The 107,973-nt window shown below is 38.3% G+C and overlaps 2 protein-coding genes across 7 annotated transcripts; both read right to left on the bottom strand.

Annotated features, from left to right (window-relative positions):
- Positions 1-6,600: 6,600 nt before the first annotated feature.
- On the bottom strand, positions 6,601-14,754 carry LOC149799818 (uncharacterized). Its single transcript, XM_089959236.1, has 3 exons — positions 14,310-14,754; positions 11,122-11,218; positions 6,601-8,801 (listed from the first exon to the last, which is right to left on the bottom strand). The coding sequence occupies exons 1-3, from the start codon at positions 14,652-14,654 to the stop codon at positions 8,401-8,403; spliced, it is 843 nt and encodes a 280-aa protein (XP_089815362.1). The 5' UTR covers positions 14,655-14,754; the 3' UTR covers positions 6,601-8,400.
- A 7,218-nt stretch (positions 14,755-21,972) lies between these two features.
- On the bottom strand, positions 21,973-92,206 carry LOC149799817 (uncharacterized). 6 transcript variants are annotated; one of them, XM_089959229.1, is made up of 6 exons: positions 92,007-92,206; positions 61,781-61,875; positions 59,631-61,430; positions 25,517-25,809; positions 24,994-25,075; positions 21,973-24,310 (listed from the first exon to the last, which is right to left on the bottom strand). In XM_089959229.1, exons 3-6 carry the CDS (start codon positions 59,647-59,649, stop codon positions 23,907-23,909), a joined length of 798 nt encoding a protein of 265 aa, XP_089815355.1. In that variant the 5' UTR covers positions 59,650-61,430; positions 61,781-61,875; positions 92,007-92,206; the 3' UTR covers positions 21,973-23,906. The 6 variants fall into 6 exon arrangements, with proteins under 6 accessions (XP_089815355.1, XP_089815359.1, XP_089815360.1 ...); XM_089959233.1 differs by lacking the exon at positions 59,631-61,430 and having other exon boundaries at positions 92,007-92,205; XM_089959234.1 differs by lacking the exons at positions 59,631-61,430; positions 92,007-92,206 and adding an exon at positions 88,523-88,538.
- Positions 92,207-107,973: the final 15,767 nt, after the last annotated feature.

Here is a 107,973-nt window from a genome sequence, read left to right as displayed (position 1 = left end):
ATATATATATATATATATATTAAAAAATCCATATAAGTTGACTGCATAGACACTAATATGCCAGCACATTGTGCAGGGCAAATCAGAGCTTTGGAGGTTTGCAATTGGATCTGAGTTAAAGACGACAATTTTTTATAGTAGAAAAATTACAGTCCTATCCCTCCTTGATTTGTCTGTGACATTTGACACAACAGACGACAGTATATTACTTCACCATCTACAGTATGTGTTTGGTATTCACGACACAACCTTCCATTCCTACTTAGACAACAGTACACAAATTGTGTCCGTAAATGACAAACTTTCCAGCCCAGTTGATCTGCGTACGTTTGGTGTTCCACACGGCTCGGTTCTCGGCCTTGTTTTCTTCAGGCTATATACTAAGCCGCTTTCAAGTGTCGGCGATCGACATCCTTTGTAAGCTGGCGACATTCATATACATAAATCTAGCACATAACTGAAGTTGAAGCTATAATCCAAGTCGTAGAATTTCCGATGTAAAGTCATGCATAGCATGTAACAAGCTGCAACTGAATGATGATAAAACTTAAGCCATCATAATCATCACGCAGATATTATCTTAGTTTCATCCTCAAACGTTAAGTATCCGCAATACCAACATTAAATTCACACAGTATTAAAACTAGGTGTCACTCTCCACAGTACTCTCGTTACACCAGCTTGTTATAACCATGTGCAAGGATGCATATCTGGAGATGACAATCTACATCATTCGCAGTTTTCTTTCGGTTCATGCCACTAAAACAAGCGTGTTCCTTAGTACTTTCAAAACTAGAATATTTTAATTTACTGTTATTGTTGGTTCGTCTCAATAGCTACTACAGAAACTTAAAAACGTTCAAAACACAGCTGTTCGGTTCATCCATAGTGTACGAAGAACTGAGTAGAAAACATCATCTACTCTGTAATCACGCAAAACATGTTACATTTCGTTGGCTGGCTCCAATCCAATATACCTATTTGACCGTACTCAATGTGTATACCCAATCCAGAAACTTGTACTTCTCTTCCGACACTCGTATTATCTGTTTTCGCATTGTTAAAACAAAATCGTACTGGCAACCTTCTTTTGCATACCAGGGCCCAGCAAGGTGGAATGAATTGCCCGTTGATCTTAGACACAAGGATACTGATCTCGTTCAAGAGTGCTCTTAAAACTCACCTATTTCGACCGCAAGAACAGACTTGAAGACCTAATTATTTTCACTTTCTTATTTATTATTAGCATGTTCTTGTTTTATAATTTCATGATGTTTCTTTTTGTAATCGTGTCGTTGTATATGTTTATATGTCTTATCTAATATCATGAATCGCCAAGAGCTGATTAGGTATTGTACTATTGTACTAAGTCCACTTTGGTAATATTTACATATGTATAAAATGTACCCTGTATCATTGATATACCAGGAGATGTATACACGTTTCATTAAAAGGAAAAGAGGATCATGAATTTTCGCCCGTATCTTTCTACGATAGTTCGGGGGGGGGGGGGATTTGGACAATTTCATATTTAATCAATAATAATCGATTTCTAGAGCATTATAATAGGTTTAAGAAACAAAAACAACAAAACATTAAATTACAGTATGTGTACCTCGTAACAATTTTTTTATGTATCGTGTCGACAGGCTAATTCAACTTTTTATCACTGATTATATAAACATTGCAGATACATCTCAAGGAAAGTTACCTAGGTGTAAGTTCAGTTTCAAAGTTTTCATCCAGCCCAAATTTGTTTTCTCTCACTCCAGACTTCTGCGTATTTTGTCCCTTGTGCATGAGATGGGAGGGGGGAAGCCGAAAGGACTGCGATGAAATTGTGTACTATATTAAATTCATTTAGAAACCGGTGCTCATTTATACTTTTTGTTATTATTTTCATAAGTCACTAATTCATTATTGATCTATAGGCCTAGAATCACCAGCACGCAGTTGCATAGGCTGATCACAATTTGATATACCAGTAGTATTGGTATATCAGATTGCTTTATACCAACACTTTAAAATCCATGTTATATATATATATATATATATATATATATATATATATATATATATATATATATATATATATATATATATACACGCACACGCACAAGTATGTGTGTGTTGTTTCTAGATTTTCTTTCAGCAAATGGCACAGGATGCATACAACTCTTTTTTTATTGTAAATTCTACGAGCACCACGTTTTATTCCAATATTTAAAACAAGAATTCTGTTTAAAGCAGCCAATATTAAGTATGATCACTTTCTTTAGGGCATTGTATGTTATTACAATTATTAGTGTGCTAGTTCAAGTGTCCACTGTGTTGCAATGTATCTTTCGCAAGTAGTGCTGTTATAGTTGGCCAGTCATACAACTTGTGTGATTTTAACAAAAACAAAATGAAGAAAATTGTTATAATTTGGATTTCCAGCTCATTTTATTTATAGTGTCTCCATCTATTTTTAGTTTAAGGAAAGAAAATGCTCATCATCATGTTTAAAAGAATAGCATTTGTTTGTCTGATAAAGACTTATTGTTCATTTTGAACTTTGTATTAGTTAAGAGAATGTTTCATAACAGCAATAATGCATGATATTTATGTGAGATACAGAAACCTGATGTGAGCCCATTTAATATGAATTAATGATAATATGTGACAGTATGTTTTTAAAGCGCATGATCAAACCGATTGAATGTTTCATACATCGCCAGGTGATTTTTTTTTGTTCAATATTAAACAGCATACTTTAAGTCGTAACTAGTGGCAGTTATATTGGTAAATATTACTTCATATTAACTTTGATCAGACCGGATTCTATTGATTTTATGATGGTTATTTTAATATGGGGATGATCATTAAAGAAAACAGTTGACTCACAAAGCATCAGACCAAACGTCATTTTGACTTCGTGTAATGGGCTCGTGCATCAGAACTGATTGAAATAGCCATTACGCTGATTTTTGTAGATAGCTTATTCTTTCGTTTTGCCAGACGTGACCTTTAAGATGCAAAAAATTATTGAAATAGAAATAGATATATGAAACATGTATCCCTGAATTAACATTTGGCATGAATGTGTGTGTGTGTGTGTGTGTGTGTGTGTGTGTGAAATCCCAAGATTATATCGTCTTAAGTACAATTAAGGATACTATCATAAAAAAATTATCAGAAAGGTTAGTGTTACCGGTACTGTCTCAAGTGGAATTATGGAAAATATACTGAACATTATCAGATAAGTTAGTGTTGCCGGTAATGTCTCAAGCGGATGGACAAATTATCAGAAAGGTTAGTGTTGCCATCAGCATATAATGCACGTATCAGCTATTTGCGGGTAGATAAAGCTGTGTCTCTCTTAGGCTGTATGACCAAAACAACTAGAGTAAATTCACTATGTAGTGATCGACTATACTTAGAGAAAAAATTACTCGAATTTATATTTGTAAACTGAGAAATATTATGGCGTCAGTGGCAACATGATCTCAATGATGTCCTTTTTTTAGTGTCTATTTAAAATGATACGGTAAATGAGGTTTTCTAAATGTTAATTATGTAAGCAAATGTTAACCCATGCTATTTACATGCTTTTGAGCAGCGGACATGTTGATAAGCTCGGATACGTAAACAACATGCAGATCTGCATCAGCTGTTGTTGGCCTCCATTCGCGAAATACTAGCAGGTATGCATGAAATAAAAGTGAAAGATCCTAACAGTTTTCAATACCTATTCCCTTTCCAGTATTTACTTTTGAGACACGTAACGGGCATTTAAAGATTGACATTGGAAAGACTGGTTTGGACTGGTTTAGAGTTTCTTCATTTTTCCAAAAAACGAAACCAAACCATTTTCCAGGAAAGTGGAAATCGATTGTTTCCATGACGACATTGGTCTTTTCTTGCTCTTAGTAAGCGTATTTTGTTACACGTCTCGAAAAGGTCATCAATGTTGCTCGTTATTTCTCATTATATATTTTCTAGACTAGTAGTTTTACTATCGATTCAGACTTACAAATAAAGAATATATTGAGCGTATCACACATATCCTTGAATTGACTTTGATGTCGAAGGTGCTCACCTTGCTAAGCTTTTTAATTTATTTTTTTTTAATTAATTTTTCAGTCGTAGAAAACAAAAATGCGACTTTAAAAACACGTCGTAGGTCTGACCCGTAATTGAAAAAATATGAATAGTTTGCTTTTCACTTTGCTTTTTCTATGTTGTCATAAATGGCAGGGTTACAAATAGCTCCCAGCGTTGTCAGTATAAAAGAGTACGTCTTCAGTTGTCAGTGACTTTGGCGGACTGGAAAAAGTAACTAATATTTGGTTGCTTTTTTGTTGTTGTTGGCGTCACACACTGTATTAAATTAAAACAAAAAGAAAGAAATGAATATAGAGATGCAACTCCAAAAGTACTCGAAATACTTGATAGATTATCAAATAAGCTATTGACGGTACTTCCCCGATACCTTGTGTCAATAATCGTATTCCAGGAATCTCAAATCAAATCACGATTAACGAACGGTTGTGTAAACATTTTAGCACATGGCCTTTTCGGATGTTTCCAAGTTGATTTCAACGTATAAGGCAAGAATAGGTGAATTTATCAGTTATTCCCAGAATTCCCTTAATTTAAATATGTTTCGTCTTGTTAGGACAAGTAATCTAAGTACCATCAAAATTTATTTAGAATTGACCTATATTCTATATCGTCTGTCCAAAGATACTTGATCTGAATTACAAAAACACACGGGATTTTGAAATAGTTTTATACTAGGAAGTTATCCGCAGCTATCAGATTTCTATAAACCCAGAAACATATATGTACCCCAAATATGTATTTTGAAGGCGCCAGTAATGCGTTCATTTGTGTTTGTAATGCATTTCTTTAGAGTTTGCATTCTAATATAAAATATGGTGTATCTTTAGGGTCTAAGTGTTACCCGTTTATGTTACTCATTAGCCCTTGCTTTTAAGCTGCCATCTCATCTTTTATCGTTAGCGTATTTTTTCAAGATTTACATTTTAACAACGATGTTGTCATGTATTTTGAAATATCATCCTGTCGTTTCCGGCACAATGTCTTCAAAGCCACGCGTCTTATCCCGTATAGTACCCTATGAATGCGGGGAATACAAAAATTATGATATGACTTGAGGAAATTTGTTCAATCATTAAAAGTGGCAGGCAAATGTTTAAATTTTGATTTTTGTGTGTGTTTAAAATATTTATAAGATATATGCATGCTTTATGTTCGTGTATTTATTCGCAGTGAGTATATGGGGGAGGTCTCAAAAACCGCATGTAAACGACTTTTGTAATGAGAGAAAATGCTTGTATTTGTTGTTTATGCGTAATTCGGCAATTTGATATACATGGCAATTTGATATACATATGATAATTGTATTTAAATATATATAAACATACATATGACGTTGATACATTAAGAAGAAACTGATGAAAATGAATCACGCTGAGTACTAGGAACATATATTTTGACAAATATAAGTGTTCCCAGAATCGAATCTCACGTGCATTATTGTGTTGATATGACTGGAAAGGTGATATTATCTCTCACAATGTTAATGCCTGTAAGACAATGGTATAGTAGTGCATGAGAGAGAGAGAGAGAGAGAGAATTTTTCTAGATTTACGGGTATGGACGGTTGTTCTCAAAACGTTTTACATTCCAAATGTGGTTTAATCGGTATTAGTTTGCAATGTTCACCATCGTGTTCACAAAGAGTACAAAAAATTGTACATAACAAATAGCAGAATAAACATTTTGATTCAATTTTTTTTTAATTTGTTACTTTCAAGAAATTCAAAACAGTCTTTTACTGTTTTTACCTCAGGTGCTTCTTTTACAGCGTCACTAATATTGATTTACCTTTGATAAAGAGTTAATGATCCGATCAGATTTGCGCAATTTAGTTCTAAAGTGCATGCACAAATAAATAATAAAAGAAAATACACCGAATTTATATATTTATACACTGAATTTTAACTATTTGCAAATCCATCGAGCACTAGTGGCAGCATATTCTGTCAATAGTAACACCTGGTCACCTGGTGTATTCGTTGGTGAGATCAGAATACAATGTTCTTGTGGTTTTTCTCGTACTAAAGTCAAAAACCTTGTTCGAAAACAGTTACGTGCCTTGTTCTCTCAGGTCGAGGACCTACACCACCTCAAAGGCGGCAGCAAACAAGAACAAATGTGACGGAACAAGCGGAGCATGATTAACCATTTTTTTGTTTTTTTATGGTCTACGATCAGCTCGGGTTGTTAGGTAAAACACAATTAAGAACATCTGAAAACGTGTTCCTGGCATTTGGCGACAATCCCAGACAGGTCGGGCATTAGCCGAGAATTTTAAACAGGTTGGACCAGGATGGATTGTATGATACATAACTTATTCGGAATACTGCGACTATTTCTTCGAGGCAAAATATATATTGGATGTAGATCAGCGTATTAATTTGCAGAAAATCTCCGGATATTTATCTGCACCATTACCCAATACCCACCACCCCGCAATCTATTTGATTAGCAGAGAATATACGAATGAAAAGTAATAATTGGATGCATTCATAAGTTCTCGTTCAATCTTTATTTCGTAAATAGCAGAGGTGATCCGAATGGCAGCTGTGGGAACACAATCAGTGTATGCTCCATAGAACTGACTTCGAAGCTGCAAATGAAAAAGTTTGTGACAACATTTCGATGCAATAGGGCTTAAACTTTACCAATAGCCTGACTTTCTTTACGTTCTCTGCACGTGGGTTGTCGATTTCTTATTTGATCGAAATTGGCTTCTGAGTGGAATTTCGTTTCGAAGCACAGGATTTGTTGTTCTGTTAGACATAATAAATGGCTATGCTTCCAAGGCTGGGTTAAACATGATTTTGACCAGTTCATCATTGTTCTCGTATGGCAGACCACACGGGATCCTTAAAATTTCAAATTAATTGGTAAATGGGTAATAGGATGATGGTCCAATTATCTTACAAAATTATATGTCGACCCTGATAGTTAGAATGGGTTAGGGGTAGGGTGACCTATCAAGATTGACGTGTTACACTACGCAACCAGGATTCCAAGTGTTAGATAAATAATCACTGTACACTCTCCTCGTTCCTGTATCAATTTACCGACAGTTTTTATTTTCGTTTGTAACGAGCCCCAATGAAAATGTTGTAGCACCGCGGTGTTTTATTTTGAAAAGTTTGAGTTTCTCAGCCCTGGGGTCTAGGCAAGAGGTGTTCCTCTTTGAGAGATTTAAACTGTTTTGCTCTGTGGTTATTCTGCTGTTCAGCTGGCAAAAAGTGACTACAGCTGAGTTAGTTAATTGGAAACCTTGATAATTCGACTTGTAGATATTTTCCACTTTAGAAGTTAGGTTAGATATTTATTGGTCAATGTGTGAAATGACTCAATGTAGGAAAGTTATCTAATGTGGTACATTTAGCGAATATTATCAGAATTGTGTTGTTTAGGACACGGCAGTTGCACGCACAATGTCGGCGACCACTAACCTTGACCTAGCGTAGGTAACAACGTTGTTATCCAAACTTGTATCAAATACAGTCAAAGGCAGAATGATCTGTTTCCTCAGAAAGTTACAAAGATTTGATATTTGATTCTGTCAAATTCATGTTATTCAATTTGTAGAAAGAAACATTTTTATTTCGTTTTGAAGGCATATAATGTCTTCCTTCTTTGCAGTGTTCTCAATGGTTATATTACAATTGGATCGAAATTGCAATGATTTGTTAATGATTCTGCCAAAATCGTTTTATTCATTCTGCAGAAAAAGTAGAATTTTTATTTAATTTTGAAGGCTTATAATAACTGCCTTTCCCCCCTGTGTTTACATTGGTTATTTTGCATGTGACTCGACTTATAGAAGTTACATAGAAGGCCAACATGGTTACATAATTAAGTACTGACCAATAGAAATCTTCATTAAATTTTTACCAACTAGTACAGTTGCATTTATTTTTTATTGCTTAGACTAACTTTTTTCTCTGCAACGTTTGGCACATAGCTTTTATCGTTTGTTGATCGTTCGTTCCGCGTTCATTATCCGTTCATCATTCTATTTTCATTTTAAACGGGGTACAAACATGTTTCAGAGTCTGAAAAAAAAATAATCTAAGACTCCAATCACTGGTATTACGGTGACTGAATTTCAAAAGCATGTGCTTAGTTTTAACACGATCCGAATTCCAAGACCTAAAGTTTCATTGTCTGTGGAAGTTCACTGTATTTCGCCATCAAAGGTGCTTTTCAAAATACAATAAAGGCATCAACTGTTGAGGTCTGGACTGGCGTACTTGTAGTCAAAGTATAGATTCAAGTATCAATGTTACTTTTAATTAACTTATTTATTTAGATCTTGAAGATTCCAAAGAAATTCGACATTGATGCGGGATAAATTGCAGAAACATTTGACGTTCCGACGAAGACATTGTCCCCACGTAGAAAGTGAAGAGTGGAGGCGAGATAGCTGGTTTGGTATTGCATCCAGCCGCGCAAGCGCGTTTGTTTGTCCATCAAAAGTAGTTGGTGTCCAGCCAACGGACGCATGGGGTTCTCCCGGAACAGGTAGTGGTTTATCATCTCTTCCGAATCAGAGGGAACACTGTCGGTTTTGTATGTCAGGAAGGAATAGACATGGTATAGGCCAGATTCAGGAATTACTAACATTCCATCTTCAGTTATATTCAGTGTATCAGTTCGGAATGCAGTGCGCATGCCTCCCAACTCATTCCACCGGATAGTATGGTTATCTTAAACAAATAAAAAATTCAGTATATGAGGGTTTTTTTTGTCGTACTTTTAAAAGATAAACTTCGATTCAATGCTTTATTACAATGTCTGACAAGATTTTTGTGTAAAAGCAGAACAAACTGCCCTTCTTAATTAACGTCATTGAACAAGAGCTTTGAATTAGTTTTCATACACTCGATGTTGTTTACATAATTTTTGCAAGGCAAATATAATAATTGGCAACTCCAGTTTATGTCTCTTTTCTTTTAATTACACGTATATCAACATGAACTCAATATTTTATTTATTACACCCCAACATATTTTATATTTTTTTCAAATAAAAGACATGGTTTCACATAAAAAAATTCACAAAAAGAAAAATTAAAATTTGATTCCATGTCTTTGACTGCTAAACCCCACGTTGACAACGAATATCATCTCACCATATTTACCCAAGCAAAATATCCATCCTATAGCTAACATCATACATAGATCTGCTGTTGTATAACACGCCCTCATACCAGAGTCTACTGTATTTACTCTGCATGGTAGATAATAAAAGCACTTAAATTGGCGACTCCAATCGGAAAATTCTTTGCATTTACTGTCGTATACTAGAAACGAATTATTATCACTTTAAGAGAGCTGACTTTATTCAACTCTCATCGGAAAGAGAAGCGTGTGAATACGACGGCAGATTTGGGTCAACGTTGGTCGCAGTTTGTTTGCTTGTTAAAAGCACTGGGGTACACGGGCTGTTCTGGGCCTGATTTTTAAACCCGCAACCTTGGGTTTGCAAGTCAGGCAGGCTAACTATAGAGCCGGTGTTTTTTCCGCAAGAGTAAAACATAAGTGACTGTTCATGATTTCGCAACTGTAAGACCCGTGGAGTCAAATTTGCCATATATCGTGGGTCTCAGAAACAGATTTATTAGAACAACTTTATATGTGTTCATGAAAAAACATCTGTACATCGGAAATAATCTGAGTCTAAAAATTCAAAACCTTAGAATATTTAGAAACATTGTTATAATGGCCTAACAGTATAACTGAGACCATAGGCACACGCAAAGAAATATGCATACAAATTTCATTTATCTAACTCGAGAGATTTATTTTTCAATCTTGGTGACACGATTTTCGTCGAAATATGTTAGTCAAAAAAGTTGTACAATCTGCAAATAAAAATCTTGTCAACACCTAAAAGTCTATTCAGATGTTCTACATATGAATAAAAATGTACTAAGGAAAATATTATTTCTGTACTTCAATGTGTTTTTTGTTCAATGGTCATAACAAGGTTTTTGTCCAAAAAGACAAAGTCCAAAATATTGGAAGAATATTTTAAACGATTACCAAATTGCTGAAACAGACTCAATGTCCAATAACATGATAGCCTTATGACTCAGATAAAGTGCATACACTCAGTCAGATCATATATCTGTGACCATAATATAGTGTACACAATTTCAGGGCTCATTTAATAGCTTTTGTGCTATCACGCGAATTTGGATTAGGAAACGGCCGTATAAATAAATGTTCAGACGCAGGTATGGACAGCAACTAAACTTTATGCCCTTTATGCAATCAGTGTTGGCATGTAATCTCAGTGTTGGCATGCAATCAGTGTTGGCACGCAATCACAGTGTTGGCATGCAATCAGTGTTGGCACGCAATCACAGTGTTGGCATGCAATCAGTGTTGGCACGCAATCACAGTGTTGGCATTCAATTAGTGTTGGCACGCAATCACAGTGTTGGCATTCAATTAGTGTTGGCACGCAATCACAGTGTTGGCATGCAATCAATGTTGGCACGCAATCACAGTGTTGGCATGCAATCAATGTTGGCACGTAATCACAGTGTTGGCATGCAATTAGTGTTGGCACGCAATCACAGTGTTGGCATGCAATCACAGTGTTGGCATGCAATTAGTGTTACACGCAATCACAGTGTTGGCATTCAATTAGTGTTACACGCAATCACAGTGTTGGCATGCAATCACAGTGTTGGCATGCAATTAGTGTTACACGCAATCACAGTGTTGGCACGCAATCACAGTGTTGGCATGCAATCACAGTGTTGGCATGCAATTAGTGTTACACGCAATCACAGTGTTGGCATGCAATCACAGTGTTGGCATGCAATTAGTGTTGACACGCAATCACAGTGTTGGCAAAGAAAGCAAAACATTTTTATCTAACTTGCTTTGTTCCGTCGATTCCACTTAGACTCAGATATTGTGACATTTCTTATAGTTCTGCAAGGGTTTATTAAGTAGATGTGAGAATTGCACACCCAGAGTGTTTTCGTGATGAAATATTCGTATTTTCACATACCAAACAATGTCTCTGCGTCGATGAAGAAATGCGCAGCAATGACACTCCTATCACTGTTATTTCGTAATGAAGCATCGTATTTTTCCCTCAAAGCAATCTGGAAATAAATAAACAAATAAATATACAAGTGCCTTGCCAGAAGGAGCTTAAAGAACGTTGACTGCAACAACCATATCAATTATTACAACTGCTCTTACAAACCATCTTTATTAACTATTAGGTAATATTTTTTTAATTGAACCTTTAGTCAGACATTGGCTATCTATTTGACAATGTTCCAAATCGGTTTGCACATTGGACTGACCACATGGACTACCATGTTTGATTTTGCATTCGGACCACCTCTGCTATGTCCGTGAGTTCAAAATATGCCTGAGGTATAATCCTTTGGATCGATCTAGAACATTAATGAAAGTTTATTAGCTAATAAATAAAGCAAAAATATATATTTCAGTGTAATATTGACCCTCAAAAATAAATCCCGACCTAACAATCCCAAAATCCTTCACAGTAATGATGTAGATACCGCTTAATAATACAATCTTTAATTTTGACAAAAGTTGTTCCACTATTTTTTATTTCTAATTTGTGACAAATACCATAAATGTTTGGGGATGTAATACGAAAGTACTTAATATGCTGAGGCATTTATTTTGTTTTAGATGCGAGATAAATTCAAATCCTCCGCAATATACTGTTTCCATTCAAAATATTTAGTCATGCCATTCATTTGGTTTCGAGTTTATTGTGAGGTGACACTTACCTCACTGTATTCAGTGACCGATTGCATCAAATGACAATGCAATTTATTGTTCACCTTTGATACAGCAGACCGTATCCTTTTTTATGTACAAAAAGATGTTTGATACTTCATGGCTCTACATGAGTGGAACGTTATTAATTTAGTTGCCTGAGAGCCAATTTCGTCCCAATTGGGAATGTTTCCGCAGGAGAGAATTTTTCCTGGATCAGTATTCTCGTCATCCTTCCTGTCAAGAGTCTTTCTTCTAGGGACAAAACTACTCTAAAGCTATTTGTATACCTCGGGTCGTCAGAAACCTTTTCCGGACCATTCTCCTCCCCGGAAATTCTACACTGGAGCCATATTTGACCTCGGGCCGTGAGAAAACCTTTTGGCCTATGCTCATCCCCGGAAATTCTACTCTGGAGCCACTTTTTATCTCAGGCAGTGAGAAAACTTTTACGGCCATGCCCCTCCCCGTAAATTCTACTCTGGAGCCACTTTTCTCTCTGGAGAAAACTGAGATAGAACCTTTTTTTTGGCAGAAGAAAATAATAAGCATTTGTTTGTAATATAATTATGACCAAGTGCTTCCACAACATTCTCTATATTTGTTTGCAATCATAAATTTGTATATGCATACGTTTCGTCCCTGTTTGTTTTTGTGTTATTTACAACTGGTTGATAAATCTGAAGAAGAAAATTGGGGCTGCTGTCGCGGTTTGGTGTAAATTGATTAAAAAAAGTGGAATTTTCATAAGGATAAAATCTGCTTTATGGAAAATAATTATTGAGTGACATTTCTGCGAGGGCTAGATTCTACTAGTTTTTACCGTGAGAAAATAGTTTTAGGATAAAATAATTGGGGGGGGGGGGCGGAACGTCTACTTTTGTGTGTGTGTGTGTGTGTGTGGGGGGGGGGGATCAGTCCTGAGGAAAAATAACCCTGCGAATTACGTTGTTGAGTAATCATCACTGATGGATTTGTACAAAAGCTAGTTAAAGACTGTGCCTCGAGTATCGATTCTCCATAACGGCAGTGGGAGGTAGTTCTAGCCGACAATGCAACTTCATAATAACCAGTTGAATGGTTTGCAACTAAATTCTGGGAAATGTCAGTGCTTTCATTTTATGAAGCCGCTTCTTGTTATAAAGGTGTAAATATCATACTACTCTTTTTAAATATGAGTCTCATGTATAAACGTATTTTGAAAATAGCCAAACCAGAACGACCTTTTCTGAATTATCGTCGTAAGAAATGAAACACACTGATGAAGCATATTCATTTATTCATTAAACAATACTTATTGCTTTTGTTTCTGCTCTTTTTATGAGTTTCATGAAAAATAAAACAGACTGTAAGACTGCATAGATTGAATCTAGCCAAGAATAATCCTTTAATTGAAAATAATTTCTAATAAATAAATTATTAGCGATTTGCTATAGAATTAGTTCAAAATTTACTTGTATCGAGTTAGTTTCTGGTTGACTTCATGCTTTACATTTTAGAATACTTACAACCGGAACATATGTCAATATATGTATTGTCCGCAATGAAAATCATTTATCGGGCTGTATTGCAAACTGTTTTGTTAAGTAAGGCTTGAGTGAACGAACAGATGTCATTACCAGTGACGGCGCTGCTGTTGCTGTTCTCCTGGCAATGGTGCGTAACGCGTTACGTCTACTTGGAACTCATAATGACATTGATTTCTTGGATTATATTAATTCTGATAGTGATAATTTCAATTTGAAAACAACAACTGTGAATAACATTTTTTTTAAAATTAGAGATTGCCGGGAAGCAACAGATGTTTCTGCATTTGGAAGTGAAAAGGATGACAATAGTTCAATACCAGCCATTGTACCCGGGGTCCAGTTACAATATCTGATATTCAGCATTTGCATGTTATTAAGAAACATATCAATAAACACAACCAGATTTTTTTAAAAAATCCCTTTAAAACCACGACTTTCCGTCCATATTAATAAAGAACTAATTTACTAGTCGTCAAGTTATTGAACACTTATGGTTTTACATAAAGGTGATTTTATTTTTACATTTCACCTGGTCATGTACATGTATGTTCACCTAGTATATGTTGATACTTTCATTGGAATGTTAAACTTGTTTATAATTTTGTTCATGATACCATGCATATATGTATGTTGTTTGAAAAGACTATTATGTATTACCACTGCAAATGAATTATGAAAATAAACATTCTCTCTCTCTCTCTCTCTGACACTTTACACTCTCTCCAACCAGGAAGTGAAACGAGTTATTTTTCTATTCGGTCGGATTAACTGACATATTTTAGGTTTATGGCTGCTTATTTTGTGTGTTTGATGGAGAGAGAGAGAGAGAGAGAGAGAGAGAGAGAGAGAGAGAGAGAGAGAGAGAGAGAGATTACTGTCTAAAATAAAGTTTTTGTCTAGTACTTACAACCCGTAACATATGGCTGAGATGACTGGCATTTTTGGCGCAACAAAGTCCACTTCCGTCCGTCAATCTGTCCCATTGCACGGGCAGGACGATGACGTCATCTGTGATGCCGAGAGCCGAGCATGGCATGCAAATAGATGTATCATTATGGAGATGACGTTTTGCATTATACTCACTGTTCGTACATAGTGTGTACAGAGTGATGAAAACTACCGCCAGCACAGTAAGGATTATGTTAAAACAGATCGACAAGCGGTAGCCAAAACTACGTATGGGTCGCAGAGTGTCATTTGTACTGCATTGCTTGTAAGCAACCTCTTGTTTGCTAACCAATAATGATACCATATTTGAATTTCCTAGGGTAGGAGTAATAACGAGCTCATCCGCCTCCGATCCACACTGTAGCTAATTAACTTCAGAACGAAAGTACTTTGAAATTTACCATAACGTCACAAGGTCATTGACAAATATAGCTCTAATTCCTGGAAATTTATTATCTTTCAAGTGTCTAAAATGCTGTGTGAGTATACTTGTGTGCGTGTGTGTGTGTGTGTGTGTGTGTGTGTGTATGTGTGTCTGTGTTTGTGTGAGTGTGTATGTGTGTGTATGTGTGTCTGTGTTTGTGTGAGTGTGTATGTGTGCTCGACAGAGATTTGATGTGAATCGTATGCATGTACAGCGTATTACATAAAGCTCTGTGTAATGACATATTCACGTATATATAGACCATTAACCTGTATATATGTTTGCTAATCGATGTCTAATCCATCCACAGAGTATATTCAGTGTTACAGAAAAAGTTCAGTTGTGAATAGCGTGAGCTGAAAACCAGGAGCATTCGCATCCAAGTCAGGAACACTTACCAACATTAGACAATAAAATTCATATTAGCTGCACGGGTTAGTTATTAGCCCGATTTTCCTCGACCTTATAATTCATTAGATACCCTTCTATACAAACCGAAAAAAGAAGATAAAAAGTAAATACGAATTGTGTCATCGTTTTTGGTTTTTTGACTTGCTAAATTCGTTAACTCTTTAGCAGGAATAAAGAGTTATAAAAATACAAAACAACTACTAAAAGTGATGCTGATATATAATAAGGTCACAATGACCTTTTAGAAAATTTTCAAAAATTAGACCAGTTTTTAAAGTTTAGGAACATGAAACCCTACCCTCCTCAAAGCAAACGAAATACAAGAAATAACAAATAAATTGTACACATAATTACACTACTTCCGTCTTAACATTTTCATCACATTTTACCCTCCTGCTTATTTCTCTTCCATAAAGGAGAAAAATCACGAGACTCACCTTAGTAATTCAACTCCCATAGTAAAACCATGGAAACACAATTATATTAAAAATTCTGTAAATCTTTCTGAATACTCATGATCAAACATATATCTCACAGTATAGAAGTAAGCAAGCATCTGTGTGGAGAAAGCTATATGAGCCACGGAATTTTAATGGTTTACATTTGAATGAAAAACATTGGTTATCCATTTCGCACCGTCCTGCTTTGATTCTTGGCGTTTCTTAAGTGAAATCTGTAACAAGACTGAAGTTGCTCCGTAGAATCCTTTCTCCATGTATTTCACTTATAGTTAGATAACCTCTCAACAATTTTATTTAAACTAAATTATTTCATTAACAACCATTAATAACCCTCTAAACTATAATAGCATCTATCCTTAAACAATTTACAATGCACGTGATAGGAAGGATATATATATATATATATATATATATATATATATATATATATATATATATATATATATATATATATATATATATATATATTTGTGTGTGTGTGTGTGTGTGTGTGATTTGGATTTTTAACGTAGCTTTAAGAATCTTTCAGTCATATCACTGCGACGTCTGCTGTGACAGTTTATAGTGATGTCTAGAACTAGGGCATTATGCCGCAGACGTGTAGCATGATGTCCCACCAAGTCACATTATCCTGTTGTTGACGCCTCTTAGCTCCATCCTAGCATATATGGCTGGTTAGAATTCAGAAGTGACACCCTGTTTTTCAATGACACCAGTCCTAACACTAACCTCTTAATGCTGAGCCCCAAGCGAGGCAGCTGTCAGTACCATTTTTGTAAGCCTTTGGTATGACTCAGCCGGGGATCGAACCCACAACCTCACTCATCCGAGGCGGACGCTCTAACCCCTAGGCCACAAGAGCGGTGAAGGACATCTAAATAATATTATAACAGTTTGAACGTAGCATGATCCAATCAATATTGTTATTATTACGGGTTCAGCAACAGCTAAAATAGTGTTGGTATGTGTATACAATAAACAAATATCATTTGCCTTCATTCACATTGTAGTAAAACATAGTGATGCCATTTTGAGATAAACAACCGGTGACTGTGAAGATTAACTTTTACTTTAATTTGTGAAAATATGGACGTTTGTTTAGTACATTAGTACAGTATACAGGCCCAAAGGTTTTTGACATTGACTTTATCGCCCCCCCCCCCTCCGAAATTACTTCCATCTCATTTGGCATCTCTTTAAACCTGGATTCCTAGGCGACCGCCTTGTCGCCAAGATGGTCGGGCCGGTCCTGCTAGTATAGAAGAAAAATATTGTAAAATGTTCTTTGGTACAAACGATATTATTCGTAATGAATCAGATATTTAGTTTCTGTAATGTATCCTATCTAGTTTATTACAAGCATTGGTATATCAATACTTATGGGTGGGTGGGTGGGTGTCTATGGTGCATTATTCGAAAAAAAATGAATTTTTCTGAATAGAAAATATGAACATTCAAAAGATTTATTCGGGAGAAGTTGTTTTATTGTATTTATTTTTGTCTAGCAGTGGGTCAAATTATTATTTCAGTGATCATGTCTCACTGAGAACGTAAATTGTTTCTGAGGTTCCCTGAAAAATACGGCCGTACGTAACTGTTATTCAATATATTAAGCATAAACATTATTTTTCTTTTCATGGAAACGTTTAAGCAAATATCTTTGGTAGATCTGGCTATTCCCTACGTCCCTAAAAGTGTTGTACATGTATTACATTTCTTGAAAGAAAGACAAGACAGTATAACAATTAATTTATTACCAAGCATCATATGTAGCAATGGAGCATTGGACAATGAAGAAAAAAAGAAAGAAAAAAAAAACAGGAGAAGAAATTTATTGTTGGTTGCCTTTATTTTACTACACTTTTAGCACCACCTTATGCAAAGGAATGGGGTAAGTGCCTTTCTAACATCGAGGCAGCTGACTGTTTGTTGTTAGTGGTTACTTAACCAGCGATCCTTGAATTACGAGTCTCACGAGCTACAAACTGAGATACAGAGGCTCACAAGAAAGAAAGAAAAATGTCGTGTAATTTTTATTTAGAGTCGGTACAGGCTAAACCGATTAAAAAATAAGCTCTTATGAGATTTTCTACCGACAATAAAACATGAATTAAACCAAAACGCACAAGAAAACAAAACTGAACAGCACAACTCATGTATTCACAGTAAACGACACAACAAAACAATCTTAGTAGAAATAAATTTTCACCATGCAGTTATCGTGCTGCACATACACACATACATACATACATACATACATACACACACACACACACATACATACATGCATACATGCATACGTACATTCATACATACATAAATAAATACAGACAGACAGACAGAGACATACACGTGTGCGCACATACAGAAACAAACATATTTATTATGTGTAGAGGGCAACTATTCTTTGGCTGAGATTACCTACAGCAGACTGATTCAGGTAAAACTGTTCAACTTGCATTTTCTCGCCTGAATTGTTCTGTTGTCTTTCAGCAAGTAGCATCTGTAAGCAATTCTTTGGATTGGGGGCCCCTGCTCTTGGCTTGCTGCCTTGGGGCCGGCGCTTTCAGGAAATCAACTCCGCTCAATTTGTTTTTATTAGGGGCCCCACTCATCGCTTGCTGCCTTGGGCCCCGCACATCCTGGGGCGGGGCCTCTGTGTTTGTGTGTGTGTGTGTGTGTGTGTGTGTGTGTGTGTGTGTGTGTGAGAGAGAGAGAGAGAGAGAGAGAGAGAATTGGTGCATGAGAGTCGTTCAAGTAAGTATGCATGCATATACTGCGCATTACATAAGGAACTATGTTGGGCGAACCTAGCATTGTCTACGTAGACATAAATATCGATCAATAACGTGTACACATGTGTGCTAATAGACGATTCGACAAACGAAACAAAATATAATCACCATTATGACAGTTTAAATTGTGCTATATTGGCTGCGTCATGATTCACATAGAGTTTAAACTTCAATACGTATTTTGAAAGAATGTTTTTGAAACGACATACGAATGTACCCCATTTATGGTTTTGCTACAAAATGCATAAATTGACAAATGAAATATGACTGATAACGATTTATATAAATAGTACACTAGTTTATCGAATTTTTGGAATAGAAATAGTTCAGCTGTAAATAGTACAATCTGACCAGGATCAATCGCATCCAAGCCACTGACACTTAGCATTGTTACGCAATAAAATTCACGTTAACTACATGGTTTGGTAGTTATCCTGATTTAACTCGACCTTCACTATTCGTTAAACCCCCTTACATATAAACCGAAAATAAAGAGAAAAATAACGATAAATAGTACGAACTGAATAACTGATATGGTTTTAGACTTGCTAAAAATGCGCTGACTCGTTCGGAAGAAGAAACAAATAATAAAAAAGAACAACTGCTAAACGTGAGGCTGAGAACGTTTCCAAATTACACCAGTTTTAAAACTTAATCTAAACTGCCCGCATCAAAAAGAAAAATTAAATAAATAAAGGAAATGATAAGTAAATACAAACATACTGCTTTTCTTTTAACATTTCCCTCAAATGCTACCTTCTTATTTATTTATCTTCCATGAGGGAGAAAGACCACGAGCTACGCACGATACTAATTCCGTTATAAAACCCTTAGAAACACTTTTATATTAACAAAATCGGTAAATCTCACTTTCTGAATAATAACGATCAAACCTAGTTTGAAGTAAGTAAGCATCTATGTGGCGACATCTATATGAGACACTGCATTTTAATGGTCTATATTTGAATGAAAAGCAGAGTCTATCCATTTCGCTCTGAGCTGGTTTAGTTATTGAGTTTTCCTAAGTCAAGTCTGTAACAAGACTGAAATTCTTCCATTATAGTCTTGTCTCTTTATTTTTCACTTATAGTTAAGATAACCTTTCAACACAGTTCTTTTGTTGTTAAACTTCACTTTTCAGTATCAGCCAGTCGTAGTCGTCCAAATTGGTATATGCTGTATCCTAAAACAGTTTTAACGTAGATTATTGCAGACGAAACACGCGATAAGAACAGCTAAATAATATTATAGTAATTTAACTGTTGTATGAATTCTGTTACTATTGTTATTATTACCGATGCAACAAAAATGATTAAAGTGTTGCTAATAAGTGTATAAAGTTATAAAATATAATTTGCCTTCATTCACAGCGTCGTTAAAATAGTAATTATATTCTGAGATTTTGACTGTTCACTTTAGCGTTAATTTTCGAAAATATTGACTTTTTTAGCATGCAAGAAAAATATTGTAAGATTTTCTTTGGTAAAGATCATTCTAATCTCCTCATTGTATTTATAATGGGTCTTATATATAAATTCTGTAATTTATTTTATCTAGTTTATTACTAGCATGCGTATCTCAACAATTTTGGGAAGTGTCTCGTATACACTATTTTAATGACAAAAATGCTTTTGAATAGATGATTGAAATATTCAAGCAGTCTCTTGCATTTGTTTTTTTTTTTTTTCTCTTTAGCTCTGGGGTCAAAAATTATATTTTCAGTAAGTGTATATCTCACCAAGGGCGTCATTAATTTGTGAGTCTTCCTGAAAACAATACTTCTATATCCATGTTTTGTTCAATATTTTAACCTAACACAAGCTTCTCTTCTCAGAGAAACTTTCGAACCTCGTACTTAAATGTGTTGTACATGCATTCTAGTTAGTGAAAAATATCACAAATTAGAAGAAAAAAATTATTATCAAAGAGAATAAGTAGCAATCAAACATTGGACATTAAAAAGATGAAGCTGTAGTTCAAAGATTTATCATTTGTTGGTTTTTAACGGTACGTTCAGCACTATATCCCCAAAGAAATGGGAGCTAAGTATCTTTCTAGCGTCATATCGAGGCAGTTGACGCTGGTTGGCATTGGCCGTTATTAAACTCGTGACACATGGATTACCAATCTGATGGTCTGCTGCCTGAGCTACTGAGGCTCTCAAGAAAGTAAGAAAGATGTCAAGTCAAATAATTTTTATTTAGAGTCGGTTCATGATAAACCCACATAAAACATAAGCTCTTATGCGCTTATTCTACCGACTATAAAATATGAATTAAACATAACAAAACCTCCATGAAAGATAACAAATCTGAACACCACAAAAGCACATATAAATTTTATCACATTAAAAGGCATATGAAAACAATCTTAGTACACACACACACACACACACACACACACACACACATATATATATATATATATATATATATATATATATATATATATATATATATATATATATATATATATATATGTGCCATAGACAATAACCAGCAATAGCAAAGAGGAAGATACAAAGAGTAATGTCATCCGATTATTACAATCGCTCTTAAAATCATGCACATAGATTAAATTCCGTAATTTCTGATCTAAATTAAAACCTAAAGCAGAAGCTAAAACAATACCCTGCCGATAAGTTATAAACTAAATGAGGACTTAAGGCAAAAGAGAAAAGCAAGGATATTAATGCTTCCCCCACCCCACCCACCCCATCAACCTTAAAACAGAAGACTAAAGTTAGGAAAAGATGCTATTTAAGCTTAACTAAAAGAGGGCAATTTAAATCGATGAGCAGTAATTGAAGATACTATACAAGGTTTAAGATTCATACTCAGCAGCATATTGCAGACAGGAAGTTCCTGGTTGTCCCTTGAGTATTTTAAAGATACTGCGCTAGCAGCATTCACCTGTCCAAAGATAAATCCATTTTCTGAATTCATTATAACTGCTGCTTAAATAAAAATGTTTATCGCGTACCTTATCAAGCCTTAAAGAAAATTTTGAGAGTTTTATATTTTTAAAAAAAATGTCATACTAGGTCTGTCTTGAACGAATTTGTTTCTTGACAGAGTTATCGGCCTTAATCTGCGTAAGTGCAAAGGATGTTTTCACGTTTTCAATAAAGAGTTAGCGTAGAAGACAGCCAGAAAATTTTGAAAGAATTGTTATGTAAGCTCCCATATATTGATCACTGTTCAAAGATTTCCGCCTTTGCTATTTCGAAATAACTAAATGGACTGACAGTTACATCAACAACGAAAACTGCAAGATCGGGGCGAAAGAAATTAGGTAAACTGGACCCATTTTCAGATACTTTTGAGACTGTGCTTTAAAAATGACTGGGTGATAGTTTTGTTTATTGAATAGATCATTATTTTTAAATACAGGGGTTTCTCCAGCCAGTTTTAACTAATATGGGAACTGTTTTTTCTCTAACTATATTTAGAAGTGTTGTTTTAAAGATTTAAGTATGAATGTTTTACTATAATATAGTATTTTTGAAGATATATTATCAACAATTGTTACTTTGTTTAAGTCAGATTTTATTTTAATATTTAACAACATCATTTTCAAGGACTACTTTGAAAGAAAATTCCACTTTCCTCATAAGGTGATGTTTGTGGTTATTCTCATTACTAAGACGTATATCGCAATTCTATCAGGATTTTTCATGGCCAGCGTTTCGAGATACATTTACAAAAAGGTCGCCGAAAGTAGCACATTATGTATTGTGATAAAGATAATATATTAAAACTTATTAAACATAATCTCTCATTCTTACCTCCCTTGTCTGAATCAAATGGTAACACATTAGCTAAACACCTTTTTAACAGGATCGACACTCAGAGCTTTTAAAGAAATACAATTATTTTGATGTCCTTCACGTACTGTCATATATTTTGTTTTCAATTTCCTGTACAAATGTGAGCTTGTACTTAATTCGGTGAATACAAGTTTTCTTCAAAGTACATTTTCCGCTTATTGCTTCTCCAGAACCGCTCTGTATGTCAGCTATACTGCCTCCCATATATAATCCATCTTCGCTAGCCAAGGTTTCGATGTATTACCCTTATCTACACCTTGGCGGATCGAGCAGATATTTTAGTGCTTTGTCCTATATTGGATTTTATGAGTTGCCTTCCTTAGTATGTAATGCCAACTAACCAATAACAGCGGTGCATTGTGCATCAGCTGACAATGGTGAAGACAATTGACTTCAAAAGGACGTAACGTAAGTTTTACATCGAAAGTATGTTTACGTACCAGAGAGAAGCCATTACTGGTGTATTTGAGTGAAAGGTACTTGTACAAACACGGATCGGCAGTGGACAATTGTTTATTTATGAGTTGTTTGCATCCTTGTCTTGATCATGTAGGAACAGTTTTTAATTTGAACAGCTTAATTTCGATTGGATGCTGTAACGCATACAATGAAATTCACAGACCCGAAGCAGATAAATATCTGCTCAATCCGCCAAGGTGTTGATGGGCTAACATCTCGGAACCTTGGCTACCGAAAATGTATATACCCTATCTTGCGCTGAGAAATGGCGCTAAACCCCAAAGCAACAATAACAACAACAACTCTCTTTGTACCCTTACGTATACCAATATTTTCTATACCCTTTTTATACAACGTCTATGTACCCTTATATAAACTATTAGCTTCTGTATCACTTTATTAGAACACCTATCCTTGTACCCTTAAGAAAACTGTTTATTTCTCTATCCCTTCCATACAACGTCTTCCCATGTACCCTTTATGTAAAACGTTAGTTTCTCTATCCTTTATATACAACGTAATGTATAGCCTTTATATACAACGTAATGTATGGCCTGTATATACAACGTAATGTATATCTTTTAGCCTTTGTGCATCTGGAAACTGAGTAACCAAGATTAGTTTCAGCAACTATTAAAACACCAAACAATTTTCCACTGAGAACAGCTGTTAGTATTTGTGAACTTGTTTAAGTAGATGTTAATATTCAGACATGCAATTTTAAAATTATTTGGTGTTTTCACAAGAAGAAGAAGACGAAGACGAATATATGAAGATAATGGCATAAATAGTGATGGATTATCGACAACGACGAATATGATGATAAATGACGACCATTGCTAAGGTTATGAATTGGTAATTGTCGTGACACAACACCGCACGATCAAGATGAAAACGGCTGGCTTGTGGCTATGTTGGTATCGAATGTACTAGTGATGCTGTTCATAGTCGTGATGGCTGTATGATAGTGTGGATCATAATTTCAACGATAACGGTGAAATGACTCTACTGCACTGAGAAAGTATAAATCATAGAGAAGTCATTATCGTCGTCATCATCATCGACAGTAACATCAACTAAGTCTGCTACCAAAACAACAAGCAAGAACAACAATAACAATACACAAGCAACAATAGCACAATATACTTCAAATTAACAACAATGTGAGTACTATCCATCACACTCGGAACATTCCAAAATAGCTGAATTGGTTGCTTCGGTATATGGTCGACACATCGGAGACAGAGATAAAAACACTATCCCCTTCCTCCAAAGTTTGAGCTGTGGACAGAAAACTGTTCTGGAAATTCACATAGCTTGAAATAGTAAGACTTTGAATAGCCAACAACTCTTTTCGTTGGGCGTCAGTCTCAAATCCATCTCTCTGTTTGTACAGGTAGTGATCTATATAAATATCACTGGTGTTACTTTTAAGTGGAACATTAAAGGAAAGTAAGCAGTATATGTAATATTGGCCGGATACCGGGATTCTAATGTGCCCGGTGTTCGATGGTTGAAATCCATTTGCGACCAAAGCAAAAGTTCCGTCCAGATTTGTTGTCCAACGGATGACAGAATGCTCTGAAAAACGGATGTCCATTTAATCAAAACTTCAGATTTAAAAAAGTTGCTTTTCTAGATGAGAGCTTTTTAAATACGCAAATTGCACAATTATCAGGTTTCACACACACACAGACACAAACACAAACACACACACTTAGTTCACATCAAAAACTTTTTTCTGAGGTCTTCTTGGCTTTTTACGAGATAAGGTGCCTTGCAAATTCTAAAATTAAAAATGTGATAATGTATACATCATGTTTATGTTTAATGAAAACATTGTCATCTTTACTGATGCTTCTTAAATATCCATTCTTTCAGCCAGTCAATTAGCCGGTCAGTTCGTTTGTTAGTTATTTCGTACGTTCGTCAGTCCAACAGTCAGCTGATTGTTATTTCGTGCCACCAGTCGTTCATCTATACATGTATTATTGTCTATACTTTTATTCAGACTTGGCACCAAACAGATGAAAACTATAAATAATTCATCCCGTTTTGCTAGAACTCTCTCCCTGATCTGTTAGGGTCTAGACTTTCCAATGGTTTTCGTGCTTATGACCATCGAAACAGACATTTTCTGCAGGTATACTCTCCCGAGATAAAAGCATACCTACCAACCCACCTACCTTCTTACATGGGTACGCACATAAGGAACAACCATACTTATAAAGTGCACACGGTAAAGAGTAATTAAATACAATTACCTAGAGCTGACTGATTCAGGTAAAAATGCGCAACATATGCTTTCTGGCTTGACTTGTTCTTATGTCTTTCAGCAAGCAGCATCTGTAAAAAATAATAGGTGTCTGTGAGCAACAGAAATTAAAAGCATTCTTACGAAAATGTAAGAGTCAGGGAGACTGTGTTCTTAGCAAATAGAGAAAGACGATGAATGCTGGGACAAAGTAATTAGGAAATGCTTTAAAGCCAGTTGTTAACCAAAGACACTTAGAGGATCCATTTATAGTTATTCAGAAGTTTCATGTTGGATCTACCGGAGATTCTTTCTTGAACATGTTCTTAAATTTATTCATTTATTTCTACAAAGGCATTTTCTATTCTTTGTGTGTGTGTGTGTGTGTTTGTGTGTGTGTGAGAGAGAGAGAGAGAGAGAGAGAGAGAGAGAGAGAGAATTATGGAATTATGTTCAGTAAGGTTTCATTGAACACAATGCAGATCTATTGCATGGTAGTTTTATATCTGAATTTTTATTTTTAACATACTTACCATTTTCAAAAGATGCTGATGAGATTCTTTGTGTCTTACACAACAAATACGGCGTGTTTTGTCCAAAAAGTACCAATTCACGTTCCGGACGCTGGAAGCCTCTTTACACGGGAAGCACATACTTGGTGAGTCAAAATCATTTAAACTGTCGTTATGTCTGTGCGAATCTGATTGCTGTGGTTTTGAAAATAGAATTATCCCCAACACAACGGCAGAGATGAACAGCATAATGTTTATAGCTAGGGATAAAAGAAGACATTCAGTTCCACGGGACACCATCATAAAACTAATTCCTGCAAATAAATAAATAAATAAATAAATACATTTTGTACGTTATTACGTTCTAAAGTAAGCAACATTTACAATAGCTTTTCTCCAGTAATAAGTGTTTGAAAACTTTCTGTGCTCAATAGCTGCAATCATAAACAGGTAATAAAGAAACAATATTAGACTAGCTAAGTTTAAAAGTGGAATTTTTAAATATTTCAAGTAATTTAAGACATTCTTTTGTCTTCCGGACCTACTTAATTATTGACTTACTTATCTCGGGTTTACAATCAATGTTTTGTGTCTGTTAAGATGCGTTCTTGTGATGAGGGAAATATGTCTTTCTTCGATACAGTATAACATTCTATTTTGCTTCTACCATAGTGTAAGTTCTTATAGTATTAAAGCAAAAAAATGACCCTCTCTTTGGAAGCTACGCCCCTTTGTATTGTAATTCAATACACGTATCTTCATTGGTGAGTTACTCAACCACTTACAATACTTCGCATGTGACCTGTTGGGTTTTTATCACTGATAACCGGGCTGTGCATGAAAAAACCCAAACAAAGCAAAAATAAAACATGTGTTGGAGGGAAGAAGATTCTAATGTACTGTTACGATATATAGCTACCGTTCGCGCGGGTACTCAGAATTAGGTCACGAGAGGTTTCAGAAAAGAATATACTACAACTTGATAGGTACTTTCCCCATTTTAGCCCAAATTAGTCATCCATCGACTTGGAAAGATACAGAAAAGCATGTATTAACAATCGAATAGACTTGGGTATCTCTTAACTCAAAATAGACCGATTAGGTCACTAAATAAAGACGATATTCAGATTAGTCACCGTGATATATGAATGACCAGACCATAATCAAAAATTGAAGAAGCAAACAACAACACACACACACACACACACACACACACGCATCTTAACACTAAGTGCTTATCAACATCGTTTGAACAATACACTGTACAAATATTGGGAATTGTTGGTTTCTTTTAATTATGATCTACACTTACTGTTCTGATTAGTATTTTAGTAGATTATCGGAGTAAAGACATATGAAGTCCAACAAGGGTCTCAAGAGACCCAAGAAAGGACGACTGACTCTGACTGTAGAAGCGTACTTTATATATATATATATATATATATATATATATATATATATATATATATATATATATATATATATATATATATATATCTATGAGTTGATACTGAGACTGTGTTTGGGGAAGTAAATCTTTAAACACAAGACAGTTTCTACTTGGTAACTATTATACAATTAAAACGTTTCAACGTATTGCATTATTTATATACATGTATTTATTCTTCCATCTGCAATAGAAGAATTCACCTGTCTTTCTGTTGTTACGAACAAGGTAATATAAAAGCGAACATTGATTGCAACCGTTCTTTACTTTGTAAAGATTGCAACGATTCATAAGAATCATTCAAGGTTCTTTATAATTTGTCTAGAGTTTGTAGGAATCGGAAGCAAATATAAGCATATAAAAGTATATAATAACAATAAATTCTTGAAGTTATTAAAAAGTTTTGGTACAAATGTTTTCTTTTCATGTATGTATCTGGAATCAGGATGAAGATTAGATATTAACTTGGCCAAATGTATCTTTAGGATATGTTGGCAATAAAAATATATTTCTGACCAAATGGTGTCAGGTATACTGACACTATATTGTAACAAACAAATATTCGTACCATCCTACTATTCCATCGACCAGTAATATCGAAATTAGGTGGTGTTCTCACAGATTCAAGATTCAATTCTGTTTTTTATAACTTTAAGCAGAAGTAATTAGAAGTGAATATTTAAATTTTCAGTTTTGTTATTAATAATCCTTTCTATGGGTCAGAGAGCCCCCGTTGTCACGGAGAAACAAGTTCTCATTAAAAGAAAGATCGTATTGAAATCTCAAATGAATAGAACAAAGTATTAGGGACAAGTGACAATAAATTTTCAAGACGACTACCTTATCAGCTGCGACTAATGCAGGGTGGTACCATTTCCAAGAAAATATAAACGACAGATTGCAGGAATATATCATGAAAACCCTATAAACAATTTCTTAGAACGGCTAGGAATAATAAAGGCTTTTCTTCAATTGCAAACACTGATGGCAATATTGCCTATTATAGTTTTTAAAAAATACTTTTGAACGAAACGTTTGGAATTATAAACGTACAGATTTTGACCAACTGAACTAGTTCATCATTAATTATAATTGGAATAAGTCATTTGCTGATTATCTGAACATTAACGACTGTCCTAACAGCTTTACTGACCCTATCTCATCTCTTGCCATAAAGTGTCCATGATACAAATCCAAGTTGAGATACTAACGCTGGACGATGAAAAATGGTATTACAGTGTATTTAGCCATCAGGACAATGAGTAGGACAAGAGACAAGATGAGTAAAAACGTAATCAGCATGTGTGAATCTAATTAAAATAACAGAGTAAATACATGCAATATGAAAAAATGGGCACCGCAAAGTTTCTGTAGCAAGTAAAACGTAAATGTTTATTTACTGTAAGCAAACGATTGTCAAAATCACTGGAAAACAATCATGCAGATTTCTGGCATAAATCAAATTTACTACCGTACGTGCAGTCTCCACTTGTCAATCAGAGTGATGTATGCGAATACGAAAAATAGTATTCTTTACCCACACTTTATGTGAAATTCAACTGTTAACGAAATCAGATATTGCCTGATCTTAGTTGTATCACAAGTCACGAACTATCTTTCATTCCAGTTGCTCAAGGATTTGATAGATGCTGTCTGGATTTAGTCGTGATACTAAGAACGATAGTGATTCCATCTGTATTAGTCATAAAATGCTGAAACCAATTTCACTACCTAATCCATTATGTTAATATATAATAGAAACTACCATTTAGCAGGAGACCTAAATCACTCCACAGCAATATTAGATTATCTGGACGTGTTTTATGCAAATACATGTACGTCCATATTAGCTGTCATACAAAATTATATTTTCTACATGTTTTGGTTTACCTTTTAATTGTGCTGTGTTTCACCTAACTGACATATATGATAGTCCATGCTTATTGAGAGACAAAAATGAAAATAGCTGTGTGATGTTAGTTTTTAAAATTCTTTCCATGGCCGACGATAGAGTGCGGCATTAGGTGCACACTATTCGGGTCGTTGGTACGGGTACATATACTTCCGATTCAAGTAATATTTTAAGTGGTGTTCCTCAAGGCTCTATATTATGTTCTCGTCTTTTTCTACTGTTAATCGATGACTTAGCATTGTATTCAGTGCAGTCTAACACAGACCCTTTCGCAGACGATTCTAGTCAACATTCATCTGGTAAATAACTTGACTTCGTTGTAAATAAAATTCAAATTGACCTCAATAATGTAACAATGTATTAGTCTGAGGTCAATAGAACAGATTGCATGCTAATGGGTCTAGAAAGAAATGCATGACAATCGGGATAAAGCAAAACCTATCGACTGATATCGGATTTAGCTCTAATGTAAAGTGGCTTAGAAGTAAATAGTGTTCAAAATAAAATAAAAACTACTTGGTATCTACACTGATCAACATCTCGGCTGGAATATACATATCGATCACATATATGTAATGGTTGTCAAAAGAATAACTATCTTAAAATTACTGTCGAAATTTCTAGCTCCCCAGTCGCCTGAAGTTAATTTTTCGGGATATATACTACCACTGATGGAGAAAGAACAAACACATCCAATTATAATCGATCCAGAATTGACAAACTCCAGAATAGGGTACCCGAATAATTCTGAAAATTCCTATTACGACTCCGTCGACTGTTTTCTTTTTCCACGTCTGTAATGGTTATCTATAAAAATACGTAATCTTTATTTTGAAGGAATTATGACATGTAAGTGTTTAAACGATCTTACTCCAGGTTATAATTGAGCTGAGATCATCAAAGACTGTGCGTAATCCCCGATCAACAACTAATAACGAACTCAACATTCCGTGTCTAAAACCATCAATTTTAAAAGCTTTCTTACTGTATCAGTACCTACCGTTTGGAATTCCTGTCCCTGAGGATTCGTAATTCGAATTCCCTGCTTAGTTTAAAACCTCATTAAAGAAAACCCTTCTTGACCAACTGGAATGCTATATTAATGCCTCCCATGAGTTTTGTGTCCAGAGATAAGGTGCAGGTTTTATTCTAAGCATCTGAATACAACTTTTGACATGCTGAAATGTGTATACATGTGTACAGTATATTGTACCTGTTGATCACTATAGTAACATATATTAATTCATTTTAAATCTCTTTTGTACGTGTACATGCTTACCCGAGTGCGTGAGTGGCATTTAAAAAATACAAGACGTTAACCTTTTACAATTGAGCACCACATTGCAGATGGGCTATCATGATCAACGGTATCATCTTCGTTAAAAAAGTTCTTCTTCTTCTTTTTCTTTTTCTTCTTCTTCTTATTATTATCTGATCTATTGGTTCCAAGACATGATCTATAACTATATGCTTCTCTTTGTAAAGTTCAAATTTGTTTATATTTTCATACTTGGAGACTGTGATTTGGTACGGTTTAGATCAAATGCGTCCAGAATATTTCGCCCATTAACACATTTGCGAACGAGACATCGAACTAAAGAATAATATGAACGCTCTAAAAACTAGAAGCGTGATATAAGAATGTCATGTATATCAGAACCAGACAAGTACAAATTATTATTTGCGGAGAAAAGCCCAAACACTTACTTGAACGTATCCCTCTGTCATGTATTAAATGCAAAACCTGCTGCATTGCTGGTTTTATAATGAAAGATAATGATTCTAACTAAATCTATCTCTTGGAATTCCCCCTCGCTATCCATTTTCCTCGGGATTAATCTAATCAGAAGGTCAGGTTCAGAGTGTGTGTGTGTGTGTGTGTGTGTGTGTGTGTGAGAGAGAGAGAGAGAGAGAGAGAGAGAGAGAGAGAGAGAGAGAGTGAGAATGGAATTCCTTACCAGTGAGGATACGTAATTCAATTTCCCTTGCTTCTTTTAAAATATCATTAAAGAAATTCCTTCTAGACCAGCTTGGAATGACATATTAAAAGCTCTGAATAGAAAACTGTAAAATTATATCCATAATTGATATATATTTGTATGTTTCTCAGTATAGTGACACATAGTCATTCATATCAAATATGTACGAATGAGAGTGCGACGATACATGGTTATGTGCATGATCTTCTATTCTTATTTTTTTTATTACAAAAACTGAGGACCACATGGCAGATGGGTCAGCCATGACCAAATATGTTATCCTCGTTAAAGATAGTTTATTATTATTATTATTAAAATTCCGAGTTTAGAATACTCTTTCACCAAACCTATGGGTGTACACGCACGTAGAAAAAGATTTTTAATCTTTCAATCAAGTTGACACTATCAAACGATTTCAAAAATTAGTTTTGAAGAAGGCTTTTTTAATGAATACTGTTAAGAACCTCTGAAGTAGGTGTTTATCTAAGAGTAAAAGAGATGGTATGTATGTATGTATGTATGTATGTATGTATGTATGTATGTATGTATGTATGTATGTTTGTGTGTGTGTGTGTGCGTGTGTATGTATGTATGTATGCATGTAAGCATGTATGTATGTATATATGTCTCTGTGTATGTATGTATGTATGTATGTATGTTCTAAATTTCACCAAGCATGAATAATAATTTATAAGCAATAATTGTCATACAAAGCAGCGGCCTTAGCAAACGCGGGATCCGATTTGGACCATTTGGCGGTGCCACCTGGATTTACGCGCGGAGCCCACTGTGTGCTCGGCATTTGGAAATAAACTTTTCAACAAGTGTTATATGATGATGAAATTATCTTCCATTACTTTAAATACTTTTTTCTCTAAAGATACATTTTTAAAAGTTACTAACGCGCGGGGCCCCTGTGAGCGAGGGGCCCTAATGGGCCAAATCGGTCCAAATGACCTAAGGCCGGCCCTGGTCATACGCTATATCAAAGATAGTGGAAACTATGTTGTCACACACATTTTAAGATTTCAATGTCATTCTGTATAACAAGAGAAATCTCCGGTTTGAAAGTATTATTATCAACTCCATTGCATAAGTTTAAAGACATGACGTATAAAAAGGAACCACGTGTAAGCTTTTCTATTACTGCATTTTACAAACTGATCTGATGGGATTTATTTCTCAAACAGATGTTCATACATTGTGTAATTATTATTTCAGTTATCAGTACTGTCGTAACACCAATTTCGGGTACCTGTCAACCCTGTACGTGAGGAGTAACTGATGTTATAGGTAACGTTTTGTTCTGTCGTTTATGCAGTTATGATCCTTTGATTGATACAGAACATTATATCGTTTGGTTTTTTAAACTAATTAACTTTGAATATTCTTCAAATATTTCGATCCAATTACTCCAACTTAAAATCATAACTCTACAAACCCGCTACTTAAAGTAAATTTATCTTTTTTTAATTTTAGAGGCACGACTGAATTACGTTTGGCAAATTGTGCAAGTTTTATGGTACTAAGATACTTTAAATAAAGTTTATGCTTGTTAAAATTGTTTACTTAAAGACCACGTTTTAGTCAGCTATCCGAACATTATGACATCATAAGTACCTTTATATGACATGTCTTCCTATCTCTAGTTGTAATTTCATTCCGAAGAATGTAACATATTTTAGTGATCCCGTGGAATATTTTTAAAGAGAAAAGTGTGCACGAGTTCTGATGACGCAGGTATAGTTATATAGAATGTGAACAATATTTTAATCGAAATTTGGGTATTATTCATTTTTATTGTTAAGAAGAATATTTCTATAGCGCATATTTATTAATTCGACGTGTAAAATATTCATTGTTTCATATTTGTGCCTTCTCCAATTTTATACAGGAGAGCGAAAATGAAACCTTTCTGTATGATCTGCATGTATGAATCTTTTAAATAGAAAGTCGTAAATGACAGTACTTTGATCTTAACGTTTACAGTTCTATTCCAGCTAAATGCATGTAGCTTAAAAAACTAGGTCAAGTGCATTTCCAAAGAGATCTTAAAACCGTACGTTATCGTTTTGAATAGAAATACTATAAACCCACGATTTATAAAAATAGGCTATTCCAGGAAAATATATCAGATTAAAATGACATGGACTATGACATTGTGTGGGTGTATCACTTTTAAACTATTTAATGACATGCCTGATTTTGAGCGATGTAAGTGTTGTTCCTAAAGGCTTCGTGTAAATATTTTACAAGCTAAATGTTTAGAAAGTGCAGTCACGCGGAACCATCATTTTGTTATTAATCTAGTGAATTTAGTAAGCCATTTTCTCACTAAGACCTTTTACTTCGTATCAGAGCGTCTCTGAATCTAATCTTGATAAAAGGGAGCTGCGGTTGCTCAGTAGTTATTGAACTGGAATCCAAAAGGTCGCAAGTACGAAATCCCGCCCAGATCAGACGAATCTGGACAGGTCAGGTCACTAGTGGTTTGGTTGCTATGGTAATTGAACCGCGGTGGCTTACTGGTCAGTGTTCTGGACTCGTGATCCAAAGGGTAGCGAGTACAAACACCAAACATACAAACAATAAAAGACCCGCCAAAATCCCGAACAAAAAAAAAAACACCACCCTCCACCCTCCCTCAAAATAAACCTACAAGAAACGGTGCCACGGTACCCTCTAGCCTTTCGTATTATTGTGCCTTTAGAAACCAAACATGAACTCGTGCAAAAAAGTTAAGAAATGACCGTTTCGCAAATCTTTCACCACTTCTTCTTCCCCACCTGTATTGCCTTTTTAATATCGTGAAACCAACAAACAAATATCACGATTCTCTGTATGTCTGTCCGTCTCTCTCTCTCTCTCTCTCTCTCTCTCTCTCTCTATATATATATATATATACTTGACTTTGGTTATATATATAAAGGATAACCAAAGTCAATTATCCTTTTACTTAATTTAGGTTAGTTTATCCGACGCTCTCTCTCTCTATATATGAGAGGTCACGGGTTCAAAACCCTGCCGAGTCATACCAAAGACTTATAAAAATGGTACTAACAGCTGCCTCATTTGGCGCTCAGCATTAAGAGGATAGTGTTGGGACTGGTCGGCCTGTTGTCATGATAATGTGACTAGGTGTGACATGATGATACATGATGCCCCAGTGCTAGACATCTCTCTAAACTGCCACCCTGCAGACATCGTAGCGATATGACTGAAAAATTGTAAAGCTACGTTAAAACCCCAAATCACTCTCTCTCTCTCTCTCTCTCTCTCTCTCTCTCTGTATGTCTCTCTCAATACATCAAGCACACAAGGCATTTAGCCTTATACCAGACCTTTGTCAGTTGATTACGTAAGGCATTTAGCCTTATACCTGAGCTAGGTGAGTTTATCACATAAGGTTTTTAGTCTTATACCTGATCTTGTTATGTTTATCCGACCCACTCGTTTAACTTCCTAGTTGGAGACGGTATAAATGTGTCAAGGTTACAATAAAGAAGTGTAAATACGTACACATATAGTAAATACGATTAGTCATATTACGGAGAACGTCTTTAAATAGCATGGATCATACAATGAGGAGAATTTCAATATTTTCTTGTGGTTATATGTGTGCGTTAAAAAATATTGAACAGTGCCCGCAATTCACACGTTGCCAAGAGATCTATTTAATTCAACAGTGTGAAGTAAATGTACGGCAGGTACATAATTTTAACCTGTAGTACGCCTTTAGAAAAAATCATCCTGTAAAGAAAAATCTCAGTTAAATAGTATAGAATAAGAACAGCCTTTGAAAGTTTGGGTTTCATTATTTTTCTTCTATTTTGCTTTTCAGAGTGACTTTTCCGATTAAAAAAAACCTGGGTACACTACTCGACTAATTTATGTCTCGTGTCCCCTTTAGGTTGATGTTGATGTAAGGTGTGCATTATTTACCGGTTTAAACCAAATTTTTATAAGTCTATATTTACTATAAAATAGAAGTTATCGGATTAACTACAGTTCACAATGAGCTAATTGGTTGGTAGTAGAACTATTAAAAGTATTCGATAACAACGCTAATTAAATACCACCCTTTTTATTTTATTCAAATAAATTTTCTTATTTTCTCCCTATCGTTTATTTATTTTCATATATCAGTTTTTCGTACTCAGTTTTGATAGTTTATGTGTGAAGCTTATCACCTTTGTATTTTTTGTAGATATTCTTCCATGGGAGAGGTATTTCTAAGTTTACGAAGCGTTTAACTGATCCCAATACTTAGCTTTGACGCAATATAAATAAGTTTTACCCAAACAAATATGAGCCATATTCATATATAAGGCCCATATATATTATGTAATCGGTGTCTGTTGATAACCGCAGTCAATATTACCAACTGTCTCGGAAAAGCAGCATGAACATAGTTCCCACAATTACCATCAAAGTCGCGTATCATGCTTGATGTCAAAAGGGGTGCCATTTTCATTTAGGACAAATTACATGATGCAAGGAGTGATGTTGGTGGTGGGAAACCACAAAACATGACTGGCGATTCAGATGGAGCAGATATATTAAGGTTTGTTAAGATGGCCACAATCGACCCATTTCATTCAGGACCAGCTTAATATTTGCTATGATCGTTTCGGTACACTGTTTTATTACCAAATGAAGATATATCAGTTTTTATTCTTCCAACTGTCTCGTAGAATTGGCGCTGATAATTGTCTAACGGACGCTCGACCATTGACAGATGTCGGGGCATGGCACTGAGTCACCGTTAAGCTTTTCGGATCTTAGACAAGTGGAGATAATACAAAATAAACCAAGTCGTATAAATTAGACAACGCAGCATTGAATACAAATGTCATAGAATCAATTCATATAATATCTCAGGTGAGCAAACAGAGATAGAAATTAAATTTGGAAGAAAATGTATGAACAATCTATCATTTGTCAAGCGGATGTTAACTGAATCATTAGTAAGTGAACTTCAATACGAATACTTACAAAGACGAATTATTCCATTATCGCATAAGCAGTAAGCAATCTTTCTGATGTTTGAGATCATGATCTCACTTGTAAAAGCTGCCTGAACGATCTAGTTTCTTACAATTATGTTCGTAAGAAGATGCATTTTGATACGACTGAGTGAGTCAAGCTTTACATATTGCATACTGCCTAGCAATATGATAAGGTAATTCATATTTTTGGATGTTTGTCAGTTTACCGTGCAACATTTGTTACGAAAGAGAGACTTTTAAATAGATGCCGCATGTAAATGATTTCCGATAATCTCGGGCCGATTTGATTTTGTCCTACGACGTGACCAGCTTCACAATACTTTACCGAAAGTACGAAACGTCGAGCAACGGGATCAAAACGAGATTTGGCATCGTCATAAATTAGCTACAAGTTACAAATAGTTACAGTCTCAACATCATGAAATCAAGAGGTCACGGTTAGGGTTAAGTCTCAAACTTTCATTGACAATGAAATAGTGACATCTGGGACGCCACGCTTTCAAAAAAGTAATATTTGTTCTTTGACCAAAATAAAAAGACTCGAAAAGTTGGGAACATGCATTCAATTTAGTCAACGTAATAATAGAGCAAAATGCAGCCTCGAAGGACTCAATTCATGTTATTAAACTATTCAAAGGCCCCATGCACAGCAAATATTTGTGATTCCTGGCGAATTTAATGGTTGTTTGTGTACATACAGCTCGACGGTTACATCTTTTTCTATATAAATAAGAATAATTTTGTTTTTCTACATTGAACTATGAAACGCCAATACTAATTTCCATTTTAACATTTGGTACAGTAAAGTAACGATACATTGACCAAAAGTTTTTGTCCTGAGTCATGAGTAGTCTCCGTTTCCTCATTCCTTACAGTGAAATAACGAAATTCTGACATGAGGTCTCCATTTCCTCCGTCGCTGCCTTAAAATGAGGATATTTCGATAAAAGATCTCTAATCCAATTGAGAATTTTTCTCCATTTCCTCATTTGATATACTAAATCAACTTTACCCAGACGCAAGCTCTCTGATCTCATCAGGAATCAGTTGACGAGGCATATGATTTTGTTCACTTACAGAAACATTATGAAATTTAAAATGCTATTTTGCTCTATAAGAGCATTTAAAACAAAGTAAAAGCCATCCATTGCAAATCCTAATATGCAGGAGCAGACAGAGTACAGCAGTTCATCACGTGATATTGAGAGGCCGTATAATATCAAGATGGATTCCTTCTCTACGTTTCACATATTTTATATTTCTAGTGCTGCCATCTGATAATACATACTTTTTAACTAAACTGAAGAGTAATGGAAGACAAACACAATAGTCATTCATTGTCAGTGGGTGGATATACACTGCCACCCAGATTGTCTGTCTGTATCACTTGTTAATCTTGTCGAGTCATTACACAAGATCTCCGTGACAGCAGAAACAGGAGGCATTGATACCTGAAAGCATCAACATGGGAGATACTCCGCCCTTGTTTCCGCCATAATCGATAAGTTTTTGAGTGATCAGTTACGTAAAGTCCTTGTCTACGCTACACATAAACGTTAGATTTATTTGTACTAAGTTTTGACAGGCCCTTATTTGTGGTTATTTACTGACGACTACACTAGGTTCCATAATCCATACAGGTATCGACCAGTCAAATAGTTCATTTCAAACAGTGATAGGAATAGTTAGTTATATAGTGGAAGTACATACGTATTGACTGACTTAAAAGTATCTAATTTACAATTTGGGACATTTCACTCTGATTATTGTTTAATCTTTTTTGTGCTATTGTACCCTGACGGCTTGTACCAGCCAAATTGCTATCGAGGTTTACCCACGTATCGACTAAAGCGAAATGACCGTCAAACGGGCCGCCCTATACTCTTGTGATCTATGAATTGAAATAAGAAGGAGAACAAAACGTCGCCATATTTGTTCAACCTACCTCTTTATGGCAAACGAGACATTGTTTCTGGTTGACTACTTCTTGATCGGATTGATTGTCAGAAAGTGTAAGCTCTCTCTAATACAGCTTTGTTTTTATAAGTCCCTATCAGATCTCCATGCAACTTAGGAATGTGGAGATCTGATGAGAATATTATTAAACCAAGGCAAGTACTCTGTTACATTTTAGCCAAAGCACAGATGTCACATAACCTCAACTAAGAGCACCAAAATAAGCAATCAATAACCAAAAGAAAAATGTGTATTTTTGGCAGAGCACAGCAAAATGCACGACCCAGTTTGATATCAATACACAAAAGGATGAACCTGATTTTAAACCGCCACGTCACTAAGTCTGGTTAACACTATTTTAAGTCCGCAACACCGGGTTTCCCAAATCAATACATTAACCGAATTGGATGATCTAGGTAGTTTTCTGAGCTAGGTTAGCTTTATCAATGAAAGAGAGAATACAATTTTGAGTGAAAATTTGATTTAAAACAACACAGCATGATTGCTTAAGTTTCTTTAAAAAATCTTTAGACCAATATTTTAAATTTTTTTTAGCAAAAGTTTCGAACACAAGCTCAAGATCCTCCCCCCCCCCCAATCTGTTCCTTAGAGCAAATCTATCTCAATGAATTATACTTTCACAAAGTATACATAAGGTTGTAATAGTTGTATGATAGTAGTGAAGTGGGTCACCCTAGCGTCAATGGGAATTAGCATTACAGACCCCCCCTGGGTCACTCTAGCGTCAAGGGAAAATTAACATGGAGAAAAATCGTGGGTCACTCTAGCGTCAAGGGGAATTTAACATGGAGAAAAAACCCTGGGCCACTCTAGCGTCAAGAGGAATTGAATATGGAGAAAAATCGTGGGACTGTCTAGCGTCAAGGGAAATTGAATATGGGAATTTTTTTTTTTTTTAAAAAAAAAAAAATAATTTTTAAAAAAAAAAAAAGGGGTAGGCAATTGAAAGTCATTCTCTTTTCGAGAAATATGGGTGGCCCTGAAAAGGGCCTTTGGTTTTTCTTCTTCTTCTGCTTCTAATTTCTTCTTTCTCTCAACCAACTTCTTATTTTCTCTCCTACACTCTTTCTCTTCTTTTCTTTCTTTTTTTTTCTCCTCCTCTTCTTTCTTATTCTCTTCCTCCTCTTCTTTCTTCCTCTTCTCATTTTCTTCTTCTTTTTCAATTTTTTCATTCCATTCTCTTATCCTTATCCTTTCCTCTTCATCCTCCTTCTCCTCCTTTATCTCTTTCATGACACCACTTATTATGTCCTTTACTTTTCTTAAATTGTTGATCTCCATCTTTACTCGATGGGGACTATAGGAATAGTGGTCTTCATTGAGTCTCACTAACATCTGCTCCATCATTCCTAAATTGTTCAAAACGTCTTGTAATTTTTGCATTTTGTCAAGGTGGTTCGAAGCCATCTTCTTTTTTAGTCTTTGTAGAATGGTTTGAACGACGTATACTGTGTGTTCTTATACGAAAAGCGCGGACGTGAAGGAAAACATCCCCTAAAACATAAAATTGATCGTACCTAGATCATGACCAAACAACGCGCGGACGTGAAGGAAAACATCCCCACTTTCTCATTTCATATAATAAAACCCAAACTATACTCTCCACATACGCTAAGAAACAATAAAGAAACCCATAATCTTCTATTCACACTAACTTACGTGATCACTTACAAACACAAACACAAACACACAAACACATACACTTACACTATTAGAAAAGAGTCAGTGTTTATATTCACACTACTCTACCTACACACATTGGCAAATTGATGGTTATTTCTTTTCTAGAGTATTGGGTAGCCCTGAAAAGGGCTGTTTTTTTTCGAACTTCATGGGCACCTGGTTAATGGTGGCACCTTCCAGGCCTGGCGCCACATACACATCTTGTTCCCCAGTTGCTTTTTACTTTTTTTGGGGAGAGAGCAGAGGCAGGATAAATAGCTTCAGAATCCCAATTTTCTGTCTCTGGGATTCTGAAATTTCTTTTTCTTCTCTCCTTTTCCTCCTCTTCTTTGTATCTTCTCTCCGCCTCTTCTTTGTATCTTCTCTCCTCCTCTTCTTTGTTTCTTCTTTCCTCCTCCTCTCTCATCCTTCCCTCTTCGACAATGGCCTCCGCGGCCAGTTCGTTCAACAGGCGCCTGGCATATTCCAGAAGCACATGAAGTTCCAACAGTTTCGCTAGTCTGGTGTTCATTCTCGTGTTGATCAATCAACAAGGGTAGCTGGACTGCCGAACGAGTTTCAATTTATAGTGAAAGCGCGGACGTGAAGGAAAACATCCCCCTAAAAACATAAAATTGATCTTACCTAGATCATGACCAAAAAACAACGCGCGGACCTAAAAGAAACACTCACTCACTTTTTTTATACTTCCCATCACTATTCTAAAATTTTTTTTCATTAATCACTTCAATATACTATCCACATACGCAAAGTAATCTAACCTTAAATCTACTCTCCCCACACCTCAAACACCAAAAAAAAAAACATGATCTTAATCTACTATCCACACCAACGTACGTGAGCACTTACTAACACACAATCCTATACACAAACACATACCCTCACACTATAAAAAAGAGTCAGTGTTTATATTCACACTACTCTACCTACACACATTGGCAAATTGATGGTTATTTCTTTTCTAGAGTATTGGGGGTAGCCCTGAAAAGGGCTGTTTTATTTGTTTGCTATGGCAATCTTTTAGTTTCTAAGAATGCGATGTCCTCTGAGGATAGACTTTCTGGCGATAGGTCTGCTTCTTCGGAAAGAGAAGAAGAACTCTTTGGTGTCGATACGACAATCGACAAAGCCTCTGTCAGGTTCAGGTTGCTGCTGCTGCTGCTGCTGTTGTTGTTGTTGTTGTTGCTATTGCTGCTGTCTCTGAAGTCTGTACTTCTCTGTCCATTCTTCTTTCTCCCTGTTCACTTCTTCTCTGAAAAGCTCTTCTATCAGGTCTTCAGTGACTTTTAACATTCTCACATTCTCTATCTCTTCAGCTTTCGGTATCAGACTGTGTCTGACCCTATGCAAATTCACGTAGACTTCGTTTAGCTTAGCTAGTTTGGAGCACATCTTCGTAGGAGGATGAGTCGACAATGGATGGTTTGACTGGAAACTGCCCCGGTTCTTAAAGTCAAAGCGCGGACGTGAAGGAAAACATCCCTCCACGGTTTTCGAGCCGGAACGTTCAATGAGTGTCATGAGAGGGATAGTAAGAAATTAAAGAGCATCAATCAAACATTCTTATAGTCAAACAAAAGACAAAGGCATTTTTTTTCAAAACACAACATTTTTATTCAAAAATCACTTAACACTAAACAACAACTCTAACATTTTTTTAACAATAATCCAACACTATAACATCAAACATTTTTTTCAAATCACAAACATTTTTTCAATTCATACTCTACTTTAAACAGGGCTGACAACGTTGTGAATGAAATTGTGATTTCCACTGTTGGAAGTTATTAGGCCATTGATGGACACTACGTTTCCTAGCTTGAGACAAAAGATAGGCATAATGGTCACAAAACCATCGATCTACTTTCACATCGTTTCTTGAAGAAGAACGAGGATCAAAATGAGTCACTAAATGTTCTAAGGAATAACCCAGGCTGCGATGATGCAGAAAATACACACAGTACTGTCCACACACCAAGGAATCTGTGCCTTGTAATTTCACATTATTGAATCGGGTGGTCTGAGCATTTCTTCTCATAAAGTCGATGATATCGTCTTCCAAAGGAGGCAATCCGTACGAATCGAAATATTCCACACATCCTTCTTGAGGAATGTAAACGGCTACCCAGTGGGTTCCTGGGAGATGACTGTCGTCCGTGTTGATCACGTAAGCTTGATGGTCTTGAGGTTTGCAATGAGGGAGTTCATCTTTAGCACAGACGACAGGATTCCAAGAAGCCGTATACGAATTGTGGTTCAAAAGGTAATGAAGTTCCCAGGAATCCATTTGTGTGGTTTTTTTTCTTCACAGGTAATGATAAGTCGTCAATTCGATCCTCACTTTTTGCTTGAAAATGTCTGACAAATAACCGTTTCTTCGTTTCGTCTCCTCACTCTGATTCAGGAGAGCTTCGATACGATGGATCTCTTGAGTGGTTAATGGTGGACAAGAATGTTCACGCAAGTCTTTATACCACTGGTGCAACACGACTTCGTCCGAGATGAGACTCCAAGCTTCGTCCAGATACTCGTCCAATTTTTCTTCTTGACTCAACATCAGGCATTTATCGTGTTGAATTTGACTGGGATGATCGTTTTGACATCCATAGCAATTTTTCTTGATCAATTCCGTCATTTTTTCCACCAAGTGTTTGGCAAAACAGGAGACTAAATGGGCTTCTTGTTCTGGCCATCTTGACTTCATCATGATAACTTCTTCTTTTTCCATGGTCTCCTCACATTCCATGTCCAAAGTTTCTCCACTAGGTAAAGAGGGATAACAGTCTTCCATAGCTTCTAATAGTCTAGAATGACTTCTCTCAAACTGTTGATTTCTATCGTATTATCGAATTCTGCATACAGGATGACGTTCACTGTCTTGTTCAGTGGTTCTGCAAACTGAAGTTCCACTCGAATCTGGCCGGATTTTATAGGGTGGAAATGTCCCTCGTCGCTGTCTTGGTCTGGAGTGAAATCGAAAGCCCACAAAGCATAGCCTCCTTCGTAATCTTCGTACGTAATACCGCGACTGGTGTTGGTTCCTAACTGTCCGGTGGCTTCGTACAAGGACAAGTACGATCTCAAGTAATTCTTCTTCTCAAAGTCAGGTTCGAAAGGTCGGGTACACAAGGTCTTGCCATCGCGACTGACTTCGATTTTCTTCACCTTGAAGTGTTGAAAGTGGAAAGGATTTTCAGCGAAGGCTCCGTTGAAGGCTGAATTCTCGACCATACCAAGGATTAAACGTTTGGGTAACTGTCCTTGAAACAGATGATCTTCGATCATGGAATGATGTCCAGTGGGAATGGTGAAGGTTTTCACTTCCACGCGTCGTATGGGATACTTGGCGGTCGTTCTGCTCAACGTTTGACTGATGTCATTTCCCACTTTGGGTAACACTTCCACGCGTCGTACGTAGAGTTTGACGTCCTCGATTTTGCTTTTAGGATTGCCATTCTTAATAGCATCACCATCAGCCAACAAATGGAAAGCAGCACTGCTACGATTCAGTCTCAAGCGGACATTTACCCCATTCAGCAAATATTTCTCTTGCAACCACATGTCCAAATGCAAACGATCCATCAGTTCTAAACTCTGTCCATCTAAGATTTTCTTTTCTCTTTCCACAAAGCCGTCATTGCTTCCATCTGTTTTGTCGAACTTGTTCGCTTCGTCAGGTTCCCATAGCACGCAAGCATTGAGATGAGTATTCTTGGCATCTATTCCGTACGTCAAGAGATTTTCCAGGTAGGCACGGTAAGGGTAAGTATCCATGCTGCTGCTGACCAGTTTGTTATTCAAGTACAAGTCCACTGAGCTGAACAAGGAATGCATGAAATTGTTGACGGGAGCTATATTCTCACTGTCTTCTACTCCATTACCATTCTTATCTAGAACTTGGACTTTCAAGTACAAGTAACTGCTATTCAGATCGATGTAATCTTCGGGCTGTCCCTTGATTTCAAACTCGATGGGAGCGGAATCGGTCAATGAGGAGACGGGATGAAATTCCACCCACTGGGATTCTTGCATCGTCATCATCGTGGGGGGCATGGCAAACAGATCCAGTTCCGACTTGGAACAAGCGCAAGATTCTCGGTGCATCATTTTTTTCTCTGTGTCTCAATAATCGAAAACGTCTAAGTCTCGAACGGTTCTTCTTTTCTAAGCCTTTCTAGCTTGAAGTCTGGTGAAAGGGTGTTTTCTTCGTCGTCTCTTTCTGCCTTGTCCTTGCTGAATGCCTGACTCGGTAGCGTGCAGGGCATTTATAGGTGTGTCTCGTCGGCCCAAAAGGTCTTTACCCGTTTGCAGCAAGACATTTTTGCCTGCCCTCATGAAGGCTTCTTTGGGGTTTTGTTTGTCGATGATGACATTTTGGAGAAATTCTTTGCCTTGTGTCAGTGCCGCATCTTTCAAGGCGTGCAATCCGCGTGTCACCATCGATTTCAACACCGGAGCCACCGAACGAAAGGCCGATCTTAACATATCTCCTAAACCGTGTCCTCGCTGTCGTGCAACCCCTCGGTACACTGGATACATGACTTACGAGTCGTGACAGAACCGTTTTCGAAAATGGAGTTTCACCGTGACTTTTCCTTTGGTGAATGGAATATTTTGTCCCAGATCTCCTTTTATAGCAATGTTGACCGTGTCCAAATACGACTTGTTGACAGGCAAATAATGAGGATGTACAAATTCGCGGTGGACGTGATAAGTGTTTCCACCTTCCTCGTCAGTGGCCGTGGCAGAATTTACTTTGAAAGGAATGACACGCAGTAACGGTACGGAGGTGTGTCCCACCACGTTGTACTCCACCACATCGGAGTACACGAAGATCAAATTCAGTCTCTGGTTCAGTTCTACCGGGAAACGAAAATACCTTGCAAAATGCCCGTTGTTGTCAATGTCTGCGATGTGAATCTTTTTGGAGTGCTTATCCGTGACCAAATTGAGGTCTCCACCCAAAATGTCATACAATTCAGGGCAAAATTTAATACGTATACTTCTATCCTCACTTTCAAATCTGATGAGTAGACGATGAGACAGTTTGTGGTACTCCATGGTGACACGTTTTTTTAGTCCGGTCAGAACTTTGTCAAATGTTGCATAGAATTTGTCAGCGATGGCCTCCACCAGATGTTGACCACTAAAATAATGGCCTGAGTTAATTTTAAAGTGATAAACGTAAAAAGGAGGACAAGTGTCACTGCTGCTGCGGGGTATTGGGTCCTTCGCAAGATGTGATCTATGTTGAGGACTGTTCGTCATGTTTTGCTGCACTAATGGGTCCAGAATTTCGACGTCAAAAGTGTTTTGAGTTTCAGTGATTTTTTTTGATTTGTGTTGGGTGAATCATTTCTACTAAAGCCACTTCCCAATAAGCTTCGTGATCTAAGGGGATGGCCTGAGGTAATTTGGCCGTGTAACAGCACAACGTGTTGTTGGGAAACACCTCCATGGAACTGTCACTGGGTAAGGTTAAGTAAAATTGGTTTTGGTGACTCATAATTCCAGAGTTCTGTGGCTGTCCGAGGGGTTAGTGGACGTCAGAGGCGTGTCTCCGCCCAAAATGGGGTTGTTGTTATTGGAGTGGTGACTGACACTGGCACTGGACACTAGGTTCCCGTGGTTCCCGTTGGAAGATAATTTCAGGGAGGGATTGGGAAGCAGGTAACCGATGCAACTGCTCAATAAAATGGTCCACAAATGTTTGTCTCCTTGTTGCAAACTCAGCTTGGCGATGGCTGCACCGATGACACAATACACCACGAAGATTTGGCAGAAAAAGACGATTTGCATTTTAGGCACACGTTCTCCGCACCACACCCACAAAGGTTGTTTTTGTAAATCTTGCACAGAAGAACTAGGTGAAGGAGTGGTCGACGTAGCTGCGTCTGTGTGGAAGGGCATGATGGTCACTTCTTTTTATAGTCGATGACTTGCGAAGCGTCGATCCAAGAATCAAAACTGGGTGGATATCCTTTCCAACGTACTTTGACTTCTTTGACACGCCGTTTGCCCACTTTACGGGTTCTGCGTTCGAGAATGCTTTCGATGTCGTATACGTCGTCTTCTTTTTTGGTGACACGTTGTAACTCGGGCAAATAAAACGTTCCTTTGAGCACTTCTCCGTTCATGTCTTCCAGTTTATAGACGGCAGGATGACGGCCATGCACTCGTCCAGTGACACGAAACAATTCGGTCGTCCAGTTAGGTAAGTAACCTTTGTCGAAAGTGCGTTTGGTTTTGCCAATGCGCACCCAATCTCCTACGGTCAACTCTCCACTTTTCTTGGGGACAGCCCTCGTCGAGGACGTACCAAACAGGCGCTCAAACACCAGCACTTCGTTGTCGGGAGTCACTTCTTGCTGGGCACGTCCGATGCTTCGATGGTAAGATTGGTTGTACGCTTGCACCAGGTGCGGTAAGATGTCGATGTACTTCAGAGTGTGGTGATGCGTAAAATATTTCCACATGCGTTCTTTCAAAGTACGTTGAAAACGTTCCACGATGCTGGCTTTGGTTTCTGGATTCTCGGTGGTAAAAAATGAATGTCACGTTTCTTTAATTCTTTTTGGAAAGCTTGGTTCAGAAATTCGGTGCCTTTGTCCGTTTGCCATCGAAGAGGGTGACGACCGCTTTGTTTCAACACCCGTTGCAGGGCTCGCACTAACTCGCTGCTGGATTTGGAAGTCAAGGGCACGACCCAGGCAAATTTGGAAAAGACGTCGATGACACAAAACAAATATTTGTAGCCACGATTGTAGCTGGTCAAATGAGAGACATCGGTTAAGTCGGCTTGCCATTGATGATCGATGCCTTCCACTCGGGTGCGACTTCTGGCAAACTTGCGTCGAATGGGTTTGTGTAAAGTGTAGGTAGCTTGTTCTTGTAACCATCGTTGCACTTGAGGTAAACGGAGACTTTCCAGTCGCGTTTTGGTAGCACGATACAATTTTTGAACTCCTGCGTAACCTGCAGGATGCGAGGGATCGTAGTAAATGCTGGCTAAGACTTTTTCCATTTTTTATTTTTTTGTGTTTGTTTGTGTGTTAATAAGGCACCCACTCTTGGAGGATGCTACTCTTTTTCTCTTGGGGTATTTTCTTGGATTGCAATGCTTTGCGTGTGCGACCAGCAATAGGTGTTGAAGAGGAGGATGTCTGAGCGGGGGTATCGGTTCTTGGTTCACTTCTGTCTTCACTTCTGTCTTCACTTTCTTTTTCTCTTGTGATGAAGAAGGGGTGGCCATCATATTTTTAATCCATCCAATTCTGGAGGTAGGTGGTGTTGTTAACTTGCGTACTTTTTCTGGTGGAGTTTGAAACCCTTCTTCTTCTTCTTCTTTTCCTTTTTCTGTCTTGGTCACTGGTAGTGGTGGTACTGGTACTGGTACTGGTACTGGTGATGGTGCTGGACTTTTCATCAAGGTCTTAAAATCTTTCAGAGTGGGTAAAGCTGTTTCGTCTAAAGCTTTCTGGTGAAAGAGTTGCAGTCGTTGCTAGAGTTGACCGTACTTTTGCGATTTTTCTGTTTCGGACAAATCTTGGCGATCCATCAAGGACTGCAATTCGTGTTGTAACTGGGACATCTCGCTCAGATTGGGATTGGGAGGTAAATGCGGGGTGCGTTGTTCTTGCCACCGATGGTATTCCATCCATCGTTTGTAAGGCACTAAAGCCAGTTTTCGTCCTTCCATGGGGTTGTCAAGGGTCGATTCTGAGATCTTGGGACTTCCGAGGCCTTTTTATCTTGCTCCCACCAGTCCTCCCAACATGGTTCCCAAGACTCCTTTCAGTATGGGACGTAACAAGAGGGGTAAAATGCCTCCACGTTGGACGAACATCTTCTTTTTTTGACGAATGGGAATTTTCTTTTGAACCATTTGGCGAAGAACGTGACGATGTTTGCCTAAGCATTGTTTCTGGTGTTTGGACAAAGGGATCGTGCCTTTCAAGACGTGCAAACAACATTCGCACACGGTATCGATGACCTCTTTGGAGGCCGATTGAATGAGTTTTTTTCGTAGGGGTGGAGAAGCTTTGGACAGGACAGATAACATGTCCCCATGTTTGACTAAACGTGGTGGTAGTCCTTTCCTTTTCTTTCCTTGGGGTTTTCTGGAGGGTGACATCTTTGAGTCTTCAGGAGGACCAAAAACACTGATACCCCGACTTGGTCACAGGCCTTTTTTATACTGGAACGCGTCGCCACTGATTGTCTTTACGTCGTATTAGTTTGAGGACAGGAATGACACGTCGTGCAGGGGTACGTAACGGACTAAATCGAGCCAGTTCTTGCTTGGACAAATCCAGTAAACTTTGTAACATGCCCGATCTTTCTTGGACTTTGATTTTGGGAGAAGGTACTTTGTGAGCAGCAGCCACTGCCACTAAATTGGAGGGTCCTGCCACTGGGGAAGTTCTTTTTGGGGTCATCAACGGAGAAGTTCTTGGTGTAATCAACGTCTCCAAGTACTCTTCAGTTCTTGGTGTCATCAACGGAGAAGTGGATGAACGTGAGGATGCCGGAGACGCATTCACTGGTTTGCGAGTGTAAAGTTGCGTCCTGGCCGAAGTGCCTCTCTTGCGACTAGTTTTCTTCTGTGGACTTTTCTTTTTCTGGGGACTTTTTCTCTGTTTCTTTTTCTGGGGGCTTCTTTTCTTTTTCCGGGGTGGTGTCTGGTAAGAGGAGGGTCCCGCCACTGGAGAAGTTCTCCTTGGGGACCTGGTCTTTTTCTTTATCTTCTTGGGGCATCGTTGGACTTTTTACTTGGGTATAACTTTGGGGGCATTAGGATCCCATCTTAAGAGAGAGCGAATGATGACCCCTCCTAGAGTACCGCTCCCTCCAGGTTTCAAAATGATTTGTTTTTTGGTTTGAGTGTCGATGCGGAGATCGGGCAGTTGGACCAAAGCGACTTTGTTTCGATCGAAAAAGCGTTTGGTTTGATGAGGAATCTGAATGATTCCTTGGAGTATTTGACGTTCCGTCACCGTGAACCATCGTAAGACGTCTTTGAGACTAGCTTCTAAGACACGAGCTCGTATTTGTGGATTTTTTTCTCGACTGATGCCATACAAGGCACGAATCAATTTGACGGGAAGATGCGACTGAAGGGACGTCATGTTGACGTTGTGTGAGACAGACGAAATAAGGTCTGAGGTTTTTATAGATTTTTTTGTGGAGTGAAATTAAGTCGAGGACGGAGACGTGTACAGGACAGGCCCTCCGTCTTGGCACCAATGGTGAAACAAGTGGGTACGAAATCGCAAGTCCTCGTGGGTTGTAGGTTTCAAATCGACGAGTAAATAGGCGTGTGGAGTTTGAGTGGCATCGTCGTACGCCTGAGTCAGCCAAGGCGTTCCTAACTGTTTGGCTAAGACTTGCACTTGCGATTTATCTCGAGGGCTTTTAAACAAGACCACGTAATGCGCATTGAGACTGATGGTGCGATGGGCTTTACTTTGTTGAAACAAATTTTGGGTGATGTAAACGACACTGGCATTACGGTGATGCCCTTTGCGCGTGAACCACAGTTTAATTTCTTCTTCGTCTTCTCCTAACATGTCGTCGAAAATGACCAAATGGGTTTGACGGGAGTCAGAGACGATGCCGTCGTCTTCTTTAGGAATGCCTTCCACAAACACGATGGAATCGCCTTGACTTTCTCGCAAGAGGCTGTACGCCGATTGCCACTCTTTGTAACACCACACGATCCGCTGAGGTGGCCGATCGATCAAATGATGTTTATGTTCGATCAAACGTTTGACGAATTCGGTTTTGCCTGAACGGCTAGGTCCAGCAATGAGCATGTTAAAGGGATGGTGAAGATACATAGCCTCCCAACTGGCACGATCTAAGTGTTCGTCGATGACTTTGACAGTAGAGGAAGAGGGAGCAGAGACAGCAGAGGTAGCCATAGTGTGAGAAATGTCACTTGTGACACGAAAACAAACAAGACAAGAGTTTATATACTTTTTTCAGAACACGTTTATTGAATGTTTCAAACATGAATACGAAAGACAAAAATACATAAAAGCCAAAGGCTTAAGTACAAGGATAAAAGGCACATGATACCCATTAACGTGGAATAAACACAAGTGTCTGTACAACAACATGTTTTGGGTAATGTTCTAACCAGTTCTATAGTAGGGGGTAAGGTCACACAAGTGTCCTCCCGAAAGGGTCTTTCAGGCCTGTTCACGACAGTCCTGTCCTGGGTGACGGGTTCTTCTGGCACCGTCACTAACACGGGTTGAAAAGTAACTTTTTTCCTTGAACAACTCTCGTGCATACTGGGCCACTTCTTGGGTCCAAGCCTCAAAATCCCATTCTTTCCAGGCACGGACATCTGTCCAATGGGGATGTAAGTCACAAGCTACACACACATCGTCATACACGTCTTGGGTAGCTAAAAGTTGACGAATCTTTTTTTCCTGTTGAGGTCGAGAAGTATCCAGATGAAAACGCAAGGCTTTGAGCAAAAGGAGTTTTTCGTGACCATTTAAGGCCATTGAGGTGGTAAGTACTGATCGTAAAGAGTCCACAAAGAATCGGCTGATAAACGAAATCCCAGAAAACAAGTCACTAAGACACACACCACTTGTCGACCCAAATTGAATGGATACAGTTCTTGTAATAATCGATGGTAATGATCCACGGTTTGAATATGGTCAATGAGTTCCTTCCACGGAATCTGTTCAATCACTTGTGACATAAGCCGTGACATGGATTCCTGTTTTTGTACTCTCTTTTTTTCGGAAGCAATACACGTACATTCTACCCAGACATCTTCGTTCTCCAGTAGGAAATCTAGAATACTGTAACCTACAGTTCAAACTTCGATTAGAAATTTTCTCTTCCACTAAGTAGATTCCATGTAACATATGTTGGTAATCCTTTAACTCGTCTTCCTCAATGCGTTGCTCTAGGTGAATCTCGAAGTAACCAAAATGTTGAACATTTCGTTCATTCACTAACTCACTAACAAGGTCTGACCACTGAAACAATTTCTGACGAATCAGTCCTCTTATACCATTCAGGTACCAGTGGTTAAAGATCTGGTGACGTGACGGATGCAATTGTTCTTTACGTTTGACTTGTATTTTCACCAGCTCTCGGTAAATCCTTTCTCTCAACTCCTCAGGGAAGCCCAAAATGTTCTCTTGTAAAGTATCCATAAGTATATACACTGTTTTTGGAATCCTTGGGTGGTGGCCAATAGCCTCGTTTACCTTTGTGCCTAATGTAATATGCACTCATAATCAGTCGTCTTGTAGTTTGGAACAGAGCATAATTTAAAAACGGTTCAATAACTTTGCGTTTGCGTTTCACTTGTATTTTGATCAGTTCTCGGTAAATGCGTTCTCTCAACTCCACAGGCAAAGCACGAATGTTCTCTAGCAAAGTATCCATGAATAGGTCATACTGAATCCTCTTTGGTCTGACACAAGAAATGTACTCTTTGCACAAACATGGTTTTACTTCAGTGTCGAATTTAAATCGTTTAGTCACTAATTTACACATTACAAGTCGTTCAGAAGTTTCCTCTTTCACTAAGTTGACATTGTGTTGAAGATGTTGGTAATTCGTTAACTCTTCCTCTGGAATTCGATGCAGTAAGTTTACAATGATGTAGATAGAATCGTCCATAACAAACCAATCCTTTTTAAAACTAGGGGATCGTTGATCAATGTCTGTCCAATGGAACACTTTCAATTGAATCAGTCCTTGTATAGCCTTCAGGTACCAGTGGTTCAAACACCGGTGACGTAACGGATGCAATTGTTCTTTACGTTTCACTTGTATTTTGACCAGCTCTCGGTAAATGCGTTCTCTCAACTCCACAGGCAAAGCACGAATGTTCTCTTGTAAAGTATCCATGAACAGATTAAGGTAAGTTACTTCAATGTCTCGGTCCCACTAAGGGTAAGTAATGACAATTCGGTGACCATCGAGCATGTTCTACGTAGGCCGAATCTTGCGGTTCCCAGTGGTGAAGTTACACACCGCAACTGAAGCACTTGACTTTATCTCCTTCGCCCAAGTAGAAAAATCCGGCTCTGGCTAATTCTTCGGGGGTCGGTCCTCCCAGATACTTAGGCCATTTTCCTTTGAACGATTGAAGACGATTTTCAAAGTCGCAGTATTCCGACAAACGCACAGGAAATAAATATTCGTCTTTCACAGGTTCGTTTCGATGAGGGTTGGGTGACATGAACAGGAGTTTGCTCAGGGCTGGATGACATCCGTAGGGGGGTAGACGTGAAGGTGAACATTCCCCTTTAAAACGAAACCCAGTAAAATGTCCAAGAGGACGAGTGGCATCACTTTCGCATCCCTCAGGTTTGACACGCACATCATCACTTTCCATGATAGGGGTAGTGACACTAAAGTTCCCATGATGCTTTACGGCATCGCTAAGGTCACAACGTACAGCATCGTACCCATCGCAAGGCTCACAATCGCATTCCACTTCAGAAGCCTCACAGTTGAATTGTGCCTTTCTAAACAACTTGTTTCGTGTTTCTCTGAAAGTATTCATCATGTTCGCTCGGTCTTGGTAGTCCCAATGAACTATCGACCTTGCCTAGGGTTCCTTTTTATATACAGACCAATACCGACGTGTCCATACGGTAAGGTGAAATGATTGGGAAGTCGAACTCGCTTCTGGTACACGATTTGATAGACTTTTTCCAAGGGCCGACTGACGATGTGGTGAGTGGGTAAACGTACAATCTTGTTCGGTTGATAGGTGGTCACTTTAAAGTGTTCATCCTCTCCCGATTGCAAGGGTTCTTTCAATACCCCAAAGTTGACCACACGACTGGTACGATAATTCAGAGTCAGTCCTTTCACTTTGCACGTCGTGCACTTCTCCTTGTTTGTCCCGGTATTCGTAGCCGTAATTTTTGGGACCGCCACTGACGAAACTTAGAATCCTGTCGTCGGGATGCTCGTCTGTCCAGGCTCCTAAACGGTCTCCTTCGATGTCAGGGTGCTGTTGACTCGGGTGATGGATGTAAATGCAACTGTCCGTGTCAAAGTACAGTACTCGTTCCCCTAACAGTTCTAAAGCTTCGTACAATTTTAAGCGAGCATGGGCTGTCACGTAAGCCGCAATGATGACATTTCCAAAAGGGTCGTCTTGTACAAAGTCCAGATCTTCTTCGTAATTGACCAAGATCAAATCCTCACGAACGACGTCCACGTGTTTCATGTATTTGGTTTTGTCGTGAATCATCTGGAAGTAGCGGGAAGGTTCTGTCAAATACTCCATCTTAGGTAAACACGGTCGTTGTGCCATTTTACCCCACAAGCAATTTAACATCACTTTGGCAAACGATCGCCTGCCTTCGTTTTTCTCGATGTGGTCTAAAGAGATGCCTTCTTGTTCATAGTATTTCTCTTTGAATTGTATTTGGTCTTCGGGAGTGTGACACCAGGAAGGATAGCCGCTGGCTTCTTGTTTCAGTTTCAAAAAGGCATCCACGTAGTCGGTGAAAATGCCTTTCTGACTGGGATCACCCTTGTGGTGTTGTTGTGTCTTGGGAAAGTGGCAAATGTCGTACACTTCTAACAGTTGGTATCCCATGTCCACAGCTTTGAACAATTCTACGCTGACCCAGGTTCCCGTCAAGGCACGTTCTTCCTGGGTGTGCTGACAAAGCTGATCTTGGTTGCACGTTTCGGCACAAGTACGGCACAATGGAAACATCAGTTTGCCTTGACAATGGTGAGGTAAGACGGGATGGTATAGGTTCGTGGGAGGCAAAACTTTACACTTGATCAAGCCTTCGTATTGTCGAATGTTTTTCAGGTCGATGTGTTCCGTTAACAATTGCGGGTGCCCTACAGGAAACCGACAATATTTGCACACGTAGGGATACAGCGAACACACGTCCAAGTATTTGATTTCTTCTCCTTTCTCTTCGTCGGCTTGGTACAGCAAACAGGTGGCATTGGTCCTTCCTCCGTACAAACTATCCCTCGGGTTCAGCGGGTCCAAGAACTGGTAACTTTCCACGAGGCGTTTAAACTCGGGATCGGTTTTCAAACGGTGATCGTACTCGTGTTCCCACATTTCCACCACTTGGTATCCTTCCTGTTCCAACTTTAGGCGCCGCTGACAAGTGTCCTGGTACACGTCTTCCATGGTTCGTTGTAAAAACTGATTTTTAGTGCTACGATCAGGGTAACAGACGGGACATCCGTGAAATAAGGAACCGTTAAACTCGTACATGATCTTTGGGTTTTCTAAGTCCCAGCCATCTACCAAATACGTTCCGATGGTCTTTTCACCCCCTCCGTTGCGGGCATGCTGAATCCATTTTTCTTCCTTGTCGCACAAGTAATGTAACCAACGTAGGGCTTTGACCGAGTATTGACGTTTGACAAAGTTTTTCGTTTGAGGGCTGATGACAGCCACGGTGTTTTTAGGCATGAATCGTTGTCGATACACTAAGGAACACGCTTTGGCAATGGTGCAAGCTTCTTTCAAAGGATCGACCCCTCCGTGTTCCATGAACAGTTCTCGAAATTTTCCACAGCAACGCCGTAAAATGTCCACGTCGGAACGACAATACTTTAGCATTTCTTCCTGAAAGTCGAAAGGGTCCGAGGCGTGAGCCTGGTACCAAGCGTAGAAAGCTTCTCGTTGTTCGGTACGCATGTTGTCGGGGTCGTAATAGTGAGCCTCAGGTAAATGGGGTAGAAAGACGTGTTGATTGGCTTCAGTATTGAAAAAGTGTGGAAAGTACCCTTTAGCCATTTCTGTCATTCCAAACGTTTTAGGCATTCGACTCAAAGGCATGGCCAAGTAACTCATCGAATCTTTAAACTGTACTTGTCGCAGCTGCATGAAAATGATTTTGGCTCCGTTCAAAGTCACTTTAGGACGCTCGGTGCCTTGTTCCGTATAGTATTTCAAAAGAAACTGTCCATCGTATCCGGAGAAATTGTGAGCCATCACTGTGGCATGACGATGACAATCTCCGTAACGTTCTATGTCCTCTTGGCTCCACGTCTTGTCGACGGGGTCTAAGACCCATTGGGCAAAATCGGCTAACGTGTTCGGTCCCCGAAAGATTTTTCACGTCCTCCAGGAATCTTGCTGCAGTGAGGGCAATGACTGAAAATAGGTTCTTGAATGCACTTCTCGCACGCTCGATGAGCCACGCAGAAATTAGGAATGTGAATGCCGGTCTCTTGCATGCATTCGAAATCGAAAAAGATGAAATTGCCTTTCTTCTTGCGACCGTCCTATTTCTCTGGTGGGGGTTGGTATTTTTGCACGTAGCATTGGTGTTCCAAGTCCACGATGTGGTGACAAATGTGACATTTTTTCTTTCCTCGACATACGTGTGCCTTGGCATTATTGGTAAGTATGCCTTGTCCACACGTAGGGCACAATCTCAGGAGTTGACAAGCACATTTCTTCTGTGAACCTTGCGTCTTCAAATGCTGTTGTTAACAGGTAGGGCTGACAAACGTGCGCAGACAAGTTGAACAAGGCACTGGTCCTTCGCTCAGACAGGGTGGAGAGGCCAAACATCCTGGGCATTTCGATCCACAATGTTTGTGTTGCTCTCGATTATTATAACCACGGTCACATTTCTCACAATAATAAACATATCCCAGGAATCCGGTGATGGTGGTAATGGTATCGAAATGGTCATCGTGATAATAAACATGAATGTATTTTCCGTCCTTAAAATCTTGGCCTCGAAACAACAGAGGCCCACGCATTTCTTGAGGGTGCACTTTCAAGGTGTAGCGAGGAGCTAGGACATCTTGCAATTTTTGCATCTCAGGAATGCCACAGGGTGTGTTTTTGGACAGTCCGGCTTGTTGTAACAGGAGTTCTGCTTCGTTTCGTTGTTTGTCTCGGTCGGATTGTTGAATAGTTCTCCAGGTTCTTTTCCATTCTACCGTGTCGTTCTTGTTGGCATAGGTTCGTCCCACCACGATGGCACGGGCTAAACACATCTGGTCATGAGGGTTGTGAATTCGGACGAGACTTGTTTTGGTGTTGCGAAGGTCGTCCACCAATAACATCTTTTTGCGTCCAGTCCCTTGAGGAGGAGAGACGTGGGTCATGTCCAGTGTGGCTTTTCTATCGGTGATGTCAAACTGGTCATTAGATTGACTTTGGAAGCGGTCAATTCTGCAGGGGTGTTAAACTCGATCCAAACAGGGGATTTCAAACCGTCGTGTTGTATGGAAAGTCTCAAGAGATCGTCTTCTTTGGGTTGACATTGTCGCTTGAGTGCAGTGAGCAGAGAATCCCACACCCCAGTGATAAACACTTCTGCTTTCTCTAACGGCACTTCAGCCTTGAAATCTTTAAACTTCACCGTGTATTTGTAAGCCGTGGTTCTAAATTTTCTAGAGGAGCACTTTTCCGTCTCTCGAATGGAATAGTATTTTTCAGGGTTGACTAAGGGTGGCGAACTTGGTTTAGAGGGTTCGGATTCTGGTTCACTCATGTCCTCTTCAAAATCACTGGCATGAATTTGTGCCAAGATTTCAGCCCTGGTACGAGGCGATAGATCACGTTTCTGCCTCTTACTTTCTTCTTCTTTCTTCTCGAATGAATAGGATCGTTTCATCTTGAGTGCAAAACGTCAAATGACTCAAGTTTAAACACCATAGACTAATTTATAGTCATGGCAAACCAGCGTATATAAAAAGGGTGTGTGTCTTGTCCTTTCACTATTCATTTCACTCTCAAGCTGAGCACAACGATGGAAGAGACTAGCCAAATTGAACGTTTCGTCAGAGCTTTGCGAGGGGTCATTAGAAAATTCTCTTCAGACCAGCCCACGGACTACTCTCCTTCCTTTCGAGATAAAAGTCAAGATACTTGCTATATCTGTCAGAAAAAAGGGCATTGGTCTTCAGAGTGTCCAGACCGTCAAAAAAGAAAAAAAGGGCTAAAAAAAGACAGAAGTCAAGATACCTGTTATTATTGTCATGAAAAAGGACATTGGTCTCCAGATTGCCCAAAAAAGAAACAAGAGGAGTCAGAAGAAAAGAGGAATTCTTCAGAAGAAGAGAGGGATTCTTCAGAGGAAGAGAGGGATTCTTCAGAGGAAGAAGAGGAAGAAAGAAGACAATTCTATTTACAAGAGGCAAAGAAACAGGAGAAGAAAAAAAGAAGGGAAGAAAATGAGGAGAAAGAAGAGGAAAAGACGGTGAAGAAATTCAAAAAACAGAGAGACTAAACAAGGAGAAAGAAGAAGTAAATGAACTTTATATTAAAGTGTTCTGTTGTGAATTGGATTGTAACAATGGATAAAAGAATAAATTAATTATATAAGGTAAGTGTCTTTGAGTTATGATTTTAAAAATAAGAACGTACACTCACGCACTCATACAAAAGCACGTACTATAGGGGTAAAATGTTTTTTTTTTTTGAGTTATAGGCAATTGAAAGTGTATCTCTTTTCGAGAGACGTGGGTGGCCCTGAAAAGGGCCTTTTTTTTTGGTGTAGGGATGAGTTGAAGCAATCAACTTTAACTGCCTTAAGCCTTTGCCACGGCCGAGGTCTACTTCTGGACTGCGTAATGTTGATGATTGGGTTGAAATCACTAAGGGTGGTACGGTAGGCTTAGTCACAGGGTTAACGTGTTTAGCTCGGGAAGGTCGTATTCTCTTCGGTCGTAATAAAGAAGTCTGATACATTTGTTTCAGACTTCTTAACTCCGCTAAAATGTCCAACAGTACCGTGACCGTTTGATTTTCACCCTCTTGTTTCTTTGCTGCTACTTCTTCTTGCTGTTGTTGCTGTTGTTTTTTTTTCTTGCCTCTTCTTCTTGCTGCTGTAGGAGAAAAGCTTTTTCCGCTTCCTTTTGTCGTTGTATAAATTTCTCCAATTCTTCTTTCTGTCTCTGTCTAAAATTCTCCACTTGCGGTAATGAAGAAGGTAACGAAGGTTCCGGAACAAATTCTTGCGAGGTAAGAAAATCCACAAAATCCCAATTCACCTCTTCTGAAAGTAAATCCGGGTTCCTTTGGGCAGTCTCCCCTGCTGGTGCACCCCAATGGATCGTTTTCTGAGTTTCCGTCATGTTGAATCACTGTCGCATAGATTGACTGTACACAAGCGCTAGCGAATCTATATAGACCACGTGACGTCACAGACTGCTCTCTTCGGATTGGATGCGAGCTGACTGAATTTTGTAACGCGTGTTCGGATTGGTGAATGAACTCAATCCGTTTCAATCCTTCCTCTACCTATAAATAAACGCAGTTCACTGCATTGATTCACCTGTTCTCGTCGCTTCAAGATGTGGACCACAGTCGAATCATCCACCCTTGTGTCTTCCATGATGTTTAGGACGGACATGCTCATGTATGTCCGGTCCAAGTGGACCGTTGTCGACAAGTCAGACACCAGTCTGTGGATACGAAGAGTGTACGTAGAAAGACAAGGTTGCCTCAAGAGGACACTGATTTATGGCCCTCGAGTAAGACGCAGCTTGAGTACAAGAAGATGCCGCAGATGCCCTTTATGTTAATGGATACATTAACATAAACCCAAAGGCCCTTTTCAGGGCCACCCATATTTCTCGAAAAGAGAATGACTTTCAATTGCCTACCCCTTTTTTAAAAATTTTTTTTTTATTTTTAAAAAAATAAATAAAATCCCATATTCAATTTCCCTTGACGCTAGACAGTCCCACGATTTTTCTCCATATTCAATTCCTCTTGACGCTAGAGTGGCCCAGGGTTTTTTCTCCATGTTAAATTCCCCTTGACGCTAGAGTGACCCGGGGGGGGGGTCTGTAATGCTAATTCCCATTGACGCTAGGGTGACCCACTTCACTACTTATGATTGCATGCAACTTTAAGTAAAGTTTAAGTTTGTTATAATTGTTAAAGCTGGAGACAGTTTTTTGGCTGTGTTCGAACATTTTAGAGGTTATGTGTCGGAAACCGTTCTTTCATTAACACCACTGCGAATATAAAGTTAAATTTAAAAAATAAAAAATTGCACTAAAATATAATTGTGATAGACGAAGAATGTATGTATCTGTACATGTGTGAGTGTATGTGTGTTTGTGTGTGTGTATGTGTGAGTGTGTGTGTGTGTGTGTGTGAGAGAGAGAGAGAGAGAGAGAGAGAGAGAGAGAGAGAAAGGATGGTGTCAAGCACTAAATATTTCCGGAGAAGAACTGCAACGCTTAGTTGGATGTGTCACTATGTTATATATTCTATATATATTATCCCTGTGCTGTTGGTGATAATATAAATGACAACAATTCTTATATACTCGAACTCCTGGAATTTCCCCTTACAATCTAATTTCGTTGGGTTAACCTAATGAGATATTTGTGTTTAATTTGTGATAAAATGTGTCTGCGTGTGTGTGCATGTCTGTGTGTGTGTGTGTGTGTGTGTGTGTGTCTGTGTGTGTGTGTGAGAGAGAGAGAGAGAGAGAGAGAGAGAGAGAGAAGTAATCGTTTAGATAGTTCTTTCATCTGTTTGACTGACTTGCAAAGAAAAATAAATGGATCAAATTGACACGATCAAACGATTTCAAAAATTAGTTTTGGAGCAGGTATTTTGTGGTTACTGTTAACAGCTTTTAATAGCTGAGGTAGGTGCTTAAGAGTAAAACAAGTGGAATGTATGTATGTATTGATGTTTTGCAGGTGATAATTACAAAATAGTCGGGGCCCCGAGTGGCCGAGTGGTCTAAAGCGCTCTTCGTTACGGATAACTGCCATCTCACCTCTGTCTGCGGCGGTTCGAGTCTAAGATTCAGCCAATGTGGGCATGTGAGAAAGCTTGCCAGTAGCTTCTCGTGGGTCGGTGGTTCTTTCCGGGGTTTTCCGGGTTCTTCCTCCACCATTAATACTGGCCGCCATGTATAGCCTATCGTGCTGAAAAATGGCGTTAAACCCCACAACAACAACAACAACAACAAAATAGTCACATGATATACGATAAAATAATGGAAACAATGTTGCTATATTTTAAGCTTTCGGTATCATTCTGTACAAAAAGATATACACCAGGTCTGAAAAGTACGGTTAGGATCTTTAAAATTCACATTTAAGGAAACGATCACTTATGGAAAACCATATTTCATATTCGTAATTATTAGATTTTACAAACCGATCCAACTGGTGCTCATGTCTCAAGTAGATGTCAAATCGTTGTGGAATCGTGTTCAGTCGTTTGTGTCTATTATTCAATTATTATAACTGACAGAACTCCAGTTTCGTGTACTTGTCAGCTCTGTGTGTGACGAATATCCTCAGCTTAAATGACTTCATACATAAAACTACTAGTTTGTTATCATTTAGTTTACGGAGTTATGATCCTATAATCGGCACAGAACACGAGCAGCTTTTGCTTACGACCAACACAAATATTTTGTATGGTTTCAGACTTATTCACTGTAAACATTTATTAGACCAGTATTCTTTCAATACTTGCATCATGATATTCCAACTCAAAATCACAACTCCTAAAGCAGCTACTTACATTTAACACAAATTCGCCATATTGTACTGTATTGGGGTTAACACACGGAATAATTCCAAATTCGGTATTTCATCCCGTCTGCCTAAGGACCTGACCAAACGTCACTTTTGCGCAGAGGTAGGATCATGATATGTTGACCCCAGGTCACACATGACTTCATGAAGTCAAAATTACTGGTTTCACAAACAATATTATTGGTCCAAGCCAGGTATGTCAGCTGAGAATGTATACAACTTAACCGTGTAATACACGAGCCAGACATTTCTAGTGTGTTTTAATTCTGACCACACTATAAATATTGTTTATGCATACATAAAAGAAGACCATGTTTACAATGTTCTACGTTAGGAACATCTATATGGAATTACATGATAACCGAATGCATACATGCACATACAACAAGAGTAATATTTGGGATTATGACAGTTTGGACGCATCTCGTTCTTTATAATCCACAAGATACATAATTTAACTCAGCTAGTCCACTCAGACTTTAAACTGAAACAAACATTGTTAAATCTGTTAGCATTATGTTATCTGAAATTTATCTGATGTAATGGAAATTTTGGAAAACATTTCCTTATGATCAAACGAAGCACACACCACTGTTCCTAATGATCAATCACGGCAAACACAATTATTCCTAATGATCGAATGAATCAAACACCACTATTTCTAATGACCGAACAAAGCAAACACATCTATTCCTAACGACCGAACGAAGCAAACACCACTATTCCTAATGACTGAACGAAGCAAACCACTGTTTCTAATGATCGAACGATGCAAACACCACTTTCTACCAAATAAAGATAATATGAAGAAAATTACAAGGTAACAAGCACTGTGATTATACTGAACTCTATATAGGTTTCCGTACTGAAAGCCACAGACGGAAAACGTGGCATTAGTGAGCTCCTACATCCGGCTTTACAGCCTCCCCAGTAAACAGGCCGTCAAATGGAGTACAGTCGTCACGAACTTAATCATACACCATTGTTAATACTATACGAGGCAACATGACCTAGATACAACATGACTGCAACTTTGTACACACATTTCTTTTACTGTTTTGCTTTAGTCTTTGGCAAGTTTACATATATTGACCATTATAACACTGGATATGTCTTTCGTCTACGAGAGTAATGAACGTCAAGTGTCTCACATCAGTCGACCTATTTTAAGTCGACTTTTTTAATGTCTCCCATTTGATTCTTGCCATTCAAGGTTGGATAGTACGATCTTCATTTACCCTTTGTTTCACTGTCTTTGCAGAAATAAGTCGCCAAATGTTTTCAGACACATCTAATGATGGCTTCCTTGGAACATTTTATCTCAGGTGCAAACTGCTCTTTGAAGTGTCGACGTTGGATAACTTGAGAACATTTTTACACAAAAACTTAAAGAGGACAGCAGCGCCGTCGCGACCTGAAAAGTGGCATATGCTTTGTTACATGTACTGACACACACATACACCCACCCAGAGAGAGAGAGAGAGAGAGAAAACACATAATACATATATTTAGCACTAATCGCTTGCATCCTTGAAATTTTATTCTTGAAGGCCTAAATTTGTAAAATCTCACAATTAACACTGTTAAGCGCAATAAACTAGCAAAACAATTACTTAAAACATATACATCTTGCGATTTAATTTTAGGGTAAGAACAGTGTAAGAAACACATTTCAACAGGCTGTGACTGTCATTTGAACTGAAAAGAGCATACCGTTACCTATGAAATTAGTATTTAAATAAAGTCTAAATTACAGCCTCTTACCTTTGACTCATTGTGGAAATAACATTTTCTCTTGTAATTTCATAACTCATACAAATAGTGACGTTCCTTGTTTACTTCAAGCAGACCGAAAGGTTCTGGAATAAACAAATCACCAGTATCTAGTTCATGTTTAATCATCGGCAGACAGTTCTGTAAATGTTTGTTTTACTTGGATCTTAGGTTACGAAAGAAGGCATGCTAAAGCAAACTGATAGTGAAATGGTGACCTAGGTCTACTGAAAACCCCACCACCCCTATGCATTGATTTCTGAAGGAATATTACAGAAACGCCTATCATTTTTTAAAAGTCCATTTACTAAGAAATTCTCCAAAGGTAAAGAACAGTTTACAAATATATGCCTTTGAAAAGCAGAGCTGGTACGATAACTGTTAACTTATTAACATTTTAGAAGGTGAAAGGGTGTCGAAATTTCGTTGAAAAACAGACTTCAATGGCAATTCGAACGAGGTCGACCAGGTTGAATCATCTGTGTAGGAGGAAATGTCATTGTTTATCTCATATTTTCCGGGAAGTACTTGGTTCAGAAGAAGGTGACCAAGTAAAATTTCTGAGCTGAAAGGCAAACTTGATTGGATCACATGAGCAGTAAAAAAGGGCAAATATGGTCGACTAAGCGATAATGCTTTCCATGGTCTTGCTTGCTTGAGCTGATTACGAGTCACAGTTGTCAGGTTCTATTTTTGCACATATCATAGGGTTATCCACAGGGGACACCTCCGGATTGTTTGTACTATTGCTAACTTAATAAGAAAACCTGGTGAGCTAAAACAAAAATAAATAAATAAAATAAATAAATACTTTTGCCCTGAAAACGCTACATTTCATATTTGTATACTATTCAGTTCGACATCACATATACCATTTGATTCCATGTTTCTTGAACAAAAGACAAAAGGCGGGTGACAAAATAAAAGATATTTGTTTTTCACATGGAAGAGTCACATGATGCATTGGTGTTAAATTTAGAATAAGAGCTGAATCATAGCCGGAAGTTTATTTCTCCAGGTATCGTTGGTGTATGTCTAATGATTTACTCCCCTGTTCCTACACACCCCTCAAGAAGGCAAAAAAAAAAAAAAAATGCACATATACAAAAATAATAACAGCTAGCTATCAGCATTACATCTTGAATGTTCACGGGTATATGTACGTAAGTAGTAAATGGGGGCACTTTACCGTCAATGGGAATTAGCATTACAGAGACCCCTGGGTCAGATTAGCGTCAAGGGAAATTTAACATGAAGAAAAATCGTGGGTCAGATTAGCGTCAAGGGAAATTAACATGGAGAAAAATCGTGGGACGGTTTAGCGTCAAAGGAATTTAAACAGGGTGGGACTTTATAGCGTCAAGGGAAATTGAACATGGGATTTTTTTTTTTTAAATTTTTTTAAAAAAGGGGTAGGCAATGGAAAGGCTATCTCTTTTCGAGAAATATGGCTGGCCCTGAAAAGGGCCTTGGGTTTATGTTAATATTAATATTAACATAGATGGCATCTGTCACATCTTCTTCTTCTTCTTCTTAAATTCCTTCTAACTGCCGGTCCATACACAAGTACCCTCTTGAGACATCCTTGTCTTTCTATGTAAACTCTCCTCATCCATTGACTAGTATCTGTCCTATCAACAACAGTCCACTTGGACCTGACATACATGAGCATGTCCGTCCTAAACATCATGGAAGACACAAGGGTGGATGACTCAACTGTGGTCCACATCTTGAAGCGACGAGAATAGGTGAATCAATGCAGTGAACTGCGCTTATTTATAGGTACAGGAAGGATTGAAACAGATTGAATTCATTCACCAATCCGAACACGCGTTACAAAATTCAGTCAGCTCGCATCCAATCCGAAGAGAGCAGTCTGTGACGTCACGTGGTCTATATAGATTCGTTAGCGCTTGTGTGCAGTCAATCTATGCGACAGTGATTCAACATGACGGAAACTCAGAAAACGATCCATTGGGGTGCACCAGCAGGGGAGACTGCCCAAGGGAACCCGGACTTACTTTCAGAAGAGGTACATTGGGATTTTGTGGATTTTCTTACCTCGCAAGAATTTGTTCCGGAACCTTCGTTACCTTCTTCATTACCGCAAGTGGAGAAAATTTAGACAGAGACAGAAAGAAGAATTGGAGAAATTTATGCAACGACAAAAGGAAGCGGAACAAGCTTTTCTCCTACAGCAACAGCAACAGCAACAAGAAGAGGTAAGAAAAAAACAATAGCAACAACAGCAAGAAGAAGTAGCAGCAAAGAAACAAGAGGGTGAAAATCAAACGGCTACGGTACTGTTGGACATTTTAGCGGAGTTAAGAAGTCTGAAACAAATGTATCAGACTTCTTTATCACGACCGAAGAGAATACGACCTTCCCGAGCTAAACACGCCAACCCTGTGACTAAGCCTGTCCTACCACCCTTAGTGATTTCAACCCAATCATCAGAAGTAGGCCTTGGCCGTGGCAAAGGCTTAAGGCAGTTAAAGTTGATTGGTTAAACTCACTCCTACACCATAAAGAAAAAAGGCCCTTTTCAGGGCCACCCCCATTTCTCGAAAAGAAATAAATTTCAATTTGCCAATAACTCAAAAATAAACCCCACCCATTTTACCCTTATAGTGCGTGTCTGTGTATGAGTGCTTGAGTGTAGCTTCTTATTTTAAAATCAAAACTCAAAGACACTTACCTTATATCATTCATGTATTCTTTTATCCATTTTTTACAATCCAATTCACAATTCACCACAGAACACTTTAAAAAGTTCGTACACTTCTTCTTTCTCATTATTTAGTCTCTGTTTTTTGAATTTCTTCACCGTTTTTTCCTCATTTTCTTCCCTTCTTCTTTTCTTCTCCTGTTTCTTTGCCTCTTTTAAATAGAATTGTCTTCTTTCTTCCTCTTCTTCCTCTGAAGAATCCCTCTCTTCTTTCGAAGAATCCCTCTCTTCTTCCGAAGAATCCCTCTCTTCTTCTGAAGAATCCTTCTTTTCTTCTGACTCCTCTTGTTTCTTTTTTGGGCAATCTGGAGACCAATGTCCTTTTTCTTTACAATAAAAACAGGTATCTTGACTTTTGTCTTTTTTAGCCCCTGTTTTTTTTCTTTTTTGACGGTCTGGACACTCTGAAGACCAATGCCCTTTCTTCTGACAGATATAGCAAGCATCTTGACTTTTATCTCGAAAGGAAGGAGAGTAGTTCGTCGGCTGGTCTGAAGAGAATTTTCTAATGACCCCTCGCAAAGCTCTGACGAAACGTTCCATCTGGGTAGTCTCTTCCATCGTTGTGCTCGGCTTGAGAGTGAAATGAATAGTGAAAGGACAAGACACACACCCTTTTTATATACGCTGGTTTGCCAAGACTATAAATTAGTCGATGGTGTTTAAACTTGAGTCATTTGACGTTTTCACTCAAGATGAAACGATCCTATTCATTCGAGAAGAAAGAAGAAGAAGAAGAAAGTAAGAGGCAGAAACGTGATCTATCGCCTCGTACCAGGGCTGAAATCTTGGCACAAATTCATGCCAGTGATTTTGAAGAGGACATGAGTGAACCAGAATCCGAACCCTCTAAACCAAGTTCACCACCCTTAGTCAACCCTGAAAAGTACTATTCCATTCGAGAGACGGAAAAGCGCTCCTCTAGAAAATTTAGAACCACGGCTTACACCTACACGGTGAAGTTTAAAGATTTCAAGGCCGACGTACCCTTGGAGAAAGCAGAAGGGTTTATCACCGAGATGTGGGATTCTTTGCTCACCGCACTCAAGCGATAATGTCAAGCCAAAGAAGACGATCGCTTGACACTATCCATAGATCACGACGGTTTGAAATCCCCTGTTTGGATCGAGTTTAGCAGACCCGCAGAACTGACCCCTTCCAAAGTCATGGACAAGATACAACAGGTGGAACAATCTAATGACCTGTTTGACATCACCGATGGTAAAGCCACACTGAAAATGGCCCACGTCTCTCCTCCTCAAGGGACAGGACGCAAAAAGATGTTATTGGTGGACGACCTTCGCAACACCAAAAAGAGTCTCGTCCGAATTAACAACCCTCAAGACCAGATGTGTTTAGCCCGTGCCATCGTGGTGGGACGAACCTATGCCAACAAGAACGACACGGTAGAATGGAAAAGAACCTGGAACACTATTCAACAATCCGACCGAGCCAAACAACGAAATGAAGCAGAACTCCTGTTACAACAAGCCGGACTGTCCAAAGACACACCTTGTGGCATTCCTGAGATGCAAAAATTGCAAGATGCCCTAGCTCCACGCTACACCTTGAAAGTGCACCCTCAAGAAATGCGTGGAACTCTGTTGTTTCGAGGCCAAGATTTTAAGGACGGAAAATACATTCATGTCTATCATCACGATGACCATTTCGATACCATTACCAGGATCACTGGATTCCTGGGATACAGTTATTATTGTGAGAAATGTGACTATGGTTATAACAATCGAGAGCAACACAAGCATTGTGGAATGAAATGCCCAGGATGTTTGGCCTCTTCACCCTGTCTGAGCGAAGGACCAGTGCCTTGTTCGACTTGTTTGCGCACGTTTGTCAGTCCTACCTGTTACCAACAACATATGAAGACGCAAGGTTCACAGCAGAAATGTGCTTGTCAACTCTTGAGATTGTGCCCAACGTGTAGACAATGCATACGTACCAATAGTACCAAGGCACACGCATGTTCAGGACAAAAAAAATGTCACATTTGTCACCGCATCGTGGACTTGGAACACCAATGCTACGTGCAAAAATACCAACCCCCACTAGAGACAGAGGACGGTCACAAGAAGAAAGGCAATTTCATCTTTTTCGATTTCGAATGCATGCAAGAGACCGGCATTCACATTCCTAATTTCTGCGTGGCTCATCGAGCGTGCGAGAAGTGCATTCAAGAACCTATCTTCAGTCATTGCCCTCACTGCAGCAAGATTCCCGGAGGGCGTGAAAAAATCTTTCGGGGACCAAACACGTTAGCCGATTTTGCCCAATGGGTCTTAGACCCCATCGACAAGACGTGGAGCCAAGAGGACATCGAACGTTACGGAGATTGTCATCGTCATGCCACAGTGATGGCTCACAATTTCTCCGGATACGATGGACAGTTTCTTCTCAGATACTATACGGAACAAGGCACCGAACGTCCTAAAGTCACTTTGATCGGAGCCAAAATCATTTTCATGCAAGTGGGACAAGTACAGTTTAAAGATTCGATGAGTTACTTGGCCATGCCTTTGAGTCGAATGCCTAAAACGTTTGGAATGACAGAAATGGCTAAAGGGTACTTTCCACACTTTTTCAATACGGAAGCCAATCAACATGCCGTTCTACCCCATTTACCTGAGGCTCACTATTACGACCCCGACAACATGCGTACCGAACAACGAGAAGCTTTCTACGCTTGGTACCAGGCTCATGCCTCTGACCCCTTCGACTTTCAGGAAGAAATGTTAAAGTATTGTCGTTCCGACGTGGACATTTTACGACGTTGCTGTGGAAAATTTCGAGAACTGTTCATCTGGTCGATCCTTTGAAAGAAGCTTGCACCATTGCCAAAGCGTGTTCCTTAGTGTACCGCCAACGATTCATGCCTGAAAACACCGTGGCTGTCATCAGTCCTCAAACGACCCACTATGTCAAACGTCAATACTCGGTCAAAGCCCTACGTTGGTTACATTACTTGTGCGACAAGGAAGACAAATGGATTCAGCATGCCCGCAACGGAGGAGGCGAAAAGACCATCGGAACGTATTCGGTAGATGGCTGGGACTTGGAAAACCCCAAGATCGTGTACGAGTTTAACGGTTGCTTATTTCACGGATGTCCCGTCTGTTACCCTGACCGTGACACTAAAAATCAGTTTTTACAACGAACCATGGAAGACTTGTACCAGGACACTTGTCAGCGACGCCTAAAGTTAGAACAGCAAGGATACCAAGTGGTGGAAATGTGGGAACACGAGTACGATCACCGTTTGAAAACCGATCCCGAGTTTAAACGCCTCGTGGAAAGTTACCAGTTCATGGACCCGCTGAACCCGAGGGATAGTTTGTACGGAGGAAGGACCAATGCCACCTGCTTGCTGTACCAAGCCGACGAAGAGAAAGGAGAAGAAATCAAATACTTGGACGTGTGTTCGCTGTATCCCTACGTGTGCAAATATTGTCGCTTTCCCGTAGGGCACCCGCAATTGTTGACGGAACACATCGACCTGAAAAACATTCGACAATACGAAGGCTTGATCAAGTGTAAAGTTTTGCCTCCCACGAACCTATACCATCCCGTCTTACCTCACCATTGTCAAGGCAAACTGATGTTTCCATTGTGCCGTACTTGTGCCGAAACGTGCAACCAGGACCAACCTTGCCATCACAGCCAGGAAGAACGTGCCTTGACGGGAACCTGGGTCAGCGTGGAATTGTTCAAAGCTCTGGACATGGGATACCAACTGTTAGAAGTGTACGAAATTTGCCACTTTCCCAAGACACAACAGTACCACAAGGGTGACCCTACTCAGAAAGGCATTTTCGCCGACTACGTGGATGCCTTTTTGAAACTGAAACAAGAAGTCAGCGGCTATCCTTCCTGGTGTCACACTCCCGAAGACCAAATACAATTCAAAGAGAAATACTATGCACAAGAAGGCATCTCTTTAGACCACATCGAAAAAAACGAAGGCAGGCGATCGTTTGCCAAAGTGATGTTAAATTGCTTGTGGGGTAAAATGGCACAACGACCGTGTTTACCCAAGACGGAATATTTGACAGAACCTTCCCGCTACTTCCAGATGATTCACGACAAAACCAAATACATGAAACACGTGGACGTCGTTCGAGAGGATTTGATATTGGTCAATTACGAAGAAGATCTGGACTTTGTACAAGACGACCCTTTTGGAAATGTCATCATTGCGGCTTACGTGACAGCCCATGCTCGCTTAAAATTGTACGAAGCTTTAGAACTGTTAGAAGAACGCGTCCTGTACTTTGACACGGACAGTTGCATTTACATCCATCACCCGATTCAACAGCACCCTGACATCGAAGGAGACCGTTTAGGAGCCTGGACAGACGAGCATCCATACGACAAGATTCTAAGTTTCGTCAGTGGTGGTCCCAAAAATTACGGCTACGAATACCGGGACAAACAAGGAGAAGTGCACACGACGTGCAAAGTGAAAGGACTGACTGAATCATCGTACCAGTCGAGTGATCAACCTTGGGGTATTGAAAGAAGCCTTGCAATCGGGAGAGGATGGAAACTTTAAAGTGACCACTTATCAACCGAACAAGATTGTACGTTTACCCACTCACCACATCGTCAGTCGGCCCCTGGAAAAAATCTATCAAATCGTGTACCAGAAGCGAGTGAGACTTCCCAATCACTTTACGTTGCCGTACGGTCACATCGATATTGGTCAGCATATAAAAAGGGACAACGTCCAAGACCAATAGTTCATTGTTCATTGAAGTAACTTACCATGTCGTTGACGAAGAAGAAACCAGATTGGTTAGGAGTCAAATGTTGGACATCACCGAGACCAGGGTTTTGAGGCTTGGACACAAGAGGTGGCCCAGTATGCACGACAGTTATTCAAGGAAAAAAGTTACTTTTCAACCTGTGTTAGTGACGGTGCCAGAAGAACCCGTCACCCAGGACAGGACTGTCGTGGACAGGCCTGAAAGACCCTTTCGGGAGGACACTTGTGTGACCTTACCCCCTACTATAGAACTGGTTAGAACTTTACCCAAAACATGTTGTACAGACACTTGTGTTTATTCCACGTTCATGGTTATCATGTGCCTTTTATTCTTGTACTTAAGCCTTTGGCTTTTATGTATTTTTGTCTTTCGTATTCATGTTTGAAAAAAACATTCAATAAACGTGTTCTGAAAAAGTATATAAACTCTTGTCTTGTTTGTTTTTCGTGTCACAAGTGACATTTCTCACACTATGGCTACCTCTGCTGTCTCTGCTCCCTCTTCCTCTACTGTCAAAGTCATCGACGAACACTTAGATCGTGCCAGTTGGGAGGCTTTGTATCTTCGCCATCCCTTTAACATGCTCATTGCTGGACCTAGCGGTTCAGGCAAAACCGAATTCGTCAAACGTTTGATCGAACATAAACATCATTTGATCGATCGACCCCCTCAACGAATCGTGTGGTGTTACAAAGAGTGGCAATCGGCGTACAGCCTCTTGCGAGAAAGTCAAGGCGATTCCATCGTGTTTGTGGAAGGCATTCCTAAAGAAGACGATGGCATCGTCTCTGACTCCCGTCAAACCCATTTGGTCATTTTCGACGACATGTTAGGAGAAGACGAAGAAGAAATTAAACTGTGGTTCACGCGCAAAGGGCATCACCGTAATGCCAGTGTCGTTTACATCACCCAAAATTTGTTTCAACAAAGTAAAGCCCATCGCACCATCAGTCTCAATGCGCATTACGTGGTCTTGTTTAAAAGCCCTCGAGATAAATCGCAAGTGCAAGTCTTAGCCAAACAGTTAGGAACGCCTTGGCTGACTCAGGCGTACGACGATGCCACTCAAACGCCACACGCCTATTTACTCGTCGATTTGAAACCTACGACTCCCGAGGATTTGCGATTTCGTACCCACTTGTTTCACCACTGGTGCCAAGACGGAGGGCCTGTCCTGTACACGTCTCCGTCATTTCACTCCCCATAAAAAAATCTATAAAAACCTCAGACCCTTTTTCGTCTGTCTCACACAGTGTGAACATGACGTCCCTTCAGTCGCATCTTCCCGTCAAATTGATTCGTGCCTTGTATGGCATCAGTCGAGAAAAAGATCCACAAACACGAGCTCGTGTCTTAGAAGCTAGACTCAAAGAAGTCTTACGATGGTTCACGGTGACGGCACGTCAATTACTACAAGGAATCATTGACATTCCTCATCAAACCAAACGCTTTTTCGATCGAAACAAAGTCGCTTTGGTCCAACTGGCCGATCCCCGCATCGACACTCAAACCAAAAAACAAATCATTTTGAAACCTAGAGGGAGCGGTACTCTAGGAGGGGTCATCATTCGCTCACTCTTAAGATGGGATCCTAATGCCCCCAAAGTTATACCCAAGACAAAAGTCCAACGAAGCCCCAAGAAGAAAAAGACCAGGTCCCCAAGGAGAACTTCTCCAGTGGCAGGGCCCTCCTCTGACCAGACACCACCACCCCGGAAAAAGAAAAGAAGCCCCCAGAAAAAGAAACAGAGAAAAAGTCCCCAGAAAAAGAAAAGTCCACAGAAAACTAGTCGCAAGAGAGGCACTTCGGCCAGGACGCAACCTTACACTCGCAAACCACGACCTGCCACGGCGGTGACTGCGTCTCCGGCAGCCTCACGTTTGTCCACTTCTCCGTTAATGACACCCAGAACTGAAGAGTACTTGGAGACGTTGATCACACCAAGAACTTCTCCGTTGATGACCCCCAAAAGAACTTCCCCAGTGGCAGGACCTTCCAATTTAGTGGCAGTGGCTGCTGCTCACAAAGTACCTTCTCCCAAAATCAAAGTTCAAGAAAGATCGGGCATGTTACAAGGTTTACTGGATTTGTCCAAGCAAGAACTGGCTCGATTTAGTCCGTTACGTACCCCTGCACAACGTGTCATGCCTGTCCTCAAACTAATACGACGTCAAGACAATCAGTGGCGACGCGTTCCAGTATAAAAAAGGCCTGTGACCAAGTCGGGGTATCAGTGTTTTTTGGTGCTCCTGAAGACTCAAAGATGTCACCCTCCAGAAAACCCCAAGGAAAGAAAAGGAAAGGACTGCCACCACGTTTAGCCAAACATGGGGACATGTTATCTGTCCTGTCCAAAGCTTCTCCACCCCTACGAAAAAAACTCATTCAAACGGCCTCCAAAGAGGTCATCGATACCGTGTGCGAATGTTGTTTGAACGTTTTGAAAGGCACGATCCCTTTGTCCAAACACCAGAAACAATGCTTAGGCAAACATCGTCACGTTCTTCGCCAAATGGTTCAAAAGAAAATTCCCATTCGTCAAAAAAAGAAGATGTTAGTGCAACGTGGAGGTATTTTACCTCTCTTGTTAGGCCCCATACTGAAAGGAGTCTTGGGAACCATGTTGGGAGGACTGGTGGGAGCAAGATAAAAAGGCCTCGGAAGTTCCAAGATCTCAGAATCGACCCCTGACAACCCCATGGAAGGACGAAAACTAGCTTTAGTGCCTTACAAACGATGGATGGAATACAATCGGTGGCAAGAACAACACACCCCGCATTTACCTCCCAATCCCCATTTGAGCGAGATGTCCCAGTTACAACACGAATTGCAGTCCTTGATGGATCGCCAAGATTTGTCCGAAACAGAAAAATCGCAAAAGTACGGTCAACTCTTGCAACGACTGCAACTCTTTCACCAGAAAGCTTTAGACGAAACAGCTCTACCCACTCTGAAAGATTTTAAGACCTTGATGAAAAGTCCAGCACTATCACCAGTACCAGTACCAGTACCAGTACCACCAGTACCCGTGACCAAGACAGAAAAAGGAGAAGAAGAGGAAGGATTTCAAACTCCACCAGAAAAAGTACGCAAGTTAACAACACCACCTACCTCCAGAATTGGATGGATTAAAAAGATGATGGCCACCCCTTCTTCCTCACAAGAGAAAAAGAAAGTGAAGACAGAAGTGAAGACAGAAGTGAAACAAGAACCGATATCCCCCGCTCAGACATCCTTCTCCTCTTCGACACCTATTGCTGGCCTCACACGCAAAGCATTGCAATCCAAGAAAATACCCCAAGAGAAAAAGAGTAGCATCCTCCAAGAGTGGGTGTCTTATTAACACACCAACCAACACAAAAAAATGGAAAAAGTCTTAGCCAGCATTTACTACGATCCCTCCCATCCTGCAGGTTACGCAGGAGTTCAAAAATTGTATCGTGCTGCCAAAACGCGACTGAAAAGTCTCCGTTTACCTCAAGTGCAACGATGGTTACAAGAACAAGCTACCTACACTTTACACAAACCCATTCGACGCAAGTTTGCCAGAAGTCGCACCCGAGTGGAAGGCATCGATCATCAATGGCAAGCCGATTTAGCCGATGTCTCTCATTTGGCCAGCTACAATCGTGGCTACAAATATTTGTTTTGTGTCATCGACGTCTTTTCCAAATTTGCCTGGGTCGTGCCCTTGACTTCCAAATCGAGCAACGAGTTAGTGCGAGCCCTGCAACGGGTGTTGAAACAAAGCGGTCGTCACCCTCTTCGATGGCAAACGGACAAAGGCACCGAATTTCTGAACCAAGCTTTCCAAAAAGAATTAAAGAAACGTGACATTCATTTTTTTACCACCGAGAATCCCGAAACCAAAGCCAGCATCGTGGAACGTTTTCAACGCACTTTGAAAGAACGCATGTGGAAATATTTTACGCATCACCACACTCTGAAGTACATCGACATCTTACCGCACCTGGTGCAAGCGTACAACCAATCTTACCATCGAAGCATCGGACGTGCCCCGCAAGATGTGACTCCCGACAACGAAGTGTTGGTGTTTGAGCGTCTGTTTGGTACGTCCCCGACGAGGGCTGTCCCCGAGAAAAGTCGAATGTTGGCCGTAGGAGATTGGGTGCGCATTGGCAAAACCAAACGCACTTTCGACAAAGGTTACTTACCTAACTGGACGACCGAATTGTTTCGCGTCACTGGACGAGTGCATGGCCGTCATCCTGCCGTCTATAAATTGGAAGACATGAACGGAGAAGTGCTCAAAGGAACGTTTTATTTGCCCGAGTTACAACGTGTCACCAAAAAAGAAGACGACGTGTACGACATCGAAAGCATTCTCGAACGCAGAACCCGTAAAGTGGGCAAACGACGTGTCAAAGAAGTCAAAGTACGTTGGAAAGGATATCCACCCAGTTTTGATTCTTGGATCGACGCTTCGCAAGTCATCGACTATAAAAAGAAGTGACCATCATGCCTTTTCATACAGACGCAGCTACGTCGACCACTCCTCCTTCACCCAGTTCTTCTGCGCAAGATTTACAAAAACAACCCTTGTGGGTGTGGTGTGGAGAACGTGTGCCTAAAACGCAAATGGTCTTTTTCTGCCAAATCTTCGTGGTGTATTGTGTCATCGGGGCAGCCATCGCCAATTTGAGTTTGCAACAAGGAGACAAACAATTGTGGACCATTTTATTGAGCAGTTGCATCGGTTACCTGCTTCCTAATCCCTCCCTGAAATTCTCTTCCAACGGGAACCACGGGAACCTTGTGTCCAGTGCCAGTGCCAGTCACCACTCCAACCACAACCAGAACCCCATTTTGGACGGAGACACGCCTCTGACGTCCAGTAACCCCTCGGACAGCCACAGAGTACCACAAAACAGCTCGTCGCTTCTTGATGAAATTTGAACGGAGTAAAATCCTGTCCATTTTATTTTGTCCTGAATTGTATGACATGTTGGGCGGAGACATGAACCTGAGAATGAGCATGATGAAGAAAAGCGAATTACCCATCGTTTACGACAACGAGTCTTTTAGCAAGTTATTTCGTGCCCCGGTAGAACTGAACCAAGGACTGAATTTGATGTTTGTGTACTCCGATGTGGTGGAGTATAACGTGGTGGGACACACCTCCGTACCGTTACTGCGTGTCGTTCCTTTCAAAGTGGATTCTGCCACGAACACTGACGAGGAAGGTGGAAACACTTACCACGTCCACCGCGAATTTGTACATCCTCACTATTTGCCTGTCAGTAAGTCGTATTTGGACACGGTCAACATTACTATAAAAGGAGATTTGGGACAAAATATTCCATTCACCAAAGGAAAAGTCACGGTGAAACTCCATTTTCGAAAACGGTTTTCTCACGATTCGTAAGTCATGTATTCAGTGTACCGAGGGGTTGCTCGACAGCGAGGACACGGTTTAGGAGATATGTTAAAATCGGCCTTTCGTTCGGTGGCCCCGGTGTTGAAACGGATGGTGACACGCGGATTGCACGCCTTAAAAGATGCGGCACTGACACAAGGCAAAGAATTTCTCCAAAATGTCATCATCGACAAACAAAACCCTAAAGAAGCCTTCATGAGGGCAGGCAAAAATGTCTTGCTGAAAACGGGCAAAGACATTTTGGGTCACCGAGAAACACCTATAAATGCCCTGCACGCTACCGAGTCAGGCATTCAGCAAGGACAAGGCAGAAAGAGACGACGAAGAAAACACCCTTTCACCAGACTTCAAGCGAGAAAGGCCAAGAAAAGAAGAACCGTTCGAGACTTAGACGTTTTCGATTATTGAGAAAAGAGACAAAAAAATGATGCACCGAGAATCTTGCGCTTGTTCCAAGACGGAACTGGATCTGTTTGCCATGCCCCCCACGATGATGACGATGCAAGAATCCCAGTGGGTGGAATTTCACCCCGTCTCCTCATTGACCGATTCCGCTCCCATCGAGTTTGAAATCAAAGGACAGCCCGAAGATTACATCGATCTGAATAGGAGTTACTTGTACCTGAAAGTCAAAATTCTAGATAAGACTGGAGGTGCTATAGACGATGAAGCAGTAGCTCCCGTCAACAATTTCATGCATTCCTTGTTCAGTGGAGTGGACTTGTACTTGAATAACAAACTGGTCAGCAGCAGCATGGATACTTACCCTTATCGTGCCTACCTGGAAAATCTCTTGACGTACGGAATAGATGCCAAGAACACTCATCTCAATGTCTGTGTGGTATGGGAAGCTGACGAACCTACCAAGTTTGAAATATTGGAAACTGATGAAAAGAAAGACAACAATGATGGATTTGTAGAACGAAGAAAGAGAATTACGGGAGCCGACACAAGTTTAGAACTGATGGATCGTTTGCATTTGGACATGTGGTTGCAAGAAAAGTATTTGCTGAACGGGGTGGATGTCCGCCTGAGACTGAATCGTAGCAGTGCCGCTTTCCATTTGATGGCTGATAGTGACGGTTACAAAACCAAAATCCTAGAAGCCAGACTCTACGTACGCCGTGTGGAAGTGTTACCTAAAGTGGGAAACGACATCAGTCAGACGTTGAGCAGAACGACTGCCAAGTATCCCATACGACGCGTGGAAGTGAAAACCTTCACCATTCCCAAGGGACAGCGATCCATGATCGAAGATCATCTGTTCCAAGGACAGTTACCCAAACGTTTGATCGTTGGTATCGTCGAGAATACAGTCTTCAACGGAGCTGCCGAAAAAAATCCTTTCTACTTTCAACACTTTGGCGTGTCCAAAATCGAAGTCAGTCGCGATGGCAAGACCTTGTGTACCCGACCTTTCGAACCTGACTTTACCAAGAAGAATTACTTGAGATCGTACTTGTCCCTGTACGAAGCCACCGGACAGTTAGGAACCAATACCAGTCACGGTATTACGTACGAGGATTATGCAGGAGGCTACGCTTTGTGGGCTTTCGATTTCACTCCAGACCAAGGCAGCGACGAGGGACATTTCCACCCTATAAAATCCGGCCAGATTCGTGTGGAAATTCAGTTTAAAGACCGAGACCCTGATAAAACGGTGAACGTCATCCTGTATGCAGAATTCGATAATACCATAGAAATCAACAGTTTGAGAGAAGTCATCCTAGATTACTAGAAACCATGGAAGACTGTTATCCCTCTTTATATAGTGGAGAAACTTTTAGTGTTGGATTATTGTTAAAAAATGTTAGAGTTGTTGTTGTTTAGTGTTAAGTGATTTTTGAATAAAAAATGTTGTGTTTTGAAAAAATTGTTTGATGTTATATTGTTGGATTATTGTTAAAAATGTTAGAGTTGTTGTTTAGTGTTAAGTGATTTTTGAATAAAAAATGATGTGTTTTGAAAAAAATGCCTTTGTCTTTTGTTTAGCTATAAGAATGTTGGATTGATGCTCTTTCATTTCTTACTATCCCTCTCATGACACTCACTAAACGTTGCGACTCAAAAACCGTGTGGGGGATGTTTTCCTTCACGTCCGCGCTTTGACTTTAAGAACCGGGTTGTTTCCAGTCTAACCATCCACTGTCGACTCATCCTCCTAAGAAGATGTGCTCCAAACTAGCTAAACTCAACGAAGCCTACGTGAATTTGCATAGGGTCAGACACAGTCTGATACCGAAGCCAGAAGAAATAGAGAATGTGAGAATGTTAAAAATCACTGAAGACCTGATAGAAGAGCTCTTCAGAGAAGAAATGAACAGGGAAAAAGAAGAATGGACAGAGAAGTACAGACTTCAGAGACAGCAGCAACAACAACAAGAGCAGCAGCAGCAACCTGAAGCTGACAGAGGCTTTGTCGATTGTCGTATCGACACCAAAGAGTTCTTCTTCTCTTTCCGAAGAAGCAGACCTATCGCCAGAAAGTCTATCCTCAGAGGACATCGCATTCTTAGAAACTAAAAAGAATGCCATAGCAAAGAAAAAAAAACAGCCCTTTTCAGGGCTACCCAATACTCTAGAAAAGAAATAACAATCGATTTGCCAATGTGTGTAGGTAGAGTAGTGTGAAAATAAACACTAACTCTTTTTTAAAAAAATGTGAGGGTATGTGTTTGTGTGTTTGTGTTTGTAAATGGTTAAGTAAGTTGGTATGGATAGTAGATTAAAATGATGTCTTTTTTGGTGTTTGAGGTGTATATTTGGAGTTAGATTGGATTGCTTTGCGTATGTGGATAGTCTATTGTGATTTATAAAAAATTTTAAAATAGTGATGGGTAGCATAAAAAAGTGAGTGAGTGTTTCTTTTAGGTCGGCGCGTTGTTTTATGATCATGATCTAGGTAAGATCAATTTCATGTTTTTAGGGGATGTTTTCGTTCACGTCCGCGCTTTCACTATAAATTGAAACTCGTTCGGCAGTCCAGCTACCCTTGTTGATTGATCAACACCAAAAATGAACACGAGACTGGAGAAACTGTTGGAACTTCATGTGCATCTGGAATATGCCAGGCGCATATTAAATGAACTGGCCGCGGAAGCCATTGTGGAGGAGGGAAGGATAAGAGAGGAGGAGGAAAGAAGAAACAAAGAAGAGGAGGAGAGAAGATATAAAGAAGAGGAAAGAAGATACAAAGAGGAGGAGAGAAGATACAAAGAAGAGGAGGAGGAGGAAAAGGAGAGAAGAAGAAGAAATTTCAGAATCCCAGAGAGCGAAAATTGGGATTCTGAAGCGACATATCCTGCCTCTGCTCTCTCCCCCCAAAAGGTAAAATGTAATTGGGGGATAAGATGTGTATGCGGCGCCAGGCCTGGAAGGTGCCACCATTAACCAGGTGTCCATGAAGTTCCAAACAAAAAAACAGCCCTTTTCAGGGCTACCCAATACTCTAGAAAAGAAATAACCATCAATTTGCCAATGTGTAGGTAGAGTAGTGTGAATATAAACACTAACTCTTTTTTAAGATAGTGTGAGGGTATGTGTTTGTGTGTTGGTGCTTGTAAGAGCTAAGGTATGTTTGTGTGAATAGTAGATTATGGGTTTCTTTATTGTTTCTTAGCGTAGGTGAAGAGTATAGTTAGGGTTCTGTAAGCGCTCAGGTACGATTGTGTGGATATTAGATTATGGATTTTGTTTATTGTTTCTTAGCGTATGTGAAGAGTATAGTTAGGGTTCTGTAAGCGCTCACGTACGATTGTGTGGATATTAGATTATGGATTTTGTTTATTGTTTCTTAGCGTATGTGTTTGTGTGTTTGTGTTTGTACCCGCTCACGTACGATTGTGTGGATAGTAGATTATGGGTTTGTTTATTGTTTCTTAGCGTATGTGGAGAGTATAGTTTGGGTTTTGTAACCGCTCACGTACGATTGTGTGGATAGTAGATTATGGATTTGTTTATTGTTTCTTAGCGTATGTGTTTGTGTGTTTGTGTTTGTGTGTTTGTGTTTGTACCCGCTCACGTACGATTGTGTGAATAGTAGATTATGGGTTTGTTTATTGTTTCTTAGCGTATGTGGAGAGTATAGTTTGGGTTTTGTAACCGCTCACGTACGATTGTGTGGATAGTAGATTATGGATTTTGTTTATTGTTTCTTAGCGTATGTGTTTGTGTGTTTGTGTTTGTGTGTTTGTGTTTGTGTGTTTGTGTTTGTACCCGCTCATTGAGTCATCCACCCTTGTGTCTTCCATGATGTTTAGGATGGACATGCTCATGTATGTCAGGTCCAAGTGGACTGTTGTTGATAGGACAGATACTAGTCAATGGATGAGGAGAGTTTACATAGAAAGACAAGGATGTCTCAAGAGGGTACTTGTGTATGGACCGGCAGTTAGAAGGAGTTTAAGAAGAAGAAGAAGATGTGACAGATGCCATCTATGTTAATATTAATATTAACATAAACCCAAGGCCCTTTTCAGGGCCAGCCATATTTCTCGAAAAGAGATAGCCTTTCCATTGCCTACCCCTTTTTTAAAAAAATTTAAAAAAAAAAAATCCCATGTTCAATTTCCCTTGACGCTATAAAGTCCCACCCTGTTTAAATTCCTTTGACGCTAAACCGTCCCACGATTTTTCTCCATGTTAATTTCCCTTGACGCTAATCTGACCCACGATTTTTCTCCATGTTAAATTTCCCTTGACGCTAATCTGACCCAGGGGTCTCTGTAATGCTAATTCCCATTGACGGTAAAGTGCCCACATTTACTACTTACGTAGTTTTGCGCTATTTCAACTATAACATAACGAACAAACGCACACCTTTGAAATACTACTGATGTTTATTTATCAGCACAATGGTGTAGGAATTTGAATGAAGATCACGTGGCGAAGGCTGTCGGGAAGGTGGAGAGGTGCGAATAACTGAGTAAAAAAAGAGATACAGATTTTCCGCCCTTTAATTATTTTGTACCAAGGAAGCAGTCTTACAATGAAAACTAGTTCTTTAGATCTGCCGTTATTTGAATCGAATAATAAGCTGGTCTGTCCTTGCGGAAACATGTTTTGTAAACAGATACGCAAACAGAATACATTTTACATGCTATTTAGATACTGCAAATTTATTTTCAGTTATGGATATTTGCTTTAAATTAAAACGAAAACGAAAGTTACTAACATGAAAAAACAAAAACAAGAATTGCACAAAAACACTATCAGGCATGATATCAAGTATATTGCAGTCTGAGTTTTGCGTGTGATGGTGATGGTGTGGAGACTGGATTTTTCTCTCGCTCAGTTTCAGATGTGGAGGAGACTGCAAAACAAAACATGATGAATCTACAAAGACCTGAATTCGCTACGAGTTCGTTGTAGAATATTGTACTTTACCTGACCACAATCTGAATGATGTGAGCCGAACGGGAATAACACACAATCAAATTAGAACATTGCAATCAGAAACGAAAAAGAAAGTTATGGATTCAAGAAATTCCCAGGCTATGCGGCTTGAATCAAGAATGGCAGAATCTCGTTTCCCCCTTCACGTTTTTGTCTGTTTGGAAGGGTTTAACTTCCAAGGACTTTTGTACTATTCCTGGCTTTTACATGTTTCGAACTTACGTTTGTTTGGCAACACATATCTATTGTTGTTTTGAGGTGTCGGTAACCACTAATAGATACATACATACATAGATACATACATACATACATACTTACATACATACATACATACATACATACATACATACATACATACATAGATACATACATACTTACATACATACATACATACATACATACATACATACATACATACATACATACATACATACATACATACATTTACCGATTATTGACATATCACCTCTGCTGGCGTGGGTTCGAGTCTTGTGCTCGGCCAGTAGCTACCCAAGGCTTAGCAGTTCGTTCCGTAATTTTCCCGGGTTCTTCCTTCACTATCTATACTGGCAGACATGTTTAGCCTATCATGTGCTGAAAAATCCCAAAACAGCAGGACCGATAACAACAACATAATTAATAAAGCACATTTGTAACATATCCTTCCTCATGTTTACCTTTGCTTGGAAGGGTTTATTTTCCTAGATTTGTTTTTGCAATTCTTGCTTTTTACATTTTAGGTCTTTATATGTAATTGGCACGGTATAGCCAGTATTGTGCCGAAGTACCGTTAAATGCCAATGCATACATGCATGTAATCTAATTCGTATTTTTGGAAGCTTATCAGCGTCACCGTTTTGATTATAACTATACAACAAATTTTATCCGGGACAAGATTTTGACTGGTTTTGCATTGGCATCATGGCGAGGTCATGTTACGTTCTTTCACTCAGTTAATATAGGTTACAGATGGAGAATAATAATAATAATAATAATAATAATGAGGACTTTGTATAACGCATACTCTTTAGACGCTCTAAGCGCTTTATAACATTAAACAACACCTATAACATAAAAACATATATAATGATATTATTACAAAACAAAAAACACCATGAAATTAGAAAACTTAAAAAATATGCAGAAAATATTTAAGGTAGGAACATTATTAGGTCTTTAAGTTTGTTCTTGCAGTCGAAATAAGTGAGTTTTAAGAGTACTCTTTAATAGGATCACTGTGTCTTAGCGTCTAAGTTGAACGTGCAATTCATTCCACGTTGCTGGGCCCTGGTATGCAAAAGAACGGTGGGCATATGACTTCGTTTTCTTAGTGGGAATAATAAGTATACGATTGTCAGAAGAGGAGCTTAAGTATCTTGCTGGTGTGTACACATGGGTGAGGTCGGATAGGTATGTTCGACTGGAGTCCGTCAGTGGAACATCGCACATAGAACAAATTTTGTGTTTAATTCTGGATCGAATGGATAGCCAGTGTAGGGTACAGAGGAGCGGAGAGGCGTGCTCTGATCGTAGTACTCTAAGTATGATCCGAGCAGCTGTGTTTTGAACGTTTGGAAGTTTCTGAAGTAGATATTGAGATGAACCAGGCATAAGTTAAATGTAGAAGACGTTTACCAAATTGAAATTTTGTATAACTTCGATTACCCGTCAGGGTTCGGGATCGAGACCATGACGGATATGAGAATAGACGGATAATAGAATATGTACATTAAAATATTATACAATAGACCGGGTCATAAAAAATCATAATATATACGTATGTACATATACCTGTTTTTCATATTTTGACGTACAATCCCCTGACGGTTAACAGAGACGGACGGTTAATAGGATGAGGGATAATCGAAGTTCTACTGTACCTGATTTGCCAAAATGTAACAGTTCAAGTCATACAGCTTTCTGATTGTTTAGGACGTATTAGGATTATATCCTTTAAATTTTATTCAACATTATTGCATCAGAAAAAACATCAATATGACATCACTTTGGTCACATAACGTCATATTATCTGAAGGGACATTGCTCGCGTAGTAGTTCATATCCTGAAATATGTATTGTTTACAGCTGTACTTTAATTCAGAAGAATGCAACATATCTTTTCAACGATCCTTGTTATATTTGTTTTACAACCGTGTGCACGAGTACTATACCCATATATTTATTTAGAATGTGAACAATGTTTAAATCAGATTTGTTTTATTCGACGTACAATGTTATTTTTATATTCATGCATTCTCCAGTTTGGAATACGGGAGCGAAAATGAAACCATTCTGTATCACTTACTTGTATGCACTTTTCAAACAAGGTTGTAGAGGGCAGCAACTTAATATTAACATTTCCAAATCTATTCCAACTGTGTGCATCTGTTTATCTAACTAGGTCAATTGCATTTTCCTGAATTCTTAAAGCAAGCGCAGTTATTATAAATCTAAGGTTATAAAATAAGCTATTCCTGGAAAAATGTATCTAATTAAAACTAACATGGACAATACAGTATGTGGTTGAAGGTGAATGGCTTTTAAATACATTAAATGATTTTTCCTCAACAACAGTATCAAAGTTGCAATGGGGGTGGGTGGGTAAATGACAAAAACCTTCTAGTCCAAAATATCTTAACGCCAGCGATAAGCTTAGCAGAGAAACCGTTTCCATGTCGTAGGGGCTGCAATTCTGCAAAATTTAATTTTTTAAAAATATTTGTTAAATATTTTCAATGACAAAGATCTTAAATTAAGTGCTGGAAGGATGCATAAAAAGAACAGTTCACAGGCGAGACATAAGGCCATACGGAATCATTGTTTCTTTATATCATGAAGTGGATGCAGTAAGACATTTCTTCTACCACTACCCTTATCTTTACCACGTATCAGATTCCCTTTTGATCTACCCCTTAGAAAGGGAGCCACTTTGGTTCAGTGGTTGGCGTACTGGGCTCAAAATCCAAAAGGGTATCGCGCACGAATCTCGGCCAGACGAACCCATCTCGCAATCGGTTGTAATCGTGTCTCTGGGCAAAGCACTTCACTCACCTTGACTAGGTACTCTATAACCTTTCGTAGCAAGGTTATAAATATTTCAGTCCATTTAGTAAAGTAGTTTCCATTTTCGATTTCCATTGTCTCTGGATCTGCACATATCCCTTCCTTCGACATAATATACCCCATGTACTTGACCTCTTTTGAGAACAAACGACATCTCTTGAGCTTAAGCTTTAGACCATCTTCTAGGAACCTGCTAATGACACGAAGAAGACGATCCACCTCTGAACGTACGTCTAAAGTTTATTGTGTTGTCGAGGTACGCCAAACCATATCTGTCTTTGGTGCCCTTCCGGAACTGTCTCCTTCAGTCTTTCAAAGATCATTGGTGCATTACAGAGCTCGAACAGCATAACATTGAACTCGTAAAAGCCTTGCCTGTTTCAGAATGCCGTCTTCGGCCGAACCGTTGGCTCCAATTCTACCCGCCAATAACCATTCATGAGGTCTCAGATCGAGAACCAAGTTACTTCTAAAAGCAAATCGAGCTAATGATCGATCTTTAGCAGTCACTTTGTTCAAGGCCCGCAAATCTCGCTGTGCCATCCTTTTCCTTTTCTGCAATCATTGGCAACGACCATGGACCGGACTATGGTGAAATTACCCCTTTCTTCAAGATGTCATTCACATGCTGGTTAATTTTTTGTCTGGTGTGAATCAGAACACTTCTTGGCGGTAGTTTAAGATCAGCATCAGATACAGCACTGAGGGACTGATAGTAGGAGATAAACTTATCCGACTTTCGTGCCTGTTCGCCAGAGTGTGATTCTTTTGATGCCTGTGCCATTTCTTCTGAAGGAGTTGGTACTCGAAGCTGCGACTCCTTATTTCGAAGACTAATGCTGCTCTACCATTCCAAATTCCGGCACTGCTGAGGACGACACTTCTCTAACTTTTCCGGAACGACCAGTGGTCACTGTTTAGGCGACAAATATTCATGTACATACTACATGTCCTTCAAACGACCCTGTTTAACATTGAATCGACATGAAATAATCATGAGAAAATCCAGTCCATGAATTCCGTTTGCTGGGATGTCAGGAACCAGCACTATATGTCGTCGACGAACCCCATGTAGGCTTATTTCGAAATTTCCCTTCACATGGACCGACATAGGTCTACCGTCTGCAACACTGATGTTTCCTCTCAAAGGAATCAGGTATGGCCTTTTCTCCTGTTTCATCCACCGACAGGCTTCTCTAGATAGGATATATACTGTAGCACCCGTATCAATCAGGAGATCGACACTTGTACCTTGAATGGTGGCTGATACATAAAAATCCGACGTGCGCACCCAATGATCAGTTTCCATGTCGATAAGTTGGTCTGTTTCTACTACGTCCTTGCCTTTCATCCCTGTAAAATCTCATGCGATCAGTCGACTGTGGGACTGGTTTCAAACCATTGTTATCTGGTGTCTTAGCAGGGTAATATTTGTTGAAATTTCTCAGTGCATGTAACAAGAAAGTTTGTCATGGTTTCTGTTTTTGCGTTGCTCTGGGACGGGTCTCGATTGCTTGGTACTCCTTACTTCACTCTTGAGTTCAACGACCAATCTCGTCAGCTCTAACAATTTCCCTCTCGGTTCACTGTTCGCCGACTCTTGTTCTTCTTTCTGTGTTGACACACCACGAACATGCCTTTCACCTCCTTGTCGTTGTAGCTCAGCTCTATCAAATGCCTCTAAAACGACTTTTCACTTTACTGCATCGATAATTGTAGCGAGTCTCATCTGCTGTACGTTTAAGGGCAGGAGAGGATCAATCAGGGCATCAATGGACTCTTCTTTTGCGAGCGTTCAACCAAAACATAACTCTTCTCTTGATAGCCTATTGTCGCAAGCCTCTGTATTTCCCGTACTAGCTCTGGTAACGCTTATCTATTCTTGTGACCTCTACTCCTTAATTGAACTGGTATAGCTCGGTATAGCTCGGTCTGGTTCGGTGGTGCGAAACTCTGTTTTGAAGCTTCAACCAATTCAGCGTAAGACCTCTTCTCGTGAATGGCCAGCAATTGCTATGCTTTACCTCTGAGACCAGCAACCAAGTACAGTTTGCTTTCCTCTTCTGTTCAAGACTTTAGGGTTGAACACATCTTGAAGTGAACGATACAATGTATTAAAGGTGTAGTCCCGTCATACGACATTGGATTATCGGAGTGTGTGTGTCATTTGGATTTTTAACGTAGCTTTAACAATTTTCCAGTCATATCGCTACGATGTTTGCAGTGTGGCAGTTTATAGTGATATCTAGCACAGGGGCATCATGTCGCATACATGTAGCGTGATGTCCCACCCAGTCACATTATCCTGACACCAGGCCGACCAGTCCTAAAACTTACCTCGTAATGCTGAGCGCCAAGCGAGGAAGCTGTTATTAGCATTTTTAAGTCTTTGGTATGACTCGGCCGGGGATCGAACCCACGACCTCCCTCATCCGAGGCGGACGCTCTAACCACTAGGCCACCGGAGGGGTGAGTATCGGAGTAACGATACGCCTCTTCAATGTTTTCGATGTCTGTGAACGTTGCCTGCACCGCATCTCTTGTTAATGTGTATCAGCAAACAGTCTGACTAGCTGACTGGGTCGTTTTCTGGATCGAGGACAAGGACATAGTCTGTGTCATCGACAGTATCGTCTTCGGGATCGCCTACTAGATAGTAATCTGCATCGTCTACTGAGTCGTGGTAGCAGGTCGTCACTCCCTCAAGATTAACAGAGACGAATAGGAGTGAAATTATGAGAGAAGAGAGATCTTCAGTTACTATCTGTATTATTGCAAGGTCGTGATAACAAGATTCCCGTGCTTTTTGAACGAGCATTTCAGCGCCTGTATTCTTGGTCGACGAAGGACCAAGTCCATATCCTTTTGAGATTCCATGGTCTTGCCCTTTTTCTATTCGTAGAAGTACGGCCAGATGTGCTTGCTCCGGCTGGGTGGTATATACTGTTTCACTCGAAAGGACGTATTCACACCACGACTGCAACCACAGTTGGCCCGTATATATACACACCAGGCGAAAGCGTGACCAAACATTAAGATGCTAAATGGCGCTCCAAAGTCCGCTATATTTTTAAAATAAAAACTTAGCTTTAAAGAAACGAAAATTACTGTCAATGTGTTTTCTCATTATAATATTATTGTGTCATTAAACACATAATACACAAACACACATGGCAATTACACAGTGCCAAGGTACTTTCATATTATTGTGCCATTTACAAATACAAACTCCTGATAAAAGGAAGTTACATATCTGCAATTTGAACTTGTCTGCTTAACAGTGAAGAATTCACCGTTTCACCAACCTTTCACCATATCCTTCTTCCCTATCTGCTTTTATGTGAGTGATTTTTGTAAAATCACAAGACATATGTCACAATTCTCTGTCTCTGTATTTACATAAATAAATGCGTTATACTAGAGCGAGGTTGTTTACCCGACGCTTTGGGAGTACAACCTGTTCGACTTCCTTGTTTGAGGAGTGTTTAAACGGCATTAAGGTTACAGCGAGGTCACATGCGTACACATATAGTGTATACAATAAGTCACATGACGGATAACGTCTTTAAATATTGTGGATGATACAATTTGGAATTTCACTTTATGTCTTGCTGTCAGACACGCAACGTTTCACAGAACGTTTCGAATGACGCCTACTAATCTTATTTGCAGGTAGATCTATATCAAGTCACTAATACACAGTGTATGTATGGTTAATTCCTGTTTTCATTTTTAGAGGGGCTTTTTGATTTCATGAACTCTGGATCCACCACCTGGCCTTATTCTATTTTGATTGGTATATGTCTAATTCCTTTCGGGTGTACTTCATGTTTTAGGTCTAGAGACTTAGACCAGCGATGCCATTTGCGATCATGGAAAACAATACGCCACAATTGTTACCATTGTTACAGGGCGTACGTCTGATAAGATTATCACCAAGCATGAAAAGTCCATAGTCATAACAACCTCAGATAGGATGAAAATTAAACATCGCGGCTATAACTACATCATCAAATAAACAATAAGTGATTCACACAGAAGTGAAGAACCAATTCCATTTCGAGACTTTTGCTATGATTTTACCTTACTGTCTTAAAAGCGACAACAAATATCTGATAAGCCAGGAAATATCGGTGCAGATCTCGCCGAGTCGCGTGAGGGTCTGTATGAACCAGAAGGTACTTTGAAGTGTGAGTAATTTCAAATCGAAATTGGAGACTACGAATCAAGTGCTTCAGTGATTTCACTATTAAACTAAACACTTCTAATTCTTAGATTATTTGTCGTTCCTAACCGGAATGTATATGACTGACTATAGTTATAGTCACGCCCTTGTTGAACGTCGAGCATTTCTTTTTTTTGTTGTTGTTGTTGTTGACAAACGCACTATAAGATTATAAGAATAATTTGTCTTGTCCAATGAATAAATCTTAGTTTATGCAAAGTCCATTAAATCCTGATATTTGAACGTTCTGCACTTTAAAGGTCATCAATAAAACTTCCAGACAAAACTTACTGATAGCAATGTACTTTAGCAATAATGGTCAGGTACTAATCTGAGTCCAGGAAAGAGGACGCTGTGTCAATCGTAATAAATAACAGGGTAGCACGATTTTATTTCAACACGTGCAGCTTTCATTGGGACATCACAGCGCGCGACATTCAATCCGTTTTGTACTTGGTCATACGATTAGGTGGATCTCGTTCAAAAATGTTGACATAAACATCGATGTTTTGCGGCATGTGTTTCTAGAGGCGTGTATATATTGACGTTCTAATGGAATATAGATGCATGTGGATCCATATAAAGTGATGCATGGGGATCCATATAAAGTGATGCATGTGGATCCATATAAAGTGATGCATGGGGATCCATATAAAGTGATGCACGGGGATCCATATAAAATGAATAATAGACGTTTAAAGCTATGTGTGTATAAATTATGAAAAAGAAATTATTAAAAGACAGCCATTACAGAAATAGTCGGTATCGAACTCCTTCAGTACCGGTAAGACTTGTACAATAGAATTAGTCACTAGAAAGATCAAAATAGACCCTGATCTGCAGTCGTATTATGAGACGGCAGAACATGTCTGTGCTGTTTACAGTTGCACTCAAATCTTCCTGAGTCACGTGAAATTTCATAAGAGCATAATAAAGATGTCAGTGACATATTATTTATAGATGAACTGTCGATTTAAAGACGGATTTCCTGCGAAAGTATACGTGGGTGTAAGACCTTGATAGCCACATTGAATACTTTTATTCAACCGGAGTAAATTTTAATGTCAAAGAGTATAGGGTTGTAGGGATATGTGTTTGGGATAGTTGGGCTAAATTGCCTGTTGTTAATCAATCCTAATATCTTACTTTCATCACACAACATCTCTGTCTTGAAATAGATATTTCTCTTTGCGTAAGGAACTTGTATGGAGGCGGCACACAAATGCAGCAGCAATTTGCTGGAAGAAAGGAAACAATACTTTACAGCTGGCGCAGACAAAGAAAGCATGTTCAGTTCCGGTTCAACAAAAATTTATACACTAGAACGTGGAAGTATTTCACTCAGGTTGAAACTAGGAAAAGACATGATGTATTACAAAAGCTAGTTGAGTTGTAAATCATTTAAAGTCAAAACTACAGTCATGTCGACTATAATTTCAAACAATCAAGGAAGAAAATAGATCAAGCATGGATCATGTCAAATTATTGAGATTGATATGTATAGAACATTTAACTGTTAAACACATGAAATATTTATAATTTAGAGAGATAAAATAATGTTTGAAAAGAGTTACCGTTCTACCTTTATTGAATAAGTATTTATACTCAGGCAAGTAGTTGATGGTGATGCAGTTGGCCACAAAATGGAAGACGCGAAGAGAAGATATATGAAAAGCACTTTTTAAAGCACAAGTTATCTATATACGACACAATTAGATCACACACACACACACACACACACACACACACACACACACAGGTATAGAGATATTAAAGTACAAACGGATGAAAGGTAAAAGTATTTACACGTCATATCAATCGTTTAACTACAAGCTGAAACCAGCACGACAGTTAAATAATGACAGAGGAAGAAAGATTCAGCAGTATCAAATGAATATTCGAAAGATAACAAATTACCAGAATGTGACAGATGTGGATAACAAATTACCAGAATGTGACACATGTTGATAACAAATTACCAGAATGTGACAGATGTGGATAACAAATTACCAGAATGTGACAGATGTGGATAACAAATTACCAGAATGTGACAGATGTGGATAAAAGTTACATTAGAAAATGAAAAATTAAAGCATGCATCAGAAGGAACATAAAATAATCGCATCAAGACGACCACAATACAGAAAGAACATAAAATATACGTGTCAAGGCGACTACAATACAGATGGAACATACAAAAATAAGTGTTCAGCGACTGCAGCACAGGTAATGTGCTACTAGTGGAATGAATGTCATCACAAAGGAAATGAAAATAGATGACATTACATAATAGGAAGTTGATTTAAACAATCAGAAACAAAATACGGGTAACGAAAATCAGACACTATTAATGCAATCACAAGGACATTAAAATTTCTACATAATTTATTGAGTGAAGGGATAACAATCATGCCCAACTACACAATCAACAATGCATCTTTCCCATGCACTAACTGTTTTCTATGCACAATATTAAGACATTTATGAAATCTTCAATTATATAGAATTACCAAGCGATGATCTCAAACAAGTTGACAGTAGAAGAGGTGTTAAAATTTAATCGTGTTTAGGTAAGCAGATTTTGACGATCCATTTTTTTAAAACCTTTGATTTGACATTTAACAGTAGATGAAATTTTGTAAATGTTACAGTCAGTATTTGAGACACAGTTGTTCTGGAGCACATGTGTTGAAGGCACAGAGGGATATTGCTAATGAACAACAGTAGAATGTTAAATATACAAGAAACAAAAAACAAAACTGTTGGAGGAAATTGAAAACGGGAGCAAGATTAAGCCGATAGCAAATTATAGAGGAAATGACATAACTATAGAATAAAAACGATACAGAATCACATGAATGTAGAAATATGTGAATAGAAGCTTCATTTTTGAACGTCCATAGTTAAGTAAAAGAAAAGATAACTTTTTTTGGTGTGGAATCTGACCATTAAGATGTTGAAAATTCCATTCAAAAACCACCTTACGCGTTGTTAAGGGAGTTATACATTATTGTGGAGAGGGCCGTATGTATGTATGTATGTATGTATGTTGAGTTGAGGGTGGCCTGAACTGTTTTCATAGTCCTTAATGGTGCCATATAAGGGATGCAGTGCAATTCATATAAGTATTTCATTAACATAAGTCAGTAAATTAGGCTGCTAATATCTTGAATTTTTGAACGTCCATAGTTAAGTAAAAAAGAAAATATTAGGCCATCTCAAATTGACAGATTAGGTCCTAAAATATAATATAATTATTGTCAAATGTTTACTCTTAAAATGACAAAGTTAGATGTTTCCTACATATTGTATACTCCACAGAAGGTTTTAAAATATATATCCAAAGAAGAAACATTGACATGCTGATAGTTCTAATTTAAATTACACCATCGTATTATAATTCATAGGAAGAAACAACAACAACAACAACAAAGCAACAAAAAGATAACGCAGAATGATCTTCTTCCAAAAAAATAAATTAAAAAAAAATAAATAAAGCAAGCAAACCACCAACACGTGAAATAGGTCTACATTAGTTTGTGACTGTTGAGAGCAACCTAATCCTCCTCGAAATGCTCCTTTCATGTTAAATTGTTTATTTAGGTCAGATGCACACGTGCTCATTACTTGATCTAAATAATAGACTAAAGCGTTTAAAACATAATAAGGACAGCACTTTACCTTTGTCCTGAGATTTAATTTTGTACAATAACTATGTTAACTCATATTAGACACGTTTGAACATATCACACATCTAACGATTAAACGTGTAGTTGGATGAAACTCATTTTCATAAGCTATTAAGCATTTTTGATAACTATACTGATTAGCTCCTCAGAGATGGATTGAAATTACAGGACTTAGGTCCGAACGATCTGATCCGAATAAAGCTGGAAAAGGGACAGTTTTCCTACGGAGAGGGAATTACAAAGAAAAACAGTAGCGTTTTCTTCATGATTTGAATACAAGATGTACAGTTCAAGGTTTAGTGGCTCGGCGTTGGAAAAAACTGAACAATGCTATTAATTACTTCACGAAGCGTAGAAAGTAATTAAAACATTCAAAGCTAAGACGATCTAAACATTCTGATTTTTAATAAACTTCTAAGAGTGAAGAAAAATGTTAGCAAGTATTCATGGCAGTTGTAAATTGTGCCAACGTGTATATTTCTTGCAGTAAAGATGTCAACTGTGTGCTAAATACGTGGCTCCTACTTAGCAGGAAATATGCATTAAGAAATTAAATTATTCAATTCATGATTGTATCACATACTGAACCAAGTAATATTAAATGCTAGAAGACATTTCAGATACAAAAGTATTGATAGTATGGTGCATAATTGTTTTTGAAATCGTTTGATATGAAGCAAATATTAGCAAAGAGGTGGTACACGATCTGGATGGAATTATTGTGTGTTACACAGCCATATTCCACGATCCATTCAAAATATACATGACATTCGAAGAATTTTGGTTGCCTGTTTTGATTAGAAAAAATAAATATAAATGATACATCGAGAAAATTACTATCAGGGTTAGACACAATGCTCTAACTACTGGTATTTAAGCAATGTCGTATTTTTAAGGACTGTACATAAGTAAGTTAAGAATAACACACGACATTTATATACCAAGAAATCATCGTCCGTGGTACTGGTGATCTTCCTTAAGACTGTGGAATCAGAATTACACTTGTAAAGCCACATAACTGGTGGAAAGGAGGTAATCACGAACACAAACAATACAATATTTGATTGCAGTACGTTACCACTACATCTGAATCAGATGCGCAGTCAGGAAATACTAAAACTTGAAGTGCCTTCACTTACGACTACATTACGAGAGAGAGAGAGGAATATTGTCATAACATTCAAAAGAAGTTTGATTTATATTAGACTGTGTTTACGCTGTAATGAGCGAATAATGTGACACATCAACCTTTGCAAGAAAGTACTAGGATGAAGCCTTAGTAATAATAGAAAGCCCACCAAATAGTTCTTTCCTAGACGTTTCAGTTTAGATAAGTTTACAGAAGTAAGAAATTATTTCTTTGTTGATCAATAAAAGTACATATACTTTGAAAACAATTGGCTAAATGAACTACTTTTAGGCACGTATACATGTATTTAAAATAGAATCTGTTGAGTGATCAATTGCGGAAGGACTATGTTTACAATGAATCTGATAGAAGCTGAACATAAGAACGTTTATGACTGCATCGTCAATTTTTGTCCAACGTATCTGAACAACAAAACTAACAACACATAATGATTATTCAAGGATAAAAAGATAAAAGCTATAGAACTACAAGATAAATTCGACTGAGTGGAAGACTTGACGATGTGAAAGCGAACGCAACTAACATAACTGAACTAACCTTTAGTGGTAGACATCTGGAAACACCTGCACCGGAAATCATACAAAACGTACTGCTCTTTAAACCAAGATTTAAGAGGGAATATACTTGTCGGGTTTTATTTAACATTAAGAGCAAATGATGAACAAAGAGAGAATTATATATACATGGAAGAAGAACTATGAAAAAATTAAGTTTCAGTTTTTAGTTCAATGCAATGTACTTTTACTATAGTTAAACATTGTCTTCAGCAGGTTACTTGAACTTAAGATAATGTGTTGACGATATGATAATGGATATATTCTCTAAAATGAATAAACAAAGGAATGGTCTAGGTCTTCCATATCTGTAATGCTCAAACTTGACATAATCATGAGACTCTTACACTCGAATTTACTGTAAGTCGACAGCAAGTCTTATATTGCGATATAGAGAACAAATCAAGGGTCTAGAAATGTCTTAACTTGAGGTCGTACTGAGATTCTAATTGTTACTAATTGAGAAGAACAACTTAATACAACTACAAGACGGTATAAAGTTCAAACCCGTCAGTTTCACTGTTATATCGAAACTTAAATTATGTATATTCTATTTTTATATTAGAAACATTATTCAAGTTTAAGTATGCACTGAAGTCACGTAGGTTCGTGAAATAATGATCCGGATAAATCCAATTATTTTTTCGCCCAAAATAGAAGGTTCGGAAATAACGTATTGAAACTACAAAATGAAATTAAGTACCACTTTAAAATTAGGACTGCACTTGAGCTTTCATTTTAAAAATCTTTTTTTAACTTTTTTGCATAAAGCACACTTTTGTGTAACCATTGAAACAATATTTTCACAGAGATTCTGAGAGGCGGCTAAGTCCTTTCCGCAACGTTTAAGTGGTGGATAAAGTTAGCGATGTAGCGGTCTGATTTAGATTGAAGAAAAAACTTAATCAAAATTAACCACTTAAATTTTGTAATCTATACAGGTCCGCAATAACTAAAATAAAACTAGCCACATTTTAATCTGTTTTTGAAGAAAAATACGTCTGCGACAATTGCCCTGTTTACGGAAGATTAGTGATCGTGTATTATTTTATTAGAGTAAACTCGTCACCAGAAAGGTTTCACATCCTAGTTATTAATTATTGTACAAGTGGGTCAAGGTTACGTTGGGTCGAATGAACCCACGATATACTCTGGTTCCCTGCATTGTATGTATGCTCTTTGCCTTTCACTCCGTTATGTATCTAGCTGAGTGCAACGCAGGGAGCATACGAAGCAGAGAACCAGACAACCTATGACAACGAGTTGTCAATACTGGTGATCTCCCCTAAAATATAGTCGTTGATCGTTTTTGGATGACCAACTATTTTCATAATTGTAATACAGACAGATGTATATCGTGACATGGACATTATACATAAAATCACTAACCTAAATAACAAACCAGACTGCTCTTCTGTCAGGACAGTGTATTTTGTTTAATCGTGAAGATGGTTTTTCATAAAAGTCCATATAAAATATAGTAATATTATTGAAAATGACGTAACACCAAATCCTCATAATGTTTCCATTTGCACTAACAGGACAACCTTTTCACATTTTAGCTATGGCAGACCCAAAACAGGAAAACGATGCTCCTCATTACATGGGAAATTCATAGTTGTTCAGTTCGTCACACATTATGTGCGCACTGATACAGAAATCACAGTAAGTCATATTATCGTAATAAAAGTACGGGAAACAAAAGCTGATATCTCCAGTTGTAGCATAGTTCTTCCTTCTGATTTCTATAAATTACTGATTCAAAAAAAAATATATATATTTTTATGCAAACACATTGTTCTTCCTGCTAGATTCGTTAAACGACTGACTTGTCTGGTATTAGATAAACATAAACATAATTTCGTCATCGCACACAAATCGTCAAACTTCGATTGTTTGCTTGGTAAGAAAAATCCCCGTAAAACAGATGAAATTAATTTCCTGTCATGCCGCCAATAAGGAACTGTTTTTTTTTCTTCTGCAGAATAAACAAACAACAATTGTTATGCTAGTATCTTATTGATACGAGGTTTTGACGATCTTGTTTCATAATTTGGACATAGATATCTCGTCGAATGAATCATACTTGAAGCGTCATAATGTACGTCAAAGTTAACTCACATTAATATCACTGTTGTTGTTGTTGTAGGGTTTAACGCCATTTTTCAACACACGATAGGCTATACATGGCGGCCAGTATTAATGGTGGAGGAAGAACCCGGGAAAACGACCCACGAGAAGCTACTGGCAAGCTTTCTCACATACCCACATTAGCCGAATCCGAGACTCGAACCCACGCAGACAGAGGTGAGATGGCAGTGATCCGTAACGGAGAGCGGTTTAGACCACTCGGCCACTCGGAGCCCATATTATTAATATCACTGTAACACACACACACACACACACACACACACACACACGTATATATATATATATATATATATATATATATATATATATATATATATATATATATATATATATAATAGATTTTCAGGATATGATGAATAGAAGTTACATTTGTACACGTTTCATGTGAAATTTACTAATGTAAAAATAATAATTTCAGTCGTTTGCTGCCTGTGCGAGACAGATGTTATTAAACATATAAATTTCCATAACAAATTGAATTCATGTACAATTTGCAATGCTCATCTGTTTGCCACAATATTATATTGGAGAAATCATTTTTAAGACCTTATTATAAAGTGTTATTTCTTTCAGTAAATTTGGAATCTCTGTTACGCTAGGAAAACGGAACAGAAAACAAATTTAAAAAATAAATTTGAAAGGCTTTACATTCAAAAGTTGAATCTTGTTTTATTGCTCATTCTATGATTTTAGAATTCCAAGAGATCAACACTTTAAGTTAGTGGCATTTCTGTTCATTCGTTGTAGCTATATTTCCTAGAAATGCCGTGTAACTGATTATAATGCCTAGAAATAATTTATTGTCTCTCTGTTTGAAATTTATTATCCAAGACAGAGACGAGTGCTAGTCAATGATATTTTATTCGAATATTGTGCTTAAGTGGTGGTTCTCGGAGAAAAAACTTCGTCGCTACATTTCCTTTCAAAGTTAATTTTTCACTAGTGCAATTATTGTATTCTTTGAAGTATGAAGCTATTAAAGTTTTTTTATTTAAATTCACCTATATTATCCATTTCAGATTTCAGGATTTTTTGTGTACAGTACTAAAACTAGTGGAACAAACTTGGGGTATTCATGTTTTACGACCCCATTTATTCATTTGTTAAGTTTCAGTGCTTATTTGTTTCTTGATGGGAAATCGGTGTTGCGAACATACTTCCCATAGTAATTAATTTGTTATTATGTATAAGTGTCATAATTCTAAATCACAGGGTTAATTTTGTAAAACGGACATGCCAAAATTTTTAATTATTTAGTATTTCTTATTTTGTATACGTATTTAGTAATTTCAGATATGAATAATTCTCTGTATTAGGTTTTTTTTTACACGACATAAAATGTACATTTACAGCTTATAACTGCGCACTTATAAATATACAAATTTGAAGCAAGAACAACAGTGCAAATGTGTAATTAGAGACTAGTGAATGTGAGGTCCTTTGCTTGTTTACTGAAAAATTGTGGTGCTAGCGCGTTTAAGAACCCTTAACTTGACATAGAATGCTCTCTTAGGTCATTGGAAATAGGGAACAATCTGTTCCAAGGTCAAACAAACAGTGCATTCGGTTTTACCTCTTTTGCTCGGTGCTGAGGTTAACTTGTACCAGCTGAGTTAGTTCCCTAACTCTTTACAATAGTAGCTAACACCCAGTGACGTCAAGAATTTTGCAAACGCAACTTTCTTACACAGGGTTTAATTGATTTTCATGTTCTCCTGGTTTTTGATCGAGTCAATTTTATTACTGAGGTAGAACTGTGTGTACAGTGACGCAACGATCTTTACACTATTTTGTCAGCCCTCGAGCTATGGATGGGTCGTGTCCAGACGTATATGGGACACTAACTTTTGGTTTCATTGTGGCTAAGCGACAAGGAATGTGTGAATCGCAGTAGCCCTTTTGACATCTTTTCTTGGCACATGCTTCCTGAGAGATTATAGTTTTATTATTGATTGTGGTTGAATTTTGTTTAAAAACTAAAATCTTGGTTAGGAGAACCACATATCATGTCATTCCATTATCTCAATTTTCGATCCTTTGCTTTGGTAGGTTTTAGTGAGATTATGACTCGCGTTGTTCCTACCAAAACTATCCATTTTTGGAGATAAAACAGGTGAAATTTGAAATTATTGTTAACACCAGCGAGGGTGTCAAAACTGATTATTTGTTTTAGAACAAGGAATGTGGATGTATATTGAATGCAGACTTTGTGCATGACCTGCTTTTGTCTCTTCCCAGGCTGTGTTTAAATGCTTGAAAATTTGACACTACATATGTCGCAAGCTTTGTTGCTTTTTAAATACAAAAATGATGTATTCTGATTTCAATAAAAACAAGCTTAATAACGATCTGTGCAAATTTAACTTTTAGTCTGATTATAAGATATCTTTATAAAAAAAGAAACCCAAACAAAAACAAAACAAAAAAAGGGAATACTTACGGGGAAACTGAAATTAGGCGAAAATTGACAACTTGAGTTCAGTTTTGAATGAAATTATTTAGCCGTGTCAGGCATTTAACCTTAAATAACACTTCTGTGAGGAAACTTGTCCAAATGTAACTATCAATTTTTCTTTCACTATAAATCCTTACTTTTTAGGGTGGTTAATTAAATATTTGTAATCTGTGGAAAATAATAGACCCTACGGTATATTGATAGTTAATATTATCATCCTGTTTTGTAAAACTATTTACTTGTATCAAGACGTGCAACTATTCTGAAAACCACCTAAAACAACAAAAATACATACAATGCTTTATTATCATTTTAAACAACACTCAAATAAAACATTACTGAAATCAAATCTACACCAAGAAGTGTCATTGAACATTGTGAGACTCTTGCTTTATTTTATTTGAAATAACTTTGTATGAATTTACCCACTACTCCACCTCCACCAAATCCAACAACCGTAACACACAATTAGTTTATTCAGTGTTTGGTCTGTACAAATTACGGTACGAAAACCTTAATAACAAAGCTAACTTCAAAAGCTTTTTGTTTAAGTTAAGGGAATGGATTGCTGGAATTGAAATGGAAACCCAGAAACAAAATATGTATAAAAAAATTGATTACTCTCTCTCTCTCTCTCTCTATCTATCTATCTATCTATCTATCTATATATATATATATATATATATATATATATATATATATATATATATATATATATATATATATATATATGCGGGGGTGTATCGCCTACCTGACTTCATTGCAAGGGAAAGATCAATAATTTAAAAGTGACAAATGTTACAAAAAGCTTCAAACCTAATTTAGGGATAATCGATATTCCTATTGTATTTACATTTTAGTATCTGACCTAATCTTGTTTTTCAAAGGTCTCATTCTTTTCGTTCGTCCTGTTCATACAAGTATAATCAACAGGAACAATGTCATCGTTATCATACCCTAAATAATGGGTATACCGATTGTACTCGCGTTTAAGTCGGATCTGGCTGCAAACTGCTTAGACCCAGATATACCGTCGCATCATACACCGGCCGATCTAGGTTCATGTAGTTTGTTAGGATTAATAAATAGAACAAATAAAATTTACCTTGATCTGTCGGAAAGATGGATCTGTTGTTTGTAGTTGGATCCCACTTGAAGGCGCTTACATACGGTGATGTTTTGTATGAAAATTATGTAGATAATTATGAGATAAACAATGTAACTCCCGAGATGTTTTTGTTATTAAAATACATAATATCCACGTCTTTTAGGAACATACTGACGTGTTCGCTTTTTTTGTTAACCTGGAAAAGACTGGTATATACTGTGTTAATCAACTTAAAAGTACGAAATGTGAAACAACCCCTCCCCCAACCTTCACCCAGCGAACAAAAGAATAATATACTATAAATTCATAAAAAAAATGGAACCAGCTTAGAGTATGGTTTGTAATTGTCATTTCATAACAAAATGGAACCAGCTTAGAGTATGGTTTGTAATTGTCATTTCAAAAGCATTTTCCGCCTTCAATTAACAGAAGTTAAAATCATTGTTGAATCATAGCTGATTATGAAACAAGGAAAATAATGAATTCAATGAAGATAAGTGAAGATTTTATGCGATTACTGGTAAATAAACGACTCTGCACGTGTGATGTGCAAGCTTGATGCCATCAGCTCTTTTTTGGGTAGCTCGGTTGCAAGTTATAAGTTGATAACCGCTTCTTATTCAAATGAACATAAAACTGTAGAAAATATAGAGTAACCCACAAAGGCAGTACTTACCGTCTTTATTCGTTTATATGTTGAGCCCAATTGCAAACTGCACAGACCGATATCTGCCGTTGCATTATGCACCGACAGATCTGGATCTATGTTGTTTGTTAGGAGTGATGAGTGGAACAAACAATATAGACACTGGTCAGCATGCGCATTATTCTACAGCTATTTACTGTTTGCAGTTTGTCTCGACTTATAAGCGAGTAAATGCGATAATTAAATTGATGTCATATGTAGACTGAAGCCAAATTTCACTATATCTCTTATCAGTCATTTTAATGTTAAATTTTGCGGATAAATGATATGCCTGTAATGCAGGTCTGTTTTCTAGTTTTCAGGTAATAATATTCATAATGCCATCTTCAAATTAGAACTTTTCACAACGTCGGAGACAAATTATGAACAATTCTTCGAAATATATTTCATTATTTACATATTCGGACAAGACAAAGAACCAACATTAGTTAATTGGCTTTGTTAAGCTAATTAGTCTTTAAGACATTTTGAAAATAATACTATTGAAAAGGCAATGAAGGCAATGCGTAATTCTTACTGTTCAATTAAATAGTTAGTTCGCTTCATAGAATCATAATGGCTGACAAACCAGTTATCCTATGTATCGTACATGTAGTGCCTATGTGCTACTAATAACATATTGGTTATTTGATACATTATTGTTGACCACAAATATGATTCAAATTAATTTTGAATGACAAAGATCTAAGATCGACAACTGTAAGACATATAACAAATATATATTTTGGCAACACACTTTGGAAATACACGAACCATATATCTCGACTGTGATCACACACAATACAATCTGAAGTTGATCTACATTAATAACACATATTCATTTAAGTTTCTTTAGTGTTTTGAGGTACATCAACACTTAAAGGTGACATGCAGAATCAATTGGAGTAAAATCTATTTTCCCTGCAGGCACCAAGATCGATAACTCTAAGACAAATAACAAATATATATTTTGGCAACACATTTTGAAAATACACGGCCCCGACGATCGCTGGATTCGAGCCTCTACCCTGTTTGTCACGCGACTACACACTTTCCACTGAACTACATCGAATCAAATCAGCAAGTAAATTTAAGAAGGAGATGTGAAAAGCAGTTAAGTAGTTAGGTTGATAAATAATTATGTTGTTAGGTAGGCGAGTGAATATTTAGGTATGTTAAAAGGAAATAATGTATACAAAACTGACGATATCCTAAGAGAGCCAAGGGTTAAAATTAGCAAATCAACGACATTCTTCCACAAAAGGGTTGTTTCCCCTTATATTTACTATTCACGGTTATTACACAACTGATCTTAGAATTTTGAGAATAGTTTCAATGGCCTTAGTATTCAAAATGTAAATACCTATTAGTAATCAAAATGTACCTATCAGTAATCAAAATGTAAGTACCTATATGTAATCAAAATGTACCTATAAGTAATCAAATGTAAGTACCTATTAGTAATCAAAATGCACATATCAGTAATCAAAATGTAAGTACTTATATGTAATCAAAATGTACCTATGAGTAATCAAAATGTAATTACATATCAGTAATCAAAATGTAATTACATGTCAGTAATTAAAATGCAAGTACCTGTATCTATAAGTAATCAAATGTAAGTACCTATATGTTATCAAAATGTAAATACCTGTCAGTAATAAATGTACATATCAACAATCAAAATGTGCACACCTATCAGAAATTAAAATGAATCTATAAATAAGAAAAATGTACGTATATAACAGTAACCAAAATATAAGTACCTAAAAGTAACTGTAAGTACCTATCACTAATCAAAAGTTAAGAACCTATCTTTATTCAAGATGTAATTACTTTTCAGTAATCCAAATGTAAGCGCGTATCATTCATAACGTAGAGGTGATCCACTCTATGATGCAAGTCTGAGAGGGACCACACCAATAAAACAATATAAGTACCTGTTAGTAACTGAAATGTACCTATCGGTAATAAAAATGTAAGTACCTATCAGCTATCAAAATGCATAGCTAACCGACGTAAAAATCCGCTTCAAATGTTTAATTTAATAGAGAAATACCTAACGTAACACTATCATCATTAATGTATGTGTCAGACTGTTAACGTTTCTTGCATATTTCATTAAACAAAGATATTCCTCCTCAATTTTGAAACAAAGGTTTCTTAATAAAAAATGTCAGATTATCAGTTTGGAAATGTGAAAGTTTAAATTCTGTGGTAGCATTTAGAAAGATATTTAAATAATCAATACTGTTTTTGGTGGTATGTTTTTTATTAAATATTATAGAACATTATGTTTAATATTAAACTAGCACTGTCTCTCAATAAGGTCACAACATCATGAAATTCAAGCAACATACATAACTTCCGTTACCAAGAGATTATTACAACGTTATCCGTGTGATTCTTCTACGACTTTTATAAAGAACGATGATACACACTGCTGTTACTGCGGTCCAAAAAGACTTGATTTATAAAGTACTAGAGAGTACTGACTTCATTAGGTAAGGAAAATATTGCTGATAAATTATTTTTAAAAAGTAACCTCCCTCCCACGTTGCATTATGCATGAAAAATGTCGTTTTACATTTAACAATTGGGTATTTTAGAGGTTCTTTTTGAAGTTTGAAACGGTATATGGTCAAACCAGTTTATTTTGTAAATAAAAGAGTACAAAAATGTAAACAGTAGAGGGAGTTTTCCTCTTGACATAAAACTTAATGCAGATGATAAGAAATGAATGAAATATGTCCTATAGTTACCAATTATCTCCGTTGAAGGAAAAACATTTCTTATTACGAAATGTCGTAGGAAGATGACGGAAACATTATAATGGGAGCCGGTCAGAAAAAAAACCCCTAAAACAATATTTTGGGAACGATTTGTATAGCATCGAAATTTATTTTCAGTTAACACATGATAAGATTGATGCCATGAACAGTAGTTTTCAATAGCAGCATGTTATACCTATGAAATTAGCATCGGAAATTAGAAAACAACAACAACAACAGCCACTACTACCTAAACAACACATAAAAAAGTTAATCAGCATATTTTTTGTTTTGACTTTATTGGAGAAATAAGCATTGCTGAGATCAGCTCTAAGTGTTCGATAGAATTGGTGTAGTCTAGTGTCTTTCAAAAACTGCAATTGTCTTTCCAAAAATGGTATGAAATATGGTAGATTACATAGAAAAGAGCGGAAAAGCGTTTATCGCATTAATTCAAATGCTTACATAAAGTGAGAAATGTGAGAGAAATACGACTGTTCTTCCCATATCTGCATGTACTATTTAACTATGATATACTTTGCGTTACTTTCTTAAAGCTGAGCTCAGCAATTGTCTTGAATTAAACAATCATTTCCTCTTATTATTGTAACGATCGTCATTAAAGTCCACAACTGATTCTTCCTTGTTATACGTTTATTACGTAAATTACAAACGTCTGAAGATAACTTTTCATTACCGATCTATTGATTGAACAAAACTTCAAAATGTAATTTAAAACAATAATTGAAATTATTTCATTTTTCTGACTTTGTTATATCTCTAAAACTACACCAGTAGTTTATCATGCAATTTGTATTAGAACGGAAGTCAGCAACCTATAAAGCCCTCTCCTTTTAATGTACATACAAGTGTAAACACAGAGAAGACTAAATTACACCAGAGTGTAATGGTTGAAGAGATGAATACTGCAGATACCAATGCTCAACAATCAGTTAATTAGGCCAAAAGTTTCAAATACGAACATAATGGAACGGAACGTAATTGCCAGCTCATGTATAACACGAGATAAGCACAAATACAATTTTGCATGGTAGAGTACATCTGACGGAGATTGATAGGAAAAGAGATGGGATAAACGAAATATATTATTATACATTCTTATACTTAACAACTTGCGAAGAACAATTATAATAGATAATAGATATACATATATTTAGTTTACAGGGGAACATACTAATTCAAATATAAATTCCATAAATTAACTTAATTTAAGAAATACGTTAAAATTTGTGTTGTGAGCAGCTCACTAAATTTGTATGTATCGATAGTTTGGGATGCTTCTTCTTGATGTGTTGTTTTCATATTTCTGCAAAAGTTTAATAAAGAACAATTTGTCATTTATTTCTTGTCAGGATTATATTCACACTTTTCTTTCGGATATATCCAAAGGTTTGCCATCTTCTAGTTTCATTGAAAAGAAAAACATACGACATGAAGAACGAAAATGAAGTATCGAGTGTAAATGGGAGAAACAATAGAAAAGGAAGGAAATTAATAGAAAGAAGGTTCCCATATATATATATATTATTTTTCAATAAGTTTATGCACGGTGTAAGAAATACGAGTATCAACGAAATATATTTTTATCCATTCTTATACTTAACAACATGCGAAGAACAATTATATATATATATATATATATATATATATATATATATATATATATATATATATATATAGTTTACAGAGAACATACCAATTCAAGTATTAATTCCATAAATTAACCTAATTGAAAAAATTAAAACATTAAAATTTGTCTTGTGAGCAGCTCACTAAATTTGTATGTATCGATAGTTTGGGATGCTTCTTCTTGATGTATTGTTTTCATATTTTTGCAAAAGTCTAATATTGTAGCATGTATAACAATTTGTCATTTATTTCTTGTCAGGATCATAATTCACACTTTTCTTTCGGATATATCCAAAGGTTTGCCATCTTCTAGTTTCACTGAAAAGAAACGCACAGGACATGATGAATGAAACTGAAGTATCAATTGTGAATGAGAGAAAAATAGAAAAAGAAGGACATGAATAAAAAGAGAGTTTATATTATATACACCCAAACAAAAAAGAAACAAAATAAAAACAAATAAATAGAAAAACAAATAACACGCAGAACGTTTCCAAAGTAAGGTTTCTTTACAGTTAGATCATATAATTGCGCACTGGAAAAGTTTAAAACGCAGGAATGTCAGGAGCTTTGCCTCCTGGGCCCCGACAGGAGTTTCACATATATCAATGGTAAATCAATCCTAATTTTAGGAAGAAGTGAATGCCAGGTAAATTGCAATTTGGTCGAAATCGAGAGTAAAATATCAGAAGTTTCCTTGTCCTCCTGTAATCGTTTTTTTTTAGAACAATCATATTGATATTATTTAATATTTCTTCATAACAAAAGAGTAGTGAAGGGGGGCACTTTACGGACAATGGGAATTAGCATTAAAAACACCCTTGGGGCACTTTACAGACAATGGAAAATTAACATGGAGAAAAATCGTGGGGCACTTTACGGACAAGGGGAATTAACATGGCGAAAAATCGTGGGGCACTTTACCGACAAGGGGAATTTAACATGGGAATAGAGTTTGGGCTTGTTTAGGGACAAGGGGAATTTAACATGGGATTTTTTTCTTTAAATTTTTAAAAAAGGGGTAGGCAATGGAAAGGCTATCTCTTTTCGAGAAATATGGCTGGCCCTGAAAAGGGCCTTTGGTTTATGTTAATATGCCCTTAACATAGAGGGCATTTGCGACATCTTCTTTTCCTCAAACTTCGTCTTACAGCAGGGCCATACATCAGAGTCCTCTTGAGGCAACCTTGTCTCTCTATATAGACTCTTCTTATCCACAGGCTGCTGTTGGTCCTGTGGACAACGGTCCACTTGGATCGGACATACATGAGCATGTCCGTCCTGAACATCATTGTTGACACAAGGGTTGAAGATTCAACGTCTGTCCACATGTTGAGGCTCCGAGAATAGGTGAATCAATGCAGTGAACGGCGCTTATTTATAGGGACTGGAAGGATTGAAACGGATTGAGTTCATTCACCAATCCAAACACGCGTTACAGAATTCAGTCAGCCCGCATCCAATCGTAAGAGTGCAGTCTGTGACGTCACGTAGTCTATATAGATTCGCTAGCGCTTGTGTGCAGTCAATCTATGCGACAGTGATTCAACATGACGGAAACTCAGAAAACGATTCATTGGGGTGCACCAGCAGGAGAGACTGCCCAAGGGAACTCGGACTTACTTTCAGAAGAGGTGAATTGGGATTTTGTGGATTTTCTCTCCTCGCAAGAATTTGTTCCGGAACCTTCGTTACCTTCTTCATTACCGCAAGTGGAGAATTTTAGACAGAGACAGAAAGAAGAATTGGAGAAATTTATACAACGACAAAAGGAAGCCGAACAAGTTTTTCTCCTACAGCAACAGCAGCAAGAAGAAGAGGTAAGAAAAAAACAACAGCAGCAACAGCAAGAAGAAGTAGTAGCAGCAAAGAAACAAGAGGGTGAAAATCAAACGGTCACGGTACTGTTGGACATTTTAGCGGAGTTAAGAAGTCTGAAACAAATGTATCAGACTTCTTTATCACGACCGAAGAGAATACGACCTTCCCGAGCTAAACACGTCAACCCTGTGACTAAGCCTACCGTACCACCCTTAGTGATTTCAACCCAATCATTATCATCATCATTACGCAGTCCAGAAGTAGGTCTTGGCCGTGGCAAAGGCTTAAGGCAGTTAAAATTGATTGCTTAAACTCACCCCTGCACCATAAAGAAAAAAGGCCCTTTTCAGGGCCACCCACATTTCTCGAAAAGAAATACAATTTCAATTTGCCAATAACTGAAAAAAAAAACAAAAACCCCACCCATTTTACCCTTATAGTACGTGTCTGTGTATGAGTGCGTGAGTGTAGCTTCTTATTTTAAAATCAAAACTCAAAGACTCTTACCTTATATCATTCATTTATTCTTTTATCCATTTTTTACAATCCAATTCACAATTCACAACACAACACTTTAATAAAAAGTTCATTGATTTCTTCTGTCTCCTTGTTTAGTGTCTCTGTTTTTTGAATTTCTTCACCGTCACACTCTTTTCCTCTTCTTCTTCCTCCTCGCTTTCTTCCCTTCTTCTTTTTTTCTCCTGTTTCTTTTTCTTCACCTGTCTTCTTTCTTCCTCAGAAGAATCCCTCTCTTCCTCTGAAGAATCCCTCTCTTCTTCTGAAGAATTCCTCTTTTCTTCTGACTCCTCTTGTTTCTTTTTTGGGCAATCTGGAGACCAATGTCCTTTTTCTTTACAATACTAACAGGTATCTTGACTTTTGTCTTTTTTATCCCCTGTTTTTTTTCTTTTTTGACGGTCTGGACACTCTGAAGACCAATGCCCTTTCTTCTGACAGATATAGCAAGTATCTTGACTTTTATCTCTAAAGGAAGGAGAGTAGTCCGTAGGCTGGTCTGAAGAGAATTTTCTAATGACCCCTCGCAAAGCTCTGACGAAACGTTCCATCTGGTCAGTCTCTTCCATCGTTGTGCTCGGCTTGAGAGTGAAATGAATAGTGAAAGGACAAGACACACACCCTTTTATATACGCTGGTCTGCTATGACTATAAAGTAGTTTATGGTGTTTGAACTTGAGTCATTTGACTTTTTGCTTTCAAGATGAAACGATCCCATTCATTCGAGAAGAAAGAAGAAGAAAGTAAGAGGCAGAAACGTGATCTATCGCCTCGTACCAGGGCTGAAATCTTGGCACAAATTCATGCCAGTGATTTTGAAGAGGACATGAGTGAACCAGAATCCGAACCCTCTAAACCAAGTTCACCACCCTTTGTCAACCCTGAAAAGTACTATTCCATTCGAGAGACGGAAAAGCGCTCCTCTAGAAAATTTAGAACCACGGCTTACAAATACACGGTGAAGTTTAAAGATTTCAAGGCTGAAGTGCCGTTAGAGAAAGCAGAAGTGTTCATCACTGAGGTGTGGGATTCTTTGCTCACTGCACTCAAGCGACAATGTCAACCCAAAGAAGACGATCGCTTGAGACTTTCCATACAACACGACGGTTTGAAATCCCCTGTTTGGATCGAGTTTAGCACCCCTGCAGAATTGACTGCTTCCAAAGTCATGGACAAGATTCAACACGTACAACAATCTAATGATCAGTTTGACATCACCGATGGTAAAGCCACACTGGACATGACCCACGTCTCTCCTCCTCAAGGGACAGGACGCAAAAAGATGTTATTGGTGGACGGCCTTCGCAACACCAAAAAGAGTCTCGTCCGAATTAACAACTCTCTTGACCAGATGTGTTTAGCCCGTGCCATCGTGGTGGGACGAACCTATGCCAACAAGAACGACACGGTAGAATGGAAAAGAACCTGGGACACTATTCAACGATCCGATCGAGCCAAACAACGAAACGAAGCAGAACTCCTGTTACAACAAGCCGGACTGTCCAAAGACACACCCTGTGGCATTCCTGAGATGCAAAAATTGCAAGATACCCTAGCTCCACGCTACACCTTGAAAGTGCACCCTCAAGAAGTGCGCGGACCTCTGTTGTTTCGAGGCCAAGACTTTAAGGACGGAAAATACATTCATGTCTATTATCACGATGAACATTTCGATACCATTACCAGTATCACAGGATTCCTGAAATACAGTTATTACTGTGAGAAATGTGACCATGGTTATAACAATCGAGAGCAACACAAGCATTGTGGATCGAAATGCACAGGATGTTTGGCCTCTTCACCCTGTCTGAGCGAAGAACCAGTGCCTTGTTCAACTTGTCTGCGCACGTTTGTCAGCCCTACCTGTTACCAACAACATCTGAAAACGCAAGGTTCACAGAAGAAATGCGCTTGTCAACTGCTGAGATTGTGCTCTACGTGTGAACAAGTCATACGTACCAATAATACCAAGGCACACGTATGTTCAGGAAAGAAAAAATGTCACATTTGTCACCACATCGTGGACTTGGAACACCAATGTTACGTG

The sequence above is a fragment of the Sinohyriopsis cumingii genome, chromosome 5, assembly GCF_028554795.1.
Source record: "Sinohyriopsis cumingii isolate HCF-2022 chromosome 5, ASM2855479v2, whole genome shotgun sequence".
Lineage (NCBI taxonomy): Eukaryota > Metazoa > Mollusca > Bivalvia > Unionida > Unionidae > Sinohyriopsis > Sinohyriopsis cumingii.
Note: the sequence above shows the minus strand (reverse complement) of the source record. Positions and strands in the feature narration are given on the sequence as shown.

Excerpts from the sequence above, each read along its gene's own strand:
- LOC149799818 (XM_089959236.1), bottom strand. The coding sequence starts at position 14,654 with ATGGTATCATTATTGGTTAGCAAACAAGAGGTTGCTTACAAGCAATGC. Across the intron at positions 11,219-14,309 it reads TCAGCCATATGTTACGGGTT|ATTGCTTTGAGGGAAAAATA; the intron begins GTAAGTACTAGA and ends ATTTATTTCCAG. Across the intron at positions 8,802-11,121 it reads CGACGCAGAGACATTGTTTG|ATAACCATACTATCCGGTGG; the intron begins GTATGTGAAAAT and ends TATTTGTTTAAG.
- LOC149799817 (XM_089959229.1), bottom strand. Across the intron at positions 25,076-25,516 it reads ATCAGCATCTTTTGAAAATG|ATGCTGCTTGCTGAAAGACA; the intron begins GTAAGTATGTTA and ends TATTTTTTACAG. Across the intron at positions 24,311-24,993 it reads CCTGAATCAGTCAGCTCTAG|AGCATTCTGTCATCCGTTGG; the intron begins GTAATTGTATTT and ends TCCGTTTTTCAG.